We start from the raw sequence: 143,222 nt of genomic DNA on the forward strand, positions 1-143,222 counted from the left end.
TGAGGAGGTGCAGTACCCACCAAAGAACAAGATTTTGCCAACTTCTATCAACAAAAACTTGGGGAACACTTAGAGGAAAGGATACAGAAAGTGCTGGATGTTGGATTAGGGTGGAAAATAAGACTGGACTAAGCTGAATGTATCAGCACTAAGCAGAGACTGAGGAGTCCACAGCTTGGCTCACGCAGCTGGGAATGGCTTTAACACTCTGCTTGCTTGGTTGATTGAAAACTGGGCCTAACGGTGACCAACATTAAATGAGGTTGAAATGTCAGAACCTCTTGGGCATTCTGAGGAAGAAGACAGCTGATGGATTAGTGCGGTTAGAACACTGAGTGAATTTAATATGTAAGACTGCCTAACTCATTCCTTACCCATGTCCCTGGGAAGTTCCAGAAAACATTCCCCTCACCAAGCTCTGAGAAAGGCACTCAGGAGTGGAGCCCTGGCCTCCTCTAAGAGCTCTGTGTGTTGGCTATTCTCCACAGACCAGAAACACAAGTGGTAAATCCTACCATCAAACTGGGCTTGACGATGGGATCCCCTGGTGGCAGGGACCAACCACGTGGCAGCCCTGAGCTGGAGTGGGAGTGGACATGGCAGCCGAGACAGTAACGAGAAAGGGCTGAACCGCAGAGATCACCGACTGATCGCTGATGGTGTCCCTAGAACTGAACAGGTGAGCAGTCTACCAAGTCTTACTGGATTAGTGACAGTGAACAAGCTCTAGGTCAGGTAAGCAGAAGTATGACTTCAACCACCAAAAAGAAAGAGTTGTGGCCCCTCTACCAATTCTCAGACTTGGGCCACTTCACAGACTTAAGGTGAGGTACCACAGAGCCAAATATGAATACAGTCACTCTCCCTCCTTGGCTTTCCAAAGGAGAGCTATAGCCATTTACAAAAATGACTGCACTCAGGAAGAGGACATAACCCAACACTGGGAGAATTACTGGACAGTGGTGCTGAACTGAAATTATTTTTTTAAATGTATCTTTATTGTTGAAAGTATTACAGATGTCCCTTCTCCATTAATTCCCCTCCACTTCACCCCACCCCAACCTTCACCACTCTTGTCTGTGTCCATGATATATATATAAAAATATAGGTATGTAGATATACAGATATATAGATATCCCATATATAATAAAAGCATAATATGTAAATTGGCCAAACGGTGGAACAACCAGTCACTATGATGTACCTGCACTGACCACCAGGGGACAGATGCTCAACACAGGAGCTACCCTCTGGTGGTCAGTGTGCTCCAGCAAGGGGAGTGCCTCTTAGCCACAAGCCCTGAGTAGGGCTCTTTTTTTAAAACCCCTCCTATAAAATATTTTTCAATAATTTTTAAAAATGTAAAGGGGTTCTGAGGCTGAAAAGTTTTAAATCAGCTGCCTCAAATGACAGTGTATGTTAAGAGCAGTCAAACCACAGGCATTAGCACATTGTTTCATCTCTTTTTGTGAAGGTCAGAGGCAACCCTGTCAGGAAAATATCAGCCCTGCAAAAGATTTACTTATTTAGTAGTCATCTAACATCTAAGCCTCCCAGTTTCCTGATCATTTCAGCAATCTTTCTTAGTCCCCATTTCAGCTGCTTTCTGTCTTACCCTAAAACTTGTTATACCAGCCCATGCACTGCTTCTAGAGCATATGTCAAGACATCCCATTCTCGATCACACCGCCACTTCACTGATGGCATGAGGCCTCTAATTCATTGATGCTACTCACTTCACTGTCCATCGCCCACATCATAACCTCAGTCCTAGCTTAGAAATCATAGTCCATGATTACACCCTCTCTTGCCTACAATGTCAACTTCCTTCTCCCTTTCTCTTCCCATTATATTAACCTGGTAAACCCAATTCTCACAGTCAAGCAGCAAACCACTGGGAGAGGAAAAAGCACCAGCCTGCTGACTGCTCTCACTGTAAATAAATCAACACAACTATTCTCAGTGCGTTTTCAGGATCGGGTCTCTGCTATACAGCCTTTCCTGCTACATTTCACTAGGCAATTCACGCTTCTCTCCTAGAAGAATAGATCAAACCTTCTTCTCTAAGACCGAGAAGTTGTCCCCAAACCCCTCAATCACTGCTGCCGCCTTCTCTGGCACCTCTTCTTACCCCAGCAGGCGTTCCCTCAGGCCTTGGTTAGGATGGATTACACCTCCTCACCAGCGTTCTCTTCTGTCCTTTATTGCCTGGTCACATTTGCCTTCATTGTAACTCAAATGCAGCTGCCTTATTTCCTACTAGAGCCCCAGTGCACAAATCCGTGCACCTTGAGAGGAATTGTGGGCCACAAGGCTGCAGTTGGCACAGGGGCGGGTGTTGGACCATCCTCCGCACCCCCGCCAGCCTGTCCCACCATGGCCCTGATCCCCCGTCTGCCAGCAGCCCCCCACTTCTGCTGCTGCCACCCCCACGTGCTGATGGCGCTGGCCCCACTGGTACCTCCTGACGGCACAGTGATTGAGCCTGGCTCCAGCAGCAAGTGCAGGCATTAGCTGCTGCCCAATCGCCCCTCAGGAGCAAGGGGAGGTGGAAAAGCACTCAGGGGTGATCAGGGCCGGCAGCCACTGCTCATACCTGTTGATGGTGCCAAGCAATCAGGACAGGCACCGGGCACCAGCAGCAGGTGCTAGGGGGGCTGGCACTGGCAGCGGGTGCAAGCGGCAACTCCAGTAGTGGGTGCGAGTGGGGCCAGTGCCAATAGTAGGTGTGAGCGCCAGGCGAGACTGTGGAGCACAGGAGCAAAGAAGTTTCAGGAACCACAAGAGGGTTGTCCTAATGACAGTGACCAGCACCCCACCTTAGTCTGGTGCTCCCACTCACCTGCTGCACCATCCTGCCGGGGCCGACACCAGTCATGTGCCACACACGCTCCCTGGTGGTCAGTACACATCATAACAACCGGTTGTTCGGTTGTTTGGTTGTTCTGGCTGTTCTGCCATACGGTCTATTTGCATATTAGCCTTTTATTATACAGGATAATTGGTCTAACCCAGTGGTCAGCAAACTCATTAGTCAACAGAGCCAAATATCAACAGTACAGCAATTGAAATTTCTTTTGAGAGCCAAATTTTTTAACCTTAAACTTCTTCTAACGCCACTTCTTCAAAATAGACTCACCCAGGCCGTGGTATTTTGTGGAAGAGCCACACTCTAGGGGCCAAAGAGCCGCATGTGGCTCGTGAGCCGCAGTTTGCCGACCACGGGTCTAACCTATCTCATGAACATGGGAGTTTTTCTATAATTAATCTAATCTTCATCTTCATCATGAACTCTCACTCTAGTAAATAGCCAAAAACTTAAAACTGGCCAGATAATATCTCAGTCTCTTCTAGTTAATATTCAGACAGTTAAGTTTAACTCTTTACCAGAGCTGGTTTAAATCACTGCCTTCAGGTAAATTTTTCTCCAAATGGGGCTAATGGAACATCATATGGTGGGAAGAAGACCTTGGATCTTGGCGTCTCTGTGGATTGACACTGGTCTGCTATAAGGAGGACTAGATTGGTATCAGCCCACCTTCAGGGATGTCATGCTGGCTCCCATCTCTGGTATCCATGATTCTGATCTTAGTAGAGTCACGCAGTCCTTGGTCATGATGCCTGCTGCTCCGTAGACCTCTAAGCAATTCCACATCCCTCACAGTGGTAGGAAAGCATTTCAGAATCCCCCACCACCTCCAACTCATCTATCACTTCCTTCTACCCTGCTCTGCTACACCCCCCAGTGTTGGCACAGCACTCACCTACACAGTTACCTCCTCTCAAGACTCCAAATAAGAGGCAGCATCAAAGGCTTTCTGCCTTTACTGTCTCCTCAATGCATTTACCATGCTCACCTCAACCCCAGAACTTTGGCCTCAATAGGTCAGAACATAAATTTCTCACAGTCTCCTTCTCTCCCTCTTTTCCCCCTTCCTCTAACCCACTAGGGTTGAGAAAGATGGATTTTCCACTTCCATTTCATCCTCCTTCTGGAGGTACTAAGCCTCAAATTGGGACTTATAATGGAGATATCCTCTGTATCTTACAGAGCTATCATTAGAGTTTGCCAGAGGAAGCTCTTGATATGGAAACTACAGGCAAATTGAAAGTTTAGAAAACCCAAAACAAACATACAGTGACTTAAAATTCCCCAAAATATTACCCCTTCACAATTTCAACGGCTAGTCTCCTGTGTGCTAGGCCTCAGGTAGGGCTATACCAGACACAGGTCACTACCTTGGGGAGTGGGGAGACTTACATACAAAATAATTACAATGAAATTGTATGTGTTACATTTACCAAAACAAGCAGATAACACAACCCCGCTGTCAACCTTTTGAGCTCCTTCAAAATAAAAACGGGTACCACAGCAGAGAAATGATCATATAAATTATACCGTTAACAATTTAATTGTCATTTAACCTTCTAATGTTCACATTTCATTTTCTTTTCCACTCACATGTAAAACAATAAGCTAATCCTTAGTGACAGGGGAAAAGGGCAAGAAAAGCCGTGAAGCAGGTTCAAATTTCTTTTCAATAAAAATAAATATGCAAGACTCACAGACACAGACAGCAGTATGGTGACTACCAGGGGGAACAGGAGGTGGGGGAGGTCGAAAGAAGACTTGACTTGGGGTGTGAACACACAATACAATACACAGATGATGTATTATAGAATTGTACCCCTGAGACCTATATTTCAGTAACCAGTGTCACCCCAATAAATTCAATTCAAAAAGTAGAAATAAATAAAAGAAATACCCAAGAACCAAAGCACACATCAAAACACCCCAAGGTCAAAGAAAATCAGATAGAATCTAGTAGCAATAAATCATTGGGAGACTAATGAAGTGATTATAATATCTGTTCTTTTATATTATGTACTATTTGGTTCCCCGCCCCCCCTCACCATGGAACTAATGGTAACTGTTACAAGCAAATATTCTCATCCATTTCTTAATTCAAAAGGAAGGCCGCAGAAGGGCAAGGACAGCTGAGAGCAATTCTGCTAGACCTGCACACTAGTAACTAAGAGCTTACTAAGTGCCAGGTAGACATCAGGGCCACAAACACTGCAAGATGCAATCTCTGCTCTCAAGAATTTCAAAACTGATGATGGATAAAGAGACAAACTTTACATACAAGGTGATAAGGAGCACACCTTATAATGACAGACTAGTATTAAGGTTATTAGAATTGCACACACCAATGCATTGAACTTTAATTTCTCTAACGGTATATCCAGTATTTCCAGGCTGCAGTGATTCCCCTCTGGGCACTTCGGAAATACCACCACGGAAGAGGAAGTGTTCAACAGAAGGCCTCCTGCCACAGCAGGTGTGCTGGATTCCTTTCTAGCACAAGTGAACTACAGCCTAGCAATCCAAAAGAAGTGCCAAAAAGGCGCAAATATAATCAGCGTGTGTGCAGCACTGATACACAGGTGTTTGCTAGTCAGTATAGAAAAGGCCATTTGTTTGTTTCAGTTTGTTTTGTTTGGATGCTCAGCATTTACTTCTATCCCTTTTCCTACATTTAGGTTTGATGATTTTCCCACCATGTGAATATCGGTGGGAAGGAGAGCCTGTCTCCTTTCTTAAAGCCAAAAAGCCCTGATACTCACTTCCTCAACTTGCCTTGCTAAGACACCCACTGAGGACTTGGACTCAGAAGCCGGTATCACAAAGAGCTGGCTGAGAAAGCAGCTTTGCAGCATAGCTAGTTCCCAAGCAGCAGCAGAGGTGGCGGCAGCAAGAGCAGCACAGGCCCAGGGCCATGGAGTGGGAGACATGCTGCAGAGCCCAGGATTACCCCACAGCATCCGCAATGGACTCCCAGGCCCCGGCCTCAACCACTTCTCACGCAATTCTGACCGGAACTTTCCTTGGTTCCTGCCCGTTTTCAGGCTTTAAAGCAATGCTGAGAATGCCTCAGTATTTTTCCATAAAATTCCTTTTTCTTTTTTTTTCTTTTTTTTTTTTTTTTTTTTTTTTTTCTTTTTTTTTGGCTTAAATCATTACAATTCTGGCTACTAAGAAAAATGAGTGATAGACAGCAACAGTGAACATGATAAATTAAGAAGCATCCCACCCACCGATGGATTGGTTTGTAGTTAGTTTTGGAAAATGGACAATGCCATGTGTTTTATGACTATAAGTCGAGCTCTGATAATTTATTGAGCAATTTGTCATTTATTGAGTATTTATTCCAGAGCTTTTCTATTCCAACTATTATCTCCAAGATGACCCACATCTTCGTTGTCAAGTAACCCCGGAGGAATTAAGAAACAGTAAGTTCTCTCCTTTGGACTACATGCGAACTGCAGGTACAACCCCAGAGGATTTAAGAGGATGAAGAGCCCAGCTTTCTGGAATTTGCTTGGCTGTCGATGTGGGGAACTTCGGCAAAAAGGCAAGTCTTGCTGAAACCGTTTTGGCTCAGTGGATAGAGCGTCGGCCTGTGGACTGAAGGGTCCCTGGGTTCGATTCTGGTCAAGGGCATGTACCTTGGTTGCAGGCACATCCCTGGTAGGGGGAGTGCAAGAGGCAGCTGGTCGATGATTCTCTCTCATCGATGTTTCTACCTCTCTATTCCTCTCTGTAAAAAATCAATAAAATATATATATTTTTTAAAAGGTAAGTCTTGGGAGAAATGATTGGTTTTCAACTACACAGTTTACAAAAGTTTCAAATCGTTCTCTCAATAGATTTTGTTGTTGCTGCTGCTGTTGTGGCTACTTCAGGAAACAACAGATAAAACATTATTTGTTAACTTTAAAATACAAAATGAAATTTCTCAATTATGAAGACATAGTAGGAGCAATGGCCAAGCCCTTGCCGCTGTGCTCAGTGGATAGAGCCTCGGCCTGCAGACGGAAGGGTTGGATTCTGGTCAAGGGCATGTACCTCTACCTCTACCAATCCATGTGTTTCTCTCTGTCTCCCCCCTCCCTTCCAGTCTCTCTAAAAAATCTATGGAAAAATATCCCCGGTTGAGGATTAAAAAATAAACAAGTAAAATTTTAAAACCCTGCTTTAAAAATAAATAAATAAAGAGATGACTGGTCAAGCATCTGATTTGAGCTTTGCACTTACCGCCTCACCCCCATGCACCCAGCTCCCAGGCTAATGGTCTGAGAGAGCAGTGACAGGAAAGAGAACTGATGGAGCCAGCATGGAGTAGGAGCTCCATGGCAGTGGCTGCTCACACACAGTGCCTGTGACTGTGCATGCATATTGTATATCTCCATAAATCGCTTTCGCATAACACTCTGAGTCCGCCCAGCGCTCCCAGGCTTAGGAAACACTTTCGCTTGAAGTCCCGCATCTCCTTAGACCTGCGGGCAAAGCACACGGTAATCCGGGCTCCAGCCCAGAGGGCTGCAGGTCGGTGTCAGCACTCCGGATGCACTGACATCCACGACGTCTCTGGCCTGTTTGCTCCTTTAGCATCCCTAAGAATGCCCCACGCAGCTGCAGGCGAAACAGGCTGCACCCCAGAAAGTGTCCCCGAAACTCCAACACGCTTCCGCCTCCTGCACCCAGGTCCTCTCCACACAGCAGCGGAGCCTGGTTTTACCATCACTGCTCCCCCGCACCCTGCACCCTGCACTCCGCACCCTGCACCCCGCACCTCGCACCCTGCACCCTGTCCCTGCACCCCGCACCCCATCCCCCGTACCCCATCCCCATCTCCGCACCCCGCACCCTGCACCCCACACCCTATCCCCCCACCCCATCCCCGCACTCTGTCCCTGCACCCCGCTCCCCGCACCCTGCACCCCGTCCCGCACCCTGTCCCTGTCTCAGCACCTGATCCCCTGCACCCCGCACCCTGCACCCCGCACCCTGTCCCCGCACCCTGCACCCCGTCCCCGCCCCCTGCACCCCGTATCCCGTCCCTGCACCCCGCACCCCATCCCCGCAACCCGCAACCCGTCCCTGCATCCCGCTCCTCGTCCCCGCACCCCGTCCGGCACCCCGCACCCCGCACCCCGCCGGCTGTGCTTTCCAGACGCTCAAGACGCTGGTGGACCGGACACGGACTTTTTGTTCCTCAGCGAGATCACCCAGACCCCGCGCCTCCCCTCAGGTCGGCTCCCTCTGCCCCCCGATTCCCGCCGCGGCCCCGGGCGGGGTGTCGGCGGTCCAGCCCCGCCCGCAGCGCTGTCGGGACGGCGCGAGGCGCGCCCACTCCCGCGGGCAGCCCGGGGGTGTCCGCCGCGGCCGTCAGTCAGCCGCGCGCCCCGGGAGCCGCGCTCGCAGAGAAGTTCGGGGCTGGGCGCCCGGCGGCCCCGGCGGGCCTGAGGGGACTGAGGGGGGGCGCCCCGTACGCACCCGAGGAGGCAGCGGTCGCAGACGGCTCCGCGGCTCCGCTTGCTCACGGTGTACGCCAGGGGGTCCGAGCGGAGCAGCAGCTCCCCGGGGCGCAGCGGCGCCACAGCGCGCAGCCCGTTGCCGCGGGCGGCGGAGCTGAACTTTTCCACCTTCGGCGGCTCCATCTCCGGCGGCTCCATCCTGGGCACCTCAGCGCCTCACGCGGCGGCGCGTCCGGCAGCCGGTTCCTCGCGGGCCGCCCGGAGCCGCGCGCCTGCGCACTGCGCGCAGCGTACGCCGCGGGGAGGGGCGGGAGCGGCCTCGGAGCATGCGCAGACGCTCCGGAGACGCACGGGTGGCGGAGCGGACAGTCAGGCTGGCGGGGCTGCAGGAGTCCCGGGCAAGTCGGTGAGGCGAGGCGGTGTTTTTCCCAATTGTATTTTCTTTTTTTTTTTCTTCTTTTTTCTCTCTATTTTTTCTACCTGCAGTATTTTCTTGCAGACGGTTTTAATGCAGAGGGGAAGTAGCCCGTTGCCCCGTACGAAATGAATAGCATCAAATAACCAAATGAACAGCATCGTACCCTCCACCTAGATCAAACAATTCTTGGTATCTTACCATTGCTGCACATTCTCCATGTGTATGCAGGTGTGTGTGTGTGTGTGTGTGTGTGTGTGTGTGGTAGAACTCTTGTGGAACCATTTGAAAGTTGTGTTTTTGCATCACTTAAAAGTTGCAGCCAGCCTGGCGCGGCTCGTGGGTTGAGCATTGACCTATGAACCAGATCAGTTAGATTCACCCTCCAGGTTACAGGCTGAATCCCCAGTGTGGGGGTGCAGGAGGCAGCGGATCAATTGTACTCTCTGTTGATGTTTCTATCTCTCTTTCCCGCTATATTCCTCTCTGAAGTCAATAAAAATGTTTTAAAAAAACAAACTGATGACTCCGTTTAGAACCCTTCATGAACCTGAGCATTAAAGCATTAAGCACGGTTCTTCAAAGGGCTTTGCAAGGAGTCACACATTATAAACAGACTAGAGGGAGGCCCAGTGCATGAAATTCATGCAGGGGGAGAGGGATGTCCCGCAGCCTGGCCTGCACCTTCTCCAACCTGGGACCCCTTGGGGGCAGTCAGACATCCCTCTCACAATCTGGGACTGCAGGCTTCTTAGCACTCACCTGCCTGCCTTCCTGATTGCCCCTAACTGCCCTCCCCTGCCAGCCAGATTGCACTTATCTGCCTCTGCCTTGGCTCCCACCACTGTGGCTTTGTCCAGGAGGAAGACTTTTGGAAGATGTCCGGTCAACAAGTCTAATTAGCATATTATCCTTTTATTAGTATAGAGAGATAGATAGATAGATGATAAATCTAAGTTGCAGACATAACTTCTCATGACTAATATTTTACATCATAATATTGTGTGTGTGTGTGTGTGTGTGTGTGTGTTGTGTGTGTGTAAAGTAGTAACATTCCTTTATTCAACAAATAATTACTGGGCACCCACTGTATGTCAGGCTCTCCGCGAGGCACTGGGAATATAATGAAAAAGAGGAAACAGATCCTGATCTCAAGGAGTTTCTAGTGACAGGTGTGTGATGTTGCATATCTCAGAAATGTGTCTTTTGTGCCAGGTACTGTTCTGTGATTTGTTTCTTCATTCACTTGTTGGTGACATTTATTGTGCATAATATTTCATAATTACTGTCACATGCATTTCCTCAGAATAAGAACAATATCCTATAAAACTTCAAAATCATTATCACATATTCTGAACTAGCAAGCAAAATCCACATTCACTTTAAGATTAGCTTTTGTAATTTACGAGTGTACCCCCCATGTCCCACGTGGTTCAGGGTTCAGGTTCAAGTTCAGGCTCTGGAGGAGGCCACACATAAATGAAAGAGACTAGACAAGAAAATGTTAATTTGGGAATTGGGGGCCAGGTGGAAGCCCAAGAGAGGACTTGGCTTTGCTCTGGCCCTGTGTTCCCTTTTATTCAGGTTTGGGATCCACGGATAGCCCTTGGGCAAGCAGCAATTCCAATAATAGCTCGATGATAGTCCATCAACAAGGATTACAGAAGACTAGAAGGTGGAAGTTGCTTTAGCTCCCTTTGTCTTCACCAGACAGTGTGTGTGTGGCTCTGACCCTTGCCAGAGCCTCAAGGCTGACCAGCCTTCCAGGTTCCTTGTCCACACCTGGTGAAGACAATGGGCAGCTCCCAACAATAACTTTTCTTCAAAAACCAGGATCCAATCAAAGTTACATTTTCTCTTTCATGACATTGACTTTTTTTTTACATTGACTCTTAAAGAGCCCATGCTAGGATTCCAGTAAAATGTTCTATAGTCTGTATTTGTCTGGTTGTTTTCTCATGGTGTTAACATGTCCCTCTATTTCCTATAAATGTTAAGAGTCCAGAGGCTTGCAGAAACCGGTTTGGCTCAGTGGATAGAGCCTCGGCCTATGAAAGGTCCCAGGTTCTATTCCCGTCAAGGGCAGGTACCTTGGTTGCGGGCACATCCCCAGTGTGGGCGGTGCAAGAGGCAGCTGATGGATGATTCTCTCTCATCGATGTTTCTAACTCTCTATCCCTCTCTCTTCCTCTCTGTAAAAAATCAATAATATATATATATATTTTTTTTTTTTAAGAGTCCAGAGGCTTGTTCTTATTATTTTTCAAGAGGGAAAAGGAGAGAAATAGATAGAAACTTTGATGAGAAACCGTCGATTGGCTGCCTCCTGGGGATTGAGCCTGCATCCTGGACATGTGCCCTGACCCAGAATGGAACCTGAGACCTCTTGGTTCATGGTCCACGTTCAACACTGAGCCACACCAGCCAGGGGAAGAAATTTAAAGAGAACTGGATGATGTTATGAGAGTTCATGACATATGGAGTAGAGATTTCTATCCATAAATCACATGGAACTCCTAGATAGGATCCTGAAACTATCTCCAAGTCTTGGTGAAGATTTGATGTTTCCAGTGAAAATCCTTATTAACTGGCTTTACAATTAGCTTTCATCAAAAATCTAAATTGAATTTTAAAAACATAGAAAAAGCAATGCTTTCTCACCCTATTTGTTCCATTATTTTTATATCCTTGCTTTTAATGAGCAGATTAAAACCATAAAGAACATAGGATGTTGTGCTCAATTCCCCATAAACTCTAATTGAAAGTCTAACACACTATTTTATTAGCAAGAAGTAAATTAAGCCATAGCTATAAATGTTTAATACAGAATTACCCAGCAGTTTTAGTAATAAACCAAATGAAATTTAATCAAGAATCACTGGATTATTTTAAGTCTATCATGCCTAGAGTGTCGGACTGCAGACCAAAGGGTCCCAGGTTCAATTCCAGTCAAGGGCATGTACCTCGGTTGCAGGCTCCTCCCTGGCCTGGGCCCTAGTCAGGGCTCCTGTGTGATGCAACCAATTGAGTTGTTTCCCTCACAGCGATGTCTCTCTTTTTCTCTCTCTCTTCCACTCTCCCTAAAAATCAATGGAAAAATATCCTTGGGTGAGGATTAATAACAAAAGCCTATCATGTCTCATCAGATAACTAGAATTGCTATTTCAAGAATGGTATAAATAATATACTGACGGGGTATAAAGAACAGTAACAACAACAAAAACCTTTCTTGTTTTATTAATCCAAAGATCCATGCTTATGGCTTGGAGGTCACTAATGTCATCATTTCAGGAGTAAGTGTGCCAATTTTTAGTGGTTAGATTCAGAAGAGTCCCTGTGGCAATGTAGGTTTCAGAAGCTATTGACGAGTGCCACTAAGACAGTATTTTTATTAAGATTCTTGCTTGAAAGTGATAGAATTCCATCCGAAATTAATTTTAACAAAAAAAAAAAAAAGGAAATTGACTGGCTTGGCATTTGCTTGCTTTGGACATGTATGTGGCTTCAGGTATGGTTGAAGCCAGGGGCTCACCTGTTAGCAGAATGGTCTGCTTACTTTGTGTTAGCTCTGCTTTTTCTGTTGACTTCATTCTGCAGATTTTCCTTATGTGGTGGACAAAGGAGCTATTTTCTTCCTTATAAGAGATGCTCTTGCCAAAACCGGTTTGGCTCATTGGATAGAGCTTTGGCCTGTGGACTAAAAGGTTTGATTATGGTCAAAGGCATGTACCTTGGTTGTGGGCACATCCCCAGTGGGGTTAGGGGGGTGTGCAGGAGGCACTGATCGATGTTTCTATCTCTCTCCCTTCCTCTCTGTAAAAAAATCAATAAAATATATATTTTTTTTAAAGGAGAGAGATGCTCTTCTGATAATACCACAGGTAAGGCCACGTTGTTAAATCCTTTTCATTTTACACATGCAAACCCAAGGCCCAGATAACCTGCTAAGTGCCATTCAACAATTTAGTGATGAGGGAACAAATGGTAATAGTCCGTAATACAGAATGTTTTTTGTTCACTGATGCATTCCTGTTTGGGTACCGATCACCTCCTAAATTTGCATACTGCTGTATTCTTATAAATCCTAGAGAAAAACATCTACAGTATTTTCTTATTGCAAAGTTATTAATATTCAAAAAAACAAAGACATAAAAAGAACCTTAAATACCACTGAGTTTCCTGTTGTAATATTGAATGGTCTTCACTCTCCCACCATCTTTGGTCACCACGATCTTACCTACAGCTAATTGTATGGCAGCTATTTCACTCTTCTAGGGAAAACTTTTTGTTCAGAGATACCTGACAGTGTTCCCAATATTTAATTTAAACATTCTGCCAAATTCTTCAGGTTCTGAGAGGTTCAGAAAGACCACTGAGCATCTTTTATTCTCAGCCATCAGCAAAAATAAAAGGGCCTTTGGCAAAATCTTTTGAATTGCCTGTGAATTGCTTGCTACTAGACCTGCAACTTGTCATCACCAGGAATCACTCCACCTCTAATATCTACTATTTTTCTTTATTAAGGTATTACATATGTGCCCTTATCCCCCCAAGGGGATATTTATTTATTGATTTCAGAGAAAGGAAGAAATGGAAGCATCAATGAGAGAGAATCATCAACTGGCTGCTTCCTGCATGCCCCCTACTGGGGATCAAGCCTGAAACCTGGGAATCCAATGGTGATATCCTGGTTCATGGGTGCATGTCAACCAGTGAGCCACACAACTGGCTACCTCTGGTATCTCAATACCAGAGTCTTAATGACATACAACTGGTTTTCTAACACTCTTATTTCAACCATTTTCTTCTTGTTACTTTCACGTGCCATGACTCCTGTGTTCGTTCGGGTCTGCAGAGAAGCGGATGCTAAGACAAGATTAGACCGTAAAAGGTTTCCAGAGAAGGGAGCGGAGCAGAAGGCATGATGTACTTCAGGCTGTGCCGGCAGGACTCTGGGAGGAGAAAGGGAAGGAAGACTGGATAGGAAGTTCTGGACCACAGCAAATTCCAAGAAAGGTTTAGCCAGGACAAGAGGGAGGGAGTTCTTGAGCAGAAGTTGTGTGCGTCACCGGACCACTAGAAACGGTTTGCTGTTTGGCATTAAACTTGGAAATTAGGTCCACAACCTCAAGATGAACCTTTTCTTACGTGCCAGTGGCCGGCCTGCGCCATGCCGAATCGTCGCCTGGAACAGCCTGTAGGAGGTGCTGCCTTAGCACAAGCAGAGTGGTGGGTTCAGGGGGAAGAAGCTACAGACATCAGTCAACCAGGCTCCGACCAGCAGACGTGGCCACGCCTACTTCCATTATACCTGACACCATCAGACTAATTTCTCATCTTAATACACAACTTTCATTCCTCTAACCATCCACATGCTCCATTGCTCCAGTCCTAAAATGACACAATAGTATAGAAACCACTAGAAATTTGGTTTCCATCCTTAGCTAGAGCCTCTGTATTATCCCTCAACTCCCACAAGTTAGCAAATCTGTCATTCTTTTTTTTTTAATTTATTGATTTTTTACAGAGGGAGAGAGATAAAGAGTTAGAAACATCGATGAGAGAGAAGTATCCATCAGCTGCCTCCTGCACACAACCCAATGGGGATGTGCCCGCAACCAAGGTACATGCCCTTGACCGGAATCGAACCTGAGACCTTTCAGTCCGATGTTCTATGCACTGCGCCAAATTGGTTTCAGCCTCTTCCATTTGTCTGAAGTGACACTGCCTGATATCGATCAGAGTATGTACCACTTGTAAGCCATTAATTCATGTTTTAACCCCGGCATGTGTTTATATTATATTTATATTACTATACTCAATTCCTTTTATGTAGGCTAAGAGGAAAATGTGCTTCTGGGGTGTTTGGATCCAATTCAGTTTCCTAAAAGCCATCAGGTAATACCTCTGAAATACATTTAAAATGTTTCTCAGCTGACATTCTTCTAAGCTAGTAACAAATTTAGGCTTAAAGAACAGGACTAGGAAAGAAACAGTGAGGAGGAAGACTGAATGACATTATGAAGATTAGGCAGATTATGTAACAGCAGGAATTTTAAGAGGAAAAAAAGGATTTGGTTTCCAGCCAGATTGATTTGTAAACCAATGACAATAGTAGAGAAGTTGGGAAGAACTAATTTGGCTAAGTGTTCAGAATATACCCTACAAAGAGTTACTTAGTAATATGCTAACAACTCTAATTTAGATTATATGTCTCAGCTGAAAGAAAGTAGCTACTTCTATGACCTAAGAAAATATTCCTTTAAAAATATATATATATCTATATATATAGATATATATATATATATATATATATATATCGATATATCTATATCTATATCTATATCTATATATATATAATTAATTTTAGAGAGGAAAAGGGAGAGGGAGAGATCAAAACATCAATGAGAGAGAATCATGGATTGGCTACCTCCTGCATGCTCCCCACTGGGGATTGAGCCCACAACTCAGGCATGTGCCTGCCCTTGACTGGAATCAAACCCAGGACCTTTCAGTTTGCAGGCCGAAGCTCTATCCACTGAGCCAAACCAGTTAAGATAAAAAAAATATTCTTTCTTCTTTTTAAAAAAAATTTACTTTATTGATTTTTTACAGAGAGAAAGGGGAGGGGAATAGAGTTACAAACATCAATGAGAGAGAAACATCGATCAGCTGCCGCCTACACACTCCCTACTGGGTATGTGCCCGCAACCAAGGTACATGTCCTTGACCAGAATCGAACCTGGGACCCTTGAGTCAGCAAGCTGACACTCTATCCAAATTGGTTAGGGCAAGAAAATATTCTTAATTTCATTTAGGTTCATGTAGTAAAGGTCTAAGTTCAGATAAACTTTCTTGATAGAACAAAAATGCAAGAGACTTTTAATAACATTCTGAATTATTTATTGAATGTACATTGACCATACATGACGGAATTTAAAATGAATAAGTTAGGGTCAACTTTGTTCCATTTGAAACAACCATAAAAAAAAATCATAAAATCTTATTTAAAACATTTTCATTTCTAAAAAGTGCAAACCATTTTAAAATTAATGTAATTGCACAGTATTTGTTAATTCTTTTAACAAACTGAAGAGTAAAACAAATCAGTTTCATTTACTTTCTCATTTTAAAAATGGACACTTTGCCCCCAGAGGATGCAAAAATCAACAGTGAAAGTGGAATATTTAAAATAATGCAATGTATTTGACTAACGGGATTTTTAAAAGTAAATTTCATCTGGTAATTCCATACAACTACCGGTATGTTGACAGTAGATAGGAATTTAAAACAAACAAATCTAAGCTGATCAAATCCACAATTAAGTGAAGTTTTCATTTTATTCAGTTGTAAATAAAATAGCAGCCATTGTTTTATCCAATGCACTAATGGTATCAACTTTGGAAGAAATTATCTACCTTGTTTGTGAAAAGCAAGAATAGTTAGGTACCTTCCGTTGAAACACTGTGAGCTTTAAAAACTTAGTTCTTTTTCAACTGCTTTATAATTTCCAAATAAAATAAACGGCTCCAGCCGCTCTCTTGGCAGTCCAGTTTCTTATATGATTACATCTTCCATGAAGTCATCATACAGCCACTTAAAGGTGTGATCTTTGGAACATTCTATTGTTTCAAAAAGGCATTTAAAGTCTGAAGGATACATGTCTATTATTTTTATATTTTTATCTTGATCCATTTCCTTCAATATGTCCATTGCATCAATTGGACTCAATGAACTGCAAAAAAAAATTCAAAGTAAATTGTTAAATCTTTTTCATAACAACTATCAGTTAATATGGAGTAAAAATGCCTTCCAACCCCAATTTAAAATGTCTATCTTATTATATGTAATTAACCTTATTTAGTGTAAGAGCTTGCATATGATATATAGCTTTAACTATGTTTATTCCTAAAGTTTCATGGCAGATATAGGTGTTAACATGTTCTAATCAATTCCTACACAAAATTCCAGTTTAACAATTAAAAAATCCTTTTCTACCTCTTTTCAAAAATATTTTTAACTCCATTTGACTTCATGTAAAACTCTGCTATCTGGCAGTTTCAAAGGGAATAACCTTTCACATTTTTATTTAAAACCCAGTGGTCCCACGGAAACTGGCTTGGCTCAGTGGATAGAGCGTTGGCCTGCGGACTGAAAGGTCCCAGGTTCGATTCCGGTCAAGGGCATGTACATTGGTTGTGGGCACTTCCCTGGTAGGCGGTGTGCAGGAGGCAGCTGGTTGATATTTCTAGCTCTCTATCCCTCTCCCTTCCTCTCTGTAAAAAAATCAATAAAATATATATATTTTTAAATAAAACTTAGTGACCTGGTACACGAATTCCTGCACACTGAAAGAAAATTAACTAGAAGAAGAAATATTTTAATATCGCTATTTGCCTTTTCTCTATAGAAGTGTCAACCAAATTCACGATCAACAATGACAGATGGAAACATGTGTGATTGGCACCAGCAAGAGCTTTATATGTATCACACATATGCAAGTCAACTTAGTCTTTTATAGATATAGAATAAACTTGCTTCATTAGACCTGCTTTCTGATTTGGCTAAACTTTTTCCAGCCCAGTGAAGCACCCCAACTTCTTCTTTTTTTTAAAGAATGGATTTTTTTCCTTTTTTTTTTTTTTTTTTTTTAATATATTTTATTGATTTTTCACAGAGAGAAAGGGAGAGGAATAGAGAAAGAATCATCGACCAGCTGCCTCCTGCACACCCCCTACTGGGGATGTGCCCACAACCAATGCACATGCCCTTGACTGGAATCGAACCTGGGACCTTTCAGTCCACAGACCGAAGCTCTATCCACTGAGCCAAACCGGTTTCGGCCCAACTTCTTTTTCAGATAATTGTCAGCAACACAGAAGTAAATATCAACATGAAGCAGATAATTATTATAGATCACGCAGGGAGAACAAAGGGTAAAATATTGAATTGCAGCATTGTTTGACTATTCTGTGCAGTGAGAAAACCTGAAGTCATTTTCAAGGTCCACCATTTCTTACTTCTTTTCAGTTGGGTCAAGTTTCTAAATTTTCTAAATCTATGTTTTCCAGCTAATGAAAAGAAAATAGGATTCCACCAAGTCTCCTATCTACCTACTTCAGGACTTCTGTGAGGATCAAATGAGATGAGGCAGGGAAAATGCTTCACAGACGTGTGGTTAAAGTGTGATATGTTTCCACCCGGTTATAAAGCAAGTCGTGTTCCTGGACTGAAGAAATTGCAAGAAGGCTAGTCGTTGCTATGGAGAGGAAGCCAGGTGTTGGTTTGTGACATCATTACCTGGATGGACACGTAGCATATTAGCCTTTTACATATATAGATTACTGATAAATAGAAAGCAGAAAACTGCCTTATGTAGTAGCCTATCAAGAAACCATCATTGAATCTCTGACACTAAGAGATAAACAACTGCAATAAAATATTTTGGCAGAAAATATTTCCAATACTTTTTCATTTTGAATGGAATCATCACAGATGGAAATATGCTTTCAATTCACAGAGATCTCAAAAGGAATTTTGAACATTTAGCACCACAGTTTACCACATTTGTTCCTTAATTTCATATACATATATACTCAATATATATATTAAAAGCATAATATGCTAATTAGACCGGATAGCCAGAAGACCTTCTGTACAAAGCCGGGGCTGCGAGGGCTAAGGAAGCTGCTGCGGCAGCGAAGGCTGAGGCAAGCCACAGTAGCTGTGAGGGTGGAGCTCCTTGCATGAAACTCAGGCATTGGGCCTCTAGTATATGTATTTGGTGAGTGTGGCTAGATGATTGACTTTATTAATTTTTATCTTTATTGTTTAAAGTATTATAGTTTTCCTCCATTTGTTCCCCATTGATCCCCCTCCATCCTATTCCTTCATCCCACCAGACAACCATTATCAGAAGGGGACAAGATAAAAAAAAACAGTGGATTATTTTTACTGGCCTATTATCATTTTCAATGTTTATTTTTACATAGATTTTGTTCAATTAACAGCTTATTCAGTTACATATTTAATGATGATCAAATTAATTAAATGTTTTTGTATTTGTGATCAAATTAATTTAAATAATTATTAACCTTTGCTCATCCTGACAATACTCTGAAATGAACATGGGCTGCTGGTTACAAGATGTAATGCATCACTCACAAAACTGTTCACATCAGCCCTACATAAAGATTACACTTCGGTGAATACAAATGAGGCAGTAACTCTTTTTACCAAGCTTTACATATAAACAAAAATTTTGGTTCAGGGCAAGGAAATCAGGGTGGTACAATGATCCATCCCTACTCTGGTTAGGAAATAGGACCCATAAGAACAGGCAGTGTAGCCCCAGCTGGTTTGGCTCAGAGAATAGATCGTCGGACTGGGACTAAAGGGTCCCAGGTTAAATTCCAATCAAGGGCACATGCCCGGGTTGTGTGCTCGATCCCCAGTAGGGGGCATACAAAAGGCAGCCGATCAAGGATTCTTTCTCATCATTGATATTTCTATCTCTATCTCCCTTCCCTTCCTTTCTGAAATATATATATATATGTAATATATATACATATAAAACAGGCAATGCCAAAGTAGGTGGTGGGTATGCCATCAATCATGCCAACTTTCTCCATCCTAGCCAGTGGCAAGCAACTCCTTCTTCATGAAGAAAAAAAATAACTCAGGAGATTTCATGGAAAATATAATTATACTTTTCTCAAAATGTGTGCCAGGCAGGAGGAAGTATTAATATTTTGGAGAAACAGATGTTTATATTTTTTGTATCTTGATTAACAGAGTGAGGTATCTGACAATACTCTGAAATGAACATGGGCTGCTGGTTACAAGATGTAATGCATAATTCACAAAACTGTTCACATCAGCCCTACATAAAGATTACACTTCGGTGGATACAAATGAGGCAGTAACACTTTTTACCAAGCTTTACATAGAAACAAAAATTTTTGATACAAAAAATATAAAAATTGGACCTCTAACATGAAAGTATAATTCTCATTAAATTGCTACTTTATCACTTGCTTTTATTCTTGTTACTTACGTTAAGTGGTCGATTAGCTTGCCATGGCGCTTCAAAAAACACTGCTTTGTCATGTGAAAAAATACATCGTAATTAACAGATGTTAACTGTTGTGAAAATAAATCTTTATGAGGAGTCAATTGAATAAGACACAGGTTCTGTTGTACTTGCTGTTCTGATGATTCCTGGAAAGGAGGCAAAATAAATTGTGTTATAAAATATTGCCAGAGCAAGGCATGGTTCACTCGCATTCAACCGCCAAACCCTAAATGTCCCCCTTGAACAATTCTTTTTTTTTTTTTTTAATATATTTATTGATTTTTTACAGAGAGGAAGAGAGAGGGATAGAGAGTTAGAAACATTGATGAGAGAGAATCATCCATCAGCTGCCTCTTGCATCACCCCCACTGGGGGCGTGCCCCCAACCAAGGTACATACCCTTGACTGGAATCGAACCCGGGACCTTTCAGTCCGCATGGGCCGTCTCAGCCCCCTTGAACAGTTCTTACAGCTCTGCCAAGAATGCAAGGCCCTAAGCGCTCTTTCCCTGGGCCAGTTCCCAAGGGCTGCAGCGAGCCACTGTGAGGGGTGAGGAACACCTCTCGAGGACAAAAGCAGGCTTGCTTACTGTTTACCACAAAACTGTACATGACAAGGTGGCACGTTCCATTCCCCAGGGCACGTTTTCATTTTAATCTCTAACACACAACATAGCTGCCCCCTTGTGGGGACAAGATGGCCAGCAGGGGAGGGCAGTTGTGAGCAATCAGGCCAGCAGGGGAGGACAGTCGGGAGGGATCAGGCCTGCAAGGGAGAGCAGTTGGGGGCTATCAGGCCGGAAAGGGAGGATAGTCAAGGGAGACGAGGCCAGCGGGGAAGGGCAGTTAAGGGAGACCAGGCTGGTAGGGGAGGGTAGTCAAGGGAGACCAGGCCTGCAGGGAAAGGCAGTTGGGAGCAACCAGGCCTGCAGGGAAAGGCAGTTGGGAGCAACCAGGCCTGCAAGAAGGTTAGTTGGGGGCAACCAGGCCTGCAGGGGAGGGCAGCTGGGGGGCAATCAGGCCTGCATGGGAGGCAGTTGGGACAACCAGGCCTGCAGGGAAGGGCAGTTGGGGAGGACCAGGCCTGCAGGGGAGGGCATTTGGGAGCGACCAGGCCTGCAGGGGAGAGCAGTTGGGAGGGACCAGGCCTGCAGGGAAGGGCAGTTAAGGGTGACCAGGCTGGCAGGGTGGGGCAGTTAGGGGCAATCGGGCAGACAGGGAAGCAGTTAGGCGTTGATCAGGCTGGCAGAGGAGTGGTTAGAGTTGATCAGGCTGGCAGGCAGAAGCAGTTAGGGGCAATCAGACAGGCGAGCATTTGGGAGCCAGCAGGCCTGGATTACGAGAGGGATGTTCGACTGAGGTCAGGCCAAAAAAGGGATCTCAGATTGAAGAGGATGCAGGCTGGGATGAAGGACATCCCTCCTCTCCATCACCACCCCCCCATGCATGAATTTCCTGCACCAGGCCTCTAGTCTTAATATAAAGTAAATGGAAGATCACTTTATAACATCATCACTTTGGTTCTTTAGAAGGGAAAAAAACTAATATAATAAAAGGCCCACCTCCTGGGTAAGAAATAGATGTACCTGTTAGTAACTACATTATTATTAGTTAGTAAGCAGAATTATTACAAATTTCTGATTAACTAATAAAGTATAAAATTTTGTTTTTAGTTTACCAAATTAAATGGATAGAATGATTACATTTTCCAAATTTGAGATGTATCTTCATTTCAAAAGAGATAAAAGTGGAAATCAGATCCTGCATAAGTCTATTACCATCCTCTGTATAAATGGCTGAGAAATGCACATCTTTTCCAAAGTAATTTAACTTATTAAAAGCAACAAGATATGTGTAAAGAACATTTCTAGATATTCTAAAATTTAAATAAACACAGAATGCCAGATAATCTTAAAGAAAACCACTTAGAGGGAAAGTATTCATTTATTACCTTACTCTGTGGCTTTTCCTGCTGCACACTCTGACTGCTTATGTCAAATGATGACCAAGGTTCCTGGAGGGAAGTTAAACGAAAACATTTTTTTTAGTGCTCTGTGGTCAAATAATCCCAGATGCTTTGGAGGAAAAAAAAAAATCAAAGCTAAAATCAAACGAAATAATCTTCTAACAACTAAGTATGCCCATTAAAGGGCTTCATGTCTTCCGGGACAAAATCAATGATGGGACTCCACGCACTAAATCCTTGGAAGAACGAGGGCTCATAAAACATGTAAACACATATTATATAAAATGTTTATTCTGCCGAAACCAGTTTGACTCAGTGGATATAGCATAGGTCCCAGGTTTGATTCCAGTCAAGGACATGTACCTTGGTTGCAGGCACATCCCCAGTGGGGGGTGTGCAAGAGGCAGCTGATCAATGACTCTCTCACTGATGTATCTAACTCTATCACTCTCCCTTCTTCTCTGTAAAAAGTCAATAAAATATATATATTTTTAAATGCTTATTCTACATCCTATTATCATAAAAATGTGCAGATTATGGTGTGAAAGTAGCATTTATTAATTTTTCTTACTCTGCAGGCTCCAACTATTAACTATGGTAGCCACAAGGGCCACTGAACACTTAGAATGAGTCCAGTTTGAATTGAGATGCTATAAAATACACAGTGGATTTCAAAGGCCTAATACACACAACACACACATACACACACAATGTAAATTATGTAAAAATTCTAAAATATTGGTTACACGCTAAAATGATATTTTGAATTGAGGTTAAATAAAAAATTTAAATTATTTACCTGTTTCTTTTTGACTTGTTATAATGTGGCTACTAAAAATGTAAAATTCATGTGTGGCTCACATTATACAACTCTGATTTTGCCTAAAGAAATAAACTAAAACAACAAGGGGCAGGGATGCTCTATAAGGAAGTGTCACAGTTGCCATTAAAAACTTAAAAAGTTATGTGACAAGGGAAAAAACTTATAATTAAGTATTTGCTATTAAGTAGGAAAAAATAAGATACAAAATAATATAATCTACACTATATAAAGAAAACAAATAGAAAAAGTAAAAAAGTAAAAAATGCCACAAATGTCAACAGTAGTGACACCTGGATGGTAGAACTGTGGTGATTGTTTTATTCTTCTCTTTTGTTCTTTTACATGTCTTACAGTCTTAAAATGAATATACATTATTTTTATAATCAAAGAAAAGCATAACTATGGGTCTAGTAATAATTAATGTCGTTTTTTAACATTCGTTTAAAATCTTGCTTGGCGTTGACTTGTATTGACATAACCTTCAAACACGTGGTATCTACAGAACGTGTGAAGTGCAATTAACAAGTTTTGCTTGAAAATGTTTGTGTTTGGTTTGGTTTTTGTTGCAAAACTAGGGCTAAGAAGATGGCGAATGAAGAGCATATTCAGCACTGTATGCTTTACGAGTTCCAATTAGGAAGAAAAGCAAGCGAGGCTGCAAAAAACATCTGTAGTGCTCTTGGTCAAGATGCAGTTAGCGCCAGGAAATGCCAGCGTTGGTTTGAGAAATTTCGCGAGGGAAATTTTTCGTTAGATGACAAGAGTGGTCGAGGCCGTGTGTCCAATTTTGATCAAGAAGCTCTTCAAGCTCTTTTGGTGCAAAATCCTCAAATTACCCAACAAGAGCTTGCGACAACTTTAAATTGTTCACAAAAAACAATTTCCAATCAATTGCGTGCACTTGGCAAAGTCCAAAAGTTTGGAAAATGGGTTCCTCATGAGTTGACTGACAACAACCGTAATCAAAGAGTCACAATTTGCAGTTCGCTCCTCTCTCGTCAAAAACCATTTGCCGTTTTTAGAGCAAATTGTACCTGAGATGAAGAATGGGTGCTGTATGTTAATTTGAAAAGGCAGCCTCAATGGTTGGACAAAAATGAGGCTCCACAGCCCACGCCAAAACCTGACTTGCATGCGAAAAAAATGATGTTGTGTGTTTGGTGGAATTTTAAAGGAATTCTTCATTATGAACTTTTACCATCTAACCAAACCATTACAAGTGCAGTGTATAGTGCCCAATTGGAAAGGTTAGCCCAAGCTTTAAGAGAAAAAGAACCCGCGCTGATTAATCGGAAGGGCGTAATTCTTCACCATGATAACGCACGACCGCATACTGCAAGAATCACTGCTGAAAAACTGCGCCAGTTGGAATGGGAAGTTCTCCCTCAACCTGCATATTCTCCTGATATTGCCCCTTCCGATTACCATTTGTTTCGTTCTTTGCAAAACTTTCTTCTTGGAAAAAATTTAATAATGAAGAATGCCTCAAAAATGCATTGACCGAATTTTTTGCATCAAAATCACAAGAATTTTACAACAGAGGGATTAAAATGCTTCCTGAGCGTTGGGCACAAATAGTAGAAAACAACGGCAACTACATTGTTGATTAAATTTTGTTGTATTGTTTAAATAAATTCGATTTAAAGAAGTATTAGAAAACGACATTAATTATTACTAGACCTAATACTTCTGACAAAAAACAACAGGACAAAGTATATTCCACAGCCCAGCCAGTGTAGCTCAGTGGTTGAACATCGACCTATGAACTAAAAGGTCACTGGTTCAATTTCCGGTCAGAGCACGTGCCTGGGTTTCTGGCTTGATCCCCAGTAGGGGGCATGCAAGAGGCAGCCAATCAATGATGTTTCTTTGATCAATGTTTCTATTTCTCTCCCTTCCTCTCTTTCTAAAAATCAATATAAACATACTAAAAAAAAACACACAAAACATATTCCACAGTTGGAAAAAATAATAAGATTGATCTTGAATTTTTCTCCATTCACTGTTCACTAACATGTAAGCTCTCTGAAAACAATCCAGCGCCCTGTTGAAACTTTTTTATTTTATTAGTGTCCTGTTTTTTCCCCTGGCCTGTGGAGATTTACAACCACTCTACTCACCACATGCAGAAGCTTCACGTCATAAGCTACTTGCCAGAGCACACTTAATGCGTAGTATAGGTTAGGGTTCTGGGGGTTCGCCATCATCCTCTGGGAGGAAGAAAACAGAAGGCACTTGTTACACAAAACTACAATCAATCAAAACCAAATGTTGTTTCAACAATAATACCTTGATAGTCTCTAGAAATTAAAGAAAAATAGAACATAAAATCTTAACTGTAACCATTTCAAAGAAGAGAAGGCCTTTTAAGGTTTCATATTGGAACACAATGGAGATCGCAAAAATCTCATTTTAAAAAAATGTTTTGTGGAGGAGAGGCATATGATCCAGCAATTTCACTTTTCCATATATATCCAAAATAATTGAAAACAGGGACTCAGAGATATTTGCACACAGATGTTCATTGCAGCATTGTCCACCATAACCTAAAAGTGGAAGCAACCCAAGAGTCCATTTATAGATGAATAGATAAAATATTAGTCAAGTACTTGTGAGAAACCTACCTGGGATTCCAGTTCATTAAAAAACAAATTCAGCTGTACTCGTCCATATCTATATATAGAAGTACAGGAATATATGTCATGTAAAACTTTCCAAATCATCTTTTTCTCATTTTTAGTTGGGAAGATTCCAACGACTTTCAAAGGGATACCTGTTAAGTATACAAGCAAGAATATTTGAATAAATTCTTAACACTTTTTTCCTGTGATTATAGTTTGTTGAGTCAAACTAAGTTAACAAACTATATAAATTTTCTTTCAATTAAAACTAAGCCTCAACATGTTTCCATGATATGAACTTGCTCTTTGCACAACTGCTCAGATTACTTGTGTCTAAGTGATGGGAAAGCAATAGTAGTCAACTTAAGAGTCCTAGCCAGTTTGGCTCAGTGTAAGAGCAGCAGCTGTGAACCCAAAGGTCTCGGGTTCAATTCTGGTCAAGGTGTAAAAAATAGGGCAGCCACTATATATCAAAGACATGTACCTCAGTTGCAGGCTGCTCCCAGGCCCGGGCCCTGGTCAGGGCGCATGCAGGAGGCAACCAATCGATGTTTCTCTCACATTGATATTTCTCTCGGTCTTTCCCTCTCTCTTCCACTCTCTCTCAAAAATAAATAAATAAATAAGTAAATAAGTTAATGGAAAAATGTCCTCGATGAGGATTTTTTTAAAAATCAGCTTAACAGCATGTGAGCATAAATTGTACAGGACATATTACATACAAATCTCATCAACAAAGTAGGTGCACTGCTAGAGATAGCTGGCCAATTATAAGGTATTTGTTTTAGTAAATTACAACAATTACCATTTGACCAAGAAAGTGTTTCTATTCCCAATTCTTGAAAAAGCAACTTTGAATTCACAACAGGTTTTATCACTCCAAAACTTCTAGGGTCCAGTTTGAAGAAATCGGTGTGGAGCACATGCAGTTTCCCACCCAGCTCTTTTCCTAGGGACTAAAGAGAAACAGATAAAATGTTAATATTTCAGTGTTATGTAATATTATCCTATACTAGAGGCCCAATGCATGACATTCATACACAGGGGCGGGGACTGTCCCGCAGTCCAGCCTGCACCATCTCCAATACGATACCCGTCAGGAGATGTCTGAAACCAGCAGAAAGACATCCCTCTCACAATCCAGGACCACTGGCTCCTAACCACTCACCTGCCTGCCTGCCTAGTGCCCCCAACTGCCCTTCCCTGCCAAGTTGGTTGTCATCAACGGCTCTTCCCTGCTGGCCTGGTAGTCCCAACTGCCTTCCCCTGCAGGCCAGTTCACCCCCAGTTAATACTGCCCTCCCCTGCCGGCCTGATCTCGTCCCCAACTGCTCTCCCCTACCAGCCTGGTCGCCATCAACGGCCCTCCCGTCAGCCTGGTTGCCCCCAACTGTCCTCCTCTGCAGGCCTGGTCACCCTTAACCCCCTGCCAGCTTGATCTTTCCCTTAACTCCTCTCCTCTGCTGGCCTGATCACCCCTAAACTGCCTCTGCCTCGGCCCCCATCACCATGGCTTTACCCAGAATTCGGAAATCTGGAAGATGGCCTGTCGACCCAGTCTAATTGGCATATTACCCTTTTATTAGTACAGATAATAAAAGGCTAAAATGCAAATCAATCCAAACCTGGAACTACCATTCACTATGACGAGCACTGACCACCACGGGACAAACGCTCAATGTAGGAGCTGCCTGCCCCCTGGTGGTCAGTGTGCTCCCACAGGGGGGGCACTGTTCAGCCAGAAGCCCTGAGCAGGGCTCACAGCTGGGGAGCGTGATGACAGTGGTGGGAGCCTCTCCCGCCTCTAGGGCCAGGCTAAAGATGTCCACAGCCAGACACCCCCAGATTGCGAGAGGGTGCAGGCCAGGCTAAGGGACCCCCCCGAGTGCACGAATTTCATGCACAGGGCCTCTAGTTGTTTATAATAATGCAAAGACCTACTTCAAAAAGCAATTTTTTTTTTTAAATCCCCACTATAGCATATTTTCCCATTGATTTTTAGAGTGGAAGAAAGGGGAAGAGACAGAGAAAAAGAGAAACATTGATGTGAGACACATTGATTGGTTGCCTTCTGCACATACCCCAACCAGGGCCAGGATTTTGAGCCTGCAACAGAGGTACGTGCCCTTGGCGTAATCAAACCCAGGATCCTTTGTACGAGGGCTGACACTCTATCCACAGAGCCAAACCAGCCAGGGCTCAAAACACTATTCTTATAAGAAATATTAGCACCTCAATAAAGATGTAATGAAAGCAGTACTGCTATACCCTAACATTTAACAGAGTTAATACAAATGAATTAATGCCTGAAAAATACTGAAAGTACAAATTTAAAAAAACACCTTCCACAAATTCTTACTTGTTCTTACTTTATTTAATAGCATCATTAGTTTTTCGAAAAACCCCTTCACACTAATCGCCAGTTCCTTAGAAGTGGCAGCCTGGGCACAAGGGCACAGACTCTGAGACCACAGCTGGGCTCACAGAGCTGCAATCCACCTGCGAGTCATGCAAAGATGCTCACAGTCGAGAAAAACAACAAAAATATTAAAGTGAAAGGCAGGTTACTCAAGAGAGTATTACTCCTTTTTTCCTTGAAGAGTTTAATCCGTCCCTCACCAAATGAACTTAGCTCATTATGAGAGGTCACTGTCCATTTGCCACTGGATTCTTCGTTTACTTTTTCTAGACAGAGGCAACTCTAGAAGGAAATCTTTTGACTGCCCTGAGCTGCTCACCCTGCACCAGCCTGAGAACTTAGTAGTGAGAGCAAGGATTAGCTACTGACTCCATAAACTTAATTCGAAGTTACAAGAAATCAATCAGAGGAGGGCAATATGCTTTGATATGAATTTAGGTTCTCAGGCACAGAAACGTCTATTGGCATTTATCACGACTTCAATAAATTTGCAACTTAAAAGTGATGAAGTAAAAACCTAATTTTTCTTAAGCATTTGAGTTCAACCTATAAATATTATTCAATTTCTAAATCTATTACATTTCAATGATTATTTTCAGGGGGTCCCTGGAGAAAGACTAAGGGAAGGAATAAACTGGGGGTGGAAATCATGTATGTCATTAATTTTGAGATGCCTATTAGGTGATCATTAATTTTGAGATGTGACCTAAATGGGGAGGTCAGTGACGTGGTCCCAACTGAAGATGTAAGTTTGTACTTGGCCTGGTGAAGGTAATTAAAGCCAGGACTGCCGAGGAGATCTCCAGGGTCAAGTACACAGGACAAGAAGCTGAGACTAAGCCAAAGGGAAGGAAGAAAACCAGAAGTGTGTGGTGTCATGAAAAAGAGCATTCATATAATGCATAGCTTAAAAACTAATTAAACTCTGACAAATTATACTAAATATAACAATAATATAATCTCACAGTAATTAAGATAAGTCATATCTTAATCTAATTAAGGAAAGCTAATAAATTTTGAGTTTGATAGTAATGTAATAAGAATATATACTTTATTGGCTCAGTGGTAGTGCGTTGGTCTGTGGACCAAAAGGTCCTGGGTTCAATTCCGGTCAAGGGCATGTACGTTGGTTGCAGGCACATCCCCGGTGGGGGGTGTGCAGGAGGCGGCTGGTCAATATTTCTCTCTCATCAACGTTTCTGACTATCTCTCTCCCTTCCTCTCTGTAAAAAATCAATAAAATATATTTTTTTTAAAAAGAATATATACTTTAGGACTTTATACATTTTTAGTTTAGCACCTGTGATTTACCATTCAATAATTCAGACACAATAGCCAAAACTCCAGAATAATTCAAGTTGTATAATAGTGAAATCACATCTTAGAACTCTTCTTAATTGCATTTAGAATTCCAAAGCAGGAAGTAAAAAGGTCAGGAAAGACCAATAACCTTTGAGTTTCTATTGCTCATTCCGTTAAGCACTTTAGTTTATCTTATTTAAACTGCATAAGATGCTTTCCAGGTGGGAATTCACATCTCTATTTGTTTCTGGGAAAATTAAGATCAGTTTAAATTCCTTCCTTGCCCAAAGGTCTTAAAGGTTTGAAAAGGCTGTGCTCTACCCCTGCTGAAATGAGACAGTTTATAACGGAGCTGCCTTCATCAGTTTCCACAATTCAGACAGGACATATCAGTGTTCCCACCCTTCCTTGGCCACGGCCCGCCTGCCTCTCTAAAATTCCGATGCCCCACCTGTGATGTGTAATTTTTATGATTCAAACAGTGAACTGTTCCTGTGAAGAAGCCTAAAAGTCCATAAACTTGGTCTAAAACAGCTTCCAAAGGACATGGCATCCATGAAAGAGAAAAATAAAAGAACGAACAGAGGAAGTGCTGAGGAAGAAATTGTTAAAAAAAATAAAAAGAATGTGAAGTGATATGAGAAAATAGCAAGTAAAGTTTCAACACATAATAGAGAACTGAAATGCATAAATGTCACAATATGTATTTATATGCTGTATGAGGCCCCTGGAACCATAAGAAATGCAAAAATTTCAGTTAATAGCTCATTCTCAAATTGCCCACCTTACATATCAAATTGCCCCCCAGTGATATATCATGACTTATTATTATAGCACACAATCTGTATCATGTGTATCTCTTAGATATCCAGATAGGAAAATAAACTGTTCCTATTTGAAACACTGTTAATGTGGAAACCCAAGAATTTTATCAGGGAAATGGGAAGGGGAGGAGCTTAAAGTTAGATAAAACTCCAATCAAGTATCTTCCTTTCTTCCTTTCTTCCTTTCTTCTTTCCTTCCTTCCTCCTTTCTTTTTCCACTTTGACAGGTTACCTCCTGCATGTGCCCTAGACTTGAAGTGAACTCTCAACACTTTGGTGTGGGGGCCTGGCGCTCTAACCACTGAACACAATGGCCAGGGCAAGCATCATCCTTTAAAATCCTTTCAGGTTTTAGGAACACACTGGAGCCTTTGGGAGCCTAGAGGTATTGTCTGGTAAGAGCACCACTTTAACGTCTGTGCAAAGGTTCTATTTAAATGGTTTCTTCTCTTTTATTCTGGCAAATACATGAATTCACACAAAATTTTATTTGAATGGCTTTTCACTTCATAATAATGGTTAATAAGTTAGGGGCTGAGTAAAAGTGCTGGCGATTTTTTTTAAAAGTAAAAATGTTTACTGGAGCAAAAGCTGGTAAACCTTTTATAAATGATCAGGATAAAGCTATCCTATTTTTAATTTTCAAATTAAAATTACAGATGGCTATGTGTACTAAATCATATTTCATAATCTTGAATCTTTGAACAATTCATATTTGCTCTTTGTTTCTGAAATTCTAGCGGATTTTTAATTCAGGCTAAAACCCTAAATTATTTCCAAAGCAATCTGTTGTAGAATAACAAACATCTATACATTAATAAATAAATAAAGCAGCTGCATTTGATAGCCATTTCACAATCTTTTGTTTTCATCCTACCACTTTTAGATTTTACATGTTTTAGGAAGTTGGAATAGAAGTCTAAGCTTCCTAAACTGAATGTAGTGATTTGTAAAGGAGGGGGAGAAAGAGGAAAACAAAACAAAACAGCCTGACAATGATGCAAGAAATGTCCACATTACTGTTATGTAATCCTATCTACTACTACCAGAAGAATTCACTGGAAAATCCATTTAAGCAATGCCTTCACTCCATGCAACTGTGTCTGACCATACCAAGTCTGTCCTGCCAGGAACCTTTCAATCCCGAGTTAGTACAGCCCATTCATTGGATCGTAGTACAGCCCATCCAATCAGATTCTAAGCTCACAGACAGCAGGGGCACCCGTAGTCTGAGATGGGGAAACAAGCCTAGAAATACCTCTGTTCAAAGTCACCAAACTAGTCTGTAGCAGAGCGAGAAGCAGAACACAAATCTCAGAGCCCCAAGCTCTCCAACAATGGCAAGGGCAGTGGCTTGAACAATGTTATTTTTAGAAACTAAAAATCTACCTCCAAATGTGGAATAAAAGCTTTGTCACTTTCAAGGGCAATCACTCTGGCACCACTTTGAAGTAACGCTCTGGTCAGGATCCCAGGACCTAGAATATTAACAGAACGAAAAGGTTATTTACAAAAAACAATTTCTCCCAATATCAAAGAAAGTGGTCGTTTTACAGGTATTGCCTAATTTTAATTCTTACGTCACTCCCAAAGTTGATGTTACACTCCTTACTTACATACAAGGGGCCTGGGGTTAGAGGCAGTCACGGGCTCCAAGCTCACCATAGGTAAGCGGACTTGGCTCTGAATCCATTCTGTCCAAAACTGCAAAACCTGCGCTCCAATCACCCAAGAAGAAAAAAGGGTGTGGAGCCGCCAAACAAAAAAGTTGCCTCCAACCTACCATTGAATCGTGAACTATCCTAAATGGAACTGATTCCTCATGATAGGACACGGAGCTTTAAAAAGTTCTACTTTTTAAGAAGTCTCTAAGTCTAGTGTTCTCAGCATCCTGCTAACGGCCTCTAGATTCACGGAAGGATAAAATAAAAGTCTTGGGAGGAAGAAGATGGCATCCCCTTGGGGAGATGGTGGAATCGACGGGCATGTTCTATCAAACCATTTTTTTTAGGAAGGAAGAGGAATAGAAAGAGAGAGAAAAACATCGATCAGCTGCCTCCTGTACACCTCCCACTGGGGATATGCCCGCAACCAAGGTACATGCCCTTGACTGGAATCGAACCTGGGACCCTTCAGTCCACAGGCCGACGCTCTATCCACTGAGCCAAACCGGTTTTGGCTACCAAACCACTGTGGAACGTGCAGACTGCTCCAGAAACACCCGCAGCTCGGCGAATGCTGACCCCGTGGCAGGGCCTGTGTCCCCCGCGCCCGCGGCGGGCAGTGCAGTCTGCAGAGCCAGGAGCACCCGCGAGCACAGCCCGGGCCGGACTCACCTGGGTTGATCTCCAGGATGAGGTCGCAGCCGTCGTCTCTCAGCAGGAGCCGCGCCACGGTCTCGGCCAGGCTCGGGCTGAGTACGTACCGCTTGGACTCCAGGCGGCTCCTGGGCACCCCGGGGGGCAGGTCTCTGAGGCCCTCCCGGGGCGCCAGCTTCGGCGGGAAACCAGACAAACTGCGGCGGCTCCTCGCCGGGACACCCTTCCATCTCGCCGCCGCTGCTGCCGCCGCTCCGGACCTCCAAAGGCAAAGGCGAGTGGCGCCGGCAAAGGCCGGCAGCGCCAGCCGCGGAGAGAGCCCCGCCATGGGGGCCCACATCCTCACACGCCGGGGTCTGCCCCAATGTCACCCGGAGTCATTACCGCAGCCGCCACCTCCACTCCGGGAGCCCCACGTGCAGGGCTCACCCCACCACCTGACACAGGCCAGGCTGGCTGCAGCCACCACTACCGAACAACCGCGCAGGCGCACACCCTCTCCGGGCTCTTTCCTCACTTCCGCTTTTGGCCAAGCGGACTGACGACGAGACAGACCTTCTAGGCTGCGAACTCTATGGTCGCCCGCCCTCCGCGCGTCCTCTCTAGGCGCTCGCGCTCTATGCTCCGCGGTCGCGGGCGGCCCGGCCGGGAGGGGTGAGCGGAGGGAGGCGGGGCGGGAAAGGCTGAGGTGTCTCCTCCACCCGAGCGAGCGGAGCGGCGGGAGACCCGAGCGAGCCCGGTGACAGCTCGTCGGCCGCCATGTCAGCGAGAGGGGCTGGAGGCAGCCCCGGCGCCCGGCGGTAGACCCCCCCTTTGGCCTCGGATTCCCAGGTGAGGAGAGGGCGAGCGGGATGCAGGGCGCCCGCCGGCGGTTCTCGGGGTGCAGAGCCGCCTGGAACCCCCGGCTCCTCTCGGCGCGGTGCTGGCTGGCTCCTCGGGCTGCTGCGCCGCCCTTGCCCTCGGGGTGAGGTGTAGCCCGGTTCCCCCCTCTCCCTCCGCTCCTTCCCTGCTCCCCTGTTTTCCTCGCGCCCATTTCCCCCTCCCGAGGGGCCCGGCGGCCGGCGCGGTGCCTCCCGGTCCCCGGAGCCTGCGCTGCGGCGCCCGCTCCTCCCCGTCTGCCGCCGCGGCCCCTGCCCGCACCGGGCTGCGCTCCCCCCCGCGTACCTGCCCCCGCCCCCGGCTTGTCCAGAGCCACCTGGTGTCTCCTCCCTCCCTCCCGCGGTATCGCCTTCCTTTTTAAATTTGCGTGTGGAACAGATTGAAAGTTCAGATTGGAAAAAAAAAAAAAATAAGAAGAAGACTTAAAGGCTTAACATGCCCGTCTAAGCTTAAGAAGATGAGGACTTCAGGATGCTTGTGTTGCTCCCCTTGTTGCAAAATAGCCCTCCCGCGGAATGCAATGCAAAAGGCCAGCTAGCTCCCAACACTCTAAAAATAGGATGCTAATGGAAGCGCTGGCCGCCGCTGCACCCGCTGGCTAAGGCTGGGGGACGCGGTGCTCCCGAGTGGCTTCAGTGTGGAAGGATTGCCCTCGGGGCTCTGCCCACTGCCCTCTCCACCGGGAAGGACCTGCAGCCACGCCGGCTGCTGCCAGCTGAAACTATGTGCAGTCCTTGCTGCTGACTGCACGGGGAGTGTGCGTGAGTGACTGAGGCTTGGCATTTGAATGCACAAGGAAAAAGGTATCTGCGGAATGTATCGTCGCATAAATAGAAGCCTGGGGATTATATTCGGCTGGTGAGCATCCAATGGATACATAGCTGACAGTCAACTGTGACCCTGTTGGACTCTGAATTTGTTAGGGCACCATGGAAACTGTCATCCAATCAACTGGTGTGGGAGCTCTAGGGATCCGTACATCTTAATTCCCTGATGGTTTGTGTGTGTGTGTGTGTGTGTGTGTGTGTGTGTGTACTGTATTCCCAGTGACAATGTTCTAGAAGTAACTTTGGCATCCTCTGACTACCGGCATGCCATCCTTTACTGAGCTGTATTCCTTTCTCCCCTTAAAACATATTTTCATAGATTCAGAAACACATTCCTATCTATCAACCCCCCCGCTCGCTGAGCCCTGGAGGCCTAAATATTTTTAAATCAAAGCAGAGTGATGTTTTATTGTAGAGGAAGAAATAGTTCACGCATGGGGATGTGTTGTTGGATTACTCACTTCACAAATACTTTGAGCCCAGCTGGCGTGCTCAGTGGTAAGTGTCAATCTATGAACCAGGAGGTCACGGTTCCATTCCTGGTCAGGGTATCAGCCCGGGTTTTGGGCTCAATCCCTAGTGTGGGGTGTGCAGGAGGCACACGATCCATGATTCTCTCTCATCGTGGATATTTCTATCTCTCTCTCCCTTTTCTTTCCTCTCTGAAATCAATAAACATGTATTTTTTAAAACATGCTTTTTTAAAACTGTGGGTTTAAAATACTTATTTTAAGATGTGCTTTTTAAATGTCATAATGTGTAGACTGAAGGCAGCCTACTCAGCCATAGGGAAACTATTGTAGTTATTTTCTTTAGGTTTTGAGAAAGAGAATTAGGTTATGATGATTATTTCCATTTTTATAGTGTGAATGGCTTGTTTGTGGTTGAAGGTCTTTGAATAATAAAGAGATAGAATCATGTATGTTTTGTTTCTGAGTCCCCGGGTCCTGTACATATCCTTTTCACTTTAAAGACAACCTGATCATCAGCTTTTAAACCCACTTTATTAGGAAAACTTGGTTTGTGTATTTGCATCTTAACTTCCTTAAGAAGTGTGGTTTTTACATCCTGTGCTATTTTTGCCTTTCTGAGGCAGTTTTTCTTTAAAAAGCTATCAGTGCAAAGTGACTCTGCTGATTATTCTTACAGTCTTCTTAAGTTATTTTTATTGCCATCTCAATGTAAGTGGTACACAAGGGGAAATACTGCTTTTTCCTTTGGTTTTTAAATGGCATTTGTAATCGGGAAATGCCAAGTGATCTAGTTTGCTGTTATAATCAAGGCTCTAGGTTTGTGGTCAGCAAACTGCGGCTCGAGAGCCACATGCGGCTCTTTGGCCCCTTGACTGTGGTTCTTCCACAAAATACCACGGCCTGGGCGAGTCTATTTTAAAGAAGTGGCGTTAGAAGAAGTTTAAGTTTAAAAAATGTGGCTCTCCAAAGAAATGTCAATCGTTGTCCTGTTGATATTTGACTCTGTGGACTAATGAGTTTGCCCACCACTGCTCTAGGTCTGCAGTAGTTCTGTTCTTTGGAAAGCCACATAAGCAATTTAAAGTTTCCTATCAAAATAGCGCAGTAAAAAAGAAACAAGTGAAATTAATTTTTACTAGCATCTTATTTCATTCTATATGTATAGTATTTTAATGTCAGATTTTAAAAGTTACTCATGAGATCATTTTACATTCCTCCACTCTAAATCTACAAAGCCCGCTGTGTATTTGAACTCACGGTCTGTCTGAACTCAGACTGGCGACATTTCAGGTGCTCGGTAGCCCTGGGGAGCTGGGACCTCCCCAGGAGCTGTCGCCAGGTTGCTGTGTGCCTCTGGAGTATTAAAACCCCTTTTCCGAAAGTGCTGCCATGTTCAAACAGAAGCTTCTGTGCAGGAGAGAAGCTTCCAAGAAGTCTCTTCCTCTTTGGTGTTGACTGTGTTAACAAAGAGGAGGAGAAACAGGTGCCAGGTGCCTGTCCAGTGAGGGCCAGGAGATGATGGAGCACTCAGTCATCTCCTGGGATGACCTTGTCACATTTATTTCCACCTGCTGTCAACAATGTGTCAGGACGCTCGCTCTCCTAGTCTGGCTACTGTATCTGTCGGTATTCAGGGGAAGTTAAGGACCTACAGGAAGATGGAATTCGTTGTAAACAGGTGGAGTGCCTACTATTGTAGACATATTCTGCATCTGTTTTAGGGATGGCTACGTAAGTTTTGTGAATGCACTTCTCCAAATGATGGTGTTTCTTACCAAGGAAAAGATAGAATATTTTTAGCAAAACGTGGAAAGGAAGCGGATAGGTTTGGGGCTGAAAAACTCTGGAAACCTGTTCAGGTAAGTTTAAAAGGAAATCCGGCAGGTTTTAGAGAAACCTACTGACACGTTGGCAAGGTATGTGCTCTACATTGTTTTTGCAACCACGAGGTGCTGATGTGCACGGAACCTTCCCTGTTTTCAAAGCTGTCATAACGGAAAGATAACGCTGTGGGGGAGGTAACCCAGCACCTCGCTGACCTCAATGGGGATCCGCAGGGACCGGTCATGGGCCTTATCTTGATCTCTGAACTCTAATAAACTTTCCTAAATCTTCCTTTAGCTGCCTGTCTTACACCTACATTTACTGTCCAAACTTATCTGAAGGCCTAATTATTTTTTTTAATATATTTTATTGATTTTTATACAAAGAAGAAGGGAGAGAGATAGAGAGTTAGAAACATCGATGAGAGAGAATCATCGATCAGCTGCCTCTTGCACACCCCCCACTGGGGATGTGCCCGCAACCAAGGTACATGCCCTTGACCGGAATCGAACCCGGGGCCCTTCAGACCCCAAGCCGACGCTCTATCCATTGAGCCAAACCGGTCCCGGCTGAAGGCCTAATTAGATTCAGTGTCATTTAATACAAAAAACGTGCCCCCTCCCCAACCTTTATAAAGAAATTAGGCAAAAAGAAGTTTTGTATGACCTGGTCAGCAAACAAGACTCTTCCCTCGGTAGACTCTAGTCGGGAGAGTTGGCGGTGTGTGGAATATCAAAGGATCAAAGGCAGAAGGGTTGTTGAATGTTGCTTGTTCCATGAGAAGAACAGGTGTGTGATGCAGAATATATTGTTGCCTTTGAATCCACATGGCTACCCATCGATTCCATTGTAGTTGGATAAGAGAATACATTGTGTTTTTGTGTGTGTGTTTTTAAAAATATATATTTTATTGATTTTTTTTTTTTTTTACAGAGAGGAAGAGAGAGGGATAGAGAGTTAGAGACATCGATGAGAGAAAATCATCGATCAGCTGCCTCTTGCACACTGCCCACTGGTCAGCTGCCTCTTGCACACTGCCCACTGGGGATGTGCCCGCAACCAAGGTACATGCCCTTGACCGGAATCGAACCCGGGTCCTTTCAGTCCGCAGGCCTATGCTTTAACCACTGAGCCAAACCGGTTTCGGCGAGAATACATTGTTTTAATCCTACAAAGTAGTCTTTACAATTTTTTAGTTATTTGAGGAAGAATAATTGATAGTCTGTCAATCTTCCGTTTTTGAGTTGTTTTTTAAAGCTCTAATATAATTTGAATGCCCTCTATAAGGATGAAGTTTTTAGTGTGTAGATGTTCACTGACTATGTCTGTGTCTTCAGCCTGTTATGGAGCATTCTCTCCGGTTTGGGGCCTTAAGATTCACATGAACACAGGCTTTCCTTTATTTGGGAATCATTCCCTGAGGGGAAATGACATTTCCTTTAACCAGAGAATACTTTGGGGTTTTATGCATTTGAAATAATTCACTTATCATAGTCTTTTAAGAACTACATCATGACTCAACTATACCTCCATAGATAATAAAAATCATGTCTGAGCCATCCTGAACAAAAGAAATGCATCATTTAAAAATTCTGAATCTTTCAATAGCTTGAGAGTGCTTAAATTTTGAGATTCTTCTCTTGAACATGTTTGGATATGGAAACTTTTTCCCATTGTACCACTCCTCCCTGCCATCCCTGAGGACTTCCTGTTTTCAGCCTCATTAGCCATATAGGAAGGAGAGGGGGGCTGGGGGGGGGAGAGAGAGTCAAGATACTGACAGATCATGATTATTTTTTCTTTTTTTAAAATAAATATTTATTGTTCAGATTATTTCACTTGTTCCTCTTTTTTCCCCCTATAGCTCACCTCCATCAGGTTCCCACCCCACCCTCGACCTTACCTCCCCCCACTGTCCTCATCCATAGGTGTGTGATTTTTATCTAGTCTCTTCCCTCGCCCTTACCCCCTTTCCCACTGAGTATTGTCAGTCCACTCCCTTTTTATGCCCTTGATTCTATTATATTCACCAGTTTATTCTGTTCATCAGAGTTTTTATCCACTAGATTTTTAGATTCACTTGTTGATAGATATGTATTTGTTGTTCATAATTTTTATCTTTACCTTTTTCTTCTTCTTTCTCTTGTTAAAGGATACCTTTCAGCATTTCATATAATACTGGTTTGGTGGTGATGAGCTCCTTTAGCTTTTTCTTATCTTTAAAGCTCTTTCTCTGCCCTTTAATTCTGAATGATAGCTTTTCCGGGTGGAGTAATCTTGGTTGTAGGTTCTTGCTGTTCATCACTTTGAATATTTCTTGCCACTCCAGTCTAACCTGCATAATTTCTGTTGAGAAATCAGCTGACAGTCATATGGGTGCTCCCTTGTAGGTAACTAATTGTTTTTCTCTTGCTGCTTTTTAATATTCTCTCTTTGTCTTTTGCTCTTGGCATTTTATTTATTTTTTATTTATTTATTTAATATATTTTATTGATTTTTTTTGCCCCCCTCCCTCCCACACATACCCTTCCTCCCCAGAGTTTTATGTCCATTGGTTGTACTTATATGCATGTATACAAGTCCTTCGGTTGATCTATTATCACCCCCAGATCTTCCTCCCCTCTCCACTGTAATTTGACAGTCTGCTTGTTGCTTTACTGTCTCTATATCTATCTTTTGGTTCATCAGTTTATAATGTTCTTTATCATCCATAAATGACTGAGGTCATGTGGTGTTTCTCTTTCATTGATTGGCTTATTTCACTCAGCATGATGTTCTCCAATTCCATCCAGGTTGCTGCAAATGATGAGAATTCTTTCTTTTTTATGGCAGCATAGTATTCCATTATGTAGATGTACCATAGTTTTTGGATCCAGTCATCTGCTGATGGGCACCTAGGCTGTTTCCAAATTCTGGCTATTGTAGATTGTGCTGCTATGAACATAGGGGTGCATATATCCTTTCTGATTGGTGTTTCTAGTTTCTTGGGATATATTCCTAGAAGTGGGATTACTGGGTCAAATGGGAGTTCCATTTTCAGTTTTTTGAGGAAACTCCACACTGTTCTCCACAGTGGTTGCACCAGTCTGCATTCCCACCAGCAGTGCACGAGGGTTCCTTTTTCTCCGCAACCTCGCCAACACTTGTCGTTTGTTGATTTGTTGATGTTGGCCATTCTGACAGGTGTGAGATGGTACCGCATTGTTGTTTTGATTTGCATCTCTCGGACAATTAGTGACTTTGAGCATGTTTTCATGTGCCTTTTGGCCTTCCTTCTGTCTTCTTTTGAAAATATTCTATTTAGGTCCCTTGCCCATTTTTTAAGTGGATCATTCATCTTCCTTTTATTTAGTTGTATAAGCTGTCTGTAAATGTTGGAGATTAAACCTTTATCAGTGGTATTATTTGCAAATATGTTCTCCCACACCGTGGGCTTTCTTGTTGTTTTGTTGATGGTTTCTTTTGCTGTAAAAAAGCTTTTTATTTTGATGTAGTCCCATTTGTTTATTTTCTCTTTAGCTTCCATTGCCCTAGGGGCAGTATCAGTGAAGTTCTTCTTTTGGCATATGTCTGAGATTTTGCTGTCTGTGGATGCTTCTAGTATTTTTATGGTTTCCCGTCTGATGTTTAAGTCCTGTATCCATTTTGAGTTTATTTTTGTGTATGGTGTAAGTTGGTGATCCAGTTTCATTCTTTTGCATATGTCTGTCCAATTTTCCCAACACCATTTATTGAAGAGACTATCTTGACTCCATTGTATATTCGTGCCTCCTTTGTCAAATATTAATTGAGCATAGTGATTTGGGTTGATATCTGGGTTCTCGATTCTATTCCATTGATCTATATGTCTGTTCTTGTGCCAGTACCAGGCTGTTTTGAGAACAGTGGCTTTGTAATATAGTTTGAAGTCTGGTATTGAGATCCCTCCTACTTTACTCTTCTTTCTCAGGATTGCTATGGCTATTTGAGGTCTTTTATTGTTCCAAATGAACTTTTGGAGAGTTCTTTCTAGGTCAGTGAAATATGTCGTTGGTATTTTAATGGGGAGTGCATTGAACCTATAGATTGCTTTAGGAAGTATGGACATTTTGATGATGTTGATTCTACCAATCCATGAACATGGTATGTTCTTCCATCTCTTTACATCTTCCTCTATCTCTATTTTCAGTGTCATGTAGTTTTCCGCATATAGGTCCTTTACTTCCTTAGTTAAATTTATTCCTAGATATCTTAATTTTTTTGGTGCGATGGTAAATGGAATTGCTTTTTTAGTCTCTGTTTCTGTAGTTTCACTGTTGGTGTATAGGAATGCCATGGATTTCTTGGCATTAATTTTGTATGCTCTTGGCATTTTAATTATGATGCGTTTTGGTGTGGTCCTCTTTGGATTCCTTTTGTTTGGGGTTCTCTGTGCTTCCTGGACTTGCGAGTCTATTTCTTTCACCAGGTGGGGGAAGTTTTCTGTCATTATTTCTTCAAATAGGTTTCAGTATCTTGCTCTCTCTCTTCCTCCGACACCCCCATAATTCTGATGTTGATACGCTTGAAGTTGTCCCAGAAGTTTCTTACACTATCTTCATATTTTTGGAATTTTTTTCTTTTTTACTTTTTCAGTTGGGTGTTTTTTGCTTCTTTGTATTTCAAATCTTTGACTTGATTCTAGCGTTCCTCTGATCTACCGTTGGATTTCTACATATTATTTTTTATTTCAGTCAGTGTATGCTTAATTTCTAGTTGGTCCTTTTTCATATCCTCAAGGATCTTGCTAAATTTATCGCCTTTTCTAGGAAATTCTTGAAAAACCTTATAACCATGGTTTTGAACTCTATATCCAGTCATTTGCTTTCCTCCATTTCTTTCATTTGTGACCTGTTTCTTTGTCTTCGAATTTTGGCTGCTCCCCTGAGTTGATAGAGTGGCCTTGTGTGATAGGTGTCTTATAGGGCCCAGTGGCTCAGCCTCCCCAGTTACCTGAGGTGGACACTATGGTGCTCCCCTTTGTGGGCTGTATGCACAGTCTTGTTGTAGTTAAGCCTTGATTTTTGTTGGTATCACTGGGAGGAATTGCTGGCTGTGAGGATCAGCTGTGTCTAAGATGGGAGAACGTCTGTGCTGGAGACATCCTTATGAGACAAGACTTGCTTCATTGGGGCTTTGGTGCTCACTGAGTCTGCCCCCTGAGTGTGTCCATTATGGATGTGAGGAGTTGTAATCTGGATGGTCCCACTCTGATCCATGGGTACACTGGCTCTTGGATCTCCAAGGAGGTGCAAATTTAGCCTCTGCCTGAGGCCACCCAGCAGGAGCTACGGAAAGATCTGCAGATTCCTCTTCTTTGTTTGGGTTTTGGAGGTGCCCAGATGAGGCCCAACTGTGAAGCAGTGCAAGCTGCTGTGGGGCTTTGGGCCTGCTTTTGGATGTTCTGGGTCTCACTGACTCAGCTGTAGGTTAGTTTAAAATTCAAAGGACCAGGCCATTCATATGCAAAAGCCTCTTCACTCAGCCTGGATGGGGTGGAGTCTCAGGGTGGAGCAAACAACAATGGCTTCCCATCAGCACTTCCCTAAGAGACCCCTGGTTCTCAGTTTCCCATGGTAATCGGTAATCTTTGTAAGCACCTCTGAGAGAAAGCCACCCTCGAGTTTTGCCTGCTGCCAGACAGTCCAGTTTCTCCCCATATGAGTCTGGGTTCCCAGAGTCTCTCTCACAACTGGAGTTCAGAACAATCGGGAGCTTGTGTCTCCCTCCTGATTGAGAAAGCCCACCACGTACTCAGTTGCCAGCCCTCTCCATGCATGCGCCTCCGAACATTTGCATTCTACAGCTCCTGTTAGTCTCAGTGTGCTTTTCTCTTTCCTGCTAGTTGTAGAATTTCCACTCAGCCAGCCTTCCTGTGGTTCTGGATGATGTCCATTTTGTCTTTTGTTGTAGTTTTGAAGTGCTTGTGCGAGGTAGCAGTTTAGGTGTTTACATTGCCACCATCTTGGTTTCTCCCTACTTTTTCCTTTTAAGAAGAATCCTGAAACTATAAATGACAAACCACCTTTGTTGATATTTGGGCATTTGGCATTTTAATTGACAATACCTAGAAGATTTTAGTAATTAGCAATATTTTGTAATTTTCATATCTATTAACTTAGACTGTTTTTCCTGGGAAAGTAATACCAGATTAAATAATTACATGGTTTTGCTATGTTGACTACATTTTGAAATCCCAGTGAATTAGTGGTTGTGGTTTTCTAATTTAGTGATAGTAAACTAACATTTTAAAAATAACTTTTATATTACAGATCTTAAAAATAATTTACTTAAAATATGTGGACTCTATGGTAAGGTAAAGAATGCTGTTCCTGAATATTTGAGAGCATATCACTTATATTTTGATTTAATACATTTATTGTTTTTCTTGTTCACCATTTTCTCTTCTGTGGGTATTACCACTTTACAAACAAATCTTTAAAAACAACAATTTTTAGTTGAACTGTAAGATATTGCTTTAAAATTTTCAATGAGGACTTATATTTGTGAAAATTCAATTTATGGAAGCCTAGAAGTACCAAAGAGTACCTTAGTTTTTTTGTGTGTGTGTGTTTTTCATTTGTGGAGAATGAAAACTTTATTTAAACCAGGTCTTGAAAGGATTCATACCAAGTAAATGAAACTATTTCTTCCCTCAAGTTCCACTCAGCTAAAAAGAGGAGTGGAAGTTTGTAGAAACTATGCTAATTAGAAAATGATGAAATTTAATTTTCTGAAAAAGACTTTATTTATATCCATTTGTGACTTCTAGATCCAAATTCAGTCATCTGGCTTTATTTCCTTCAATAGTTCCCAACAGTTCATTACAGTTTTGGTGTGGGGTTCTTTGCCAGGCCAATTAGAGTTATATATCAGCACTGCAAAAAGCCAAAATTAGAAGCAATGTCATGTGACTGCCTTGTTTTAATCATATTATAAATGTTTTGTGACTAAGGAGAGAAAAGATCATTTGTCTTAATAGTCTTACATTTGAAATTGATCAATAGGTCCTATATTCACCAAAGCTCATATAGTCACCAGAGAAAGATCCATCTCATATTAACCTAAAGTTGAAAAAGAAAAGACTCAACTAGGCCATATTTAATAGTGTCTCTTTTTCTAGGGCAGTGGTCGGCAAACTCATTAGTCAGCAGAGCCAAATATCAACAGTCCAGTGATTGAAATTTCTTTGGAGAGTCACATTTTTTTAAACTTCTTCTAACGCCACTTCTTCAAAACAGACTCGCCCAGGCCGTGGTATTTTGTGGAAGAGCCACACTCAAGGGGCCAAAGAGCCGCATGTGGCTCGTGAGCCGCAGTTTGCTGACCACGGCTCTAGGGCATCTCCTCCACTGAAATAAAAATATCTTTGGGGGAAAATCATGTTCTACCAGCCATCTTCCAAAGCATTGGAATTTATCCTCCTCTGGGATCGCCTTTTCTTATATAGGTTTATCTTTCCTTAGAATTTCTAAGCTAACAACTGCCTTTTCTGGAATATTTTTCTTTTCCTCAAACCCCATCAAAATATGTCTCTGGAATGACTTAAGTACAAGAAAACATATTTGCAGAATTCTATACTTATCTCCCTTCCTGTATGTCTGTTAACTTTGTGTACTAGAGATTCAAAACAGTATGTCACCTTTATGTCAGCTATCAGTGTAAGGATTAATGGCATAAATGTTGAGATATTTTATTGTAGGAATGGGAACCAGTAGCTACCTATTTGACAAGAATAAAATACAATTTCTGGGATTAGCCAGGTTTTTAATTGGGGCCCCAAAGCAGGGTGTCAGGGACCTGTAAGCCTCCTGAAATGACATTTATAACTTGGTGGTGGTATCTGGGTATTTTCCTGAGGAGGGGATTCCTAGCTTTCATTAGATTCTTCAAAAACCTTCCCCCCAAAGAAGATAGGAACTGCAGAATTAATTTGAATTTAATTAATTAGAAATCTCCAACTCTTATAAGCAACTGTAGGTTTGTAAAGATCCCTTGATATAAGCTTCATTTTTAGTAGTTTTTTACTTAAAGATAATTTGATAGATTGTTTGATGAGAAAAGGCATAGGGATTCTTTAAAACAAACAAACAAACAAAAAAACACCACAAACAAGTCTTCCTCAAATACTTACCCTGTATTTTTTATATGTTTAGCATTTACTCTCTCTTTTTTAAAATTTATTTCATAGAGAAAGGGAAAGAGAGATAGGCACATCAATGATGAGAGAGTCATTGATTGGCTGCCTCCTTGAACACCCCACACTGCGGATCAAGCTCGCAACCCAGGCTTGTGCCCTGACTGGGAATCGAACCATGACCTCAGGGTTCATGGTCTACTGAGCCATAGCGGCCAGGCTAGCATTCACTTTTTCTTCTTTTTTAGTACCATGTAGGGTACTTCGGTTTGTTTTTGTTTTTATCATTTGTTTGCCGTCCGTGCATTTTACAGGTTGAGAATTAATTCTTATGGTTGGATGTTTTCCTGGAAGTCCAAAAAGTCGGTCACTTGGGGTGAGGGTAAAGCAGACCTATGTTTGTAGGGATGCCCTCCCCAAGGAGAGGAATGGGTCCATAGAAAGCTTGGTTAGATAGGCATGCTGCCTGGTGAGATGGAAGAGGGCGAGCAGGTGGGTGCAGGAGGAAAACTGCCCTTGAACAGCAGATAGAACATGCTTCTCCTGAGACAAGAGGGGAAATACTGTTGTCCAACTAACACCTGGTCACCTCTGTTCCCTTGTGGTCCAGGTGAGACCGCTGAGCTGGGGATGGGATGGGGCCTGGGGACCACTGGTAACGGTTTAGTACAGCTTTGGAGGCTGTGTCTGGGAGCTCCAGGAGAAATGGTATCTGGCCAGCATCGAGGCTCCCCTGAGGTTGGGTGGGCACTGCTTTTATGGAGTCACCAATCTGTGTAGCTGTCATTTTCTTTAGCAGAGAAAGTGGTTAGGTTGGTACTCACTAGAGTAGGTGCAGCCTATCTTTATAAAAGCCTAAGCGGCTGGCACAACCGAACAGACAACCACACAGGCTGTGTGGGGCCACCAGGCCGGCAGGAGGGGCAGCTGGGGGCAACCAGGCCAGGGAGGGGGCAATTGGGGGTGATCAGGCTGGCAGGCAGGTGAGCAGTTAGGAGCCAGCAGTCCAGGATTGTGAGAGGGATGTCCTGGATTGGCAAGGGTGCAGGCTGGGCTGAGGTGACCCTCCCCTCCCACCTTCCATGCACAAATTTCGTGCACCGGACCTCTAGTAGAAATATAAAAGGACTAAGGAAGTAGCTGGAGATGATGCCTGGATTCATTGCTAGATAGGAAAGAATGTAATACCAGGAGGAGGCTGACGAATGAATGAATGAATGAATGAAAGAAAGAAAGAAAGAAAGAAAGAAAGAAAGAAAGAAAGAAAGAAAGAAAGGAAAATTCGGAGTCTGGAGTTCTTGATGTGGTTGAACTGGGTGGCAGGAGGGGAAATGGCGGTAAGGAATTGCAAGTGAAAAGAATAGGGGTTTAAGTAATGGGATAGTGGTTGTGGAATGATGGAGATATTGATACTCATCTGAGATGAATAAATTGTTTTGATGCTCAGAAGAAAGATAAGATGGTGGTGACACTAGCTAAATCAACGAGACTGTAAGAAGTCATTAAAGATCTTTGCAACATGAAGAAATACTCATTCCACAAATATATCAAGTCACTGCTTTTATTATGTAAAACACAGAGGCAGTGTTTTCTGGAGGACGGATTAAAAGGGCTGAAGGAAGGGATGAAGCCTTAATTAAAAGTAAATATCACCAAAACTCATTTTGAAATTTCATAACTTCTGATGATAGATTCAATGGTTTTTACTCCTTGTTCCACAGAAGAGTAGAGAGTAAGTTAACTCCTGGATTAATTTTTATAATTTAAAAATAGTGTAAACATTGTTTAATGCCATATGGATTATTATGTTCTTTATTCTGGTTGAATTCATAAATTAATTTTAATTTACTTATAATTCATATAAATCTGCATGTTACAATGCACATATGTATGTACATATTACAACATCAATATACATTTTAGCGAAAATTTTGAAATAATGATGGCTTGTGAATGACTCTAAACCTAGCATTAATTCCTATCAGCTTCCTGGTTAGTAGTTGAGCCCGGCGGTGATCAGCATGGCTAATACTGTGGGAAATGCAGTGGGAATGAGCCCTTCCAAGAAAACATTTCACGAAAAATACAAGTCCCAAATACATATTTTTAACTACATATTTTTATTTCAGCAAGGGAGGGAAAGGGAGAAACATCAATGATGAGAATCATCAATCCACTACCTCCCATATCATACCCAACACTGGGAACTGAGCCCGCAACCTGGGCATGTGCCCTGATGGGAATCGAACCTTGACTTCCCAGTTCATGGTCGATGCTCAATCACTGAGCCACACTGGCCAGGCCCCAAATATGTATACATAATTTTATCTCTTAATGTCACGAATGGCTTTATGTAGTTTTGTTCTTTTTTTTTTTTTTTTTTTTTTTTTAAGGAAAGGAAATATACATGGAAAACGTTTCTCGGTATAATTTATAGTTGACTCTGTCTGTTGTGTAGAATTTTATTTCTTCCTCTGACCTTTTTGATGTAGGATTTGGTAATCATGTAGGAAAAGGTTGTGAAACACTTCCGACGGGTTCGTTTCTAGGGTCTGGAGTTAGTTCCGCCCCAGAGAGGATCTGCTTTGTGCCTGGAGAAGTGGCTTTGTAGGGATTTCTATTTCTGGAGGTCAGCCGTTTTCAGACTTTTTCCTCTCCTGGCACATAAAGTCATTACTCAAATTCTGCGGCACACCAAAATCTTTGGCCAATCTGGAAAAAAAAAAAAAAAAAGTAGTTATGATTTTGATGCATTTACGTCGGACAGCTGTTGTTGTGTTGGGTGTAGTCATGTTTTCATTTGACAGTCTGAGGCACATGTGTCAAACACAAGGCCCGCGGGCCAAATCCGTCCCGCCAGGCCTTGCAATGTGGCCCGCACCGCGCTGTCATCACTGCACTCCGCTGCGTTTCCATCACAATGACAGTTTATGACTGTTCAGTAAACCATTAGGCCCGCAATTTAGTCTGGATTTTAGATTTTGGCCCCTTCTCTGATTGAGTTCGACACCCCTAGTCTGAGGGGTAAGAGTCAGGGCCCTGACTAAGTAGTTGGGTAGTGTGTGTGTTAAGAATCCTCGTGACACCAAAACCGGTGTGGCTCAGCGGTAGAGTGTTGGTCTGTGGACTGAAGGGTCCCGGGTTCGATTCTGGTCAAGGGCATGTACCTTGGTTGCGGGCACATCCCCGGTAGGGGGTGTGCAAGAAGCAGCTGGTTGATGTTTCTCTCTCATCGACGTTTCTAGCTCTCTATCTCTCTCCCTTCCTCTCTGTAAAAAATCAATAAAATATATTTAAAAAAAAAAAAAAAGAATCCTTGTGGCTCATGGGTTGAATATCGCGGCTGTAGGTTATTGGCAGAGGTAGCAGATCTGATGTTATAAAACAGGATCACGGGGGTGGTAAACACACAATATAATGTACAGATGATGTTACAGAATTGTACACCTGAAACCTTTATAATTTTATTAACCAATGTCACCCCAATACATTCAGTAAAAAAATGATAATGAAAAAAAATAAAATGTTAGGGCTCTAAGGCAATGGATATCCACTGAAGTGATGGATAAACACACTCTCTAAAAGAAAAGCCCTACACAGTTATTGCAGGAAATAATCCACATCAGAGTGATTGCCTGCCAGTGTCTGGCAGATGAAAGGCACTTAGTAAATGGTGCATTTTGGTTTAATTTGCTAAACCTTTGTAATCTTCTATTTATTTGAATTATTTTCTTTTTTTAAAAAGTGAATAATATTAATATTTCCATTAACTCTTAGCATTCCTAGCGACTCTTAAGAAAACTCTGTGTCCCTGACTAAATGCTTTTTAAAAAGTTGTTTGAGTAGAAACATATGATGTTAAATATGCAAAATACAGAAAAGTGCAGGGGGAAAAATCCTTGTACTCCCATCAACCGAGAGCAAAAGCGATGGACGGCATGGGATATTTACTTTCCGTCTCCTCAGAGTGTGTGTGAACAGAGTTGAGACTGTATTTATGATTTTAGAGTCTGCTTCCCTCCTTTGATTAAGATTCGCAGGGCACACATTTTGTGGTTTTGTGACATTTGGCATACGAACTAACTTACTCACCGCGGCCCTGTAATTGAGCATTTGGTTTTTCACTCACTGGCCCATGACTTGGACAAACTGTTTAGGTTTCTCCTTTGTAAAAGGGGGGAGGGATACTTCTTAGGAGTTACTGGAGTTAACGGAGATAACGGATGCAGAATACATAGAGCAGTGCCAGGAATAAAGGAAGCCTTTGGAGGAATGCCTCCGCGCTCATCTTTGTGAGAGAGGGTTTCCCGTTCCTTTTCTGCGCTGACCGGTGCGGCCCAGCTGTCTGGGCGCCTCCCGTACACTGAGGGCTGCCGTCGGATCTCCAGTCGGGCGTAGGCCTAGGTTCTGGGCTGGAGCCCCGGGTGGGGCATGCAGGAGGCAGCTGATTGCTATTTCTCTCTCACATTGATGTCTGTCATCGTCATCGTCCTCCTCCTCCTCCTCCTCCTTCTCTCTCTCTCTCTTTCTCTTTCTCTCTCTCTCTCTCACTCTCTCTCTCCCCCCTCCTCTTCCCCTTCTCCCTCTCCCTTCCTCTCTCTAAAAAAAAAAAAAAAATCTTTTTTAAAGAATATTTCTTATTGAGCATAAATCTTCAGAAATAAAGGTACTAGATCATCTTTCTTTTAGTAAAGGACCATGCACAAAGGCAGTCATTCAGGTGCAAATGTTTATGTGGTTAAAACATTGTCAGAATTGATAATTGTTCTGAAATAAACATGTAAACAAGACAACAAAGTCCTGTTGTGCTCACTAGCCAGTTTTCCACCCCAGCCTCAGTACCCCCATGTTACCCCCAAAAGCCTCTGCCCTCTCCTCCTGTTCCCCCTTATTCTGACTCTTCTCTGGGTCCGTTTTACTAACTCATGCTTCTTCTTTTGGAATTGCTGACTTGTTGTTATAAACTTTCAATGACAGAAATACTCCTTGCTTTGGCGTTTCCGCTCTATTTCTGTTTCCTACCAGATAATACTTGTGGGTTTTTTTGTTGTTAAGTGCATTCTAAATGTCATCTGAAGTCACGTAACCATTTTTTCTGCATCGATTTCCTCTGACCAAAGGTCGTGGAAAGAGCCTTTGGTTCGATCGAACCAGGCGTCTTCAAACTACGGCAGTGAGCGCAGCCGAGGTGTTACAGTAGGAATTAGTAGTTCATATAGTCCGGCCCTCCAGCTCTCTGAGGGACCGTGATCTGGCCCCCACTTTAAAAAGTTTGAGGACCCCTGGAACAAGCGCTCAGAAGCGCGGTGTGTGCCGAGCGCTGCGTGGTGAGGGCTGGACAGGCGGCAGCGCTCACTCTGCTCAGCCTGAACGCTGCTGGGCAGTGGCATGCGTGCACGGAACACCTTGCGAGACAGACCAGAGCAAAAGTGGGCGCCGCGGGCCGTGGCCACTGGCTGCTCTGGAACCTGCAGTCCTCATTTCGTTCTAACACCTGAGTCTTTGCAATGGTTCCGTGCAGACTCTGTGTTAGCTGTTGCCTCAAACTTGGAGACACTTCTCAGGCCAAATGATAAAGCCTCTTGCAGTCTCCTTCCCTCCTCCTCCTTCTCCTCCTCCTCCTCCTCCTCCTTCTCCTCCTCCTCCTTCTCTGGTCTCTCTCTCACCACCTACCACTGACACCTTGAGCAAAGCATCCGGAGGTGATAGGACAGGCAGCTAGGGAAGCTGGCTGGGAAGAAGGTACCATGTAACTAGAATGGTCCCCCCCCTCCCCCCCGCATTCTCTCCTCCCCACACTGCTGACTCCCAGGCCCATGGGTCAAAGATCAAAGTCTCTTACCTTCCACATCGAGGCAGTCATCCAAATTGTTCATTCTCCCTCCAGAGTCTTTCATGTTTCTATTCCCACCACCGTCACCTGAGTCTGGATCCCACCTCTTCTCTCTGCACCTGCTGCTCCCCCTCCGCCCGTCCTGAGCGTCGCCAAGGTTCTGATAGCCTGAAGCAAAGAGTATTTCTGCCAGCTCTGCTCACCTGGCCCTCGTTCATTCGGAAGCCTCAGCAGCTTCCCGGCCCCATCCCAGTCTAGACCAGTGCTGCTCAGATCACCGCTTTGGTCCAGGGACTGTCTGCAGGTAACAAACTGAAATCGCAGAATTGAGAGTGTTCAGAAACTCCCATGATATTTCACCAGAGGAAGTTGTATTTGAATGTAATCATTCAAAAAATCGGTGTGTGCTTTCTATGCCTGTGCTATGCCTCTCCTTTTTTCTAGTAAGAGATTCCCGGCCCAGGGGAAGGAGACACGGTGGTCCTCCACCGCAGGCCGTGTGAGGGTCACCGGGTTGAATGCCTCTGTCCTGGTGACACAGCCCCGCCTCAGCTGTCAATCTTCCGCTCACTGCTTCCCAGCAGCACCTCTTTCCAAAGTCCAGCCGCTTGCTGTTCTGGAAACACGCCCTGGGTGTGCTCACCCTGTGATTCTGCTCATGTTTGTTTCTTTTTTCTTGAAAGTGCAAGTAGAGGGAAGGACCACACCCCCTGAGGGCTGGGTTGCATGGTGCTCCCGAGTCCCGCCCGCTCTGTGCTGTGTCAGTCCTCCCAGGTGACCGCTCGGACAGGGCTGAGGATGCACAGGCCGAAGTCGCACCTGCTGCTCATGTGAGAAATGCAGGACGGGCTCCATTGTCCCCCGCTGGCGTGATGAGCAGCTTTGTGTTTCACTCCTGTTTCCTGGGAAAGGGTGGAGGGCTCCAGAATGGCCAGCATCGGCGGGTGACTGACTTAATAACTCATGATTATCAATACCTTCATGATGCACTAGCCAGATGGCTCAGTGGATAGAGCATCGGCCTGCAGACTGGAGGGTCCCGGGTTCAGTCGGGGACCTTTCATCACATGCCCAGGTGGCAGGCTCCATGCCCAGTAGGGGGCATCCAGGAGACAGCCAATCAGAGATCTTTTCTCATCGTTGATTATTCTATCTCTCCCTCTCCCTTCCTCTCTGACATCAATAAAAATATATTAAAAGGAATACCTTAATGAACATTTTTTAAATATATTTTATTGATTTTTTTACAGAGAGGAAAGGAGAGAGATAGTTAGAAACATCGATGAGAGAGAAACATCGATCAGCTGCCTCCTGCACACCCCCTACCGGAGGATGTGCCCCCAACCAAGGCACATGCCCTTGACCGGAATCGAACCCGGGACCTTTCAGTCCGCAGGCCGACGCTCTATCCACCGAGCCAAACCGGTTAGGGCTTTAATGAACATTTGGTTTCTCATAGACGGTAACAGAGTTGGTGGTCGTGGGTCCCTTCACTCCTCCCCAGCTGTGGTTAGCACTTGTGTCCTCTCTTTACTTGTTCTATAGCCAACATGTCAAGCTGTTTGAGTCTGTTCTTAGTTTCATCGCTCCTCTTTATTCGTTTCTACTGTTTTCTGCAATAGAATTTAATATTCTTAAGTATGTGCATGTCACAGCCTCCCTATAAAGAAAAGGTATTTTCCTTTGAAATCTCAAATCACACTTTTCCTTTTTTCTTTTCTTTTTAAATATATATTTTATTGATTTTTCACAGAGAGGAAGAGAGTGATAGAGAGTCAGAAACATTGATGAGAGAGAATCATCAATCAGTCGCCTCTTGCACACCCCCTACTGAGGATGTGCCCGCAACCAAGGTACATGTCCTTGACCAGAATCGAACCCGGGACCTTTCAGTCCCCAGGCCAACGCTCTATCTACTGAGCCACACCGGTTTCAGCTCAAATCACACTTTTCTCTGTTGCGAAGAGTTTGGGGGAGAAGGAAGGTAGGACAGGGTCTTTGGCCATTTCCTGTTAGAGGATGGACCCCTCAGGCAGGTTGTCTCATCTGTCTCCTCCCCCCATGCCCCCCCTCCCCCGCTACCCCTTATGCAGTAAGTCCATCCTATTCTGAGTAGACAGCTGTGATTGACTGCTTAGCTCAGACTGGACTTCTGAGGTCAGAGTTCAGGCTCCACATGGAGATTTATTTGCTTTGTTTCCTGTCCTCAGACTCGCCCTTTAATGCCGGTGCACCTTTGATTTCACAGAGCGCTGTGGGGAACAGTTAGCACCTGTCCTGTGTACATAGTCAGAACCAGCCTCTTGTTCCTGTTCGCGGGGCGACCTCAGGGCTGTGTTTTTCACGCTGAGGGGAGGTGGACAGGGAGAGGTGGCGGAGAAAAAGCAGGAGTTTGCCTGGAGCTGTGCTTTTGAAACAGATAGCAAGTGTTGCAGCTCACAGAACAAGGGACTAGGAAGTGATATATCCGTTTTATTTTAGACTTGAAGCAGTGAAAGACAACAGGGAACTTGGGAGCAAATAGCAAGAATCAGCAAATGCTAAAATTAGGGAGGAATCCTAGCGGGAACTTAGGTCCTAGGAAGTGAGATAATAAGAGAACTCCAGTTTTCTGATTCAGAATGCAATGCTGCCCGGCCGGTGTGGCTCAGTGGTGAGCATCAACCTATGAACCAGGAGGTCACAGTTCCATGCCTGGTCAGGGCACATGCCGGAGTGGTGGGCTCAATCCCCACAGTAGGGGGCGTGCAGGAGACAGCTGATCAATGATTCTCACTGATCATTGATGTTTCTCTCTCTCCCTCTCCCTTCCTCTCTGAAATATCATAAACTGAAAATACATATACTTAAAATGCAGTGCTATCACTTTTTTAAATATAAGTCTGGTATACATTTGAGGACAGTTACAACATAGATCGTGATTTTAAGAATTCATTTTCCTTAAATGAAATAAAGGAGAGGCGAGGATTTTACAGACGGCATTCAGTTGCCCACAGAAAGCCGGGAGTAAGAACAAAGAGCGGGAGAACAAATAAACGAGCATCAGGAGTGAGGTCCACTGAAGAAATCTTTCCATTGTGGGGAGAACGTTTCAGCGTTTCTATCACTGCTTTGTACTCGTGGGAAAGAGTACAGAGTGAAAGACTCTCCTGTCCCTGCTGCTGGGGCCGGGTGACCCGTAGGATAGCGGGGAGACAGTGCGGATAGCCTCGTAGGGCGGCTGTGAGTTCAGAGTGGAGTCACTCAGCGGGCCCTCTGCCGCCTCCCACACTCCGGGCTGAATCTTCTCTGTGCTTCCCAGGCCCTCCTTCTCATAGCCCGCTCCCCGCCTCCCCAAAAGACGTGTCATGAAATGGGAATGCCTCCACCTTCACCCCAATGCGGTGACCTTCCCCCGCCCTTTTGTCACACGGAAGCCCGTCCCTTCCCTTGGTGAGGGCTTGTCCCTCCGCCTGTGTCCTGGATGCCGTCCCTCCTCCCCAGGGTTTGCACCATCCTTTGGTTAGTGCCCTCTCCCCTCTCACCCTTAACTTCTCCCTCCCAGCTGCCCTCCCTCCCCTCTGGCATCCTCCGTCCCCTCATATTGCTAACGGTCAGGCCTGTGCTCTTCCTGATGTGTGACCCCGATCACGTCACCGATTCAAAACCTCCCATGATTCCCACCGAGTCCCGGTTTGAAGAGATGGTTTGGTTACAGCCACTAGCCAGCCTCTTTGAGTCTTGCTGTCTCTCGCTGCAAAGTAAGCACAGTGCTGATTCATCTGTTGGAAGTTAAATGCAGGGACATTTTTTTTCCCCTGTTATTTTGAATGTAATTCATGTTGTCCATTGCTATTGTTGCATTCAATGTTCTTTTTTTCTCTCAGTAATTGTGCATAAACCGTGGGGATTCAAGGGTAGCACTTATTTATTAAACATCAGAGATGTTTGGAATAAACAAACAAGGTGTAAACAGCTGGGCCTGTAGGAATGTATCAGCTCTTAAGTTACCCAAGACTGCTGATGGCAGCACAGACATACATGTGTAAAAGGCAGCATTGGACTGCTATCTTACTTATGCACTAATTCAGTTATAACTTAGAAGCTTAGGTCTCATTCAGGCTAGTATTTGTCCTAACAGTACCACAGGGAAAACACACGTCAGTGTAAGACAAGAACAGATCTTGCAGGTGATTTGTTCATGGCAGTAAAATGTGCTTAGCCAGGCCCAGTGGGTATCAGTTATTGGATTTAAAAAATAGAAGCTAGCATTTAGGCAAGTTATTCTTTTTGCAACTCATTCAAATGAAGTTTTCTTAAATTGATTAAAGAGTTATTAGTGTTTTGAAGTATTTCAAAAATTATCTTGCACTCATTTCTTTGTTGTTCTAAAATCTTTAGGGAATTAATAAATGTTCCCCTTGTGTCCCATACCTGGGATACTTTCAATTATTGTATTTTTAGATCTAGAATATTCATTTTAGGTTGTTTCTGTTGTGTGTTTTTTTTTAATATATGTTGCTGATTTTTTACAGAGAGGAAGGAAGAGAGAGATAGAGAGTTAGAAACATTGATGAGAGATGTGCCCGAAACCAAGGTACATACCCTTGACTGGAATCGAACCCGGGACCTTTTAGTCCGCAGGCCGACGCTCTATCCACTGAGCCAAACCAGTTTTGGCTCATTTGAGTTTTTTAAGTCATATCTAATGATTAGATGAAAAAGCAAAATAAACTATTTGCTTTTGCTACTATATTATCAATTTAGTTGTCTTAGGAAATTTTCTCTCTGATTCATTTATGCCCTTGAGCATTTTAATAACAGTTACTATAAAGCTCCCCAATATATGATCTCCTGTGCATCCCTTCCTGTTAACCACTTTCCTCCCAGGTTCTTGTCACACCTCCATCCCCGTATGCCCGGTTACCTTGCACACTGGGCATTACAGGTGGAAACTGTTGGAGATCATTGGAGCCACCATTGGATTCCTTCTAGAGAGAGTTCATTTATGTTGCCAGCAGGCAACCACGATGATGCAGATTGCCTTAATCTAGCCAGAGCGGGAGATGATCCTCCTGGGTTAGTCCCGGAGGGCTGGTCTGTTCCAGGCTCACCTGGCCTGGGGGAGGGGGAGGGGAAGGAAACTGGGGGGAGGGGGGAAGTAGGCCTTTCAGGTCCCAGGCTTCCCTCGCTCAGCAGGTGCCGAAACGCTTTCCCACCACCGCTCTGTAAGAGAAAGCTCTGCTCAGCCTGTCTGACCTCCACATGGAAGCTTTCTCCCGGCTTCTCTACCCGTGACCCTCAGGAGGGTTTGTCTGGCATGAGCTGGTCTGACCTTGCCAGAAGCAGAAGGCTTTCATCCTGTCTGCGTATTCATTCCTGCGCGTGTAAACAAGTATGCACCTGTGTTGGCGCAGTGGCGTGCCTGTGATTTATGAACAAATGTGCCTGTGGTTTATGAACAAACACGTGTGCAGTAAGGGATTGGTGGGACCAGTCACTGCTCTCAGGGCACACTGTCAGTTTGGAGACTTGCTCTGTCCTTCCCCGGCTTCAGCGGTGACGGCTGTTCTGCAAATACCTGAAACCTGCCCGCTATCTACAATATTATTTCTGTGGACAAGGCCATGTTCAATATCCACTGATGGTTTCTAACAGGGATGTTGTGTGGGTTAATCTATAAACCTAAAAAATGAGTTCTTCATAGGTGAGGAGGACAGCAAATAAGAAGTCTTATTGGTGGTTTTATTGTATTTTGTCTCAACGTATTTTCTAAATTCTGTGTATCCAGAAAACATTCCAGAATACTAGAAATTGTGTTACTGTCTCCTGAAAGCTGGCAATTTGGTGTTTATAAAGTATACATCTGAGAATAGTTGATTTTTTAAAAAATTTTTATTGTTTGAAGCATTACAAATAGTAGTACATGTGTCTCCTTTTTTTCCCCCATTGATCTCCCCCCATGATTTTTTAAAATTATTATAAAAATGATTATAGTGGTTTAGGACCTAGGCTCGAGAGAGAGGTTCTTTGGATTTGTATTCTGACTCTGCTGTGTACTAGCTCTGTGACCTTGGCCTATTTATTTAATCTTTCTGTTCCTTCCCTGTAATGTGGATATAATTATAGAACTACTTTGTATGACCTGTGTAAGGATTAAATATATAAATACTTAGTAAGTATTCAGTAACTGTCTAATAAATTTATGTTTCTCTTGTCATTATATTAGCAAAAATTATTTCAAAGCAAAATGTATAGTTTTATGTGTCTGTTTAATTATTAAAGTATAGATAGATTGCTTTATATCATTACTTGTGTAGCAAAGTACTCGAAGTTTAAAAATGAGTAAGACAGTTTCCATGAAGTAGCAGATATATAGCAGGAAACATAATTTTTGTTTTTAAAGGGGTGGGTTTTGGTCAAGCAAAAAAAATATTTTCAAGTTCTTGGATTCTGCTGGTGGCTTCAAAGTATGTTTGTAATAGGTTTTATTACAAAGAAGCATTTAAAACCAAATAAGCACAACATATGTGTGATTCCAATTTTCTGTGAGACTAAAGAAAAGGCTAGCTGGTAACTTCATGTGTTATGATTTGTCCATCCTTTCTCTTCAAGTTACATTGAAGTCAGTTTCTAGGAACATTTTAAACCATTAATGTAATCGTCCTGAAGTAGGCAGACTTTCTAATTAGTGATTGAGTGGAAAAAGTTAGAAGTTATTGCTAAAAAGGCTTTTTCTGCATGTCTGAAAGATGTCCTGGAGCTCATACTGTTCTGTCGGTTGGCTTCTATTTTGTGTCTTTATTTTTTATTTTTATTTTTTAAATACATATTTTATTGATTTTTTTACAGAGAGGAAGAGAGAGGGATAGAGATTTAGAAACATCGATGAGGGAGAGTCATCGCTCAGCTGCCTCCTGCACACCCACTACTGGGGATGTGCCCGCAATCAAGGTACATGCCCTTCACCGGAATCGAACCCGGGACCTTCAGTCCACAGGCCGATGCTCTTACCCACTGAGCCAAACCGGTTTCGGCTATTTTGTGTCTTTAAATAAAATGGGTGGATGTCTGTGTGAGAGAGGGAGGCGAGGAAGGGGGTGACTGTCCTTGCACTGCGTGGACACCCCAGTGAGGCTTCTGCCCGTCATTTCCATGTGTGACCGGCGTCTTATGTCAGGGCTCTGTGGTGAGTAAGTGGTCTTGAACTGGGCCCCATTTTGAAAGGAGGACTGAGGAAAGGAAACAAGTTATGCCTCTTTCTCCCAGACTGTCTGCCCCAAGGTTGTTCAGGGCTAATGAGTCACACAACCTCAGTTATTTTTTCATATTTGAAGAGAAATATTTGACTATAATTATGTATTTTTGCTTTTCCTTTTATGTTCCTGTAGTTTTGTCATATATTTTTTTTCACACTTCTATCCTCTTTCTAGCCTTATGGCATACCTTTTCTATAACCTTTCTTTTTTCTATATTAAGAATGAATTCCTTATTACCAAACTTTTATTCTTTTTTATTATTATTATTGATTTTTTACAGAGAGGAAGAGAGAGGGATAGAGAGTTAGAAACATCGATGAGAGAGAATCATCAATCAGCTGCCTCTTGCACACCCCCTACTGGGGATGTGCCCGCAACCAAGGTACATGTTCTTGACCAGAATCGAACCCAGGACCCTTCAGTCCACAGGCTGACACTCTATCCACTGAGCCAAACTAATTTTGGCCAAACTTTTATTCTTAACAAGGAAATATTAAAACAATCTGGTTTACTTCTGCACTGCACCATCACAGAAAGAATAGTGTGTAACTGTTTTCCCAATCCTAATCACTATGCTGTACCATGAAATGCCAGGAATATTTTAAGTATGGAGAACCAAAAAACAGGAGTGCATGATCCTGCGGTTTCCATCCTGAAAATAGGATGCGAAGACATATTTGAAAACTTACTCTAGAAGCATATAGTGCTGTTTCCTTTAGTATTGACCTTGTTTAATTATAGCAGCATTAATGTCTGTAGCCAGGAAATGCCTACCGCACAACTTACATTAGCTAGAGAGACCCGGACTAGAGTGAATCACTGGAAGCCACAACTGTGGCTCAGTGCGCAGGCGCGGCCATGTCCTGGGGAGCAGCATTTTCCAGGGGAATGGAGTGTGAGCCTCATGGGGAATTCTGTTTTCTAGTAACCATGTTTTAAACGTTTTTAAAAGGTGAAATTACGCACGTGCTCCCTCTGGAGAGCACGCCCCCATCCTTCCTTTCCCTCTCTTCCTCTGCCCTCCTCCACCCCCACTCCCAGCTCCTTACCTTTGCTTTTCTCTCTGCTGAGCTCCAGGGGCCCTTCTTCTGCCTCTGTGACTTGTTTCCTGAACCCACGCAGCCCAGCTGGCTCACTTCTTCTACTTCTATAACTCTATACATAAACTTTCTCTTATAAGTTGATTAAGTAAATAAATAAATAAGTGAAATTCACTTATAAGTTGATTACATAAATAAATAAAAAGTGAAATTCAGCCCCAGCCAGTTTGGTTCAGTGGATAGAGCGTCGGCTGTGGATGAAGGCTCTTGGGTTTGATTCTAGTCAAGGGCACCTGCCTGGGTTGCGGGCTCAGTCTCCACTGGAGGGCGTGCAGGAAGCAGCCGATCGATTCTCTCTCATCATTGATGTTTCTATCTCTCCTCCTTTACTCTCTGAAATCAATAAAAATATATATATATAAAAAGTGAAATTCATTTTAACTGTAGGGTATATTTAAGTACGTCAACATCATTTCAATATGTAATCAATATTTAAATTTATAAATAAGCTATTTTACATTCTTTGTATTCAAAGTAAGTATCTGAAATGTGTGTATTTTACAAATATAGTACATCTCAATTTGGATTCATTTTATTTTTTCATTTTATTTTATTGTTTAAAGTATTACAAATAGTAGTATATATGTCTCCTTTTTTCCCCCCCTTTGACCTTCCTTGGATTCATTTTTTATTGGAAATGCTTGATCTGTACTTAGATTTCCTAAAATGTATAGGTGAAAGAGCAGAATTATATACCAATTTTGTTCCAAATATATGTTTTTCTTTATTTGAGTGTATATCTGTGTTTAAATTTAATAAAAGTAAAAATTCAGTACTCAGAAGCCATATATGGTTAATGGGTACCATAATGGATAGCATAGATATAGAATACTAGAGGCCTGGTGCATGAAATTCATGCACAGGTGAGTGTGTGTGTGTGTGTGTGTGTGTGTGTCCCTCAGCCCAGCCTGTGCCATCTCCAATCTGGGATCCCTCTCACAATCCAGGACTGCTAGCTCCCAACCACTTGCCTGCCTGCCTGCCTGCCTACCTGATTGCCCCCTAACCACTCCCCTGCCAGCCTGATCAAGACCTAACTGCTCCCCTGCCAGCACGATTGCCCTTAACTGCCTTCCTCTGCAGGCCTAGGTGTCCCCCCCTTAACTGCCCTCTCTTGTAGGCCTGGTCCTTCCCAACAGCCTTCCCCTGCCAGCCATCTTGTGTTCACATGGGGGAAACCATCTTGTGTGTTGGAGTGATGGTAAATTTGCATATCACTCTTTTATTAGATAGGATATCAAGTAAGAGACCTGAATAAAGGTTAATAATTTAGCTAAATTTTAATGTGAGAGGAATGATCTAAATTAGCAATAATTATTATGTTGAAATTATGTGGGCAACATTTTAAATGAATTTATGTCTGAATTTCTTAGGGTCTGCATCATTTTCAGAAACAATTTGGAGTTGATTTCAAACTTCTCTGGTCTTCAGGGATGGTCCTCGGGTGGAGATCCTGCTAATTCCTAAAAACTGCCTTGTCACTGTGCTGTGGGCAGCCGGGTATGCAATCAGCAGAGTAGATTTTAATCAGCATTTTTTAAAAGTATGAAACCGTATTGAGTGGCATGGAGAGTGTGTCAGAGTGCTTCTGTGATCATGTTTCCAGATCCCTTTGTTTCCATCTGTTGTACACAGTGTGTGTGTGTGTGTGTGTGTGTGTGTGCGCGCGCGCGCGCGTGCAGGAGATCATGAAAAATGAATTTCTTACTGATGGTTGCAACATTTTTTATAATCATTCCTCTGAGGCACTCTTTTGGTTGCTGGTCTACTGATTATTGAATATTCATGTACATGGTACATATGTCTAAACAAAACGTTCATCACAAAACTAATGATGAGATGTGGGTAGCATTGGACATGTCTAGTTAGTAAGATGGGAAATCACTATGGTAAACAATATTAATAAATACAAACGCAATAATGGTGTGGTGACTTTCTTCCTCAATTCTGAGTTGACTATGAGTAGCCAAATTTGAATTTAGGGTTGCCCAACCTGCCTGGCTCACAGTTCATGGGCTTGATCCCCAGTGGGGGACAGTGCACATGGCAGTCAATGAATGATTCTCTCTCATCATTGATGCTTCTTTCTCTTCCCCCCTCTCCCTTCCTCTCTGCAATCAATAATATATATATATATATATATATATATATATATATATATATATATATGTGTGTGTGTGTGTGTGTGTGTGTGTGTGTGTGTGTGTGTTTAAATTTTTTGAATTTAGGTTTAGTGGACTACCTAACTGATCTGGTTACTGTCTTCCTCTAAATTTATTTGTTTTGACTAGAAATTATCAAATTTAATCTTGGGGTCCCATCTTAATGCTAAAGAACTTTGGCTTCTTTCAAAATAAAAATATAGTATTTAGGCATAATTTGTGTGAATTACAGAAATATGCCACACATATCTCCTGAAAGCATTTTAACAAAGTAATTGAGTAATGGAATATATTTAACTGTTCCTACCTTTTTAAATTTTAGTAACACCAGATTCTCAGAAATGAAGTCCAATCAACCTGCGGTTGAGGTTATATTTCTAACAAAATGTAGATTTCTTTCTGCACACTGTGTTTTTTATGTAAAGCTTCTTTGAAGTGTTGTGGCTTTTCAAGTTTTTATAGCCCTCATGTCAGCATGCGTGCCTGACATTCCTCAGCGGTACAGAGTCCACATGCCAAGTACCTGTGTGCAGTGGGCGGATTGGGAATGCGATCCTGCTCCAGGAGCTGGGAGCGTGAGCCACTCACTGCCGCTTGCAGAAGGCAGCACCGGCCGGAATACTGGTGTGGCTGCTGCTTCCTGAGGATCGGTTATCGCCATAGAGGCTCTCACAGGACAGGCATGCATTGTAGACGCAGCGAAGTACCTTGGATGCCGCTGCACCCGTGCCTCTGTCCGGGTCCCGGGCAGGGCTGGCGTCTTGTTAAGCCCTGTTGTCAGTGGGGTCTCTCTCTCCTGGAGATCTCCCCTGGCCCGAGTGCTTTCTGTGGTGAGATACAGGTGCACAGACATCAACATAGTGACTTTACCACCTTTTCCATTTTTCATATGTTTTCATAGTATTTTATATATATTCTTTAAAGGCTGATAAAAATATTGTTGGTCTAGCCAAAACCGGTTTGGCTCAGTGGATAGAGTGTCGGCCTGCGGACTGAAGGGTCCCAGGTTCGATTCTGGTCAAGGGCATGTACCTTGGTTGCGGGCACATCCCCAGTAGGGGGTGTGCAGGAGGCAGCTGATTGATGATTCTCTCTCACTGATATTTCTAACTCTATCCCTCTTCCTTCTTCTCTGTAAAAAATCAATAAAATATATTTTTTGAAAATATATTGTTGATCTAGCATTGAGGGAGAGGAAAAGAGGAGAAAGAAGAGACAGAAATAATATCCATAACTGTTTCCAAAAGCAGTAGGACTATAGTGATTAAGAAAGTTATCCTACTGTCTACATTAAAATATTCCAATTGAAGTGTGTCAGCAATGTAGACAGAAGCCAAATATTGTGTTGTAGGTCTCTTCACCTCTCAAAGGAAGTGGACGGGAATCCCTGCGCCTGACTTTTTTCTTTTCAGAGAGAAACAGCAGAAATTCTGTTCCCTTACTCCTTCGTGTATCTGTAAGAACAAGGCCCAGGACTAGACATCGTGAAGAATAAAAATCACCTGTGGCTGGGCTGTGGGTTTCCGGATGCTGACATCTGGTAGGACACATAAGCAGGAATATACAGTGTCGGGCAGTGTTTGGGAAGAACTTAGTGGTGGCACAGATGCTATGGAGCAGCAGTAGCCAACCTTTCGGATCTCACGAACCACTGGTTGGCGACCACTGCTCTGGAGGGTATGTTACGTGTGGTCCTTTCGGAATGGAGAGGTCAGAGGGAGCAAATTGAAGTGACTTTTCAGCCAGGACTTGAAGAACTGTTAGGTGTCTTGTAAGAACAATTACAAGACATTTACGCCATGGGAAGACCCTAAGAGTTGGTATTAAAAAGTAGTTTACAAAGTTGTCTTTTGAGAATTAAACTAATCGTCACTACAAAATAATAGGCCAAATGTCTTGAGGCCCAAAGGAAGGAACACCTATGTTACTGGTAATAGTTACTTAAGTGGTCTATCAGTTTGTCTGCCCAAAAATGTACACACTTTGAACAATTATAAGGCCAGTGTTTATTGAAATACATTCTGTTTTCAAAATGTAATAGAATCTACAAAGTGTGTATGCATTTTCAAAATATAATAGATCTACAGACATAGTGTATATGCATGTGGGGGGTGGGGCAGGGGGCGGGAGACACCCTGTAAATAGTTTTAAATAGTTCTCAAGAGGAGAAGGGAGGCCAGGTAGGAAATGGTGTGTTGTGGGGATCCAGCACTTTCCAGGGAAAGAGAAGACTTCCAGGAACTTGAACCTTTGGTCCTTAGACGTGTGTCCTCTGCTGTAGGGGGGAGAGTCTTCATTGGGGTGACCTCAGCTGGAGGGAGATGCTCTTTCAGTTACAGAATCTCTCCCCATTGTCCAGAGGGCATAATGACAAGAGGATAGCCTCAGGATCAGAACTCGTTCAAATTCCATGCCTAAACTTGCTAGCTGAGTGACACGATACTTGTCTCTGCGTTAGTATAATGGGGCTAAAGTGATCAGTCTGCTAAGGAATCGTGAGGATTGAGTAAAAGCATTGGTCTGAAGAGTCCCACTCAGGCCTAACGTGACACTCAGCGAAGCTGTGACTATGCTCTGACATCTAACCCCACCAAGAAGCCTAATCACTAATTTCTCGATACTGAATCATCTCAAACAGGATGTGCAGATCAGACGCGTAAGCATTCTAGGAAGGAAATCAGACACCCCATCACAAAGCACGGCTTCCCGGAATGCTCAAACAGTGCTGGGAGCCTTAGTCTGTCACCAGGAGCCTAATCGTTCCTGGCAGGTCAGAAAGCGCTGTTTCTGAGCCCGCTGTGAGGCGGAGGCTGCAGGCCTGCGTGGGTGACCTGTCAGTGCCGAATGCCAACCTGGAGAGTCTGGGCAAGTAATAGCCAACTTCATTCAGCGTTCACTGTGGGCCCAGCGCCCTGCTCAGTGCTCTGCCTACCCTGTGGTGTAAGCCTCAGAGAGACCCTGCAGGGCAGGTATTGGAATTCTCTTTTTTTTCTTCTTTTTAAAAAAATATATTTTATTGATTTTTCACAGAGAGAAAGGGGAAGGGATAGAGAGCTGGAAACATTGATGAGAGAGAATCATAGACCAGCTGCCTCCTGCACACCCATACTGGGGATGTGCCCGCAACCAAGTACATGCCCTTGACCAGAATCGAACCTGGGACCTTTCAGACTGCAAACCGAAGCTCTATCCACTGAGCCAAACCAGTTTCAGCTGTAATTCTCCTCTCTCAATGAGCAAATCGGAGCTTGGAGGTGCTGGTAACTTGAGGTCACACAGTTGTCAATGGCAGAGCCAGATTGGAGCATCAGCCTGTCACTCGCCACTGCTCACAGCCATCACGCATAAGGGTCAAACCAGGAAGTCCTGGTTTCAGATCCAGTTCCGCTTCTCTCCAGGAACACAATCTTAAGCAAGATCTTAATCACTCTCTGAACCTCAGCGTCTTCATCTAAACCCCAGAATGAATGCAGCCCATGTAATGGGCAAGTTGGGAGGACTGGAAGGAAGACACGGAAACACCCAGCAACACCCAGCACAGTTTCTAACGCCCGGAAGTGACCCGACACGACGTGATGGTTACTATTGGGGGCTCTCCAGGCAGGTTTCTACTTCCCACTTCCCCCTTGGCCTGTGACATCCCTGTCAGTTGCTGGTAAAAGTAAAACCTTTGTACTTTTCAACTGCAAATACACATAGAATATGGCTTGCTTATTTAAATTAGAAAAGAATTGAGGCTACTACCAGTGTCAAGGTCTGACATTTGTCCTGCATGCCATAAAAATGTCACTACTTTTATTGTGATAAAATGGAAATAACATAAACCATGCCATCTTAGCATTTTAAAAAAAAATTATTGATTTTTTACAGAGAGGAAGAGAGAGTTAGAAACATTGATGAGAGAATAACATCAATCAGCTGCCTCTTGCACGCCCCCTACTGGGGACGTGCCTGCAACCAAGGTACAGGCCCTTGACCGGAATCGAACCTGGGACCCTTGAGTCCGCAGGCCGATACTCTATCCACTGAGCCACACCAGTTAGGGATTAACAATTTGTAAGTCTACAATTCTGGGTCATATGTTATACACTGTCATGCAGCAATCACCGTTCTCTGTCTCCAGGTCTTTCCATCACCCTGAGCAAAGCCTCTGTAAACATTTAACAGTGACCCCTCTGTTTAGAATTTCTTTCCTTTCCACACTAAGTTATTCTAGTCAAATCAAATCATATTACTGTTTACATGACATACCTATCAGTTGAAGATAAGCAGTATATGTTTTAAGGAAGATGATACCAGCCAGATTTGGATATTTTTATGTTTGCCAAGCAGTACTTTTATGTCTGAATCAAAGTATTCCAATTGGAAAATATGTTAAAAGCATATGATACAATCAGGGTAGAGTTCCTTTTCATGTTTTTAAAGAATTGTACTTTACATGTCTAAAGGCTAATAAGTGTTTCTGTTTATTGATTAGAAGAATTTAACAAGTTCTATTATTAAAGGATGGTGTGTGTGTTTTTTTCTGAATTACTGGAATATTATATTTTATTCAAACCCAAAATCATATCTGGCATGAAATAAAACTAAATCTGGTTGATACCATTTTCCTTAAAATGTAATGTACTTTTTTTTTCTTTTTTTAAAATATATTTTATTGATTTTTTTTACAGAGAGGAAGGGAGAGAGATAGAGAGCTAGAAACGTCGATGAGAGAGAAACATCGACCAGCTGCCTCTTGCACACCCCCTCCTGGGGATGTGCCCGCAACCAAGAATCGAACCCGGGACCTTTCAGTCTGCAGACCGACACTCTACCACTGAGCCAAACCGGTTTCGCCTGTAATGTACTTTTGATAAGAGTGGATAAAATGTGACTGATCAGGGGCTTGTAATCCATCTTGTAGATCTTTAAAATGTTAGCAGGATCCTTGGAACAGATAATTTAAACTAGATAGGCTAGAGTTAATCATGGTGCTCTCTTTTTTTATTATTCTTAATTGTACAAAAGGAGTTTGCTAACTATTGTAAGGACTTTTCTACAGCTTATTTTCAGAATGAGAAGGATGGAAGGAGAATAGTATAAACATATGCTACCTGAATTGTCCCACACATGCCTTTTTCAGTGTATTTTAAAATAGATATAAATCTTTTCATTTGCAATATTGCTGGTGTTTGGCCAAGACCAAGACTCCACAGCTAACTTTCACGTGTCCGGTTTAGTGTCCAGTTAAGCATGGGTGGTCGGTTTTAGCAGACACCTCCTGCAACCAGCAGTTCCTTCTGTTGAGAAAGCGGTTCCAACATGATGCACATTAGAATGTCCTAGGGCCGTGGTCGGCAAACTGCGGCTCGCGAGCCACATGCAGCTCTTTGGCCCCTTGAGTGTGGCCCTTCCACAAAATACCACGGCCTGAGCGAGTTTATTTTGAAGAAGTGGCGTTAGAAGAAGTTTCAGTTTAAAACATTTGGCTGTCAAAAGAAATTTCAGTCGTACTTTTGGTGTTCGGCTCTGTTGACTAATGAGTTTGCCGACCACTGGCTTAGAGAACTAAAAATACACCACCTCTGGGCTCGGTCCCCAGAGACTCTGCTTTGATAGATTTACCAGAGGCTCTGACTCGCGCGTGTATCTGTAATAAATACCAGCCCCGGCTGAGAACCGCTGTGTCCCAAGGAGAGCAGGGCGAGGAGGCGGGAATGATCCCAGCCATTTCCTCCTCCTCCCTGTTTCAGGCAGGCAACCCCGGAGACGAGGAAAACGAGGCTCTCTGGTGGATCCAGAACTCAGAAGTTTTTAAAGTAGCTTTTCTCTTTTTGCCATTGCAGACATGGAAGGACTTTGATGGGACGTACATGACTCCACAAACGATGCTCTAATGGATGACAGTGAGCTGCCTGCAGGTCAGCCTCATATAGAACCACAAGATGGGGGTCCTCCCGGCGGCAGCGTGGGGAGCGTAGGGTCACACCTGCCTTCTGCATCCGACGAGAATGAAAACCAGCTGGACGGCTGTGGGCAGCACAGCCTGACGGGCAGCGCCGGGGCCATGGGCAGGCCCGCAGCGGCCGAGCAGGACAGTCTCAACAACAATGCGGGCTGCATACCACCCTGGGAGGCGGCCTCGGGGGAGGCCTCGGAGCACGCCGCTTGGGGAGGCCCCCGAGGCGGACAGGACCTCTCGGGGAAGGACACAACAGCCCCTGGAAATGAAAGCTCAAGGACCATGGGCCCGGTGAGGACAACGCCAGCAGGTATTTCCTTTAATTCCTGTTCATACTCCTCCTTGGAAATGCATCTTCTTCCCGTCTCACCCTGTGCATGGGCCCTGCATCTCGCTTTTCGTCTCTCAGTACAGTTCGGAGCTAGGTCCAGGCGCACACACAGTTCCAGCTGTGCGGTATGTGGGCCTGTGCCAATGTGTGCGTGCACCATCATTTATTTCACCCTTTCTCTTTCTTTTTTTTTTTTTAATATATTTTATTGATTTTTTTACAGAGAAGAAGGGAGAGGGATAGAGAGTTAGAAACATCGATGAGAGAGAATCATCAATCAGCTGCCTCTTGTGTAGTGTAGTCTTACCCTCTTTATAAAACCTTTCCATGTGCTTGTGTAGTCTTACCCTCTTTATAAAACCTTTCCATCTCAATCAGTGGATGAATGTATACATTAACATATAATGTCAAATAAGACATTATCCTGTAATTATCCTGTAATCACTTAATTCAGAGCATAGCATCCTGGGTATGCGGTTTGGTGATTAAAATGTGGAAGTGCGGACTATTTTGCCTGAATGGCAGGGCAGCCTGGGAGAAGCAGCCTCTGGTTATTTCTCATCGGCAGCGTGGGGTGGAGGGTCCCTGTGCATCCCAGCCAGGACTCCTCAGTCAGCGTCACCCAACTCCTGCACCTGCTCTGGTGTGCGGAGTGCACGCCTCCTCTTGCCTGCTGCTCTCTGCGATGTCTGTGGCTGATTTGCCATCTCTGTCCACAGTGTGTTTTTTATTGTATTTTTTATTTGGAGTAAAAGACATTTTCCAATTTCTATAGATCAATCCATACTTTTTTTTTTTAATATGTTTTATTGATTTTCTTCAGAGAGGAAGGGAGAGGGATAGAGAGTGAGAAACATCGATGAGAGAGAATCATCAATCAGCTGCCTCTTGCACAGCCTCTACTGGGGATGTGCCCACAACCAAGGTACATGCCCTTGACCAGAAACAAACCTGGGACCCTTCAGTCCACAGGCCAATGCTCTATCCACTGAGCCAAACCGGTTTCAGCCATACTTATTTTATAAGGTAACTTGATAACTTTTTAATGCAGCTCATCATTTGACTTTCCAGTTCATTGATCCCTCTGTCTTTGCTTTCCTTAGTAGACTTAAAACAAATTAAAATAATTTTGACAAGCAGTAGGAAAGCATTTTCTTAAAAGACCCACATTAACTATGCTATATGCAGTACTATTTATGTATAAATTGATTTATTCTTCATAATTCAAGGGCAGCTTGACCGTGCCTCTCTAATCCAATCTGGGGATGTTTTTAGGAACTGAGATCAAGTTTCATGATTATGGCTCCTTTTACGGTATTCCTCCCTCCCCTGGCCTTCCCCCAGCTTTCCTGGGTGAGATTGTATAATTTAAAGTTGTTTAGTACTTACTGCCAGTGAGAAGATATGTGTGGAATTACTACCCCCTAATGCACTTGAAATAATGTGTTTATAAAACCTGGGTATAGTCTTTATACAGATTATTTTAAGCCTGGTTTTTTTTTGTATCTAATATAAATGAGAGTAAGAGTGTAAGAAACCGAATTAAGAGTTGTAAAACCTAAGTTCGAATCTTGCTTCTGGTTCTGGATCACTTGGTGAGACTTAGTTATTTTGCACCTCAGTTTTCTCATTGGTATGATGCTGCTGCTCATAGATGTTATCTACAAAGTGCCTTTCTGAGCAGTGAGTGGGTTTCTGAATAGAAATGGTGTTGTCTACACTCGGTTAAAGTTTGATGACTTACCTCTGGCATATGTAGAGTTTTTACATGTAGAGAGTACATTTTCTTTTCTTTTTTTCTTTTTTTTAATATATATTTTATTGATTTTTGTACAGAGAGGAAGGGAGAGAGATAGAGAGTTAGAAACATCGATGAGAGTCATCAATCAGCTGCCTCTTGCACACCCCCTACTGGGGATATGCCCGCAACCAACGTACATGCCCTTGACCGGAATCGAACCCGGGACCTTTCAGTCCCCAAGCCGACGCTCTATCCATTGAGCCAAACCGGTTTCGGCAAGAGAGTACATTTTCGTTTGTACTTTAAGTTTTGTTAAAAGAAGGTGAGCAAAAGAATTTTGAACTGAATGAAAAGGTATTCCTGAGGGTAGAATTACCCTTTCTGACCCAGAAGAGGTCTGAGATGGGGCGTATTAGGACTACCTGGGTGCTTTCTCGTTTACCCCGAGCTCCTTGAAGCCCATCCTCTCAGTCCGTGTCCAGTCAGTCTGTGAGTGTTTGTCCCTATGACCCTCCAGTAGCCTGTTCCTCCCCGTCTCCACCACACAGTCCCGGTCCCGCCCTCAGCTTGAGCTGGAGCCCTGCCTGTGACCTTGCTTCTTGGTTCTCCCACCTTGTTCTCCATCAGCCGCTCTGTGGCGGAGCTAACACTGCAGATGTTCATGCTGGGCGTGGGCTGCGCACTCCCCTCCTCACTGGGAAGTTTTTTTTTTGTTTTTTGTTTTGTTTTGTTTTTGTTTTAAATATATTTTTATTGATTTTTTACAGAGAGGAAGAGAGAGGGATAGAGAGTTAGAAATATCGATGAAAGAGAAACATCGATCTGCTGCCTCTTGCACACCCCCTCCTGGGGATGTGCCCGCAACCAAGGTACATGCCCTTGACTGGAATCGAACCTGGCACCTTTCAGTCCACAGGCCGACGCTCTATCCACTGAGCCAAACCGGTTTCGGCGACTTTAATCCTCTTGATTAGTCAACTAAGCCGGGGTACAGGCTGCATGACAAGTTTTCACTGGCATCGTTTTAGTAAATAATACTCCAACAATTAATGGAAATGAGCCTATAAATATTTAATAGCCTCATGGAGATACAATTCCCACTTAAAACGCACACGTCAATGACGTTTAGCATATTCAATAGCGGTGCAGCCGTTACCACAGTCAGTTGTAGAACATTCTCATTGCCCACAGAAACCCCACGCCTGTCAGAGCTGCTCTCCCGTTCCCCCTTCGCCGTCCCAGCTCTAGGCCCCCACTCGCCCACTTTCCTTCTCTGTAGACTTGCCTTCTCTGGACATTCCACATAAATGGAACCGCACAATGGACGGTCCTCTATGGCTGGTTTCTTTCACTTGGCGCAGTACTTTCGGGATTCATGCATGTTGTAGCATGTATCAGAACTGTTCCTCCTGAGGTCAAATAGTACTCCATGGCTCGGGCACCTCCCTTTCCTGTGCCTGTTGGTCAGCTGCTGGGGATTCGGGCTGCTTCTACTTTTTAGCTGTTATGAATAGCGCTCCTGTGGACATCTGCATACAGGTTTTTGTGTGGACATGTGTGTTCCTTTGAGGGGTTTTATGTACATAGGAGTGGAATTACTGGATCTTAAAGTAACTGTTTAACCTTTTTGAGGATCTGTCAAACTATTTCCTCTCTCGCCAGCACAATATGAGGGTTATAGTTCCTCCACATTTCTCCAGGACTTGGTAATATCTGACTCTTTTTATTACAGCCAGAGTTGTTTTTTACTTAGATGTAAGTCACATGCCATAACGTCACCTTTTTGTAAAGCGGTTTCAGTACATTCACAAAGTTGTACAACCACCTAACTCTAGAACATGTTATTCTCCCCAGAAAAGAAACTCCCCGTTTTCCCCTGTCAACAACTGGGGCATAAATTCTGAATAGTTGTGACATGCAAGTTTAGATTAAGTTTCTGATGGTTGCCATAACAACGTCTGTTATTTACTCAGTCGGTCACCATAGTTTCTAAACATTTGACAAAACAGTTCAGCACCTGGCAGGGAGCCAGAGTAGGCAGCAGATGCACACGGAGAAAGACCTTGCAGACGGGACTTGGCCACCCTTCAGTGCCCAGGCTGGTTCCACTGAAGGCCTTCCCAGCGTGGCCGCTGGGGGGTGACAGAGAGGCCCGGGAATGGTATGTCCTGCAGTCCAGCTGTGTCGTGAGAACAAAGACTTTGTTGGCTCTGCCTGTTCCTATGTGACCCTGGAAAAGCGGTACCTCCGTTCACCGAGCCTCAATCCTTACCTGTGGCAGGGCTGCTCCTTCCTGTCTTGTCCTTACAGTGAGCAGTTCTGAATGGGAAGCACCTGTAAAGTCCCCAGCGCGAAGCAGGTGCTTCTAACTGGCAACTGCCTTTGTCTGTGTCACCCCGGGAGTTTTAAGTGGCATGAGTAGAAGCAGCATTCAGCAACATTCAGACATTCGTTTAATTTGACTCTAAATCCATCTCACCTCCTTTGTCAGTGTGTTTCTTCAAGGATCTTAGTAGCACTCTCTTTCTAGATTCACCTATCCCTGCCCCTCTCTCCCCTGGTGTGTATTCCTGAAAACATATGTTCGGTGCCTTCCTCATCATGCCTACTGGCATGTTAGCTGGCATGGATCCTCAAGACACATTTGCATTTTACATATCTGGCTTTGACCACAGAACCTTTTATCTGGCCTTCAATATGTGCCTTTATGTGTGTTAGAGAAACAAATTTTTATATTTTCAGACTTCCAAGAAGATCATATAATTTATATAAAGCCACATAAAATTTGAGAATTTTATTTATTTATCCTGGAGAACCAAGGAATATTTTTTATATGGTAGCTGATGAATTCGGTGTGCTTGGAATGAATTGGGTGGAGGGGGGGGATGTAGCCATTTCGATATTAGCAAAAGTGTTTGTGAACATCTAATGCACATGTGTCAAACACAAGGCCCGCGGGCCAAATCCGTCCCGCCAGGCCTTGCAATGTGGCCCGCATCGCGCTGTCATCACTGCACTTCGCTGCGTTTCCATCACAATGACAGTTTATGACTGTTCAGTAAACCATTCGGCCCGCGATTTAGGCTGGATTTTAGATTTTGGCCCCTTCTCTGATTGAGTCCGACACCCCTAATCTAATGGGATGTTCATTTGAAACTTTGATATTTGAGTATCATAGACCTGGATAAGGAGTTTAAAAATTAGCAGAATTAATTGCATACTTAGGGAAATCCCTGGCATATTTTTAAAATTTAATAAAACATAATAAAGTGTAAAATGTCCAATCAAACTCTTAAGAAGAAACTTAGGGAATGCAAGCATAGGTCCTACTTGGCATCTATACTAATAATAGGGTAATATGCAAATTGGTGGAGACGCCGCCACAGTAACGACCTATCAACAGGCTGCGTGCTCAGCAGGCGCAGGTGGGCAGGGACTTGCAGCATCGGGGGCAGGAGCAGGGCCTTGGCCGAGAGGCCTCTCTGTGCACCTTTGCCGGGAGTCTGCAGGCCTTCGCCACGGCTGGCCTTGGGGTCTGCAGGCCAACTTGGGCCAACTTCTTTGGGGCAATCTATCTAGGAGCCCCGGATGGGTGGGCTGGGCCTACTTCTTTGGGGCAGTAAATCTTGGGGCTCCCGCACAGGGTGCAGGCCAGGCTAGGGGACACCCCTCTCCCCACCCGCATGGATTTCGTGCACCAGGCCATTTGTATTTTATAAAATGTAGAGTCTAAATCCCAGCAATATTAATGTGTACTAATTGTGCCTTTAATGTGAGTTGAAAAGAGCCTGGAGCATATTCTAGGAGCACTTTCTCAGATGCACTGTGTGTTCACACAATCTGAATACTGAGTATAGGATACTCAGACTTAGTGTGTCCCAACTAAGTGAGCCTTCCTTCCATATGAGAGGAGGAAATGAATGGTGGTCTTTGAGTCCAAGACAGTGTGGCTGGAGGCAGAGCCTTCAGTACTGAGGCCGGCTCACAGGCGCGTGTGTCTGTATATGACAGAGCTTAATGCTCCACCGTGAATCTGTGAGGAGCCAGGCTGAGCGCAGGCAGGTCACTTCCCTTAGGCCTCGGGGCCGTTTGCCTGCAGCCGGCGCTGTAGCCACAGGCTGTGCTGCTGCACTGAAGGCTGAGGCCACCGCCCGAGGGCCCAGGAGGATCGCGTGCCACAGGTGCCACGTGGAGCAGTGGTGAACATGATTACATAAGATGCCCTTTGACCCAAGTCAGGCCCCAAGGACTCTGGCTAATTTTCAGATTTATCTCACTCATAGTACTAGTTCAGGGAAAGGAGGGAATACTTCCTTTTATCCACTTAAATGCAGTTAGCTAAGGATTGCAAGTATTTAAATGATGAGCACTCCTCTATTTTCCTGTGACTGAGTAGGAGCTTAGGGGTGACCTGTGGGGAACAGAGGAGTAAGCAGCAGGAGAACTACATGAACCAGGTATCAACATTTATTTCTGCTCCCTCCTCCAAAGTTTTGGGCAAGCTGTGCACCCGCATGAGCGAGGAAGAGGGACTGAGGAAATCAGGATGCCGTAGCAGAAAGGCTTTTTGTCCTGTTTCTATTGCAGTAAAATATATACATAGATTGGCCAGTTTAAGTGTCCAGTTCAGTGGTATGAATTACATGTTATATAACCATCGCCACTATCTATTTCCAGAATTTTTATCACTCTAAACAGACTCTGTCAGCATTAAGCAATAACTTAACTTGCACCCAGTAACCTCTGCTCTATTTTCCGTCTCTGTGAATGTGCCTGTTCTAGATCTTTCATGTAAGTGGAAGCGTATGAGACTCGTCCTTTGGCGACTGGCTTTTTCACTTAGCATGATGCTTTCAGGACTATTCGTGTTGTAGCATGCATTCCATTGTCTGAACATGCCACCTTCTGTATGTCCAGTCATCTGTTGATGAACATTCAGGTTGTTTCCTGAATGTTGGTTAAATGTGAATAGTGCTGCTATGAATATTGGCATGTGTGTATCTGTTTGACTGTGTGTATACCTAGAGATATGCCTGTTCTGTGTGTGTAATGGGATTGCTGAGTCAGTGCAGTAACGTAACATCCCCTGGAAAAGGAGAGGGATGGGAGTGGGTGCTCAGTGGGTAGAGCTTCTGTTTGGAGTGAGGGAGAGCCTAGGAGTGGATAGTGGTGAGGACCACACAGCATCGTAAGTGTAGCTAACGTCACTGGATTGCACACTTCAAATGATTGAAATGCTTAAGTTTTATGTTGTGTTTTGAAGAATATCATAAAAAAATTGGTACGAGTTTCAAACTCAGTGATAAGGATACAGAGAGCTAAGTTGATTATAGCTTACTGAGTTTTAAAACAAAAGTTCCTGCCAAAACCGGTTTGGCTCAGTGGTAGAGTGTCGGTCTGCAGACTGAAAGGTCCCAGGTTCGATTCCGGTCAAGGGCATGTACCTTGGTTGCAGGCACATCCCCAGTAGGAGGTGAGCAAGGGGCAGCTGGCTGATGTTTCTCTCTCATCGACATTTCTAGCTCTCTATTTCTCTCCCTTCCTCTCTGTAAAAAAATCAATAAAATATATATATATATTTTTTTTTTTTTAAAAAGAACTATGTTAAAACAAAAGTTCCTGTGCATTTATTGGGCACTTTTTAAAAAATATTTTTTATTGATTTTCTAGAGAGGGAAAGAGAGAGGGATAGAGAGTTAGAAACATCAATGAGAGAGAATCATTGATCAGCTGCCTCTTTTACATCCCCTACTGGGGATATGCCCACAACCAAGGTACATGCCCTCCCCTGCCAACCTGGTCCCCCCCAACTGCCCTCCCCTGCTGGCCTGATTGCCCCCAACTGCCCTCCCTTGCCAACTATTTTGTGGTGGCCACCTTGTGATGGTGGCCATCTTGTTGTGGCCATCTTGTGATGACATTGTGCGAGGGTGTTACGTGAGGGCTTGATGCCACCTAGGCTTTTATTATATAGGATATTGTCTAAATAACTTAGATCATTCATTTCCATTATTCAGAACCCTTTTTTTTTTTAACCTCCTTGAGATGAGGTACTCATAAATTCTGTTCTTTTTTTAATTTCTTTATTGATTAAGAAATTGCAGGAATGTAACATAACATTTATTGATTAAGGTATTACATATGTGTCTTTATTACCCCATTACCCGTCCCCATTAATGCCCTTACCCCCCTGTTGTCTGTGTCCATTGATTAGGCTTATATACATGCATATAAGTCCTTTGATTGATTTCTCCCCCTTACCCCTACCCTCCCTTACCTTCCCTGAGGTTTGACATTCTGATCAATTTTTCTCTGTCTCTGGATCTATTTTTGTTCATCAGTTTATGTTGTTCACTGTTCCTTTTTTAAAAACTTGGAAAATCCTATCTCTTTAATAATAGTCTTTAACGCCATTTTACTGAATATGACTATTATAAAATTTCAACATATTTTCAAAGAAGGAACATGAAGTAGTATTGATAACTATGGGAAGAACTGAAGAAAAGTACAGAATATAGCAGGCTAGCCTTATTGCAGTCGATGTGAGATTAGATATTTTAGATGTAGTTGTATGGCAAGATATTAAGTTCTCTTAATATCTTTGTAGTTTTCTGTGGAAAGCTTCTTGTAACAACCATTATGGTTTAAAAAATTAGCAAGCAGAAGAATCACGCATATTTTCATGAATACTGTCCCTGCAAAATGGCAGGCCACCACTGCACCTGACTTCCAGAAGCCAAGTGACATAACATTTATAAAAGAGAAGTTACAACATTATAAGAAATCAGCCGAAACTAATTTAGCTCAGTGGATAGAGCGTCAGCCTGTGGATTGAAAGGTCCCAGGTTTGATTCCGGTCAAGGTCATGTACCTTGGTTGCGAGCACATCCCCAGTGGGGGGAGTGCAAGAGGCAGCTGATCAATGATTCTCTCTCATCGATGTTCCTAACTCTCTAGCCCTCTCTCTTCCTCTCTGTAAAAAATCAATAAAATATATTAAAATCACTACAGCCCTAACTGGTTTGGTTCAGCGGATAGAGTGTTGGCCTGCGGAATGAAGGGTCCCAGGTTCGATTCCAGTCAAGGGCATGTACTTTGGTTGCGGGCACATCCCCTGTAGGGAGTGTGCAGGAGGCAGCTGATTGATATTTCTCTCTCATCAATGTTGCTAACTCTCTATTTCTCTCCCTTCCTCTCTGTAAAAAAATCAATTAAAATTTAAAAATCATACAGATAATTTTGTTTTTGCAAAAGCACATTTCTTGGACTTTTAGTGCCGAGCCACAAGGGGGCTAACGTGGTACATCACTAATCCTGTGCTGCAGGAGTTGTGACCCGATAAAGATGAGGCCGGACACCAGTTACTGTAATGCAGCCCGTGTCATACAGGGCCAGAGACAGGACTCAGAGGAAACGAGTTTACTTCAGGCTCCTGTTATAGGGCAATGCATCGATTTTGTTAGGGGAGAAGATGAGTAGGCGTCGATGAGAGGAAAATGTTCCAACTGATGGAAGCTGTAAGTGCTCTAAGTGCTGTATTAGGGAGATGAAGAATTGATCGGTCTGGTCACAACCGGGGGTTTACTTAGAAGGCAGCTGAAACCCTAGCCTATTTGGCTCAGTGGATAGAGCCTCGGCCTGTGGACTGAAGGGTCCCAGGTTTGATTCCGGTCAAGGGCATGGACCTTGGTTGCAGGCTCGATCTGGCCCTGGTCAGGGCACATATGGGAGGCAAGCAACTGATATATCTCTCTCACATCCATGTTTCTCTCTCTCTCTTTCTCTCTCTCTCTCTCTTCCTCTCACTCTAAGAATCAGTGGAAAAATAACTTCCAGTGAAGATAAACAACAACAAAAACCAGAAGGCAGTAGAAGCCAGGATTCTGGACATAATATCTTTGTATTCTCAGTCGTGGTGAACACACTAAATTGCTGGGAAATATCTTGTTTGAGACAGACCAGCTGAAGGTCTGGACAGTCAGAGAGTCTCTCAATTTGAATATGAAAATTATAACTGATACTGGGAATTTAGTGAAAGTTGACATTATAACGTATAATGATTAAATTTTGAGCATCATTTAGGAGCTGTGGGCCAAGCATTTAATTTATTGGTGACGTTTTTATTTTTAGAAGTTTGTATTACTTAACTTCTTTTTACCAGGAAAAATGTTTCTGTGGCCATTAGCTCTGGCATCCGAATTGCTACTGCTCTTCTGGGATCCAGAAGTAGTTTCAAAGTTATCAGGCCAGAGTTTGAAGAGGAAAGCTTAACCCTTTAGCCAGCAATTTCATATGATGAACACATGCGTCTCCCTGTTCAGTTCTGTTTTATTTGGGACCCGCTAGGACTTCACATTACACACAGTTATTCCATTTTTTTTCTCTAGGAGAATCAAGTTTTTGGTCAGGTTCCAACCTGCATAAACCTCCATACTTCTGTTTAAATCTATTTTTTGTTGATACTTTTGATTATAATTCTGCAAAAATGGTTTCTGTGTGTGCTGATAGAAGCAGTCAAATGTCAGCATCGTCTTAATCAGGCCAGTCGCTGTGTTTTCTGAGGGTTTTCACGCATTTAGTTTTATTTGAAAATTGTATTGTTAGCAGCCATCATTGCTTTAAGGTGTTCTACCATAAGCTATTTTGTATTTTACTTTTAAAAAGTTGCCGAGCTGAAACCAGTTTGGCTCAGTGGATAGAGCGTCGGCCTGCGGACTGAAAAGTCCTAGGTTTGATTACAGTCAAGGGCATGTGCATTGGTTGTGGACACATCCCCGGTGGGGGGTGTGCAGGAGGCAGCTGGTTGATGTTTCTCTCTCATCGATGTTTCTAGCTCTCTATCCCTTTCCCTTCCTCTCTGTGAAAAATCAATAAAATATATATTTTTTTAAAAGTTAAAAATCACTTACCCTAACGTTGGTACTTCATTTACTTCCTCAAGGACTTTCCTCGGGAGATGCCGCACCTGTAACACAAGAAGACGTGCTGAGTGCATCCACACATGCGGATGGCGGGGAAGAGTCTGCCAAAGGACATGCTCACGACCAGCCGGAAGCCCCGACCCCAGCTTTGCAGTCTCTGTTCTTGCTGATCCGAGGTGAAGTGGAGCAGTTGGACTCGAGAGCACTTCCCCTTTGCCTTCATCAGGTACTGTGTTAAACCCTTCATTCTTCTAAAATTCTGGGGCCATTCTTAGTAACGACCTGAATCCAGTCCCGTCATTGATTCTGTCCTTGGGGAGCCCATGAGAAGGGACCTGGGCACGTGGGGTGGTGGGAAATTTGAATATTACTGAATAGTGGCCACTCAGTGGACATAGATACTAAATCAATAGTTCTGATAACCGCTAGCTTCTTTTATTTAGGGAAGAAGCTGTTTGCAATTTAGAGTCCATTTAGCAAGCACTTAGTGAGCACCAGGTAGGTGCCGAAAACAGCGCCAGAGACCAGGGAAGCAAGATTACCTGCCAGGTGTAGCCTTCAGAGAGCCTCTGTGGAAGGGGAGATGCAGCTGTGTGGGTAAAAAACTATGGGAATCTGAATTCAGTGTTGGAATAGACAGTTCTTTAAGCCTGGAATACGTGGTTAATGTTGTCCCATAGGGTATGAGGGACTTGCAGGATGTGTATGCCAAGCATGTCAGACTCAAAGGCTAACACAGGCCAAATAAAGGAGGCCTGTGGTCCAAGGGCCTCGAGTTTGACATGCTTGATGTAGCACTTCCTGGGAGAACAAAGTGAGGTGGTGTAGGAAGAGAGGTCACAGTGGGGTATATCACTGGAGGTTAACATGGAACGAGATGGGAAGTGAAAGTGGGTAGCTGGCAGCATTGAGGCTTTAGGGACTGGGGTTGTTTAATTATGTGTGCCAGGATCAAATCTGAATTTTAGAAATAGAACTCTCTGATGACTGGGAGGGTAAGCTAGGCGATGGGGAGCCTGGAGGTCGGGAGGCCTTAGGACAGTGATGAGGGAGCTTTCTTTCTTACACAAGAGCAAATTCAGAAAAAAAAAATAATGAATTTATGAGCTATGTTTTCTTTTCCCTTAAAATGAAATTAACTGGTATAGGGGAATGGAAAAAGCTTGGCCTTTTTCTTCATTTACTTCTGTTGCATTTTAACTTTTGCAATGAGTAGAAAGTAATTTTAAAATTTTTAAAAGTAAAATAGAAAATAGCTTTTGTCCCAAGGCAGGAAAATGTATCCTATATAATAAAGAGCAAATATGCTAATGATTGTGATGACCTCACGCCGTAACAGCCTATCAGCAGGAGGCTGCATGGGCAGCAGGCATGGGTAGGTGGGGACTTGATGCTGGCCAGGGTGTGTCCTGTGTCCCCCCCACCAGTGGGGCTTGATGGGGGTGGGGCCCACCGGATCTGGGTATTGCCCAGTGGGAGTGGGGCTGGCCAGGTACCCAATTTATTCCCTTTCAATGTGCATGGATTCCATGCACCAGGCCACTAGCATTCTTATAAATTTATAGTGCCTGCTTTGTGGACTTGAATGCCTTTGAGAAAATGGGTGCTGTTTTTCAACCTCTAAAACCTTCTAACTTGCCTGTCTGGTGTGGCTCAGCGGCTGAAGTCAACCAGGAATCAAGGTCACGGGTTTGATTCCCTGTCAGGGCACAAGGTTGGATTGTGGGCACAGTCTCCAGGAGAGGGGGGGTGCCGTATATGGGATGGGAGGCAGCCGATCATGATGTTCCTCTCTCATTGATGTTCTATCTATCACTCTCCTTTCCTCTCTAAAAATCCATAAAATCATGTTTGAAACCTCCTAGTTGAGCAGCACCGACACCAAGGCAGCTGCTCATGCTTCAGCCTTCATGTATTTGTACAGTAGAGACTTTACAAAGGGTAATCACACTTCCTGTCACTCATCCTCCTAACAGCCATAGCGGTATTAGCATCACCCATTCACAAATGGGAAAGCAGGCTCCTTTACAAAGCAAGTTTCTTCTCATTCTGGGGCTGGAATGGGTTTATTCCATTCATTGTATCTGTTTTTGTAACAACTTGGGTGAAATTTGAATCTGGGCTATTTCTTAGGTTACATTGTTTAATCACATCTAATTTCTTGAGGTTGACAATATAATTGTAGGTTAGGGAGGAGAGTGTCCTAGTTCTTTGGACACACACTTGCAAGTATTTAGGAGGGATGCATTTAGGAATGGCTTTGAATAATGCCAGCAGCTTACTCGAGATCTTTCCGTTGGGGGAGAAAAAAAAATACGTAAGAGAGAAAGCACATTTGGCAAGATGTCAACAATCAAGGAATCTATAGTTAGGGGTGTCGAACTCAATCAGAGAAGGGGCCAAAATCTAAAATCCAGCCTAAATCGCGGGCCGAATGGTTTACTGAAAAGTCATAAACTGTCATTGTGATGGAAACGCATCGGAGTGCAGTGATGACAGCGCGGTGCGGGCCACATTGCAAGGCCTGGCGGGACGGATTTGGCCCGCGGGCCTTGTGTTTGACACACGTGGGCTAGAGCGTCGGCCTGCGGACTGAAGGGTCCCAGGTTCGATTCCAGTCAAGGGCATGTACCTTGGTTGCGGGCACATTCCCAGTGGGGGGTGTGCAGGAGGCAGCTAATCGATGATTCTCTCTCATCGATGTTTGTAACTCTCTCTTCCTCTCCTTTCCTCTCTGTAAAAATCAATAAAATACATTTAAAAAAAGAAAGAAAGAAAGAAAATGGTGCCCTCGCTCCCCAGGAACTTACTAGGGTGCTGAGCCTGTGGGTCACACTTCTTCAGTGGCTCAGCCTGCTCTCCGGGCAAAGAGCCGGACGCATCCGGTGCGCTTGGGAAGGATGGGCTTTGGCTCCACTTCTGACAGGCTCAGTGGCTCCAGCTTCTTCTCGGAAGTGGTAGAGCAAGTGAGATAATGCAGTAACAGCACTTAACATAGTGCTTGGAGCACAGTAAAGCCAAATAAACATGAGGCATCCCTCTGTTCTCACTGTCACACGCTCAGTGACAGGTGTTAGGAATGAAGGCTGGGTCGGCAAAGCCATGCTGAAGGTGCAGCCGCTGAGCCACAGGACAGCAGAAGCAGCTGAGGCCCACAGCCCCGGGGGACAGACAGTCCTCCTTCCTCCCAGGGAGACACACAGTCCTCCTCCCTCCCAAGGAGACACGGATCCTGGCGAGACGGGTGACGTCATTCGTTTCCGTCTCCCAGCGCCTCGCCCTGAGCCTTTGGCCTGGACTCGCCAGTGGTTGACATTTCACCAAATTTTTGCCCTCCCCCCCACACATATTTTCCATGGAAGCACTTTTCCCCACATCCAAACCCGGGAGGCAAGTCCTGCAGATCTACTTCAGCAGTGTCCACAGTCTGAGCTCTTCTTGCCTCCTTCATTGCTGCCATCTTAGCACAAGACACTGTGAAATCTCACCTGGAGACCTCTCTGCTCGCACCCTGACTTCCGTTTAGTTGTTCCCTCTGTACAGCAGTCACTGTGGTCCAGGTGACATGTAAGCCAGGCCACGTTACCCCTCTGCTCTGAGCCCTCCAGTCCTCGCTTCTTGTTTAGAGGAGAAGCCAGAATTCTTTTTTTTTTTTTTTAAATATATTTTATCAATTTTTTACAGAGAAAGGAGAGGGATAGAAAGTTAGAAACATTGATGATGAGAAACATCGACCAGCTGCCTCCTGCACACCCCCCACTGGGGCTGTACCCACAACCAAGGTACATGCCCTTGACCAGAATCAAACCTGGGACCTTACAGTCTGCAGGCTGACACTCTATCCACTGAGCCAAACCGGTTTTGGCAGAAGCCAGAATTCTTACCATGGCCCACAAGGCCTTACAGGGTCAGGCTAGTTCCTCTTCGACCTTCATTTCCAAAACTCTCCTCCTCATTCACTGCTTCCCAGGAGAGAGGCGGAGGGAATCGCCAGTGGACAGAGATTCTAAGATGACAGCTATCCACCAAGGAGAGGGTAATCTGTCAGTCTGTGTGGAGCAGATCAGCAGAATCTGAAGAGAGACTCTTATACCGAGTTCCTGCTTCAGAATGATTGATGTGTCTGAGTATACTGAGAGAAGATTAGGCTCTTAGTAGAGTATTTGGAGTTATTCACATGAGAAATTCATGGAAAACTCTGCTCAGAAAAAAGGAAAAGAAAAGAAAAAAGTAGCTCCAGAAGCCATAACCGGTTTGGTTCAGTGGATAGAGCGTCGGCCTGCAGACTGAAGGGTCCCAGGTTCGATTCCGGTCAAGGGCATGTACCTTGGTTGCGGGCACATACTCAGTAGGGGCTGTGCAGGAGGCAGCTGATCGATGTTTCTGACTCTCTCTCTCTCCCTTTCTCTTGGAAAAAAATTAATAATTTTTTTTAAAGTAGCTCCAGGAAAAAATAAGTGTTTAGAAAAAAATAATAATAATAGTTTGGCCCATAATAAGGTAAGCATTAAATATTTGTCTATCCATTGCCATAATGTAACAATATGGGTTGCTGAATATGTATGAGAAAAAAAGTATATGTGTTTGTGGGATTGAGGTAGAGGAGAATCAAGAGTCAATATTTGCCTTCCACTAAAAACGAAAAATCATGAGTCAGCAAATTAAGCAAAATGTTTAGAGACATAGAAGTTAAAAAAAAAAAAAGAAAAAGAAAAGAAAAAACAGGAAAAAGAAATCTCAGTGCCTGCTCCGGAAGGAAGGAAGGAAGGAAGGGGAGGGGAGGGGAGGGGAGGGGAGGGGAGGGGAGGGGAGGGGAGGGGAGGGGAGGGGAGGGGAGGGGAGGGGGAAAGGAAAGGAGTATAGAACAAGGGGGTGGGGCTTTCTTAACACACCTTAGAGAGCTATTGGCTCCTTGTACCATGTACATTCCTGATTTTGGTAAAAATAAGAACTAAAGAGTGACAGTTGTAACTTAAGCATGAGGTGAGAAGAGCATCCAGGTTAAGGCAGTGGCAGTGGAAACAGAGAGGGATGACTTTGACATCTTCAGAGAAAGAATCACGAGGGCTTGGTGCAGACAGCAAAGGGCGTGAGGGAAAGGTCAGAGGCAACGCTGGGAGGTGCAGTTTGGAGGAACGGCACGGACCATTACTAGAAGCTGAGGATTAAAGAAAGAGAGTTAACTTGGGCTGATGATTATTTTTAAAGTGATATCATGGGACATATCCCTAAACGCCATTAGAAACATGACGGCAGTTACTTAAGATATTACTTTACACCGTGGGAACTTTTAAAGACTCCATTTAAAAATTCCAGTTCTTGCCGAAACCAGTTTGGCTCAGTGGATAGAGCATCAGCCTGCGGACTGAAAGGTTCAATTCTGGTCAAGGGCATGTACCTTGGTTGCGGGCACATCCCCAGTAGGGGGTGTGCAAGAGGCAGCTGATCGATGTCTCTCTCTCATTGATGTTTCTAACTCTATCCCTCTCTCTTTCTCTTTGTAAAAAATCAATTAAAAAAAAATTCTGGTTCTTGGGTCTGAGTAACGTTTCATACATCGACTCGGTCAGCATGACTGCAGGTCAGCCTTCCTGTGGGGCTGACGTCTGAGCCTGGAAGCGGGAGGCAGGACACCCAGGGCTGTGAGCTTTCACCGAGAGGCATCGGATCCGGCAGGAAGGGCCTCCCCCGGCCCCTTGCAGCCCCTCTGGAAGACACCTTCCTGGTCCCTCCATGTTCCTGGCAGGTAGCAGCCTGGAACCAGGACCCCTTAAAACGTTTACCCTCCCGGATGTTCAGCTTCCCTCTTCCCGTGATTCTACTCTGCCTCTTGCATTCCCGGTTCAGACTCACCTCCAAACACCACTCTAAGCACTGCTGGTATATACTAGGCATTGTGCTAACCACGCATTCGCAGCCCTGCAGCCGCTCTGCTCATAGAGCTGTCGATGTTATTGTCATATCTGAGACGTGAAATGACACGTCCAAGGTCACAGCTGGCAGTGACAGAGCTGGACGGCAGTGCAGTCACGTTATTCACCTCCGATCTTCGCGTTCTCCCGGATTCAGACACGAGGACCTCCAAGAAAGAGCACACCTTCTCCTGCGCTGCTTTCACAGGGACACATCCTGCATGTTCGTTGCCAAGCCGTCCTTTCACCCGGAAGCACCTCTTGCCTGAGGCATGGGTTTTCGTGATTCAGTCTTCGCGGTTGCTTTTGTGGTCTCGGAACTTCCAGAAACCTGAGAGCTACCTGAAGTCTGTGTTTCTCTGGTGCCAGGAAATGGGGGTCAGATGGGTCTGGGCTCCATCAATACGTCTTTTTAAAAAATATATATTTTATTGATTTTTTTTTTTTTTTTTTTTTTTTTTTTTTTACAGAGAGGAAGGGAGAGGGATAGAGAGATAGAAATTTCGATCAGCTGCCTCCTGCACATCTCCTACTGGGGATGTGCCCTCAACCAAAGTACATGCCTTTGACCGGAATCAAACCTGGGACCCTTGAGTCCACAGGCCGGTGCTCTATCCACTGAGCCACACTGGTCAGGGCCCATCAATACTTCTTAAACGAGAGCGTTTATTCATGTGATGCACAAGCACACAAAGGCCAGGAGGTCGCTTTGAAGAGCGGACAGAGGTCCTTGCTGATGAGCAGCCATGTCTCCTGCCACGGATGGTGGGAAACCTGTGCCATGCCGCAGATCTCTCACCGGGAGCTTGTGGGTGCGATGTGGTCACTGGTCTCCGTTGGGTGTAACACAGGGATGAGCGGGACCTGCTAACACGCCAGCTCCGGGAGCTGTATGCAGTGGCATCCGTCATGTTGGCAGCTTGAAGTCGGCCATGATGGTAGGATTGGCATCACAGAAATGAGCAAACACTGCCCATCGGCCTCTCCCAACACTGCGCAGCCCATTAGTCCATGTTTGGGTGCAGTCTCTGGAACCCTCATTTTGTAGGGGGAAATGGTGGAATAATGACAGTTTGATTTGGTTCAGACTAGCACTGCAATCGCACACTGTTAGAACAGTGAGCTGATCAAAGACAGGCAGGATCCAGCAAACCCTTCGTTCCTGTGGAAAGTCCTAAGAGTAGAAAATGAGTATGGAATTGCCGAAACCGGTTTGACTCAGTGGTAGAGCGTCGGTCTGTGTACTGAAAAGTCCCAGGTTCGATTCCGGTCAAGGGCATGTACCTTGGTTGCGGGCACATTCCCGATAGGGGGTGTGCAAGAGGCAGCTAGTCGATGTTTCTCTCTCATCGACGTTTCTAGCTCTCTGTCCCCCTGTCTTCCTCCCTGTAAAAATTCAATAAAATATATTTAATAAAAGAAAGAAAAGTATGGAATCACACTTGAGGTGGAACTGAATCGTCACCGAAAGGGGACTCTCTGGCTCCTGGGAAAGTGCTCTATGAATAGAATGCATTTTTAGTCAGGTAAATATTTCCCTTTGAAAGCACGGTGTTTCCACTGTGGGGTCTGGAGAAGCCTCTCTGTCTCCCTGCCGGCTTACAGTCTGACAAACAGGCCGCTGCTGTTTACACCGGCGGCTCTGGAGGTGGTTTTAGAAGCGTCAGGTGCTTATAGGAAGCATCCCAAAGACGACAGCAGTTGAGGCAGGTATTTCTCACCAGACACCGTTTGATGGTTTGGCTTATAAATAAAGGTCTAAATAAAAGATGGAAGTTTTTAGAACCAAAGACTGTTTAAACCTAAAGGCGCCTTAGGATCAGTGTGGTAACGGACAGGCCTCCCCGGGGACCAGCGCCTGACGCTCTGGACGCTCCATCCAGTGCCCTTTACACTGCGCAGCTCCGCGAGCAGCGCCCAGGCCTCATTGCTCAACTCTGAGCACGTGGCCGCCTGCTCTGGAGTCAGAACAGACAACAGGGAGAGTCCCCTGCGATGGTTTGTGAAACAGAAATGGGAGGAATGGGGTTGTGAGGCCTTGTGATGTGACACGTGTCGACTTTTCAATTGACAGTAAACAAATTCATTCTTTTACTCACGTCATACCTTGTTAAGCCTCCGTAGCATTTTCCTCATTCTTCAGAGTTCTTCCTTCTAAACTCTAATGAATTGCTTTGACTGGAAACAGGATGGGAAGAATGAGTTTGTATAAAGACCAAAGACTGTCCTGTTTGCGTTGCTTGATTTAAAGGACTTCATAAATCTATCCTGTGCCTGCAGTCAGATTTCTTCTGAACGGGTCAGTGTACTGAAGTTGTTTTCTTCGTTTGAGATTCTTAAAGGCTTTCATAGTTCCAAGGTCTTGATTTCTTCCAAATTCGTCATTTCACCTGAATATTAATAATTTAATGTCTTGTTTTTTTGTGTTTTTTTTACAGATAGCGGAATCCTATTTCCAGGAGGAGGACTGTATCCTTTTCTTAATTACAGGAAGAAATTCATCAAACTCTTAGAAAACTGCACATTTTAAAAACTTGAGATTTACATACAAGAAAATGTATAGCTATGTTATTTTTAATAAGTTTTAGTAGTTGCCTGCATCCATGTAATCACTCAGAAAGCAAAATGTAGGGACTCTGTCACTCCAGAAAATTCTCAATAAAGGAGCCCTAATTTTTTTTTTAATATATTTTTATTGATTTTGTACAGAGAGGAAGGGAGAGAGAGAGTTAGAAACATCGATGAGAGAGAGTCATCGATCAGCTGCCTCTTGCACACCCCCTACTGGGGATGTGCCCGCAACCAAGGTACATGCCCTTGACCGGAATCGAACCCGGGACCCTTCAGTCCCCAAGCCGACGCTCTATCCATTGAGCCAAACCGGTGTTGGCCCTAATTTTTTTTTAAGTATTTTTTTTATTGATTTCAGAGAGGAAGGGGGAGGGAGAGAGAGATAGAATCATCAATGATGAGAGATAATCCTTGGTAAGCTGCCTCCTACATGCACCACACTGGGGATTGAGCCTGCAACCTGGGCATGTGCCCTGATTGGGAATGGAACTGCGACCTCCTGGTTCATAGGTCGATGCTCAATCACACCAGCCAGGCAGCTCTAATTTTACCAGAATCTAAATATTTGTTTGTTTGGGAGTTGGGGGGAGAGGAGGAAGGAGGGGAAGCACATTTCTGAAAAATATAATTTAAAAATCCATTGGATTTTCTTACTTTGAATTAAGCTGAGATACAAGTCAACTAATCTATATATATAAAAGCCCAGCAACCGGAACGGCAGAAACGACCAGAACAACCGATGGCTATGACACACACTGTGGCAGCCAACCAGCCTGATCCAGTCCCCAATGGTCCCCTGATACCCCGATCAGGGGCGGGGCCAGCCGGACCCCACCCACGCACAAATTCGTGCACCGGCCTCTAGTATTGATATAATAGAGCCTACAAGCATATTGCACATAGTAGATCTCACAACTGTCACACATATACCTGCAAAGGAAAGATTTCATTTTTCACTCATAATAAACAATAATTGCTATCAAGTGAGATGGTATGTTAAATTTTATACGGAGAAGATTCTTCCCTCAGTCTTCCAATTTCCCTTTTTTAAAAACTACTCTTCTTTTTGAGGGATGGCCCAATATGGACTCTCTGGAAAGGCTGTATCAGAAACCCCTGTTTTCCCCATTTGTGTGATGTTTTCCTCCCAGCCTTGCTGACTCCCCCCACACCTCTGAGGGATAGGCAGTTGCCCCCAAACTCTATCAAGCAAGCTGGTGAAACTTTCAGACAGTGACAGTTTATCTCCGTAGAAAATCCAACTGGAGTGGAAATGAAGCTAGAACACAACACTTTTTTTTTTTTTCTTTAACTAAAGAAGTGTATTGTCTAGTGCAGGGCGGACCAGCATCAACATCTAAGTTTCTTAGAAATGCAAATTCAGCCGAAACCAGTTTGGCTGAGTGGATAGAGCGTCGCCCGGCCTGCAGACTGAAAGGTCCCGGGTTCAATTGCGGTCAAGGACATGTACCTTGGTTGCGGGCACATCCCCAGTAGGGGGTGTGCAAGAGGCAGCCAATCGATGATTCTCTCTCATCGATGTTTCTCTCTTCCTCTCTATAAAAAAAAAAAGAAAAGAAAAGAAAAGAAAGATATGCAAATTCATGGGCCTTCGAATCAGAACTTCTGGCGATCAGACCCATGAATCTGTATTTCAGCAAATTTTTGAGATTATGGTCAGTTAAGTAAAAACATCCATGGACTGTCAGTCGTGGGCAGAGGAAAGCTGAGTTCCGTGTCCAGCTTCTCCCTGGCCCAGTGTGTGGCCCCTGGCTTATTTTTAAGGCTACAAATAAGCAAACCTCTGCGTGACCTTGAGAAGGACAGAAAGCTAGACAGCGCGCGTCCCCGTCCTTCCTCCTGGCTCGGCATCGAGGACACGGCCCAGAGGAGGCAGACGACCTCCGACGATGCCAACTGTGTGATGCAGATGGAGGTGGCAGACGTTTATGAAACAATCTGCAGAGTTTCACCTAACTATGAAAATTACTGTGGCAGGTTAGTTACATTTTCAAAAAAGAGTCACGTGTTGGGCTCTGTGACCCGTAGGCGTGTAACCCTTAGATTTTTGTGAGAGAGCAGCTTTCAGTGAGAAGTAAGGGAAGGATTAAGGTGAGTGAGACCAGAAGCAGGTTGACAGGAGAGAGGGTAGCAGGTGTTTAACAGAAAGCAGTTGAAGGAGAGGAAAGAGGGAAACACAGGTGCCAGGATTCCGTGGGGTCCCTTTTCCAATTAAATCACACTCAGTTGACTGCTAGAGGGCATTAGCAAACAGGCATTCCTGAGCGTTGAAATTTCCTTTTCGCTTCTACTCTTTGCTGATAGAACGGACCCCAAGGAGCTATTGCATAATATGCCACATTAAAATGTACCTACTTCAAAACCAAAAAAAACATGTTTAAATTAAAAAATATTTAGAGTCCTCTTATTTTTTTGGTAAGCTTCAAGTTTCGTACTTTATATAGGACATTTCTTCTTCAACCATGTGGCTAAATGTAAATAGCCTGGATTTCTATTTTCCTCAAGTTTTCTGTTCAGATGAGAAAGCAATGAAGTTCATTCAGCTTGAGCGCCTGTATCATGAGCAATTGCTTGCAAACCTTTCTGCGATTCAAGAACAATGGGGTGAGTACAGAATGTGGAATTATCAGCAGTTTGACAAGCTGCTATCTAGAAAGTTAACACATTTGACCCGGTTTTGTACATCAGGAAATAAATGTTTCTACGTTCACGTTACTATTGCAAAGAAAGTTGCATTTTCACCACAAGCAATGCCATTGTGAGAAAATGTCTCTTTGTATTTTGTTCTTCATATCAACACTGAGCAAGAGAACTCCTGCCACTGCTTGCATTTCTTCTGATCCCTTTGTATGCCCTCCTGGCTAATTTAGTCTCTGAGATATTTACTTACATTGTAAAGTAATCACTTAGCTGTTTCTAACTATATTGACTTATGGGTTATTTGAGAAGATAGTTTTGCATGCTAATCTTTATAAGTGTGCCAGTTAACTATCTTCCCTCCTAAACGTGATTTGTAATAGTCAGTGACTAACAAATATTTTAAATTTAGAAACAAAATGGAAAACTGTGCAGCCACGTGCAGTCACGTCTCCAAGGAATTCAGAGAGGGGATTTAACGGTGAAGATTTTGAACGGCTAACCAAATTTTGCACAACACATCAAGAGTAAGTATTTCCGTATTTGGTTAGAGTGAGCTCGGATCAGAATATTGAAGAACCATTGTAGCATTGAATATCTGAAATACAACATCCATTTCTTTGTTTTGTTAATGTTTTCAACTGGAGAAATTAAACTGGATAAAATAAAAAGATTAGGTTTCTTTCTCAGCTTTTATCTGTTTCTTATGCCAAGCTCGGTGAAAGGTCCGCTTTACAGAGGTTCACAGCACTTTTTAATTAGAAATTTTTATTTTTTTATTGTTGGAAGTATTACATGTGTTTCCCTTTTTTAAAATTAGAAAATTTTTAAATATAACTTCTACTTTTTATCTCTGATTGGTTAAGAGATTAGGCAATTCAGATGGGAAAATTGTGTATTAGGACTGTTGGCCAATATTTGTAAATTATAGTAAAAAACATTTTTTAAAGAGTAGGCTAATAGTGGAAGCAAATGCAGTATTTAACCAACATAATGCAGAAAGGAAATTACATTTTCCTGATAATACTTTTTAATTGCTTGATTTTTGTCGAAGAATTGGATCTTTAAAGCTAATTTACAGTAATAATAAAGAACATAAATATGCTTTTAATTCGTATTTCAAGACTTAGATTTCGGAAGCTGAGGGGACGGTGCTGAATGAGTCTGGATTCAGAAGTGATAACTTATTCAGCTCTGCTGGTGACCGCTTTCTTATGTTGGTCACTGTGAACCCTTGAAACCAAGTATTTTGGGATTTTGCACTGTAACCTAATGTCTTAGCCTGTTAAATATGTGACCTTTCAACTTCACAGAGTTTTAAAATCAAGGAGTTTTTAGGCACATAAGAGATTTGCTTCCAAATATTCAATACCCTTTCCCTGCCCTTCGCGTGGAACTAGATATTTTTTTCTGCCTCTCGGCATTTGTAGCTTATTTGGGAAGTTTCGGGAGTAATTAGCCTCGGAGGAGATGAGCACTGTCGCTGCCTCTGCGCCGAGAGCCAGGCTGTGTCCGCAGTGGGAATGTTCGGAGCTAATGTCAGAGCCCCGTGGAGCTGTAACTTTTTACAGCATTTCCGTGACATTTGTGTGGAAGCATACTGCCGCTGCGATTTGTTTTTAACTCTTTCTTTTCTCTCTGTTTTCCCTACAGCCCTCTTCCATCCGCATACAAGGTAAGGGATTGTTTCTTTGGAAGCATTTACAGGGAAGACTCTATGTCATACGTCTATAGCATGACTCGCGTAGAAAATGAACCTCCTCGATTGTTTTCCCCTTCCCTTGTTGTGCTGTGTTCCCCCTTAGACGGCAGCTGCGGAGCCGGCCCAGGGGAGGCAGCGCGTGGCCACGTTGGTGGAGCCTGGGTGTCCCCTGGGAAGCGAAGTGGCGGCCCCAGCACCTGGTATGTGTTGAAGATTGAAGACTCCCATCTGCCACCCTGACTCTATCTTATCTTGCTGTCACCTCTGAGATGCTATGCTGACCTTTTTTTTTTTTGCACATACTTTTCCTAGACAAATAGCAAAATGGGATTTTTTTATATTATGAAAGTATTTTTATTTTTTTATTTTTTTATAAATATAAGGAATTTTAATATATATATATTTTATTGATTTTTTTTACAGAGAGGAAGAAAGAGAAATAGAGAGTTAAAAACATCAATGAGAGAGAATCATCGATCAGGTGCCTCCTGCACACCCCCTACTGGGGATGTGCCCACAACCAAGGTACATGCCCTTGACTGGAATCAAACCTGGGACCTTTCAGTTCACAGACTGACGCTCTACCACTGAGCCAAACCAGTTTCAGCTGAAAGTATTTTTTAGCAGTAGAAAATATAAAATCTAAGTTCTTATAAAAACAGTGATTTCCATGTTTTTCAGCAGTGGCTGTCTGTATCTAACACAGTATGACAGGATTATACAAAAATGCTCTGAAACAGAGTTGGTTTGGGTGTCTTCAGACATTCTTTTCTGTTTAGAATCCAACAATTATTACCTGGGCTTTAGCTAGCCATTTGTTCTGTATATCTAACTACTTAAAAGTTATTGATAATTTATCCATAGCATTGATTCCTCTCCCTTTTATGTTGACTAACATGGTGTACTTTAATTTGCATATATATTTCAAAAACAATTGTGATATATTTTGTATCACTTTGTGTCCTATGTCAAAAGTTAAAGATTTTTAGAAACTGATTTTTTTTTTTACATTAGTAATGTATGTCCATTATAAAAACATTAGAAAATAAAGATAAATACCTTTCAGGGTGTTTGTTTTTCCTGATGCATGATTTTTGGTTCTAATTTCTATTTCTGGGATTTATGTTCCTGAGCCCTGATATTAAATAGCAGCATCAGGCATTTGGACTGAGCTGCCTGAGAGAGAAAATGATGATGCTGCCTGCAATTCGCTTCTTATTTTTCTTTTTATAAAGTCCTTTTTCGTCCCCTAATATATCTCCCTTATTTTTATGAGGCAAATTAGAGATAGTGCCTTAGGCCAATCCTACTACATTCTGTTCTTCCCGTCTCTACTGTCCCAGTCATTTTCAGACTGGAAACCAGAGTAAAGTGAGCCTCAGTCTCAAAGGGGGAGAAAGTCGCAGCCTGGCCACCTGGCTGGGCGTGGCTGTCCCCGTGGTGCCCGCTGGGAGTGCTCTTAGGCTGAGGAACTGTTTGGCACTTGGGACTGGCTGCTTGGCCCGCACTAGCTAGGCACTCACAGCTTGGCCTCAGCTGTGAGCTTGTTCCCGACGGGAAAGCTCAGTACCACGTGGAAGGCACTTGCTCGATTCTCTGACTCACTGCCAGGCCCCGGGTCCTCTGGCTTCTCGGTAAAGGGCAGCACGCTCTGCCAAGCCGGTGCCTGGGTTACCAGGGACTCACCAGGGAGCATCCTGTGGGGAGGGTGGCCACTAGATCCACAGCGAGAAACCTGGCCACGTCTGCTGAAACAGTGTCTCTTAAAGAGAAATGTCTGACCTCCCACAGTTAGTCTTGTTTGGTTATTCTGTAAACAGATACACAGAAATGTAAGAATATGAGAGAAAAAAAAATATGAAAACGTTACTTTAAATGAATTGAATACATCATTCTTGTTTTACTTCATATTCCTCGTTTCTAACAATGAAAGACATGTTAGACTTTCCTTTTCCCTTTTCCTTCTCTCTACATTCCTTCTTCCGTGAGAGGTAACTTGCTGTTTTTGTGTGTGTCTGGTTAAAGGCTGTTTCTGCAGCCAGTTTCTCTCCCCTGGTTCGTTGACTAGCGTAGGGTTAAGCGTTTAGAACAGGGCCAGGGCCACAGTGAGAAGGCAGCGTGCTCTCACTTCTCTCTTCCTCCCCCGCATACCGTCACTGCCCCGACACCAGTGCTCTCCCGTCTCTCTGCATCTCACGCATTGCCGCTTCTCTCATTAACCCCCCGTTCTTAAAGTCTTCAAGTAACTTGCCTAGTATTTTATGCTTTCAAAATACTTGTATGTGTATTATTCATCTGTTCCTCTTAACCAAAATAAGGCCTGCCGAATCATTTGAAGAGACTCGATGAAGTGAAGTGACTTGTGCAGACACAGAACTAATTAGAACTCAAAGCCAAAACAGCTTTCTGGCCCTGTGGTCCATTATTTTTATTGATTTTTTGTAATGTTTTATATGTAGAAATAATGTTACTTATAAATTTATAAGACATGATAACGAAGTGCAGGCCTATGAACCTAATACCTAAGTTAAGGACTAAATTATTGTCAACTCTGAGGGTTAGGTGAAATCCTGAATTTTAGATTTATCATTCCCTTCCCATTTTTTTTTTTTATCAACTTTATGGACATACAATTTCCAAGCAGTAAATGTACCTGTTTTAAGTGTGTCATTTGATGAGTTTTGACAAACGTACGTACTCATGTGACCACCACTACAGGGAAGATAAGAACATACATGTTTCCCCTCTATAGCCAGTCCCTCCCACCTCCTGTGCAGGCAGCCAATACTTTCCTGTCAAGATGAGTTTTCCCTGTTTTGGAATGGAATATAAGTACAATTGCTCAGCGTATGTTTGGATAGTCACCCATGTCATTGTATGTATCATTAGTTCATGCCTTTTCAGTGCTGAGCAGTATTTTTTTTTCCTTTTTTGTTGTACCAGTTTGTTTATCCATTCACTTATTGGTAGACATTCGGATTCTTTCTAGTTTGGGGATATTATGAATGAAACTGCTAGGACGTCCCTTTGTGGATGGGTGCTTTTATTTCGCTAGGTAAATAGTTGAGGCTGAAATCGCTGGGTCATAGGGAAGGTACTGGCTTAACTATAAGAAATGGACAAGCAGTGTGTCAGTGTACCCCACGAGCATTTTATGAGAATTTCAGCTGCTTCAGATCCTTGCTAACATTTAATGTTGTCAGTCTTTTAAATCTTAGTCATTTTAGCAGATATGAAATTATGTCATTGTAGTTGTAACTTGCTTTCCCCTCATGACTGGGTATATACATTTTTAATTTTTATTTATTTTTAAAAATATATTTTATTGATTTTTTTTACAGAGAGGAAGGGAGAGAGATGGAGAGTTAGAAACATCCATGAGAGAGATACATCGATCAGCTGCCTCCTGCACACCCCCCACTGGGGATGTGCCTGAAACCAAGGTACATGCCCTTGACGGGAATTGAACCTGGGACCTTTCAGTCCACAGGCCCATGCTCTATCCACTGAGCCAAACCGGTTTCAGCCATTTTTAATTTTTAATTAACTACTGTTGAAGAGATACTAATTTATACTACTTTCAACATTTCAGACTTAGTTTAAGTATGTGTTTTACTGTAAAGTATTTACTGTGAAAATTCTTTTTTTTCAAGCCTGATACCACTCAATGTTAATTAATGAGATCTTCAGAAAGTATAAGACATAAGTATTAATTCATAAATGCTTTAGATCCCATACCAGGGGGGAGGGGGTCCCTAAAGAGAACATGGGGGAATAGGCTATAAAAGAATAACTTAGCCGAAACCGATTTGGCTCAGTGGATACTGTAGGGGTGTCGAACTCAATCAGAGAAGGGGCCAAAATCTAAAATCCAGCCTAAATCGCGGGCCGAATGGTTTACTGAACAGTCATAAACTGTCATTGTGATGAAAACGCAGCGGAGTGCAGTGATGACAGCGCGGTGCGGGCCACATTGCAAGGCCTGGCGGGACGGATTTGGCCCGCGGGCCTTGTGTTTGACACATGTGGGATAGAGCGTCCGCCTTCGGACTGAAGGGTCCCAGGTTCAATTCCAGTCAAGGGCATGTACCTTGGTTTCAGGCACATCCCCAGTGGGGGATGTGCAGGAGGCAGCTGATCGATGTTTCTCTCTCACTGATGTTTCTAGCTCTCTGTCCTTCTCCCTTCCTCTCTGTAAAGGGGTCAATAATATATATATATATATATATATATATATATATATATATATATATATTTTTTTTTTTTTTTTTTTTTTTTTTTTTTTTTTAAGAATAACAAAGCCATGTACATTCCTCTAGAGCAGTGGTCGGCAAACTCATTACTCAACAGAGCCAAATATCCACAGTACAACAATTGAAATTTCTTTTGAGAGCTGAAAACTGACTTCTGTGCATGGGCCACGAAGTTTCAATCGCACTGTACGTGCACGCCCGCACGTGGTATTTTGTGGAAGAGCCGCACTAAAAGGGCCAAAGGCCGCAAGTGGCTTTGCAAGCTGCAGTTTGCTGACCACTGCTCTAGAGCATGTGTAGGAACTTAGGTTAAGTCTGACTTCTCATTTTAGAGCTACCTCTTTAATTCATTGTGTAGGAAGTGTCTGCTGTGCACTCAGCTCTTACTCCATTTTTATCCATCAGAGTGGGCTTGTTGTTGGTGTTTGGTTTTTAGTGAAGTTAGTGCAATGGGGGGTAGCAAACTGAGCTCACTAGATTTGTGGGTTCAGAAGACCCAATTAACAGAAATGCATATCAATGTTAACAGAAGCATTAACAAGGATAAGTTTTATATTATATTGTAGATGCAGAAAATATTTTGGGTCAAACATGTGGATCCAATATTTACCCTCCCCCCTTTTCCTGGGACACTATTAAAGCATCAGACAGGGATTCCTAAAAGAGAAATCCACAGGACAAACTGGCAAGGACACAGCAGCAGATGAGACATCCAGGAAAATGGAAAGTAGAAACCGAGAAATCTGTGGCTACTACGAAAATGCCGGTTCCTGTCTGGAAAGGTTGGGATTGGAAGCGCTGAGGGTACCTCTAAAGTCAAAGGTATAAGGCCCAAGAGTCTGGCTCACGGATAGAGCGGAGGCCTAGGTTTGATTCTGGCCAAGGGCACATCGATCCCCAGTAGAGGATGTGCAGGAGGCATTCAATCAAGGATTCTCCTCATTATTGATGTTTTTATCTCTCTCTCTCTCCTTTCTTCTCTGAAATCAATAATAAAAAAAAACAACACATAAAAAATAAAGTCAAGGACGTAGGGTTGGACTGGAAACAGGTAGGAGCACTGGGACCTTAGTGCTTCAGAGGCAGCAGGGTTACCTGGTGGAGAACGTGACAGACGGGCTGGGCCGCAGGGTCAGGCTCAGCTCTAGGAAGGGCTGTTCTGTGGAAAATGAGAGTGAATGACAGTCTCATAGGCTGAGTGGTGAGACCTGCAGCCTCCATTCTGCATGAGCATTTAAGCGTGTGGCAGCCACAGCTCTGGTTTCCTCTCTGGGAAATGAGCTGCTGATCTAGGAGGGAAAACCTCCAGAAATCACGTGAAGGGCCTCCCAGTGCACGGCCCTACCCACTGTGCCACCCTGAGGCCGGCCCCTGGGGAAGGCTTGCCTTGGGCCACGGGGCTGCTTGTTGTTTCCTTTAAGAAAACCTGAGCCGAAACCGGTTTGGCTCAGTGGATAGAGCATCGACCTGCGGACTGAAAGGTCCCAGGTTTGATTCCGGTCAAGGGCATGTACCTTGGTTGCGGGCACATCCCCAGTGGGGGGGGTGCAAGAGGCAGCTGATCGATGTCTCTCTCTCATCGATGTTTCTAACTCTCTATCCCTATTTCTTCCTCTCTGTGAAAAACCAATAACATATATTAAAAACAAAAACAAAAAACAAAAATACTCAAAGTCCGGTAGACAAGCCAAGAGAAACTCAGAGGAAACAAAATGCAGAGAACAGATGAAAACTTTTTTTTAAATGAATATTATCACAGAGATTAGAGGAAATATTATATAAATGAAAGCAAAAAGAATATGTTTAGTTTTTAAATATTTCTTTTTATTTATTTTAGAGAGAGAGGAAGAGAGAGGGAAAGAAAGCAAACATCCATCAGCTGCCTCCTGCCCGCCCCCTACTGGGAAGCAAGCCCACAAGCCTGGCAGGTGCCCTACCCTGGAATCCACCTGGCAACCTTTTTGTTGCATAGGAAGATGCTCAACCCACTGAGCCATACCAGCCAGGAAAGGATGCAGTTCTGTTGTTGTTGTTTTAATTTGTATTGACTTCAGAGAGGAAGGGAGAAGGAGAGAGAGATAGAAACATCAACGATGAAAGAGAATCATCGATTGGCTTCCTCCTTCACACCCCATACTGGGTATCAAGCCCACAACTCTGGGCATGTGCCCTTGATAGGAATCAACTCTGGGACCTGGGACCCTTCAGTCCACAGGCCAGTGCTCTATCCACTGAGCCAAACTGGCTATGGAAAGATGCTGTTTTGTTTTGTTTTTAAAGAAACATTCAGAGAATTAAACACTTATAGAAATTTACAAATATGATAGCCAATATAAGAAATTATTTCGAAGAACTGAAGGGTGAAATTGAGGCAGTGTCCCAAAAAGCTGATCCAGAACAAAGAAGTTTGGCAGCAAAGGCTGAGGTGATGAGTCCATGGGGCATCCCAAAGGGAGAATGGGAAGGGCAGGGACCGCCATCAGAGAACTAATACAAGGACATTTCCCCGCATTGAGGTCATGAGTTTCCGATGGAAAATCCTACCACTGACCTAGTTGGTGTGGCTCAGTGGATAGAGCATCAGCCTGCAGACCAAAGGGTCCCGGGTTTCATTCTGGTCAAGGGCACATGCTGGGGTTGTGAGCTCCATCCACATTCGGGGGCATGCAGGAGGCAGCTGATCCTTGATTCTCATTGATGTTTCTCTCTCTCTCCCTCTCCCTTCTTCTCTGAAATCAGTGTGTGTGTGTGTGTGTGTGTGTGTGTGTGTGTGTGTGGTAAATAAGTACAAATTAAAAAAGAAAGCGCCACCAAGTACCCAACACCAAGAACAAAAAAATGTTACAAAGTGTCAGGACACCAGATGGAAAGACAGGATCTCAATCTTCCAGGAAGAAAGGCAGGTCAAAGGGGCTGGTATTCGGAACGGTTAAGCAACAGCATTCCTTCCAGAAGCAGACACAGGGCGGCAGGGCCTGCTTCAGAGTCCGGGAGACGTGGTGTCTGACCGAGGACACTTGACCCGTGTTTTGGGGGCAAAGGAATAAGGCTTCCAGGTGCGGGGACCTTTCCTTAGGAAAAGTTCCCCGGGAGAGGACAGACGGAGAGGAGACCTGGGGTCCAGAAGCCAAGGTTTCCAGCCCAGCACCTCAGGGAGTCCTAGGACTGGGTGAGGGGGGGAAGGAGTGGGAGAGGGGGAGTCAGGGTGCCCCTGCGGGGCACTCTTGGAGGCAGCGGAAAGGGGTTTGGAAGTTGGCAGACGCCCTGGAGCCATAGCTGTGCAGGGTCAGAGCTGAGAGATACAAGGAGAGATTTTTTAAATGAAGTGATGGGTCAGTTATCACCACCAAGGACAGTCAGTTGGAAATGAGAAAGAAATGCGGGTCAGTATGCACGATATGGACAAACCCCTGTGAGGTGGACGTTTGAGCAGGAGCTGCCCCAGTGCAGGGGTTGTGGGGGCAGCTGGAGGGGGGACCGTGCAGAGGGCTGATTTCCTATGTCCTCCTAAGTGTTTCAAACGTTAAAACCACTTGTTTTTCTTCGTCTCCAGAGCGTGGAGCGGGGCCTGGCATGGAGCCACGCGCAGAGAGCCCGCGGAGGGCGGACACTCCCACCCCGGGGAGCGGGTCGGAGGCAGCCTCGGGCCCGGAGCGCCCCGCCCCGGAGCTGCCCGCCCAGCCCGCCGGCCGGCTGTCTGCCCAGAGCGCCCGGGAGGACCCGGAGGAGCGGGAGGACCCGGAGGAGCGGGAGGACGGCGGCCGCCCGCAGCCGGCGCCCCAGGAGGCCCGCGGGGCTGCAGCCCAGGCCGAGGGCCCCTCCGAAGACCCCGAGGCGCCCCCCGCCAGCAGGGCAGCGACCGCGCCCCCGGTGTCCGCGGGCTCCGAGCCGACACCCCCTTTCCCGGGGTCAGCGGGCTCCCAGCTGACCCCCCTTGCCCCGGGGGCTCACCCCGCGGGCTCCGAGCCGATACCCCCTGCACTGGGGACTCCCTCCGAGCTGACCCCTCCTGCACCGGCAGCTCCCTCCGAGCCGTCAGCCCCTGCCCCGGCGTCAGCGGGCTCCCAGCCCGCACCCCCTGCACCAGCGTCAGCGGGCTCGGAGCTGACCTCCCCTGCACCGGTGACCCCCCCAGCCCCGGGGACTCCCCACTTGCCAGCGCCCCAGAAGGAGCTCCAGCTGCCGCTGGCAGATGCCCCCGGGGCGGCGCCCACAGACCCCCCTGCGCCCCCGGACCTGGAGGAGCCGCCAGAGCCGGAACCCGCGGGCAGCGATGGGGGGCCCGGCGGGAGCGGCCTGAGCGCAGAGCCTCCGGAGGGGTGCGCGGCCCCCGCAGGGCGGGGCGGCCCGGACCCCCGCGTCAGCCAGGAGGCGGAAGACTACCTGAACAGCCTGCTGCAGGGCTGCCTGCTGGAGGGAGACCTCCCGGACCTGTCCCCCGACCTGTCCCCCGACGAGGCCTCCTACAGCCTGCAGGACGACCCGCCCTCCGACGGCAGCCTGTCCCCCGACGACCTGGCCCCGAGGATCCAGATCGCCGAGGTGAGTGCTGCCCGCGGCGGAGGACAGGAATTCTGCAGCCTGAGCTCCCGGCTCAGACATGGGGGGTCCGGAATGGGAGCTGTCACTCTGAGGAGTGTCACTCCTTTTCATCTTTACATCGTGGTGATGCCCTGGAGCTCAGGGACGCCCCCAGGTATGCGCCCCGGAGTCCCCCAGGTATGCGTCTTCCCCCCCTCCTCCTCGCCCCCCGCGGTCCTAGGAGCAGCGGTGAGATGAGATGAGTCACCGCCTTATAAGGAAATTAATTTTTCTTCTCATCCATAGAAGATGGAATGGGATGCGCTCTGTCCCTTCCTCTTACTCACGTGTTTGTTGACTCCCTGAAGCTGTGACGGGAGGGAGGAGACAGGCCAAAACGCAGTGGGATTAGGAAGTCGGACTGCTAAGCCTCACACTGGGTGCTCGGAGTGTTCTCACTGGCACAGTGTTAATTTGTAAGTTCAAGATTTGTACTTGACAAAGACAGTTACTATAAATAATTGAAAGTCTTAAGCTTTCTTTAATCATTAATGAGTCTAATCAAAGCAAAAATGGGGCGGGGGGGATGAGGATCAAGATGGCCATTCTCCTTTTTTGATATTAAAATTCAGGGAAAAGAAAAGATCCTTCCTGAAGGCTCTTCATGTGGCAGGTGCTGGGGGCAGTTGGGGAGGTGCTGGGGGCAGTGGGGGAGGTGCTGGGGGCAGTGGGGGAGGTGCTGGGGGCAGTGAGGGAGGTGCTGGGGGCAGTGAGGGAGGTGCTGGGGGCAGTGGGGGAGGTGCGGGGGCAGTGGGGGAGGTGCTGGGGGCAGTGGGGGAGGTGCTGGGGGCAGTGGGGGGGGTGCTGGGGGGGCAGTGGGGGAGGTGCTGGGGGCAGTGGGGGAGGTGCTGGGGGCAGTGGGGGAGGTCTGGGGGCAGTGGAGGGAGGTGCTGGGGGCAGTGGAGGGAGGTGCTGGGGCAGTGGAGGGAGTGCTGGGCAGTGGGAGGTGCTGGGGGGCAGTGGGGGAGGTGCTGGGGGCAGTGAGGGAGGTGCTGGGGGCAGTGGGGGAGGTGCTGGGGGCAGTGGGGGAGGTGCTGGGGGCAGTGGGGGAGATGCTGGGGGCAGTGGGGGAGGTGCTGGGGGCAGTGGGGGAGGTGCTGGGGGCAGTGGGAGGAGTTGCAGGGGGGCAGTGGGGGAGATGCTGGGGGCAGTGGGGGAGGTGCTGGGGGCAGTGGGGGAGGTGCTGGGGGCGGGTGGGGGAGGTGCTGGGGGGCAGTGGGGGAGATGCTGGGGGCAGTGGGGGAGGTGCTGGGGGCAGTGGGGGAGGTGCTGGGGGCAGTGGGGGAGATGCTGGGGGGCAGTGGGGGAGATGCTGGGGGCAGTGGGGGAGGTGCTGGGGGGAGTGGGGGAGGTGCTGGGGGGAGTGGGGGAGGTGCTGGGGGCAGTGGGGGAGGTGCTGGGGGCAGTGGGGGAGGTGCTGGGGGCAGTGGGGGAGATGCTGGGGGCAGTGGGGGAGGTGCTGGGGGCAGTGGGGGAGATGCTGGGGGGCAGTGGGGGAGATGCTGGGGGGCAGTGGGGGAGATGCTGGGGGCAGTGGGGGAGGTGCTGGGGGGAGTGGGGGAGGTGCTGGGGGCAGAGTGCAGGTGCTGGGGGCAGTGGGGGAGGTGCTGGGGGCAGTGGGGGAGGTGCTAGGGACAGTGGGGCAGGTGCTGGGGGCAGTGAGGGAGGTGCTGAGGGCAGAAAGCAGGTGCTGGGGGCAGTGGGGGAGGTGCTGGGGGCAGTGGGGCAGGTGCTGGGGGCAGTGGGGGAGGTGCTGGGGGCAGTGGGGGAGGTGCTGGGGGCAGTGGGGGAGGTGCTGGGGGCAGTGGGGGAGATGCTGGGGGCAGTGAGGGAGGTGCTGGGGGCAGTGAGGGAGGTGCTGAGGGCAGAAAGCAGGTGCTGGGGGCAGTGGGGGAGGTGCTGGGGGCAGTGGGGGAGATGCTGGGGGCAGTGAGGGAGGTGCTGGGGGCAGTGAGGGAGGTGCTGGGGGCAGTGAGGGAGGTGCTGGGGGCAGAGGGCAGGTGCTGGGGGCAGTGGGGGAGGTGCTGGGGGCAGAGGGCAGGTGCTGGGGGCAGTGGAGCAGGTGCTGGGGGCAGTGGGGGAGATGCTGGGGGGCAGTGGGGGAGGTGCTGGGGGCAGTGGGGGAGGTGCTGGGGGCAGTGGGGGAGGTGCTGGGAGCAGTGGGGGAGGTGCTGGGGGCAGTGGGGGAGGTGCTGGGGGCAGTGGGGGAGATGCTGGGGGCAGTGGGGGAGGTGCTGGGGGCAGTGGGGGAGATGCTTGGGGCAGTGGGGGAGGTGCTGGGGGCAGTGGGGGAGATGCTGGGGGCAGTGAGGGAGGTGCTGGGGGCAGTGGGAGGAGTTGCAGGGGTGCAGTAGGGGAGGAACCAAACCTCCTAGGACAGGCAGCTTTTAATCTGAAAGAGAGCAAAATATGTCCCCACCTTCCGTCTAAACTGACAACATTTATTCAGTTATCTCAAGTCTCCCTGTTCCACAGACGCATATAGGGGACACATAACCGGAAGCCTTCTGTTGGGGAGAGAGATGACAGCCCAAATCGGCTGTTGGTTTGTCTCCGGAAGCCAAGGAAATAGGGTCACTCTGTAGAGCATAGATCTCTGGGGTCAGGGAGGTCAGGTGACATTAAGACGAGTCACCACGGGGCGCCCTGCAGGCGGGGGCTGGGACTCAGCAGTGGGTCTGATGAGGTCACGTGGTGGCCGTTCTGTGGCTCTTGGACAAAGGAGGGTCTTGGGAACAGTCCTCCGGGCTGTGCCGCCCGGAAGGGCCCTTTGGAGGGAGCGGGAGCCGGGCCCCCTGACCGTCGGAGAGGCGGTCCCCAAAGCAGGGAGGGTCGGGGGGGATAGCTGACCCGGGGCCTAGGTCAGTGTCCGCAGAGCCCAGGCGTAAGCACAGACTGCCTGTCCTGTCCTGTCCTCGGCCACAGGGCCTCCCCTCGGCCTTCCTTCCTCAGCCCGCCTCCCCACGTCCGGGTTAACGAATGCTCCTCTGGCCAGCATTCTCCTGCTCCTTCTCTTTCACACCATCTTCTGTTCATTCACATCTTTCCTGCCTCTTCCTGGACTTCTGCAGCAGCTGCCTGAAGCTTCCCAGGCCTCCTGTCACCTCCTCCGCCTCCAACGGTCTTATGTTAGCACGTTAGCAGGGTATAAACCTGGAGTCTCCGACTGATGCCCCGGGGGCCAGTTAATAATAACAGTGAATGAGCCCTAACCGGTTTGGCTCAGTGGATAGAGCCTCGGCCTGCGGACCCAAGGGTCCCAGGTTCAATTCCGGTCAAGGGCATGTACCTTGGTTGCGGGCACATCCCCAGTAGGGAGTGTGCAGGAGGCAGCTGGTCGATGATTCTCTCTCATCGATGTTTCTAACTCTCTATCCATCTCCCTTTCTCTCTGTAAAAAAATCAATAAATATATATATATTTTTTTAAATTAATTTATTTATTTATTTTAAGTGAGTGAACCGAGTTAGTGGTAGAGTGATAAGGAGAAGGTTCCCACCCTTGTCTAGGGGTTTCCAGCTTCATAAAACTGCAGGGGAACAGCACCCCTGAGGGTCTCGGTCTCACACACACTGTCCGTTAAACTTCTGCTGGACAATACTGTTTGCCTTGTCAGTCTCTCCCCACAACACCGTTCGGCTGCGGGACAGAGGCTGTACTACACGGCGTGGTATTCAGGACGCGGTCCTCTGGCTACTGCCTTCCCAGCGTCTCTCCTGTGCAGCCTCCAGCTGCACCTTGTGTGCTGCCACCTCTGACCTTCACCTCCGTGTCGCTCTGTTCTGGGGCGGTGACCTCCCTTCTTACACTGACTTCCTCAGGGTCTAGGTCACGCCTTTTCAGCACGTAGAGGGCCCAGGGCGTGCCTGGCTCGTGGTCAGTCCTCAGTAACTGCCAGCTGCTGCCACCATCCCCCGATCACTGAAGTCCATAATGTTTATTCTCTCCAAACTACGCCGCTGGGCTTCAAAAGAGGGAGTGGCTTCAGCCCATTCCTCCCAAAGTCCTGTCTAGCTATAACCTTTCTTGTTACAGAACACACATGTTATCCAAGAAAACACAGGTAGGTGCCGTCTGTCTGTAAATTGCTTACCTGTGTATCCATTTACTCGTTGGCATGTTTATTGAGCAGCTACTACCTCTGCCTAGTCCTCTTCCGCTTTGGTAACCACCAAACTGTTTCCTCCTTCCGTGAGTTTCTGTTTGTGCTGTTCCTCCCCTTGTTGCTTTCTGTGCATAACCCACACGTGAGCTAAATACTATGACTCCTGGCCTTTTATGTCACAAAAAGAAATACTGCCATTTGTGACAGCACGGGTGCATCCTGAGAGTATGTGTCATGCTGAGCAGTGAGTCCGTCAGGATAAGCAAAGCTCTGATAGTCATTACAGATCAGACCTTTTTCACATCGGGAAGATGGCCAGAGGTTTAATCTTGAGTTTGGCTCAAACTCTGCCAGTAGCCGCTGCGACACATTTGAAGCATGTCACCTGGGCTCTCTCAGCCTGGCTCTTCCCCCTACAGGGGGCGCTGCTACTGCTGAATGAGAGCCATCGGCATTCAGTGTGACACAGTATGTGAATGTCTTTACATAAAGTATATGTTCACTGAATTGTAGGTCTTACTGTAGAGCCCGTATATTTTTTACTTTATTTTTATTGATTTTACAGAGAAAGGGAGAGGGAGAGAGAAATGTCAATGATGAGAGAGAATCACTGATTGACTGCCTTCAGTATGGCCCACTCTGGGGATCGAGCCAGCAACCTGGGCATGTGCCTTTGACTGCAGTCGAACCTGGGACCCTTCAGTCTACAGGCCGACGACCTAGCCACTAAGCCACACCGGCTAGGGCGAGAGCCGTAGCTAAAGGAGCAGGCAGAGAGCATCACGGGTTCCTCCAGTGCAGAATGATAGTGGTAAACTTCACGTGGCTCCTGCAGTGAGACAACGGGCATGGAGGCTGTTGGTAACGGGCTAACGAATGTTAATTCTCGAGTTAGTCAGACGCCACACATGTTTGTGTTCAAAATTTACCAGCCTTGAGGTGCTGGACTGAGGAAAGCCTAGCTCACTGAAAGGATATTATTTGACATCTACTTTCTTCAATTTTGTGAGGAGGCAGTTCTAACCCCAAGACCTCTGACTGCTTGCTTTGTCACAATAGGATTTACAGTACCCATAGAAACGTGAGATAATTTTGTTTTCGCAACCATTTCATTCTTAAAATGCTGTTTGAGGTCATCATTGACGTCTGAGGGGAAGTGCAGAAGAACTGTTTATTAGCAAATGCAATAAGATGTGTTGTTTTGGTTGAATTCTGCACTTATTCGTAGAGTAAATACCACCAGCGACAGTTTTGTTCATTACAGCTCACACGTGCTTTTAGTTCATAATGGAAGGAAGGACTTGGTCTATTTTGTTTGGGTACAAGTAGAAAAATCCAAATTTAGTTTATAAAGGTTTATTATTTTTTGAGATTTAAAAATTCTTAGTCTTTTATGTCAACATTATGGTAACAGGGGGCATAGAGATGTTTGTGGGGGGTTTTTTAGAGTAGTTTGGAGGAGACACATTTCTGTGTGCCCTAAATCAGCTTACCTCCTGCTTACAGAAATGTGCGGCAGTCCTTTGAGGGAGACCTCAAACTACCGTGTTTCCCCGAAAATAAGACATCCTCCGAAAATAAGACCTAGAGCATGGAAAGATAAGACATCCCTGAAAATAAGACCTAGCGCAACTGTGGGAGAAAAAATTAATTAATATAAGACACTGTCTTATTTTCGGGGAAACAGGGTAATAGTGAGACCTTGTTTTGGCTTCCCTGCTCCCAGAGAATTAAGGAAAAATCTACCAAAGTCAGGCCTTGAACTCCTGTCTGACTGCCGTGGTGCGGTAGGTAGGAATTTCTGTCCTTGGCGTAGCTTCTAAGACCTCGGCCTAAAACTCAGGCCAGAACAGAAAGGCCCAGCCCTATCCTGAGAGTTTCCTCCTTGGCTTGCATCTCCGATGCCTGAGCTTGGCTGCTCCCTCCCTGTCCCCTGTCCGTAGACTGAAGGGCCGGAGGGAGTAGGAAAGGACACAGCGAGAACCCTGGAGAAGATCCCTGAGCAGCACCGGAAGGCAGTAATGGAAAGAACATGCTGTGCTGCTGACAGCAGGCTTTGGTGGGGAAGAATGTAGGTGCCCGGCCGGCAGGGCTGTGGTTGAGCGTCGACCTACGAACCAGAAGGACACAGTTCAATTCCCGGTCAGGGCACATGATCTCCAGTGTGGGGTGTGCAGGAGGCAGCCAATCAATGGTTCTCTCTCATCATTGATGTTTCTCTCTCTCTCTTTCTCTCTCTCTCTCTCTCTCTCTCTCTCTCTCTCTCTCTCTCTCTCTTTCTCTCTTTCTCTGTAATCAATAAAAGTATATTTAAAAATTTTTTTAAGTAGGCTGTATTAGATTTTTAATCAAGAATAAAGGGTAGCCTAAACTGGTTTGGCTCAGTAGATAGAGTGTCGGCCTGTGGACTGAAGGGTCATGGGTTCGATTCCGGTCGAGGGTATGTGCCTGGGTTGTGGGCACATCCCCAGTAGGGGGTATGCAGGAAACGGCTGATCGATGTTTCTCTCTCATTGATGTTTCTAACTCTCTATCCCTCTCCCTTCTTCTCTGAAAAAAAGTCAATAAAATATGTTTAAAAAAAAAAAAAGAATAAAGGGTTGGTGGGGTAGAGTGTCAAAATGTTGGCCCATCCCACCCAACTGTAATTTCTCACATTTGACTTCTTCCCTCTTTAAAGAAGTTGCCAAAGTTCATTGCCACCCATAGTACATAAGGTGGGGCCGCTTAGACATGACATTCAGAGCCAGACACCCAGCTGAGGCCCAGTGGGACCAGCAGCGGCTGCCCTGGGACCGGCTGGCTTCTCTTGGAAGCACATTCTGTCTTTCCAGATGATTTCCAAAGTTCTCCTCATTCTTTCGACATTCCTTCCTTCATATCTGCAATGTCTTTTGACTTACAGCTTGCAGTTACAGGTCCAAAGTTCCCATCGCAGGGGTATACAGGTAGCATTCATGGCATTCCGGGGCTCATGCGGGATTGATTATTCTGAGGAATTAAAGCAGCCTGAAAACGCCTGTGGAATGTGGGCTCACTGTTGGTGATAACTGTACGGCTTTATTTTATGGAGGAAGTAGTCCACGAAAACTCGTTCTTTTTACATTTACTAAAAGCAGGAATATCGTCTGCAGCAGTAATGCGCTCATTAAGCTAATTTCAGTTCTCCTCCTCTGGCTCTTAAGGAAGCCATTAGGACTATTTCCCGCTCTGTTTTAGCGGGAGCCTGTCAAACTGCTTTCTGTGCTGTCTGAAGGGGCTCTTGAATGTTGCTGTCTAAAATGAGATTGGCCCAAACCGGTGTGGCTCAGTGGATAGAGCGTCGGCCTGCGGACTGAGGGGTCCCAGATTCGATTCCGGTCAAAGGGCATGTACATTGCTTGCGGGCACATCCCCAGTGGGGAGTGTGCAGGAGGCAGCTGGTTGATGTTTCTCTCTCATCAACGTTTCTAGCTCTATCCCTCTCCCTTCCTCTCTGTGGAAAATCAATAAATATATCAAAAAAATTAATTAATTAATTAAAAAAACAAAAGAAGATTGGAAAGGCTGCTCCTTGCATATCTGTACTTACCATAATCATGTCACCAAAGTTCTTTCGTTTCCTCACAAAGACATCATCTGAAGTACATGTTTCCTATAAAAAGAATAAATGGCTAACATCGATTTTTTTTTTTTTTTTTTGAGATAATAGATTCTATTGGCCCGTGTTCAGGAATGCCCAGGAGAGACTATAGAGTTGTTTGGCCCTAAAAGCCTTGAGTTATAAAAAGAACAGGCAGGATCTGTAATGCTTACGCAGAGTACATTATCCGGCTGGACCTGGAGCTCGTGTGGGTATTGAGGCCATCGACCAGCTGACTGAGATTACAGGCTTGCATCCTCACTCACAGGGACCTGAAGCCAGCGAGCCGCTGGCCTCTGCAGTGTGAGGCCCACAATGCCCACCTGTGCCATCATCCGCAGCTGCCCAGGCAGGCGGCTGGCAGGCTGACCTGTGGACCAGCCTGCTGCCAGGGACCTCGCCAAGGCCTTCCGCTTCTGCCTGGCTCCACCTGGCCCCTTCCTCCCCCTCCCTGTCCTGCAGAGCCTGGTCGCTCCTAATGGCTCAGGTTTTTGTTTCTGTCTTTGCTCTTATGTAAGGGGAGGGGTGGGGTGGAGGCAGGAGAGAGGGATCCCAAGTGCAAACCAGAGGAAACGGGGGAAAGGGGGAAGGGTGGTGAGTCTGAAGAGTTATTAGGCAGCAGACTTGTTTTTGAGGGGCCAGGAAGTCAACACTTTAGACTTTGGGGTCTGATGCAAACACTCAGTTCTGCCATGGTGGCCCAGAAGCAGCTGTGAGTGAATGGCTGTGTCCCAATTGAATTATTGCATTCAAATAGGCAGAGGGGCTGAAACCGGTTTGGCTCAGTGGATAGAGCGTCGGCCTGCAGACTGAAGGATCCAGGTTCGATTCCAGTCAAGGGCATGTACATTGGTTGCGGGCACATCCCCAGTAAGGGGTGTGCAGGAGGCAGCTGGTCGATGTTTCTCTCTCATCGACATTTCTAGCTCTCTATCCCTCTTCCTTCCTCTCTGTGGAAAATCTATAAAATATATATTTTTTAAAATAGGCAGAGGGCCTTTGGCCGACGGCCATGGTTTGCCAGCCTGTGCACACTACCTACCAAGTAACCAGCCCAGAGTAACTAACTGGCTCTGAGAGTCTGGAAGAGAATCCTTGGGATACTCTGAGCATCAAGCATTCCTTAGCAAATGCGTCACTCCCTGAGGAACTGAGGGCAGCACTGGTCGTGATGTTGAAAGTGGGTATCAGATACATTTTGAGTCCCTCGTGCTTATTTCTTTGAAATTACCTATAAATGGAAAACGCAGCGGTAGATTACCAGCCTCTGTTACAAAGCAAAACCCAGCACGAATGACTAAGCAACGAAGGGTTGTAAGTGATCGTACAGGGTACGTGGCAGGGAGAGGGGCGGTTAAGGGGCCTGGTCTGGCCTCGGCCCGCTGCCTCTGTGCTGCCTGGCCCTGAGCCAGTTCAGAGCTTTAGAAATACTCAGCCATCGTCGGCGTAGAACTGATCATATTCTGTCCCATTTCGATGATGAACTGTGATTTTACATCCATAATAGAAATTCAAACGCCCATTGAATTGCATGAGCCTGGCTGCCGTTACATGGAAAATGCCACGAGCATTGCCCACCTGATTGAACGAGTGGTTCCTGTCGCCCTGCCAGGTGGTTCCTGCCGCGGGCCTGGTCTCCATACTGAAGAAGAGGAATGACGCCGTGGGAGGCCCCGCCCACATGCCGCAGAAGCCGGCCAAGCGGAGAGTGCGGTTCCAGGAAATAGACGACAACTTGGACCAGGGTGGGTACCGCCCAGCGCCTGTCTGACACAGGGCCACTCCCCGTGTCTGCTGGGAATGAGGCAGTGCCCCAAGGGAGGTAGCGGGATCTGTGAAAGAATACGGGGGCGCAGCTGTTTTATCTTCTCGAAGGAAGCAGAGAACGGGACTGTCATCGGTTCTTAAACGATTCCTAAGCGTTGTGTTTGCTCAGATAAGGGAACAGGTTGCAAAATTCATCTCCTGTCCTTCCGACCCCACAGGCAGGGCTTGGTGTTCAGAGCTCATTGCTATTAACTTGTTTGGTGTGTTGTTGGGTTTCTTAGTGAGGGTGCTGCTACTTTTTTTTTTTAATATCTTACATTTTATTCTTTTTAAAATATATATATTTTATTAATTTTTTACAGAGAGGAAGAGAGAGAGAGAGATAGAGAGTTAGAAACATCAAAGAGAGAGAATCATCAATAAGCTGCCTCTTGTACACCCCCTACTGGGGATGTGCCCGCAACCAAGGTACATGCCCTTGACGAGAATCAAACCTGGGACCTTTCAGTCCACAGGCTGACACTCTATCCACTGAGCCAAACAGGTTTCAGTGAGACTGCTACTTCTGTCTTCTTTTCAGCAGCAGTTAATTCTCCTATTTCATATGTGTGGGAAACGTTTATGGATCACAAGTTTATTCTCATCAGTGATTTCTTTACACACACACACTTATATATATGTATATATATTTATATAGATAGATAGATATAGATTTAGATATATAGATATATAGATATAGATATAGATATATACGTATGTATATAATTGATTTTTTTTTACAGAGAAGAAGGGAAAGGGATAGAGAGTTAGAGAGATCGATGAGAAAGACTCATCTATCAGCTGCCTCCTGCACACTCCCTACTAGGTATGTGCCCAAAACCAAGATACATGCCCTTGACTGGAATCGAACCTGGGACCTTTCAGTCCGCAGGCCGATGCTCTATCCACTGAGCCAAACCAGTAAGGGTTCTTCAGTGATTTCTTGACTCCACAGAAGGAAGTCTCCCTTAAGGGCAGCAATTTAACACGGTTGCTGTTGTTGGACTTTCCTCCTGGGCCGCTAGGCAGATGCAAGGTTTCCCAAAGGCAAATAAGAGTGAGTGGAAAGAGAGCCAAAACCTTCTCCTGTTCATAAAAGCACAGTGTGCGCATGTACATACACTTGCTAAGTATGGCACAAAGTGAGGGAGGTTTCTAGACTCATACAATCAGGAGTCTTGGGAATAATCTGTTCCCGCCCCTCGTTTTAGCTCTGCACCTTGCCTGTAACTCCCACTTTCTTCCCCAGATAAGATGCGTAATTCTGTGTGCTCTAATGGGCCCTGAATGGCCCCCCTCCCCGGAGGAACCCGGGTTCAGAGCTAACATCCTGGTTCACCCTCATCTTAGACCAGGTCTCATCGCCCGTGCTCAGCAGCCGCTGGGGCCTCTGCACAGTGTTTCCATTCGTGTAGATAAAGCAAACACATGTTTATAAGTAAACTATCACACATGTAAAAGCCAAGCAACCGGAATGATGGAATGACCAGAACAACTTTCCACGGCCCCTCCCCCATCTTGGGGCAGGATGGCTGGACCCCACTTGCGCACGAATTTGTGCACCGGGCCTCTAGTTTATAGGACTATGAAGGAAAATATGGAAAGATACATTCCTGTCAGTGGAGGCGTGCAGGAGGCTCTATTCCCAAAGAAGCACTGCCTTTCTTCTTTTTTATGGAAGTGTTCATGGTCATTGTGCAGAGGAGCTGCTTTTTTTTTTTTAAATATATATATTTTTATCGATTTTTCACAGGGAGGAAGAGAGAAGGATAGAGAGCTAGAAACATCGATGATGAGAGAAACATCAACCAGCTGCCTCCTGCACACCCTACTGGGGATGTGCCCGCAACCAAGGCACATGCCCTTGACCGGAATCTTACCCGGGACCTTTCAGTCCGTAGACCGACGCTCTATCCACTGAGCCAAACGGGTCTCGGAGAGGAGCTGCTTTTAAGTGGAGCGTTGCCGGGCTGCAGGGGGCATCCTGTACGGCGGCCAATCAGCAGGCGCTTGCAGAACGGGAGTGCCTTGGCTTTCCGTCCACATGTCTGTCTGTCCCGAGAGGACTCAGAAACACCTGATCTTCATCGGAGAAGACCGGGGGCGCCCGGGTTTCCGTTCGTGCGGCCTAACCCCCCTCTGTTCTCCCGTTCGCAGATGAGCCTGGCAGCGGCTCCTGCCTCTTGCTGGTCCTGCTGTGCATAGCCACGGTCCTCCTCAGCGTCGGGGGCACGGCGCTGTACTGCGCCTTCGGGGACCTGGCGTCCCCCGTGTGCACGGACTTCGCCCTCAACGTGGACTTCTACTACTCGAAGCTGCTGCGGGGTGTGGCGGGGCTGAAGCACTGGGTCTACCTCTCCTAGCGCCCGGCGGGCCCGCACGGGGCGGCCGGGACCGGAGAGAAGCTTTTATTTGGGGAGTTGTGGAACGGCTGAAGACCCGAGGTCAGCAGCAAAGAGCTTCCGAGGCTCCGATCCTGGGGGGCTCGGAACCATCGGCGCAGGAAGCAGAGTGGACTGCGCAGTGGGTGCGGGAAGACCTGCGGGGAGCACCCCAGGCCCTGCTGCGGCCTCCGCAGCGGCTGCCCTGAGGTCGCAGCCACGTGTCTTCAGCTGTCCCGTCCAGCCAACCCTCCGAGGACACCGGGCTCCTCTAGCTGGCCCCAAGGCAGCGCTTCCGGCCGTCACGCAATAAGTGTGGGTGTGATCAGAAGGCGTCCCCTTCGGCGTCGTGTGTGTTCCGTTAGCCCGGAGCGCCGTGGGCTCTGTGCGTCGTTCACACGTTCTGTTCTCCGTCTGTGGACCGGTGGTGTGTACGTGCGTGTGCGCGGGTGCGAGCATGTGTTCCGGTTCATCATAGCAAATACCCAACGCACAACAACAACAACAAATGACCTTTATTCTTCTACCTTGACGATAGATGTGCAGGCACAAACTCCTCAGAGCAGGTTGAATGGGTTGTAGAGACCTCGGCCCTGAAATGGGACACTGGGACAGATCTGCGACAATTAACGTGATTAACAAGCCGGGAATTAATTACAGACCCGGAGGAGAAATGAAAGCGCTCCCTGAGTCTCAGGCCGGCGGTGTGATCGTGGATTCGACACCTCGTGGAGTGTGATGAATGCGGGACTCAGTCTGGCAAACACTCATGGAGCACCTGTTAGGTTCTGAGTCTTAAGAACTAAAATGCAAAGATCATGCGATGCCAGTTCCCGCTCTTCATCCTGGCCTTATGTTAAAAAAAAACAAAAACAACTTTGGCAAATGAAATGAAATCACCACATAACCCAGTGTTCCCAGATCATGCGTTCCGAGGTCAGAATGTACGTTCATGTCACAGGCTCCATTCGGCCCTTTTATGGGGTCATTAAGCAAAAATCCCATCATGTCTTAAGCAAGCCAACGTCTGGATTTTGTTTAAATCTGTCAGTCACGTGGCATTTCCTTCTCTAAGGTCTATCATTTACGAAGCCTTGCTGTGGCTTTTTATACCATAGGCAGCGTTTTAAAAGAAACAGAACATGAATTATAGTTTTTCAGCGAGTGATCATTTGCTTCATGTTTTCCCGTCAGAATCACGTGAAAGGAAAAGGGAGGAGCTCCTTCCTCGTTGTTACTGGCTGGTACAGTACCCTCGTGTTCTGCTTATTTATTTGGATTATGTGAGTTTTGAAGGGCTTTTTACTTGTGTTGAACGTGTGTTTTTGAGCATGCCTTCGGTTTTCCCAATGTAGGTATCTGATTACTGTGTACGTCGTACTTTGATTTCCTATCAATTCAGTTCCTCGTGTTTTTAGCCTTGTTTATTTTTAAACTGATGTTTGATTTTCACGCATAATACTGTTTGACTGTCTCGTGTCACCCATAAACTGTAATATTTTCAAGGATTATAGATCAAAGATATTTATTTAGAAGTATACGAGATGCTGAAGTTTAGATTCTTTATGCATAAGGCTGATTTTATTGGAAGGTTATTTTAATGGTCTATTATAAATTTTAAGAATTTGTACTCAAGCTGTATGTAACATATGTAAATGTCCACGGCACTATCTGAGGTGGTTCCACAGAAGACTTTCACCGCGTCTGCCCGAGGGATCCCCTCTTCTGCGTCACCCCCTTGGCTCCTGGTTATGAGAATCTGATGAGTCTGGTCTCTGACGGTTTTATGTGAAGATCAATCAAAGCTTCCTCCTGTTCCCCCCTCTGAGTCGCTGTGGCAGTCCTAAGGACCCCGAGGGTCTGCTTCTCCATACCAAAGGTCTCCTGGGAAGCTTGGCGCTGAGCTGAGAGGACCAAGGCGACACCCGGGTCCTCAGGGGCCCAGTTGGGTCTCAGAGGAACCAGGTGTGTCCTCACACTTCCCAGGAGGGGAGAGGGGGGAAGCATGCTCACGAGTATGGTGAGGTCTGGGCTTGAGACAGGCATGAAAATCGCAACTGGGAAAGGTAGGGCACCGCTTACAGTGTGATCGTCACTCATTGCATGAGTCGGAGTAATCCCATCTGGTGGTGAAAGCATTGTTCTCGCACACATGGAAACTCATCTGGCTGTCCTCTGAGGTAATCATGTGACAGTCTGGACAACTGCTTGTAACTACTCTTCCTTGAGAACTGTACTGGAGGGTAACCGGTCAAGCTTGTCACTTAAACTCTTCACCAACCAAGTGTCTCCGAGCGTTTCTTTGGGTTCCGGGGTGCGGAGAAACACTGCCGTGAAGTAAAACACTTCAGAAGCTGGTCTGGGCCCACAAGGAGAGAGCGGTCTGTGTCGGGAAGTCAAGCAGGTCCCTACCTAAGGGCTCTCTGCTCTCAAAGGACCTCCCGGTCTGCCTGGCATGGTAGCTGGGATTTGCTCTAGGAATCCATCCCTTTTCAAATAATCCATTCCTTTAGGTTTAATAATCCGAGTCCTAGGGAGGCTTACTGTAAGCCGTGAATGTGTGTATTATGCTGAGAGGACCTGATGGGGAGGATAGGGGTGGGCAGAGCAGGGTGGGAAAGGGGTAGGAACTGAGCAGTGAAAAAGCACGTGGGCCAGAATAAGCCCGTTAGCTATTAACCTGTTTGGCTAACGCTGGCTTTGTGGCATTCACTCCCAATCCAGAGAGAGGCTGGATTTTTGTCCTCCCGTTCACATGGCACACGTAATTCGGTTCATTTCCGTTGGCTCAGTTAATACTAACCCACCCTGTGTCCTTTCTGCAGCATGATAGGGTTCTCTGTTCTCTCGTTCTTTCATCTGATGCTTAGATCACTGAGCTTACATTCCCTGAAGTCCGGGTATTGTAACTCCAAAATCCAGTTCGAGGTCCATTCTATCACATTGCCACCTCCTCAGAAAGAGCTGGTGAGCCGGGTCTGTCCGGTACTGTCTGCTATTTTAGCAACTTCAAAGACAATTATCACTGAGCCTCCTGTACTAAGCTACAGTGCGGAGAGCCTCCTTAAGGGGTTCTAGTAAAAGGTATTCATTCCTGACTTCAGGCACTGAGAGAGGAGGTGTGGGAACCCGTGGTCTTCTCCCTGACTCACGGTGGTTCCCATGGCAACAAACCCATCGTGTGTGGAAAATGCCTTTGACTCTGCTCTCAAGCAGCAATTTCCAGCCTTGTTCACCTCACGGCACACACAGCAATTACTAAAATTCTGCAGCACTCCAAAAAATATATTTCTTGACATCTGACACAAAAAGGTATAATTTTTACTGATTTACAAAAATACATATAATAATAGTAATTATCCCTTTTTGCTCCAAAGTGGCTTTTTAAAAAATGTGGTGCCTCTCCTTGTATGTAAGGATCTCTGGTACCAAGAAGGAACCAATCAGACACAGCTTTCTTATGCAATGTGTCCAATGTGATTCAACTCTTATTCAATGATCTATATATTTATGGCTCAATGCAGGGCATTCACCCCTGGACAGCTATTGTTGTGCAGGCTTCTGTCATCTTTCTGTTTGGCAATCTAATGGAAAAGAGCAGTGCTCTGGCTAAGGAGTGAAGCATTGCGTGTGTTAAAAACTGGCTCCTGATTGAAAAGCGCTGCACGCAAGTACCAGCTGTTTACCCTGCGGGTCTGAGGTGATGGAGCTGGGGCTGGCTGCCTCCACTCTGCACCAGGAGGGAGGATCACAGGCTACATCACTAACCCGAGAAAAGGTCAAATTCACAATCTGAAGTTCAGTTTCTCCTGGATGGGTGTCACTTCCACACCACCATAAAGTCAAAAACTAACCAGCCTAAGCCGGGGACCACCTGTATATACAATACCAAAGAATTATGAGAAAGCTGCCAAAGCTAATAAATGAACTCAGCAAGATTCACGTAGGGTACAAAATCAGCACACAGAAACCAGTTGTGTTTCTAAATAGGGAATTAAGGCAATTCCATTCACAACAGAATCTCAAAGAATAAAGGTAACCAAGGAGAAGACTTGTACACTGAAAACTACAAAAATTGCTGAAATTAAGGAGTATCTAAATCCATCTATTCTGTGTTGATGGACAGGAAGACAATACATGGTGGGGCAAAAGTAGGTTTACAGTTATGAGTGCTCAAAACACAAGACTTGGTTCTTATATTGTTTTTCATGTCTTATTTTCCAAATGAACAATTGTAAACCTACTTTTGTCTCACCCTGTATTGTGAAAATGTCAGTACTCCTCGGAGATCTACAGAGATTCAAGCAGAACCTATCAAAATCCTAACACACACACCCCTTTTTTTCTCTTTCTGCAGAAATGAAAAAACTGATTACCAAATTTTATGGCATTGCAAGGGGACCCAAATAGCCAAAAGTCTTTTTAAAAAAATATATATTTTATTGATTTTTTACAGAGAAGAAGAGAGAGGGATAGAGAGTTAGAAACATCGATGAGAAAGAAACATTGATCAGCTGCCTCTTGCACACCCACTACTGGGGATGTGCCCGCAACCAAGGTACATGCCTTTGACCGGAATCGAACCTGGGACCTTTCAGTCCACAGGTCGAGGCTCTATCCACTGAGCCAAACCAGTTTGGGCTAGCCAAAATTCTTAAAAAAAGAAAGCCGTATTTGGAGGACTTACATTTCTCCATGTCAAACCTTCCTACAAAGTTACAATAATCAAAACAGTATGACACTAACATAAAGATAGGCATATAGACCAATGGAGGAGAATTGAAAGTCCACAGTTAATTAAGCTCATATGCCTTTGGCTAGCTGATTTTTGATGAGGGTGTCAGGTCCATATGCAAGAGAATGAAACTGGACCCCTGCCTCATACCATATACAAAAAGGAATGCAAAGTGGATGGATGAGCCTGGCTGGTGTGGCCTGCTGGTTGAGCATTGACCTATGAATCAGGAGGCCAGGGTTCAATTCCCAGTCAGGGGGCATGCAGGAAGCAGCCAATCAATGATTCTCTCTCATCATTGATGTTTCTATCTCTCCTTCTCCCTTCCTCTCTGAAATCAATAGAAAATATATCTTTTAATGGATGAGTGACTGCCCTGGCTGTTGGGCTCAGTGGTAGAACATCAGCCTGTGCAGTACAGGGTCATGAGTTAGATTCCCAGTAAAGGGTATGTTATGTACTTGGGTTTTGATTTGCTCCCCAGTCCCAGTTGGGGCATGTGGGGCAACCAGTCGATGTCTCTCTCACATGGATGTTTCTGTCTCTAACTCTCCCCCTCCCTCCCACTTCTTCTGAAAAAGCAATGGGGAAAAATATGGATTAATGAAAAAAAATTTTTTTAATGGATTGATGATCTAAATATAAACTATAGTAAATCCATAAAACTCTTAGGAAACATAAGGGTAAATCTTCATGACTAGGCATTTCGCAATGGATTCTTAGATAGGATACCAAAAACACAAGCAACAACAACAAAAAAAAAATAGGTAAATTGAGTTTCATCAAGACTTTTTAAAAATTTGTGTATCACCGAAACCGGTTTGGTTCAGCGGTGGAGCGTCAGTCTGCGGACTGGGGGGTCCCGGGTTCGATTCCGGTCAAGGGCATGTACATTGGTTGCGGGCACATCCCTGGTGGAGGGTGTGCAGGAGGCAGCTGGTCGATGTTTCTCTCTCATCGACGTTTCTAGCTCTCTATCTCTCTCCCTTTCTCTCTGTAAAAAATCAATAAAATATATATATTTTTTTTAATTTGTGTATCAAAGGAAATTATCAGGAAAATGAAAAGACAACTAATAGAATGGGAGAACATTTTTGAAAATTAAACATCTGGTAAGGCTTTAATATCCAGGCTATATAAAGAACTTCTAGAATTCAATAAAAAGTACAACAATCCAATGTAAACCAGTGCAGAGCCCTTGAATATGCATATCTCCAAGGAAGATATGCAACATTTTAAAAATATAATATGGTGGTGAATGCACTTGATGCCACTGAATTGTACACTTAAAAGTGGTTCAAGATGCTGAAACCGGTGTGGCTCAGTGGATAGAGCGTCGGCCTGCGGACTGAAAGGTCCCAGGTTCGATTCCAATCAAGGGCATGTACCTACTCCTCTCTCATTGATGTTTCTAACTTTCTATCCCTCTCCCTCTCTGTAAAAAGTCAATAAAATATATATTTTTAAAAAATGGTTCAAGCGGCAACTTCTATGTTACACGTATTTTACCACATCATGTACATACACACAAAAAGCTGGCACTCCCAAGTGTTGGTGAGGCTGTGGGACAACCAAATTCTCACCGGCAACTGGTGAGACTATGAAATGATACAAGTGCTTTGGAAAACAGCTTGTCCGTTTCTTATAAAGTTCAGTGCCCACCTACTGCGTGCCCCAGCAATCCCACACCTCTCTTTGTCCGTAGCAGCCAAGAAATGGAACCCCCTCCCTTCCTTATCACAATAGAAACCTATTTAACAGTAAAAAATAATACAGTATGGATACATAAGTGACATAAATAAATCTCAAAACAATCATTCTGAGTGAAAGAAACCAGGGGGGAAAAGAGTACATAGTGTATGTTTCTGTTTTATAAAAAATGTTAGAGCCGTCACCGGTTTGGTTCCGTGAAAAGAGTGTCAGCCTGCGGACTCAAGGGTCCCAGGTTCGATTCCGGTCAAGGGCATGAACCTTGGTTGCGGGCAGCTGATCAATGATTCTCTCTCATCGATGTTGCTCTCTATCCCTCTCCCTGCCTCTCTAAAAAATCAACAAAATATATTTTTTAAAACGTTAGAAAATGTAAACCCATTCATAATGACAGAAACAGATCAGTGGTCCCTTGAGCAGCAAAGGATGGTGGGAAGTTGGTCCAGGGCACCTTTGGGATTGACAGAAATGTATCTTGAAGCAGCCATATTTCATGGGTAGACACATCTTTCTGAATGCATTGAGTTGTGCAGTTTGTATAGATGCAGCTGTGTATATGAATGATACCTCAATAAAATCATTACTTTTAAAGAGTAAGCTCAGCTTGTAACTTCATAGCATCCCAAGGGGATGTGAGGGGCCAGGGCGTCCCTAATGTGTGTCAGGACACCTTACTCCCTTCTGCTGGTATTGCTTAATCGGGCTGGAAAAATGGTTCATCATTAATGTTTCTATCTCTCTGAAACATTAATAAATCAATAAATCAATAAAAAAAATATTTTTTAATGGATGAGTGAATGCCCTGGCTGGTGTGCTCAGTGGTTAGAGCATCAACCTGTGTACTACAGGGTCTTGAGTTAGATTCCCAGTCAAGGGTATGTTACCCTCATTTGGACAGGTCCTCCCTGCTGATCTAGCTGCTGGACAGGGTGCTGCCTCACGTTCCCTGGTTCAAAATGCCTGATTTCAGCTCCAGTTCTGTCCATGGCTTTTCCCAGATCCTTCTGAAATATTGAGATGGTGATTTAAAACTATGCTTTTTGTTTTGTTTTGTTTTTCCAGTCAATGCAGCAGTCCCAATGCCAAAGCCAATCTAATTATAGATATTCTGTGAGGACAACCTGACCTCCCTCGGGCAGGAACGCATCAGCTGAATTGTGGTTTTACTGCTTTTCCTAATTGCCTGAGGTCGAGGGTCAGGGAAGAGATGTCGCGCAGGGAGGGAGGGGGGGGGGGGTCTTTCTCTGCGACGACGTCAGCCCGTCAGCCCGTACATGGCTGGTTCTGGTTTCCCGAGAGCAGGCGGGGGCGGACAAGCTCTGAACCAGCCAAACAGAGAGGGAGGACGTCCTGGCCTGAGCTTCTGGGCTGGGGAGGGATTTGATCCAAAAGTGGCTGTGCATACAGAAAATGTGCTTTTTCCCTTCAATTTCATTTTCTTTTTTTTAAATATATTTTATTGATTTTTTTTTTACAGAGAGGAAGAGAGAGGGATAGAGTTAGAAACATTGATGAGAGAGAATCATCGATCAGCTGCCTCTTGCACACCCCCCTTTGGGGATGTGCCCGCAACCAAGGTACATGCCCTTGACCGGAATCAAACTTGGGACCTTTCAGTCCGAAGGCTGACGCTCCATCCGCTGAGCCACACCGGTTTTGGCCATTTTTCTTGATTGGAAAGATGAAATGACTGGGTAGGAATAGCAGTTGGGTGGACCCTGGAGACAAGACTCAGCTATAGGACTGTCTGGGGGGACATCGAGCCAGAGAGAGGAGTCCCTGGGGTGGGAAGCCGGTGGTGACCAGGGTGTTAGCCAGCCTCTCGGCTCTCTCCCGAGGCTTCTGTTCCCCACCTGCGTCATTTCCTAGGAAACTGGAAACTCGCAACCCGCTGCTTCTGAGAAGATCCAAACGCGTTCTGCTTTGTCGCTGAGAACAGGCAGCTGCGAGGCCATGCTGGGTGGGTCGCTGCCATCGCTGGGCCGGGCCAGTGGGAGCTCCCAGAGCTGTAGGTGGAGGTACCAGGGGGAACATGCTGGCTGAGCCACAGGCTCCAGTGCCCACGGTGCCCGAAGCCCCTTCCGGAGGGAGCGGCTGCCCCCGGGTTCCTCGTTCGCGGTGACCTGGGGAAGGGTCTGGTCCCTGCCAACCAGGAGAGACCAGCTCCACGGCCGATCTTGGGTAGCACTGCCTGGATCTTTAAAAGCATGTTTTGTGAGCCCGGCCGGTGTTGCTCAGTGGTTAGGTGTCAACCCATGAACCAAGACATCAGCGTTTCAATACCCAGTCAGGGCAGCTGCCAGGCTGTGGGCTCCATGCCCAGGAGGGGGCATGCAGAAGGTAGCCAATCAATGTTGCTCTCTCAATGACTCTCTCTCTCTCTCTCTCTCTCTCTCTCTCTCTCTCTCTCTCTCTCTGCCTCTCTCTTTAAAGTAAATAAGAACATATTTTTAAAACGTTGGAATCCTGTTCTCTTAGACTTATGAGGTCAGTGTAGACATGTCCATTTGCTGTGTCAGAAATGAAGCCGGGACCCGGGGGTTCAGTGACTTCCTTAAGGTCAAGATCCACAGAGCTGGTGCACGGTTTCCGCTTCTAAACAAGAAGCTGGGAACAGCGCTGGGCTCTTCCCCCGGGGGCGGCCCTGCCCCTCCTCTGCCTGCTCTGTTGGCGCCTGCAACCCTGAACCTGGACCTGGACCGGAACCTGGATCCCTACTGCTCCGTCTCACCCGGAATGACGGCACTGCACACTCTCACCCGGGGCCCGGGGAATGCCATGCGTGCCCACACGGCTCAGAGCATCCTGGATGTGTCAGAGGAAAAGGCAACGAGCACCACGGGGTCTCAGATCCTGCATGTCGGAGCGTGTGCGCGCATAAATTCTTTTCCCACCCCGCTAGCCAGGCATAAGTACTACAGGGATCAATCATGTGAGGCACAATAAATACCAGCGGAAAACACTGAAATGGTAAAAAACAAAAAGCACCAAACGCAGGCCTGAGAGAGGGTAGGGTCTTGGGGTGGGGTGGGGGGGCGTGCAAGAGGCACCCACATTTTTCCTTTCCCCAGAGGCCCAGCAGCAGTTCCCGGGGGAGCCTTCCCCGCAGCCTTTCTGTGGCCTCACAGAGCTGAGCTCCGTCGTCTTAGCAACGAAAACAAATGCACAGGCAGCCACTGCCTTACTCCGGGCTCGCCCTTCCCGCCCTTCCCTCAACACTTCCAGCTCCTGTTTCCAATGGGATTGCCTTTCCCCCATAATAGTTCAGCTAGAGGCCCGGTGCATGGAATCCGTGCACAGGTAGAGTCCCTAGGCCTGGCCCGCGATCAGGGCTGATCAGGTTCCCCACCTTCCAGCCTCCCCACCTCCTTTCCTCACCCCCTCAGCACCCCGCCACCACCACTGCTAGTCACCCACCATGCTCCGGGCCACCCCTGGTGGTCAGCACACGTCATAGCAAGCAATTGAACTCCGGTTCTCCTGGTCCAACGCCCAAAGGGACACTTTGCATATTAGCCTTTTATAGAGAGAGCTAGGATGCTTCGGTTGTGTGGAACACGTTTTCTATCCCAATAAGGACAAGTCAGAAGGCCTCAATAAGAAAGAACCCCAGGCTGCAATGCCTTATTGAGGGTGCCTTTTGGAGCCTCCAGCTCTTGCCTCACCTACTTACGAAGAAGGATGCTTTTTGGGTACTTCAGTCTGAGCCGAAGACCGTTGGAAGCGTGTGGCCGGATGGAGGCGGGGCTGGGAGTGGGGGCAAGAGAGGGTACGGAGCCTCTCTTGAACCATTACTGCTGCATTTTCCAAAAGTCAGGTAAAGCAGAGGGCGGGCCCTCACCCTTGAGCAAAGGGTAGGCTGGTGTTCCGGAGCCCGCCTTCCTTTCATTAACGGACCCATGAGGGCTGACCCCATGGCAGGCGAGGGTCTGGCAGTGCCGCTCCAGGGTGGGGGCACCCTAGACAGCTTTCGAGGTGGACCCCATGCTGGAGGGAGGGAGGGAGAGCAGAGAGAAGAGGCTTGGAACTGGCAATGAGAATTCTCACACTGAGGCCCAGAGGTGGGCCTGGCCTGCACTGGAAGAACTCCCTGCCAATCAGAGCCTGCTGCCCTTTCTTCCCCACCAATCAGGGTTTGCATGCGCACACACACCCCAATTCCCCCGCCAATCAGAGCCAAGCATCCCACCCCTGTCCACCAGTCGGGGCTGCAGATAAGAAAGAGTGATTCCATGTGTATTTATTGATCCCTGTAGTATTTATTGTGACTTAAATTATTGATCCTTGTAGTATTTATTTCATGTCATCCACGCCCACATGAATCACTCCATCTTCGCTGGAGAGTAAGTCTCTGCTTGGGAAGCTGACCTCCAGGCTCTGTCACTAGTGCCTATTGTTCAGAAGTGAGAGGAGGAGGAGAGCAGAGGGCAGGCAGGGCCAGGCTGTAGGGTTTCCGTTTGATAGGTTCATTTTATTTTTAAAGGTCCTGGTGTGTCTTGAAGACGGTGCGTGGTAGATGGAGGGCAAGAAGCAGGTGGGCACCAAGATGAGAGGTGACAAAACAGAGAGACTCCTAATGCCATATTTAAAAATAATAATAATAATAAATCTCTACCTTGGCATGTCTTTTTGCCTATGTTTTTATTGATTTCAGAAAGAGGAAGGGAGAGGGAGATGGAAACATCAATGATGACAGCATCATTGATCGTCTGCCTCCTGCACGCCCCACACGGGGGATGGAGCCTGCAACCTGGGCCTGGGCACTGACAGGAATTGAACCGTGACCTCCTGGTTCATGGGCTGACGCTCCACCGCTGAGCCACGCCAGCAGACCCTACAGCCATCCTGAATGTCTCAGGACAGCGTTAGTCCTTTCCCCCATAAAAGGTAACGAATAACCCCTGCCCCACCTCCCCCCCCTTTTTTTTTTTTAAATATATTTTGTTTTTTTACAGAGAGAAAGATAGAGGGATAGAGAGTTAGAAACACCGACGAGAGAGAGACATGGATCAGCTGCCTCCTGCACACCCCCTACTGGGGATGTTTCCACAACCAAGGTACATGCCCTTGACCGGAATCGAACCTGGGACCCTTCAGTCTGCAGGCCGACGCTCTATGCACTGAGCCAAACCAATTTCGGCCCTCCCTTTCCTTCATACCCAACCTTGGTTGACTCCGGGTTCTGTCTCTGGCAACTGCAGACCCCAAACCTAGCATCTTCCAGACTTCTGCAGAGCCAGTTCCGGATGCGCCCGTCAGAGCCTGTGTGCCGGGAAGAGAAGCAGGAGCATTTCCTCCCAGGCAGAGGCAGGGCTGGAGGCCTCTCACCCAGGCTCAGGGCCGCTTCTATTTATAAAGGCTCCCGGCAGAGAACCTTCCAGCTCTGGTCTTCCTGCTGGGAGCCAGGATGCCGCACCTCTGCTGGTTTCCATGACGAGCCTCGCAGCGAGGTGAGTCCCAAACCAAAGCCAGAGGACTTGGCGATTTACCTTTTTGTTGTGGTCAGCTCATACCCGATTTTATTTTATTATTATTTTTAAATATATTTTATTGATTTTTTTTTTTTGAGAAGAAGAGAGAGGGTTAGAGAGCTAGATACATTGATGAGAGAGAAACATTGACCATATGCCTTCTGCACACCCCCCGCCGGGGATGTGCCCGCAACCAAGGTACATGCCCTTGACCGGAATCGAACCTGGGACCCTTCAGTCCACAGGCCGACGATCTATCCACTGAGCCGAACCGGTTTGGGCTCATACCCGATTTTAAAAGAAAATGCTCAGTCCCTCTCACTGCTGTCTCTCTCTCCCACTTGCATTTCCCCTGGAAGGTGGTGGGTTGGCCAGAGGCACGAAGAGGGCCCTGCCCCCTCCTGAGCTCGGGGTCGCCCTTCAGATGCGCTCCTTCTCACGGTGACACGGCTCGGTGACTTAGCTCCCAAGACACACGCCGGCTGTGGAGCTTCCTGAGGACGGCAGCTCGAAATAGCTGTGTGTTTGTGAGTAAGTTCTGTGGCAGGCTCGCTTTTCTTTTCTTCCCCTCTCCCCCTCCCCCTCCGGAAGAAGAGATTCCTAAGACCAGCATCTGGGTCCCAGGCTGTGGGCCTCGGGGCCGGGACAGAGGACACAGGGGCATCTGTCCCTCAGGAAACCCAAGTTTAGCTCCGCAATCCTTGACTGACCCTTCCACTGCCGGTTGTTTTTCTCTCTGCCCCCTGGGGAGGGGACCCCTGGGAATGCTGCCCCCGATGATGGCCTCACCTCTCAGGGCTCTGGCTCTGCCTGCTTGGATGTCCCCTTCTCGCTTCATGCTGAACAAGCCTTTTCCGATGCTGGAACCCCCAGGTGCCGAGGGTTTTCCATGGAACTTACGACAGGAGAGTGTGTCACCAGGAGGAAGGAGACTTCACACCACTGGTTCTCCATGGGCCTGTCTCCTCCCAGATCCATGGACAATTTTTTAAAAATATATATATTTTATTGATTTTTTTACAGAGAGGGAGAGAGAGGGATAGAGAGTTAGAAACATCAATCAGCCGCCTCCTGCACACCCCCCACCGGGGATGTGCCCGCAACCAAGGTACATGCCCTTGACTGGAATCGAACCTGGGACCTTTCAGTCCACAGGCCGATGCTTTACCCACTGAGCCAAACCGGTTTTGCTCGATGTACACTTATTGATTCTGGTCTGGGCACATGCCTGGGTTGCAGGCTGGATCCCCCGTAGGGGGCCTATGGGAGGCAGCTGATCAATGATTCTCTCTCATCACTGAAGTTTCTGTCTCTCTCTCCCATCCTCTCTGAAATCAATAAAAATATTTATTTTAAAAAGTAGCGAGTTTGGCTCAGTGGATAGAGCATTGGCCTATGGACTGAAGGGTCCCAGGAGTTGATTCCGGTCCAGGGCATGCACCTCGGTTGCAGGCTCCTTCCCACCCAGGCCCTGGTTGGGGCACGTGCAGGAGGCAATCAATGGATGTGTTTCTCTCACATCCATATTTCTGTCTTTCCCTCTCTTCCGCTCTCTCTATAAAACATCAATGGGGTCCTAACTGGTTTGGCTCAGTGGATAGAGCGTCGGCCTGCGGACTGAAGGGTACCAGGTTCGATTCCGGTCAAGGGCATGTGCCTTGGTTGCGGGCACATCCCCAGTAGGAGGTGTGCAATAGGCAGCTGATTGATGTTTCTGACTATCTCTCTCCCTTCCTCTCTGTAAAAAAAAATCAATAAAATAATTTAATAAAATAAAACATCAATGGGAAAATATCCTCGGGTGAGGATTAAAATAAACAAATAAAGATGGGTGTGTCCATCTGCTGATCTCAGCATTCCCTTCCCACCCTCCAGCCCACCTGGGCACCCTCCAGCCCACCTGGACACCTTTCCCTGCACCACACGAGGGCAGGAGCCTGTGAGGCATCTGAGGGCTGCAGCCCTCGCTCGGTGAAGGATGTGGGGGCTACACTGAGGCACCCACTGGCCTTCTAAGGAGAGCCAGGCCCCCAGGTCACCGTCAGCCCCGCCCTGCAAGTCCCTGGGTGTGCCCACCTGCCCACCCCAAGGCCCACCTGCCCTCCCTGGAGCTGCTGGGCGCGCACTGTGAGCGGCCAGGGGGTACCATCAATCGCTCCTTATCATCAGTTTCCATTTTTTAACTCCCGGTCGCCCTCAGCAAATCAGCAAATGTTGGTTTGAAGACGGACAGTCCTGTAGGATGCGCGGGGCGCCCAGGCTAGGCGGGATGCCTCTCCGCAGCGCCACCTGGTGGGCTCCGCGTGGAACTTCACCAACTGGGCTCAGGGTGCTGGTCTTGGCGTGGCGGGTCTGGAGCTGCTGTGCAAAGGCCCTCCCAGGGTCCTGTCTCCTCTGTGACGGCGCCCAGCCTCACCCCTGCCTGCAGGGATGCTGAGGATCCTGGGAAGACTCCGGCAGAGACCATACAACCAGGACCTTGCACTGTGGTTGGAGAAGCAGGTGAGCTCCGGGGGCCTGTTTGCACCAGCTGATTAGGGCAGACACCCCACCTGTGTGCTCTGAGGTGAGGAAAGGTGGCAGACACTCAGTGATGGCCCATGCCCAGTGATGCCCCTGCCCTGCCCATCTCCTTCGGGAATTAGGGAGCAGGAGGCAGGGCTCTCGTTGGACAAGGCCCCTGAGGCCAGGGTGCCGCTGGCTGTGCCCGAGGCTGGGGGTGCCGCTGGTGGGGACAAGGGGTGGTCTCCCTGACGGGGGGCCCTGGGGTCACGGGGAGCACCAGCCTGGACTCTGCGATCGCCCTAGGAGCTGCGGCCTGGCTCTGCTGAGGCCAAGCTCTGAGGTCACCCTGGAAGGCGGGGCCTCAGACTCCGCCCCCCAATGGGGTGACGCTGCTGGCCGCTCTGCAGTTCGTTTCCCGGGGGCCACAGGCTGTGCCCCAAAGCTGGGCGGGTTCGCAGCGGGGGCTTCTCAATCAGGCAGGCCTCCTGCACCCAGAGGTGGGTGGGGTGGAGACAGGGCTCAGGTCACTGTCTGGGCTCCCTGCTCAGTGGGGCCAGGGGGTGTGCTGGGCAGTTGGGCAGGGCTGCTGCTTGCTTGCCGCCTGGTGGGCCCTAGGCTGTGCTCTGTGGCCCGGGGTGTCTGTGGCCTTGCTTCCCTGAGGGCAAGATGGGGGCAGGGACTCTGCAGAGGGTCAGAGTGAAGCATCCATCTTATAGAATAAATGCTGTCTGAAATGTTATCCCTGCTATTTGGATTCTGTAAATGCTTGCTTGCTTAAATAATAAAGAAAATGAGACTATTCCCACTTCAGAGAGGACATTAAACCTTCCCCAGACAAGGTTATCAGTGCTGGCACCAGGCCAGGCCTTTGGTGGAGGTCTCAAAGCCCCAGCACATCGGGGCTCTTTAAGGACTTGCAAAGGGGGCCAGAACAGAACCCCATATTTGGGAGATAAAGGAGGTAAAAAGGTGTAAATACAGGAAACTTCCTGTGTGACTTCACCCAGAATTCTAGAGACTTTTTCCTCTGGGCCCACGCATAGTAATAGTAATAGTAGTAATTAATAATAATAATAATAATAATAATAATAATAAATGTAACTCCATCTCTCTAAGCGTTGCCTGGTTCTTCTCCGGTTTTCTGTAACAAGAGGGGCTGTGCGTTGGCTTTCCTGCCTGAGTGAGGCCCCAGACGCATGGTCTGCAAACTGCGGCTCATGAGCCACATGCGGCTCTTTGGCCCCTTGAGAGTGGCTCTTCCACAAAATGCCACGGCCTGGCCGAGTCTATGCTGAAGAAGTGGCGTTAGAAGCAGATTGAGTTTTAAAAATGTGGCTCTCCAAAGAAATGTCAGTCGTTGTGCTGTTGGTATTTGGCCCCGTGGGCTGATGAGTTTGCCGACCTCTGGCCTAGAACCAGCTCCAGAGCTGGGCGACCTCACATGAAGCAGAACTTCCCACCGAGCCCCCTGCCCAGAGGGGCCACGGGTGTGGCTCAGCAGGCGGGCAGGGCTGCTGGCTGGAACGTCTGCTCGGACCCGGCACCTGGCACCAGACGTGTGAGCCCCGCCTCCTTCTCCAGCTCCATCTGAGCCCTCCTGATCCCCTGGGTGAGACGGAGGGAGACCAGGGAACTGCCCCCAGCACTGGGCAGTGATGTCCACCTTGGGCCCTGCTTCCCCCACTGAGAACCGCAGGCCCTGAGGGGCCCCTGTGCGCTGTGCTAGCGGGGGGTGGGGGGGCGGTCAGCGTGTGGCTGCCCCCCTCCCCTTCTGATGGGTCCTTCTGGGGCTCTGTGTCAGGGGCCTGGCCTCACGCCCGGGTCTGGGGTTTCACAGCGATGTCTTGGGAAAGGGCACGGCTGCCAGCTGTACCTTGTGTGGGAGCGGAAGTGCTGCCCAACCCGTGTCCCCGTCTTGCTGGCATTTCTCCTCCTCACGTTTAGCCTTAGCCATACTTAGCTCATATTAATAAACGGGTGTTTTGACTCACTCATTTATGGATAATAAAGAACATTATAAACCGATGAACCAAAAGATAGATATAGAGACAGTAAAGCAACAACAAACAGTCTGCCAAATTACAGCAGGGAGGGGAGGGAGAGGTGGGGGAGATAAGAGATCAACCGAAGGACTTATATGCATGCGTATAAGTATAACCGACGGACACAAAACTCTGGGGAGGGAGGGCTGTATGGAAGTGGGGGGGCAATGGTAAGATATGTACACATATAAAAATAAAGAAAGAAAACAAAAAAAGAAAGATGAATCAATTGCAAAATTTATACAGCTAGTAAAATAAATAAATAAATAAATAAATAAATAAATAAATGGGTGTTTTGGTCTAAAATGGACATATGGGTCTCTGAATAATGAGTGCGCGTGTGTTTGATGGTGGCATGCCTAGATCTGGCCCATGACATGTTTCCCTGCCTTGGTTCTGAGGAGCAGGGCTGGACGGACGGACGGATGGACGGACGGACAGTCTGCAGTACACTTCCCATGAATGCTCTCGGGAAGGGGAGGAGCCAGGGCCGTGTGTCTCCTGAGTGACTCTGTGCCTGAGACTGCGTGTGCCTGACACCACTCACAGCCAGAACGGGGGGGGGGGGGGGGGGTCATCAGGAGAAAGGCCGGTGCTTTCATCCTGGGGCACAGGTGCCAATCAAAACAGGCAGTCTTGCCCTCACCGGTGTGGCTCAGTGGATAGAGCACATGTGTCAAACACAAGGCCCACGGGCCAAATCCGTCCCGCCAGGCCTTGCAATGTGGCCCACACCGCGCTGTCATCACTGCACTCCGCTGCGTTTCCATCACAATGACAGTTTATGACTGTTCAGTAAACCATTCAGCCCGCGATTTAGGCTGGATTTTAGATTTTGGCCCCTTCTCTGATTGAGTTCGACACCCCTAGGATAGAGCGTCGGCCTGTGGACTGAAGGGTCCCAGGTTCGATTCCGGTCAAGGGCATGTACCTTGGTTGCGGGCACATCTCCAGTAGGGGGTGTGCAGGAGGCAGCTGGTCGATGTTTCTCTCTCATCGATGTGTCTAACCATCCCTCTCCTTCCTCTCTGTAAAAGATCAATAAAATATATTTTAAAAAAACAACAGGCAGCCTTGGGCAAAAGGAACCCAGGAGCACCCCCTAGTGCCCCCCTGGTCTGCTGTCATGGGATATCAAGGCTCATTTCTCGCAGAAGGCAGGAGCCAGAGAGACTGAAGACTGAAAATAAAACTCAGAGCGCTAAGGGACGGTGTGCGAGTGTAGACGTGTGTAAACAGAGGTCGGAGTATCTGTACCACAAGGTTATTTGATCATTAAAGGAGATATTTCCTTTTTTTTAAAAAGTATATTTTTTATTGATTTCAGAGATAAGAAGAGGGAGATAGGAACATCAATGATGACAGAGAATCATTGATCAGCTGTCTCTTGCACACCCGCTACTGGGAATGGAACCCGGACATGAGCATGTGCCCTTGACCAAAATCAAACCTGGGACCCTTCAGTCCACTGGCCGATGCTCTAGCCACTGAGCCACACCGGCTGGGGCAAGGTATTTCCTTTTTATTGAAGAGCTTTGCGTTCAAAAACAAAAGTGGTAACTAAGTCATTGTCATCAGTTTAGGAATCCCTGACTTTATTATGGGACATACTATCTTGCCAATGTATTTATCACTTTGTTTGATAAGTTGTATCACCTTTATTTGTTTTGTTTTATATTTTTATTGATTTCAGAGAGAGAAAGGGAGAAGGAGAGAAGCATCAATGATGAGAAAGAATCATAGGTCGCCTGCCCACTGCACGCCCCCCACTGGGGATGGAGCCACCTGGGCACGTGCCCTGACCCGGAGTGGATTGTGGCCTCCTGGCTCACAGGTCCACGCTCAGCCCCTGAGCAAAGCTGGGGCGTATCGTCTTTGTCTGTGATTGCAGGATGTTTGTTACTTGAAATGTCCCAGTTTGCAGTAATGGTTGGGTGTTTTCCTTAATGAAAAGAGTAGGAAAGATCTTGGAGGAAACAATGTTATTGGGTTCCTAGGAAATGTAGAAAGAGTCAATGAAAACTATTTTGGAAATGAAGTTCACATTTGTGCCTGTGCACAAAAGACGTGGAGAGAGAGAGAGACAGAGAGAGAGAGAGAGAGAGAGAGAGAGAGAGAGAGAGGAGAGAGAGAGAGAGAGAGAGACAGAAAGAGAGACAGAGACAGAGAGAGAGAGAGAGAGACAGATAGAGACAGAGAGAGAGACAGAGACAGAGAGAGAGAGAGAGACAGAGAGAGAGAAAGAGAGAGAGAGACAGAGACAGAGAGACAGAGAGAGAGAGACAGAGAGAGACAGAGACAGAGAGAGAGAGAGAGACAGAGAGAGAGAGAGAGAGAGAGAGAGAGAGACAGAGAGAGAGAGAGAGAGAGAGAGAGAGAGAGAGAGAGAGAGAGAGAGAGAAGAGAGAGAGACAGAGAGAGAGAGAGAGAGAGAGAGAGAGAGAGAGAGAAGACAAAACCGACCATTTCCTGGAATGTTCAGAGATGTTAGTCCAGGGCTCGGCAAACTTATTCGTCCGCAGAGCCAAATACCAACAGTACAACGATTGACATTTCTTTGGAGAGCCACATTTTTAAAACTTAACCTTCTTCTAACGCCACTTCTTCAACGTAGATCCGCCCAGGCTGTGGTATTCTGTGGAAGAGCCACACGTGGCTTGGGAGCCGCAGCTCGCCGACCACGATGTTAGAGGATGCAGACGGTCTGAAGGTACATGCCTTTGGCCATGGCAAACCTGGGACCGGATGGGACCAGGGCCGGCCCCCTGTGTGTCTGTCACATTCTCGGGGACGGAAATGAGAGTCCCGTCAGTCAGCCACCCAAACACAGCTCCCCGGGAACTGTCACTCCCTGTGGGGAGGACGGCACACACGCAGGAAACAGATGGCAGACCAGAAGGATGTGTCTGACGGCATCACACGGTCGTGTGACCAGCCCGAAGCAATGTGCTAACTGTGCATTATTAGCTGTAACACATGAATCCTCCTGACTCATTTTTAAATATATATATATTTTATTGATTTTTTTTTACAGAGAGGAAGGGAGAGGGATAGAGTGTTAGAAACATCGATGAGAGAGGGACATCGATCAGCTGCCTCCTGCACACCCCCCACCAGGGATGTGCCTGCAACCAAGGTACATGCCCTTGACCGGAATCGAACCTGGGACTCTCCAGTCTGCAGGCTGATGCTCTAGCCACTGAGCCAAACCGGTTTCGGCCTCCTGACTCATTTTTAAAAATATATATTTTATTGATTTCGGAGAGGAAGGGAGAGAGGAGAGAGAGATAGACACATCAATGATGAGAGAGAATCATTGATCGGCTGCCTCCTGCACACCCCCTACTGGGGATTGAGCTGGCAACCCGGGGCATGTGCCCTTGGCCAGAATAGATAGAACCTGGGACCCTGCAGTCCGCAGGCTGATGCTCTATCCACTGAGCCAAACCAGCTAGGGCCTCCTGCCTCATTTTGAGAATGTTTTAATTTTCATAACAAATTAACCAGATTAGGAGAAATAACTACTAGCGTTGGGGTGCAAAGATGTTTAACCTTTTATATATTTATATATATATATATATATATATATATATATATATATATATATATATATTATTGATTTTTTTACAGAGAGGAGGAGAGAGGGATAGAGAGCTAGAAACGTCGATGAGAGAGAAACATCGACCAGCTGCCTCTTGCACACCCCCAACTGGGGATGTGCCCGCAACCAAGGTACATGCCCTTGACCGGAATGGAAGTTGGGACCTTTTAGTCCGCAGGCCGACGCTCTATCCACTGAGCCACACCGGTTTCGGCAGATGTTTAACTTTTGATGCCAGTACGTGTCCTGACTGTTTTGAAGTCAGCCTGTGATGGGACTCGGGGTAGCCCTTTCCCACCTGTACGTGCTGGCGTGGGTGCATACGCTATCGGAGGAAAGGATTTCCTGAGCCTCGCCGGCAGATGAGTGGTTGTTATCTGTGTGACATTCCACGCCTGGGCTTCCAAAGCCCCGTTCCCATGATCCGGTCGCGGGAGGAGTGCAGCTGGGCTGCCAGCAGGTCTAACCGCAGAGCTCTGGCCAGCGCTCCGGCCGGCGCTGCAGCAGCCAGCTCAGCACCAGGCTGGCTGCCGCCCACTGGAACATCGCATGGGGGTGAATGTGGGGGGCAGGAGCAGGAGAGCCCCCACTCGGCCAGGACTCAGCCAAGAGCAGAGCCATTCCTTTGTTCCGGGAGTGAAGCATTATAAACCTTCCCATCCCTGGCAGCGGTCTGTTCCCGCAGTGACTGACTGACTGACAGCAGGCATCTCCGCCTGTCACCAGTGTCATGGGCATGCACCTGTTCCCCAAGAGGGCACAGGCCAGGCTGAGGGACACCCCCCTCTCAGTGCCTGAATGCCATGCAACAGGCCTCTAATATATATATATTTGAGACTAGAGAGAAAAAGTGAAAGAATGTAATAATTTGTTAATGAAGAAAGTATATGGGTGTTCATTGCATTACTGTTTTCCAGTAGGTTTAAATTTTTTCAGAAATAAACATTGGGGTACGCGGGGGAGGGGGCGGGTTAATATAATGCAAAAATATTGCAATGATGTGATTTTTCCCTCTTGCTAAAACATTTAATCAAAACATAGTTCCTTCTGCGGCCCAGTAGCTGGTTGAGCCTGGGCACCGAAGGCTTGCTGATCGGTTATTCTTCACAGCAAACTCTCCCCCAAAGGCTCAGAGTAAAAGCCAGGGGTTCCCACTGCCCCTCTCATCCCTCATTCTCCATCCCCTCAGAGCCCTCTCCTCCCACTGCCCCGGCCTCCTGCTGTTTCTCAATCACATCGAAGCCCGGCCTCCCACACTCTGGCTCCATTCTCTGCTTCCTGCTCCTGATCACCCTGTCCTGAGCCCCTCCTTCCACACCCCATTTAACCAGTAAGACTGCCCCTCCACCTCCTGGCACTCTGTCCCCCTCCCCCACCCCAACTCCATTTCTGCCTCAATCAAAACTTCACTAGGACACAGATTGTTGTTTGTTTTGTTCAGGGTTTTTTTGTTTGTTTGTTTGTTTTTTTAATATATTTTTATTGACTTCAGAGAGTAAGGGAGAGGAAGAGAGATATAGAAGCATTTAATGATGAGAGAGAATCATTGATTGGCTGCCTTCTGCAAGTCCCTTACTGGGGAATGGAGCCTGAAACCCAGGCATATGCCCTTGATGGGAATCGAACCCAGGACCCTTCTGTCCGCAGGCCGACCCTCTATCCACTGAGCCAAACCAGCTGGGGCTGTTGTGTTCAGTTTTTCCCTCAGTGCCTAATATAGTGCTTGGCATATAGTAAGTGTTCAATACATTTTGAAAAAAATGAAATAAGTATATAAAATTTTATGTCAATAAATATAAAAAGTAAATATTTTTGAAATTTTAAAGCAGAGGTTTGGCATACAGTAGGTATGCAATACTTTTATAAAAAATAGATTTTTATTGATTTGAGAGAGGAAGGAAGTGGGAGAGAGAGAGAGAGAGAGAGAGAGAGAGAGAGAGAGAGAGAGAGAGAGAGAGAACATCAATGATGAAAGAGAATCATTGACCGGCTGCCTCCTGCACATCCCACACTGGGAGACTCAGCCTGAAACCTGGGCATGTGCCCTGACCTGGCATCGAACTGTGACCTCCTGGTTCATAGGTCAATGCCCAATCACTGAGCCATGCTGGCCAGGCACATGTTAAGTGTTGAGGTCAGATCTATTCAGGCAAGAAGAGACAGAAAGGGTGTTTTGCTCAGAAGGAAGAATACGGGCATGAGCACACAGGCATGGAACCGCATGGTGAGGTGGGGACCGGCAAGCCTTTCGGCGTAATCTGCACTAATAAAAGAGGAATATGCAAATCGACTGTACCTCCACGACACCCATAATCAGGAGTATGCAAATTAACCCAACAAAAATGGTGGGCCAATTTGCATACATAGGTGCAGAGCTGCTAGGTGGGGCAGGACACCTGCTATGAGGGGTAGGGTCGGGGGCGGGGGGAAGGGGAGGACAGAGGGAGCTGTTGGAGAGTGGGAATTTTGGAGCCCATTCCAGAAAGACAGAGGACTATGCCCCAGATGGAGTTGTCAGTACTGACACCAGGCCAGGCCTTGAGATACGGTCTCATGGCCCCTTCCCAGCACATGGGTCTTCTTTCACAGAACACTGCCAGCTTTCTGAAGAACAGGATGACCCTGTGAACAACATGGTCGTCAATGGCATGATCCTGACATTACTTAGGAAAAACTGTTTTGTCTTGGGTTGCTTGTTCTGTAAAAGCAGGATATGGTAAATGGACTTAAAAGGGTCAGGGATGCTCTCTGGACTCCCTGTGTGGAGAGAGAGCAGTTGCCTGGTTGGCTAATAAAGGCTCCCTAAATTTTTTTTTTAAATTTATTTTTATTGATTTTTTTACAGAGAGGAAAGGAGAGAGATAGAGAGCTAGAAATGTCAATGAGAGAGAAACATTGACCAGCTGCCTCTTGCACACCCTCTACCAGGGATGTGCCCGCAAGCAAGGTACATGCCCTAGACCGGAATCAAACCCGGAACCTTTCAGTCCACAGACCTGAAAAGGTCTACCACTGAGCCAAACCAGTTTCGGCAAGGCTCCCTAAATTTTAATTTGGTCTAGACTCCAGTGGTCATTCATTCATGTTCGCTCCACAACAGGAGCTACAGGGGCAGCACTTCGGCCGGAGTGGGGAAGACTGAAGGCTCTGGCCAGAGTGAGGGCCAGGGTCCCGGGTGCCAGAGGAAAACTGGTGCCGGCAGCCAGGGGAAGGAAGGCCTATTGCACGAATCTTCATGCACCGGGCCTCTAGTGGAATAACAAAGCATGAGGGCGGAAAGGGGAGGGCAGAGAGCTGGCATTGTACACAGGGCCGGCCAGATCGGGGACACTGGTGCACACCCAACAGGGACACTAACACAGCCTAAATTCCCTTGCCAAGTGAGTAGGAGTCGTGCCAGGAAGAAGGAGAGTTGTGCTGACATTTTTAACGTGCCCAGCACCTTGCACGGTGCTTGCAGACGCTCAGTAAGTGGCCTTGTGTTGAAATACTGTGGCCTCGTCAGAGGAGGTTCTGGTGGGAGCTGGGAGACCCACCACGTGTACCATGCCCGTCCTGGCCTCGCGCTTTTCTCTCGAGGCAGCCTCCTGGGACGGTGGGTTCTGAGTGTGGTCTCGGACCCGAACAGCAGCACTCCCTGGGGCTTGGGGACACGTGCAGACTCCTGGACCCCACCCCAAACCCACCCACTGAAACAGAAACTCTGGGGGCGGGGCGCCCCCAATCTGTGTTTCAGCAGCACCTCCAGGGGTCCTGATCCAGGACAAAGTGTGAGGATTGTGGTCTATAAGTGTGTCCCCTCCAGTGGCACCATGCATGCCCACCTGCAGAAGTCTGTACACGGTGATCGGAATATTATCTGTTGAGAATCATTGGGCTTTTCAGCACCTGCAAGCAAACTGTTCTGAGATTTGTTTTTTGTTGTTGTTTGTTTTTTAAAATATATTTTATTGATTTTTTACAGAGAGGAAGAGAGCGGGATAGAGAGTTAGAAACATCGATGAGAGAGAATCATCGATCAGCTGCCTCTTGCACACCCATTACTGGGGATGTGCCTGCAACCAAGGTACATGCCCTTGATAGGAATCGAACCTGGGACCCTTCAGTCCCCAGGCCAATGCTCTATCCACTGAGCCAAACTGGTTTTGGTTGCTCTGAGATTTGTAATCGTGGTTTTATATGATGACTAGTAGCCCCGCGCATGAATTCATGCGCTAGTAATTTGATGCTGTCCTCCTGTAGCTCCCCCAGCACCCCTTTACCTTGCTGCCCTGCCCTGTCTTGTAGCTCTCCTGCTGAAACTTGTTGTTCACTGCCCCACCCTCCTGCTGATCCCTGATCCAGTTGTCATGCATCACGGCATAATGAATAACTAGCATATTCCTCTCTTATTATATAAGATTGTTAATGAGGACAGGTCCCGTTTTAATATTAATGAGGACAGGCCCAGTTTTCCCTGTTTGCTGACTTGCCCATCTATCTTTGCAGAACTCTGCTTGCTCATCTTTCCTGGTCATGACCAGCAGCCCGGGGGACCCCAAGTGCCCAGGTGACAGCACAGCCCTCCTAAGCGAGGGTACCCAGAGGCTGCCTTCTAGCAAAAGTAATTGATTTGGTTCAAACAAGCTCCTTTTGAATGAAACCAACTATGGCCGAAACCGGTTTGGCTCAGTGGATAGAGCGTCGGCCTGCAGACTGAAAGGTTGTGGGTTCGATTCCGGTCAAGGGCATGTACCTTGGTTGTGGGCACATCCCCAGTAGGGGGTGTGCAGGAAGCAGCTAATCAATGTCTCTCTCACTCATCGATGTTTCTAACTCTCTATCCCTCTACCTTCCTCTCTGTAAAAAATCAATAAAATATATATTAAAAAAAGAAAAGAAAAAGAAACCAACTATGTTAGTCAAGGTTCCAGAGACCCAGAACCAATAGGGAGTGTGTGTGTGTGTTTGTATGTGTGTGTGTGTGTGTGTGTAGAGAGAGAGAGAGAGAGAGAGAGAGAGAGAGAGAGGGAGAGAATCTGCAGGGCGGGCCAGGCGGCTGGAGACCAGGGAAGAGTGGATGCTGTGATCTTGAGCCCAAAGGCAGTCTGGAGGCAGAACCCCTCCCCCAGGACTCCAACCTTTTCTCCTCAGGCCTTCAGCTCATCAGATGAGGCTCATCCCCATGATAGAGGGCAATTTGCTTTACTTAAACTCTGCTGGGTTCAATATTTTCCAGAAAGTAATTTCAGCCCTAGGCGGTTTGGCTCAGTGGCTACAGCATTGGCCTGTGGGTTGAAAGGTTCTGGGTTCGATTCCGGTCAAGTGCACCTGCCCTGGTTGCGGGCTCAGTCCCCAGTGTGGAGCATGCAGGAGGCAGCAGATCCATGATTCTCTCTCATCATTGATGTTTCTATCTCTTTCTCCCTCTCCCTTTCTCTCTAAAATCAATAAAAGCATTTTTTTATTGATAAATAAAAAGGCACAGAAAAATCTAGAGATTTTCCTAGAATTAAAAATATGGTGGAATTACAAAAAAAAATTGTTTTTCACAGAAACTTCAACACGTGTGTTTGGCCAAATCTGGATACCACAGCCCAGCCAGGTGACATGCAAAGCTAACCACCACACAGCTAACTACTGGGAGATGGAGGTTCCCACACTGGTTTCGCCACTCTGACAATGCCGAGGGTGTGCTTACGTTGTCCTGCAGCCAGGAACATGTTCTGGTTCAGAGATATGCCAGCCTGATAAGCTCCCGAGGAGCCTGCCTTCTTCTCCCCACCGAAACCAGATTCTGGACGCTTCCAATGGAGACACCAAGTGTGTGGGTCTATCCATACCTCCTCACTCTTTGTCTTGCTAAGCATTGGCAAGGCTTGGTAGTCAAGGTGATTCTCAGCTGAGGTGATTTTGCTCCCAGTCCTGCCCCTGGGGACAATTTTAGTTGGGGGTGGGGTGGGAAGGAGATAGGAGTGGGGAGGAAAAGAGAGCAGGGCGCTGCTATTTGGATCTAGTGGGCAAATATCCTCCAATTCAGGACAGCCTCTGCCCAACAATGTTCTGCCCTAAGCACCATGGAGCCAAGACTGAGAAACCCTGATTACAGACTTAAGGGCAAAGTATTGTAGAAACTTAATAAAGTGAAGAGCTGGAGCCCTAGCCTTAATCATTGGATTTGCACATACATTTCTCTCTCCAGCTACGTGGTATCAATATACGCCCGCTTAAGGGTTATTTTGAATCTGAGCAGATTTTGTTGTTTGCCAAGTTCCCAACTAAGCAAGAATAAAAGGTCTCTGCATCTACTGTTTGAAGAGTCAGCTGGAAGGAAGTGGCAGAGAAAGAGAGAGAGAGAGAGAGAGAGAGAGAGAGAGAGAGAGAGAGAGAGAGAGAGAGAGAGAGACCCCATTTCGTTCAGCAGAAGAGAAACACAAACACATGATTATGATCAGAAGCTGAGACACCACTTCTTGCTTCATCACCTTGCTTGGCTTGAGCCTTAATTTTGTTTGACTCCAACTCTCTGCTTACCCAACACCAGACCTGCACAGCTGAGCAAGGCGAGAGAACACCCTTAGCCAGCCAGTCTCCCTTTAAATCGATAATTGATCATCTCAGGAGGATGGACACGTCTTTCCCTGGCCCGTCATTTCCCTCCTGACTGACCCCTTCATTCCTGATTCTATTTCCTCAAGCCCCACGCTGACATGGAGCCGTGGCTTTGTACTTCACTACAGAAGTTACACAATCAGGAGAGAGCTCGCCCACGTTCTCACGGCTACACCCATGCATCTCCCTGCACAGATATTTCACCTGACAAGGATCAACTTAGATCTTCTTTACTGAGCCCTTTGCCTTCCTGCCTTTGATGGCCAAATGCTCTAACTTCTCCCTAATATCACGAACATGTGGTTCAGGATCCAGGTGTCCACCCTGTATTTTACTTAAGGATACCCCAGCACTTTCCCTTTTTCTCCCTAATCATCCATTTCTCTCTCTCTCTCTCTCTCTCTCTCTCTCTCTCTCTCTCTCTCTCTCTCTCTCTCTCTTTTTCTCTCTCTCTCCCCCTTCCTCTCTCCCTCCTGGATAATTTGCATCAGTAAACAAGCACCAAAACAAACAAATTTCTCTTGATGTCCTTTCTTCTTCCAACTTTTGCCTTTTGCCTTTCTTCTTCCAACTTTTCCCCTTTATACTGCAACTGCTTGGGCTCACTCTGTATGATTTTGGCTTCCTCCATTTTACAGAAACTGCCTCGTGAAGGTCCCCCAGTATCGCCACGTTGAGGCACGATGTGCAGAGATTGGTAAGACTGGGTATGGGGAGACAGGCCCGTGAATATTTTGCAACATTCATTGTGCTAAGAACACGTGTTGTAAAATTTTATAGCACACGAGGGAATTTGACTTGTATCAGCTGCTTTGCTTGTCAAAAGAAACTTATGACTCCCCATTACGCCTTCCCCTCACATTAGCCATAACTGCCATCGCATTTCCCAAGGCAGATCATGCCCACGCCTGCGGTCCGCCTAATGGACCCCAGCGTGCAGCACCAACATTCATTTTACTTTGCAGCTCCCATGGCAGGACACTTCTGGGAATCATTTCCCCACGGAGCTCCAACATCAATAACGGGGTCACCGACCCTGAAGAGGGGTCCCCGAGGGGTCGGAGCCTGGGACCTGCTACACTGGGCAGGGCTGAGACGCTCCGTGGAGACCCCGCACCCAGACCTCACTTGTCCAACGTGCTTCGGAACCAAAATGGTGTCTTGGTGTGGGCAATCCCCTGCAATCATCAGGGGATGATTTTTCTCTGACTCTTTATATATACATATTTCAGAGGAAGGGAGAGAGAGGGAGAGAGAAACACCAGTGAGAGAGAATCCATGATCCGCTGCCCCCTGCAGGCCCCACGCTGGGGAAGAAGCCCGCAAACCCAGGCCCGCGCCCCGACCAGAATCGAAGCTGATCGCCCGGCCACTAGGTCGATGCTGGGGGCACAAACGCGTTTCTTCGCGCACCCCTTCCTGCAGCAGACACAACGGGCTGCTGCCAAAGCCGCCGCCTCCGGTGCGGGCCGGCGGTCTGCGCGGAGCAGGGCCACCGAGGGGACCTCATGGAGAAAGGGCCGCTGTCCGCCCCTGCCAGCCCTGGGAGCGGATTGGCGGGAAGGGTGGGGGGGCGTGACCTCTGCGTGAAGGGACGTGACCCCTACGTAAGGGGGCGTGGCCTCTGCGCGGCGGCGCGGGGGGAGCGGCGGGCGGCAGCGGCGGCGGCCCCGGGAGGCGGTTGCTGCGCGCGGGACTCGGGTCGCTGCCTGAGGCGCAGGCGCCGGGGACTCAGGCCGCCTCGGGCTGCGGCTCGCTGGGCGCTCGCCATGGCGACCAAGCAGAGGCCTTTCCACCTGGTGGTGTTCGGTGCCTCCGGCTTCACCGGCCAGTTCGTGACCGAGGAGGTGGCCCGGGAGCAGATGGACCCGGAGGGCAGCTCCCGCCTGGCCTGGGCCGTGGCGGGCCGCTGCCGGGAGAAGCTGCAGCGAGTGCTGGAGCGGGCGGCCGAGAAGCTGGGTAAAGGCGGGCGGCGCGGCCGGGACCCCTGCGCCCGGCCCGGGCTCCGCCGCCGGGCGGCCCGGTCCTCCCGCGCCGGCTCCGGCCTCCGGGCTCCGGGCTCCCGGCTCCCGGCTCCCGGCTCCCGGCTCCCGGCGGCGGCGGCTTCTCCCCACGTTTCGAATGGTTCCTCCGGTTTGGGGGCCCCCCTGGCGGAGGAGTCAGAACTTGGGGTTTTCTTTGTCGCTCCGTCCCCCCCCTGGAGCCGGAGGCCCGGGTTGGGTTTCCTCCGGGGGTTGGAGGTAGGAGGGGAGGCCGGAGTTCGCGGTGACGCGGTTGTGGCTTTTGTTGGTTTGTTTTGCTTTTAAGACCCTCCGCCGCCCACACCGCCCAGAGTGTGTCCTTTGGGTGCAGACGGGGAGCGGGGGGCGGCCCCCCAGCCCTGCCACCCTGTCTCCCCTTACGCAGACCCATAGTTCCTGTTAGTTTCTTCTGTTCAGTTTTTTTTTTTAATATATTTTATTGATTTTTTTACAGAGAGGAAGGGAGAGGGATAGAGAGTCAGAAACATCGATGAGAGAGAATTATCGATCAGCTGCCTCCTGCACACCCCCCACCGGGGATGTGCCCACAACCAAGGTACCTGCCCTTGACCCGACTCGAACCTTTCAGTCCGCAGCCCGACGCTCTATCCACTGAGCCAAACCGGTTTCAGCATCTTCTGTTCAGTTTTCATGTCGCTTTTATAAGTTAATGTTTTCAGAGAGGGGAAGGGAGAGAAACATCAATGCTGAGAGAAAACCATCCACCTGTTGCCTCCTGCCCGCCCCCTCCCCCTTCCTGTGGAGCCCACAAACCAGGCAGGTACCCCGACTGGGAGCTGGACCCTGACCTGGTTTGGTCCATGCTCAGCCACTGAGCCACCCCCTCTCACTTCCTCCTCATCCCACACGGAGCCCTGGCCGTGGTGGGAATCTATCGTGGAGTTTGTGGGCACTTCCAGGAGACACCATCCTGCTACTGACCCACACTCTTCCTGCTGCCACTATCAGATAGAGGCGCTTGCTGGGCTGGTGTTGCTCAGCGGTTGAGCGTGGACCGTCATCATTGATGTTTCCTTCTCTTTCCCTTCCTCTCTGAAACCAATAAAAAAAAAATAGTTGTTGAGAAATTTTTGATATAATAAGTTCTCGGCAGAGAGGATGTCAGAACAATCTATTCAGTATATGGACGATCGTAAAATTGTCATTTTACACAAGATTGCCATTTACATTACTTGTGTTAGATTTGTGTGTGTGTGTGTTTTTTTTTAAAGGTTAGTCATGTTTTTAGTCACCTTTAGCATTAACTCTCATAGCCTTTTTAAAAAATATATATTTTATTGTTTTTTTTAACAGAGAGGAAGGGAGAGGGATAGAGAGTTAGAAACATTGATGAGAGAGAAACATCGATCAACTGCCTCCTGCACACCTCCTACTAAGGATGTGCCCACAACCAAGGTACATGCCCTTGACCGGAATCGAACCTGGGACCTTTCAGTCCACAGGCTGACACTCTATCCACTGAGCCAAACCAGTTAGCTTTCATGATTTTGCTGTCAGTGATTCCTATAAAAAGAAGATCTGGGAAGTCTAATTCTGTATGGGATTCACCTAAAGTGATTTATTTCTTATTTCAGGAAGACCGACACTCCCAACTGAAGTCGGGATAATAATTTGTGATATCAGTAATCCAGCCTCACTGGATGAAATGGCCAAACAGGCAACAATTGTCCTCAACTGTGTAGGACCCGTAAGTAACCAGCCCTCCTTTGTGTTAAAACAAAGAGCCTATTCACCTCGAGCAGAATCTGCTGCTTCGTTTTCCAGAGGATCGGGAGGGCGGGCATTGCTGGGGCCTTCACCCTTTATGGGGAGTTTTCACTCTGTGGTCAGCAAACTGATAGGACCAAATCTCCTGAGATGGGTCAGTCCTCTGATACCCTACTCAAGGAATGTGTGCTGGGTTGTTTCATTTGTTTATTTACAGCTATAATTGGAGATCTTTTCCCCCCCCTCCCTTTACTGTATGCTCCTCAAGTAAAAATGTTGGAGCATGTTCTCTTAATATACTTTTTATTTATTACAAATTATTTGTCTGCATTACTATACAAATATATTTGTTAAAAACGTATAAAAATAGAGATTGAAAAAAACTCATTTGTTCAGTATTTATTGAATGCTTTTTATACAGGGTTGGGCAAAAGTAGGTTTACAATGCAAGAGTAAACTTATGTTTAATGTACTCACAACTATAAACCTGCTATTGCCTACTCCTGAATGTAAATGCATTAGTCCAGGTGCCTGCAACATAATGGCGAACAAAAGAGAGCTTGCAGTCCAGTGGGACAGACAGGAAAACGAGGTTATAATAGTTGGGAGTTGGTAGATGCTTTGGAGAAAAATAAAGCTGAGTGAGGAGATAAAGAGACGGGCACATCAGTGTCTGGATGGTCAGGGAGGAGCTCTGAGGACTTGACCTTGGCTGGAGACCTGAGAAAGGGAGTAAGCCCTGTGAGTGTTGGAGGGAAGGGCACAGGGTCGGAGTGCTAGTGGCGGCCGAGATCAGAGTGTATTGTGAGAGGAGCCACCAGCCTGTGCTCCTGTACTAACTGGAGGTGAAAGAAGCACGTGGCATGTAAGAATCAACAACAACAAACCTCCTTGAGTGTTGGTGACCTCGGCTGATCTGAGGGAGCCACCACAGTTAACAAAACACTGGGCACCACGCTGGAAGGTTTGTTATCACATAAAAATGTACCTAAGTTGTTGTTTATTTAGATTTGTCTCATTCTTAACTATCTTAGGTTCTCTGGTCCTTTGCTTGAATTACTCTTACATACACCTTCAGTCAGTGCCTTTGCCCTTTCGTCCCTGGTGCTCTGGAAAAACCCCATCCTGGTATTCCGGATCCCTGCTTACTCTACCGAGACATTCAGCATGGCTGGGGAAAATGCATCTCCATGCCAACTGGTCCCTTTAAAATATGTGACCTAAGCCTCAGCGCCTCCAGCGATTCTGCCCCATTCCTAGCTGGTATTCTTTCCTCTACTCTTCGTAGCACTGTTTTTTTTGTTTTGTTTTTAATCCACACCCAAGGATATTTTTCCATTGATTCTTAGGGAGGAGTGGAAGAAAGTGGGAGGGACAGAGAGAAACATAGATGGAAGAGAGAGACATTGATTGGTTGCCTCCCCGCACGCTGGGGATTGAGCCTGCACCTGAAGTACGTGCCCTCAACTGGAATCGAACCCAGGACCCTTCATTCTGAGGGCCTGATGCTCTATCCATTGAATCAAGTCTGCTAGGGCCCAAGCAGCAGTTTTACAACTTTCCCTCACACTTTTAGCATCCTGTTGCTTTTTCCTCAGTTATCTGATGATTTTAAAAACTATTTTGTTGAGTTTATTGGGGTGACATTGCTTAATAAAATCATGTGTTTTAAGGGTACAATTCTATATTACATCATCTGTGTATTTTATTGAGCTC

At 46.1% G+C, this 143,222-nt stretch overlaps 4 protein-coding genes across 12 annotated transcripts in view; 2 read left to right on the top strand and 2 right to left on the bottom strand.

Annotated features, from left to right (window-relative positions):
- Positions 1-8,591, bottom strand: part of SMYD3 (SET and MYND domain containing 3) — a 439,975-nt gene extending 431,384 nt beyond the window's left edge. Inside the window, exon 1 of the mRNA XM_036453366.2 lies at positions 8,342-8,591. Within this exon, the coding sequence (XP_036309259.1) occupies positions 8,342-8,520 (179 nt within the window). The 5' untranslated portion in view covers positions 8,521-8,591. The remainder of the gene's footprint in view (positions 1-8,341) is intronic.
- Positions 8,592-15,746: 7,155 nt separating this feature from the next.
- Positions 15,747-32,569, bottom strand: TFB2M (transcription factor B2, mitochondrial). 2 transcript variants are annotated; one of them, XM_045587137.1, is made up of 9 exons: positions 32,333-32,569; positions 32,102-32,299; positions 31,155-31,243; positions 26,026-26,176; positions 25,224-25,372; positions 24,720-24,809; positions 21,762-21,824; positions 19,794-19,957; positions 15,747-16,472 (listed from the first exon to the last, which is right to left on the bottom strand). In XM_045587137.1, the coding sequence occupies exons 1-9, from the start codon at positions 32,421-32,423 to the stop codon at positions 16,295-16,297; spliced, it is 1,173 nt and encodes a 390-aa protein (XP_045443093.1). In that variant the 5' UTR covers positions 32,424-32,569; the 3' UTR covers positions 15,747-16,294. The 2 variants fall into 2 exon arrangements, with proteins under 2 accessions (XP_045443093.1, XP_036309260.1); XM_036453367.2 differs by having other exon boundaries at positions 32,102-32,569.
- A 129-nt stretch (positions 32,570-32,698) lies between these two features.
- On the top strand, positions 32,699-113,383 carry CNST (consortin, connexin sorting protein). Its single transcript, XM_045587136.1, has 11 exons — positions 32,699-32,914; positions 66,403-66,828; positions 77,532-77,737; positions 85,862-85,892; positions 88,533-88,619; positions 89,065-89,179; positions 90,306-90,327; positions 90,458-90,554; positions 98,161-99,149; positions 108,528-108,660; positions 110,879-113,383. The coding sequence occupies exons 2-11, from the start codon at positions 66,453-66,455 to the stop codon at positions 111,082-111,084; spliced, it is 2,262 nt and encodes a 753-aa protein (XP_045443092.1). The 5' UTR covers positions 32,699-32,914; positions 66,403-66,452; the 3' UTR covers positions 111,085-113,383.
- A 25,998-nt stretch (positions 113,384-139,381) lies between these two features.
- The window catches only part of SCCPDH (saccharopine dehydrogenase (putative)), an 18,198-nt gene continuing 14,357 nt past the window's right edge, over positions 139,382-143,222 (top strand). For 3 of the 8 annotated variants that reach the window (XM_036453538.2, XM_036453541.2, XM_045587138.1), the window contains exons 1-2: positions 139,383-139,716; positions 141,374-141,486. In XM_036453538.2, coding sequence (XP_036309431.1) covers positions 139,527-139,716; positions 141,374-141,486 — 303 coding nt within the window. In that variant the 5' untranslated portion in view covers positions 139,383-139,526. Of the gene's footprint in view, positions 139,717-141,373; positions 141,487-143,222 lie in introns of all 8 variants that reach the window. The other 5 variants (XM_036453536.2, XM_036453540.2, XM_045587139.1 and 2 more) reach the window with 4 other exon arrangements.

The sequence above is a fragment of the Pipistrellus kuhlii genome, unplaced genomic scaffold (assembly GCF_014108245.1).
Source record: "Pipistrellus kuhlii isolate mPipKuh1 unplaced genomic scaffold, mPipKuh1.p scaffold_m20_p_25, whole genome shotgun sequence".
NCBI classification, from domain to species: domain Eukaryota; kingdom Metazoa; phylum Chordata; class Mammalia; order Chiroptera; family Vespertilionidae; genus Pipistrellus; species Pipistrellus kuhlii.

Coding starts and splice junctions, on each gene's coding strand:
- CNST (XM_045587136.1), top strand. CDS start 66,453: ATGGATGACAGTGAGCTGCCTGCAGGTCAGCCTCATATAGAACCACAA. Junction 90,328..90,457: donor CTCTTCCATCCGCATACAAG/GTAAGGGATTGT, acceptor GTTCCCCCTTAG/ACGGCAGCTGCGGAGCCGGC. Junction 90,555..98,160: donor AGTGGCGGCCCCAGCACCTG/GTATGTGTTGAA, acceptor CTTCGTCTCCAG/AGCGTGGAGCGGGGCCTGGC.
- TFB2M (XM_036453367.2), bottom strand. CDS start 32,423: ATGTGGGCCCCCATGGCGGGGCTCTCTCCGCGGCTGGCGCTGCCGGCC. Junction 31,244..32,101: donor CATCCTGGAGATCAACCCAG/GTGAGTCCGGCC, acceptor TTAATATTCTAG/GTCCTGGGATCCTGACCAGA. Junction 25,373..26,025: donor AACACTTTCTTGGTCAAATG/GTAATTGTTGTA, acceptor TATACTTAACAG/GTATCCCTTTGAAAGTCGTT.